At 43.0% G+C, this 126385-nt stretch overlaps 2 protein-coding genes across 3 annotated transcripts; both read left to right on the forward strand.

The window, feature by feature from the left end:
• The first annotated feature begins 6367 nt into the window (after positions 1-6367).
• Positions 6368-43608, forward strand: SUPV3L1 (Suv3 like RNA helicase). 2 transcript variants are annotated; one of them, XM_070752185.1, is made up of 15 exons: positions 6368-6729; positions 9789-9866; positions 11261-11368; positions 11937-12051; positions 16081-16249; positions 18815-18926; positions 20636-20713; positions 22783-22874; positions 28060-28240; positions 30425-30518; positions 34913-35132; positions 36370-36450; positions 37615-37791; positions 39768-39916; positions 43128-43608. In XM_070752185.1, exons 1-15 carry the CDS (start codon positions 6450-6452, stop codon positions 43549-43551), a joined length of 2358 nt encoding a protein of 785 aa, XP_070608286.1. In that variant the 5' UTR covers positions 6368-6449; the 3' UTR covers positions 43552-43608. The 2 variants fall into 2 exon arrangements, with proteins under 2 accessions (XP_070608286.1, XP_070608287.1); XM_070752186.1 differs by lacking the exon at positions 36370-36450 and having other exon boundaries at positions 6399-6729.
• Positions 43609-54608: 11000 nt separating this feature from the next.
• Positions 54609-120762, forward strand: LOC139167578 (hexokinase HKDC1-like). The gene is made up of 18 exons (XM_070752188.1): positions 54609-54764; positions 65656-65818; positions 68439-68587; positions 71946-72065; positions 76116-76211; positions 79137-79236; positions 80527-80710; positions 84935-85090; positions 86830-87063; positions 98597-98901; positions 103307-103455; positions 104070-104189; positions 105943-106038; positions 109238-109337; positions 111987-112170; positions 114099-114254; positions 115413-115646; positions 118147-120762. The coding sequence occupies exons 1-18, from the start codon at positions 54702-54704 to the stop codon at positions 118295-118297; spliced, it is 2760 nt and encodes a 919-aa protein (XP_070608289.1). The 5' UTR covers positions 54609-54701; the 3' UTR covers positions 118298-120762.
• The last annotated feature ends 5623 nt before the right edge of the window (positions 120763-126385 follow it).

The raw sequence follows: 126385 nt of genomic DNA on the forward strand, positions 1-126385 counted from the left end.
ATGGGCTTCCCTAAATATGCCCATGTTACACCAACACTCCGCAGTCTGCATTGGTTGCCGATCAGTTTCCGGTCACAATTCAAAGTGTTGGTTATGACCTATAAAGCCCTTCATGGCACCGGACCAGTTTATCTCAGGGACCGCCTTCTGCCGCACGAATCCCAGCGACCAGTTAGGTCCCACAGAGTGGGCCTTCTCCGGGTCCCGTCAACTAAACAATGTCGGTTGGCGGGGCCCAGGGGAAGAGCCTTCTCTGTGGCGGCCCCGACCCTCTGGAAGCAACTCCCCCCAGAGATTAGAATAGCCCCCACCCTCCTTGCCTTTCGGAAGCTCCTCGAAACCCACCTCTGCCGTCAGGCATGGGGGAATTAAGATATTCTTTCCCCCTAGGCTTCTACAATTTATGCATGGTATGTTTGTATGTATGATTGGTTTTATAACAAGGGTTTTTAACTGTTGTAGTATTGGATTTTTACATTCTGTTTTTTGTCACTGTTGTTAGCCGCCCCGAGTCTACGGAGAGGGGCGGCATACAAATCCAATAAAATGAAATGAAATGGAACAAATCTAAAGAAGCTATAAAGTTGTCAAGTAAAACAACTTCTCTCTTGGATTTCAAGATCTTCATTTCTACCTGAGCTTTCATCTTGGTTTTGACTTGAAGCATCTTTCCCTCTGCTTGGGCAAATCTGGGAATATTGTTCCTAGCTATTTTTGTGCTACTGGTTACCCTGTGCTTCCATGTCAAGTGAGTGCATGAATAAGATAAAGTTGAATGTGCTTCAGGCTTACTGTTCTGGAGGACTGCTACCCTGAGATCCTCCAGGGAAAGACGAAAGGCCTCCATACTGATACTTCCTTCCTTTGGCTGTGATGCTGGTGCCAGAACTGTTGAAGCATCTCTGGTCTCCGTTCCTTTCCTTTGAACTTTCCCTGTGGCACAGTGTGAAAGCTATTTGAGATACAATATGAATACAGTGTTCCCTCGATTTTCGGGGATTCAAACTTCGCGAAAAGTCTATACCAGGGTTTTTCCAAAATATTAATTAAAAAAATACTTCGCGGGTTTTCCCCCTATACAGTGTTCCCTCGATTTCCGCGGGGGATGCGTTCCGAGACTGCCCGCGAAAGTCGAATTTCCGCGAAGTAGAGATGCGGAAGTAAATACACTATTTTTGGCTATGAACAGTATCACAAGCCTTCCCTTAACACTTTAAACCCCTAAACTGCAATTTCTCATTCCCTTAGCAACCATTTAGATTATTACTCACCATGTTTATTTATTAAAGTTTATTAAAAAATATTTATTAAAGGTGGACGAAAGTTTGGCGATGCCGTATGACGTCATCGGGCGGGAAAAACCGTGACATAGGGGGAAAAACCAGCAAAGTATTTTTAATTAATATTTTTGAAAAACCGTGGTATAGCCGTTTCGTGAAGTTCGAACCCGCGAAAATCGAGGGTTTGAGTTTGAGTTTAATCAGATTTGTATGCCGCCCCTCTCCGCAGACTCGGGGCAGCTCACAGCAATAGCAATACAATGTAAGACAAATCCAATATTTAAATTAATTTAAAAACCAGGAGGGACCACTGTACCACGGTTTTTCCTACCCAATGACGTCATATGTCATCGGCAAACTTTCGTCTGCTTTTAATAAATATTTTTTTAAATAAACTTTAATAAAGAAACATGGTGAGTAATAATCTAAATGGTTGCTAAGGGAATGGAAATTGCAATTTAGGGGTTTAAAGTGTTAAGGGAAGGTTTGTGATACTGTTCATAGCCAAAAATAGTGTATTTACTTCCGCATCTCTACTTCGCGGAAATTTGACTCGGAACGCATCCCCCGCGAAAAGCGAGGGAACACTGTACTTTGGATGACTACATGAAATTATTCCCACTAGAAAATGGGCGTTTATTGTACCATGTTCACTTTAAACTGGTTCAAGAGACAAACTGAGCCAAGGTGGCGCAGTGGGTAGAGTGCGGTACTGCAGGCCACTAAAGCTGACTGCTAGATCTGCAGGTCAGCAGTTCAAATCTCATCACCGGCTCAAGGTTAACTCATCCTTCCGTCCTTCCGAGGTGGGTAAAATGAGGACCCGGATTGTGGTTGCAATATGCTGGCTGTGTTCAAAAGTGCTATTGCTAACATGTTGTAAGCCGCCCTGAATCTAAGGAGAAGGGCGGCATTAAAAAAATTGAATAAATAAAATGAATAAATAAATAAAATGGGAAACACATACATCTCTAAGACATTTGGCACGTGGCCTTTCTCATGGCCCCCCCCAGTGCCAGAGATTTTGAGATGCTGACTTACCATGTCGTCTGGGACTATCCAGTTCCTGTAGGGCCATAGCAGAAGTGGATGGCCTAGGGTCTTCCAAAGAGGTGGTTGGATGAGAAGGCACAGAATTAAGAAGAGGGGAACAACCTTCCCTCATTGTTGTAGCCCTGAATAGATACATAAATATCAGCAAGGACATGCATGTAACACTTGCCCACAAAGGTCACTGCTTCATTAAGTTTGTTTGTTTGTTTATTTGTTTATTTATTTGTTTATTAGATTTGTATGCTGCCCCTCTCTGCAGACTCGGGGCGGCTAACAACAGTAAAAAGACAACGTAAACAAATCTAATATTAAAAAATCTAAAAACCCATATATAAATTTTATAAGCCTAGGGGAAGGGAATATTTCAATTCCCCATGCCTGACGACAGAGGTGGGTTTTTAAGAGCTTACGAAATGCAAGGAGGGTGGGGGCAACTCTGATATCTGGGGGGAGTTGGTTCCATAGGGTCGGGGCCGCCACAGAGAAGGCTCTTCCCCTGGGTCCCGCCAAATGACATTGTTTAGTTGACGGGACCCGGAGAAGGCCAACTCTGTGGGACCTAACTGGTTGCTGGGATTCGTGCGGCAGAAGACGGTCCCGGAGATATTCTGGTCCGGTGCCATGAAGGGCTTTATAGGTCATAACCAACACTTTGAATTGTGACCGGAAACCAATTGGCAACCAATGCAGACTGCAGAATGTTGGAGTAACATGGGCATATTTAGAGAAGCCCATGATTGCTCTCGCAGCTGCATTCTGCACGATCTGAAGTTTCCGAACACTCTTCAAAGGTAGTCCCATGTAGAGAGCATTACAGTAGTCGAGCCTCGAGGTGATGAGGGCATGAGAGACCGTGAGCAGTGACTCCTGGTCTAAATAGGGCCACAACTGGTGCACCAGGCGAACCTGGGCGAACGTCCCCCTCGCCACAGCTGAAAGATGGTTCTCTAATGTGAGCTGTGGATCGAGGACGCCCAAGTTGCGGACCCTCTCTGAGGGGGTCAGTGACTCCCCCCCCAGGGTAATGGACGGACAGATGGAATTGTCCTTGGGAGGCAGAACCCACAGCCACTCTGTCTTATCAGGGTTGAGTTTGAGTCTGTTGGAAGCATAGTGCATGCAACACCTACTTCTAAATTGTGAGATACTTAGAAGTATTTTGCGGTAACAATGGCAGAATTAAAGAACACAACAGGAAGTCACAGCTTCACTTACAAGTAGGTTCTTCTTTCTCTGCTGGCCTTTGCTGGGATCTTTGTGGTTGCTTCAGGCGTGGACAATGACCACAAAAAGATCTTCACTGTCACCAGCTTCCTATCCTGACATTGACACCCTGTGAATTATCAACAGAGAGATATTGGACGCCATCTCAGTAATGAGCATGCTGCAAAAGAAAGTGGGAATGAATGCTGTCCTTTCCCAAGATGAAAATGCTGAGGTTTTTCGCAGCAGCGTGCTTTGCTTCAGCATGTCCTGCACCATGTGACTGGTGATCAGAGGAAGTGACAGTACAGTAGAAAGAAGTGTCAAAACAGCTTAATTGTCTGAAAATAATCCTTGGCTTCCTTTGTGGCCTTGGACGAGGTAACTGTGCCCATAGCAAAAAGGTGCATTAAGCAATTTGCCAGAAATAGTCTCCTTCAGGGGTCTCCAACCTTGAAAACTTTAAGACCTGTGGACTTCAACTCCCAGAATTCTGGGAATTGAAGTCCACAAAGTCTTAAAAGTTCCCAAAGTTGGAGACCTCTGTCATGCTTGGTAGGGGAGGGGGTCTTATTGGACTAGATGGCCTATAAGGTCTCTAACAAGTCTGTTAACCAAGCTTTACAGAGAATCATTAGAACTGCCCAGAATATCATTGGGCTCCAGCTACCAGCCCTGGACGATATCTTCACATCTCGCTGTTTTAGAAAGGTGCACAACCTTCTCAGAGACTCTTTTCATCCTGATTACAATCTTTTTGGACTGCTGCCTTCTGGCAGAAGATACAGAACAATTAAAACTCGAAAAACACATTTTCTGAACAGTTTTTATCCCAGAACTATAATTGCACTTAACAATGTACTAAGGCAGTGATGGTGAACCTTTTTTTCCCTTGGCTGCCGAACAAGCATGCGTGCACACTATCACGCATGCGTGAGTGCCCACACCCATAATTCAATGCCTGGGGAGGGTGAAAACAGCTTCCCCTGCCCTCCCAAGGGCCCTCTGGAGGCCGGAAATGGCCTGTTTCTCAACTTCTGGTGGGCCCAGTAGTTTAGTTTATTAGATTTGTATGCCTCCGCTCTCCAAAGACTCGGGGTGGCTCACAGCAAAATATTTATTTTGTCATTGTATGTATATACACAATATAGCCATGCAACGAAATTCCTATGACGCCAAAGACCAATCTCAACATACATAACAATCCAAAAGAACATGCTCAACCCGCATACAATGACAAAAAAATACAATATATTACAAATCTAATAATAATAAAAAATTAAATCTATTTAAAAGGCATTAATAACATAATAAAACCCTAACTATGCAGCCATACACATTCAACCTAATCATAATAAAAAAGGGGAAAGTTGGTAATTATCCCCATGCCTGGTGACAAAGGTGAGTCTTCAGCATTTTACGGAAGGCGAGGAGGGTGGGGGCTATTCGAATCTCTGGAGGGAGTTGATTCCAGAGGGCTGGGGCCGCCACAGAGAAGGCTCTTCCCCTGGGTCCCGCCAGCCGACATTGTTTGGTCGACGGGACCCGGAGAAGGCCAACTCTGTGGGACTTAATCGGCCGCTGGGATTCGTGCGGCAGGAGGAGGTCTCGGAGATACCGCGAAACACAAGTAGGCTTGTGTTTCACCCTCCCCAGGCTCCAAAGGCTTCCCTGGAGCTGGGGGAAGGTAAAAATGCCCTCCCTCATCCCCCTGGAGGTTCTCTGGAAGCCAAAAATGCCCTCCCAGAGCCTCTGTGCAAGTCAAAAATCAGCTGGCCAGCACACACATGCACATTGGAGCTGAGCTAGGGCAATGGCTCACATGTCAGCAGATATCGCTCTGTGTGCCACCTGTGCCATAGGTTCGCCATCATTGTACTAGGGGGTCACCACCAGTGAAATGCTGGACAATACTACTTGATCTGTTGTGTAGATGTTGGATGGTTCTGATGGAAAATTGTGGTGGGTTGAGCATGTTCTTTTGGATTGTTATGTATGTTGAGATGGGTCTTTGGCGTCATAGGAATTTCGTTGCATGGGTATATTGTGTATATACATACAATGACAAAATTAAGTATTTATTTATTTAATCTGTAAAATGCATCTCTGCCATACCAATCACTGATCTCTTACCACATATAAAATGCATAGGAAACGATGTCTCGCTAATGATTGGATGCTATCTGCCCCATCATCTTATCAAATTCTTGCAACAACAAAAAAAAGTCAACTCACAATTACAGTATCATTTCATTACAGTATTTCTTTTGCAATGGGCAAATAACTATCAAAGACAAAGAACACCGGAGTGGTCAAAAGGGATCCCGATCAGGAGAACACGATCCTCGGGCGAAGGACTTACCTTTTCCTGCGCCCCGCGGCTCCTAGAAATCCCATTCATCCGCGCCCCATCCAAAGGACTGCGAGTCTCTAGCTACAGCCAATAGGAGCCTCAACTGATGCTCGGACTACAACTCCCACCCTCTGCAACCCCTTATTTCCGGTGCGATCTAAAGCAGGGCTCTTCAACCTCGGCAACTTTAAGACCTGTGGACTTCAACGCCCAGAATTCCACGGGAGTTGAAGTCCACGGGTCTTAAAGTTGCCAAGGTTGGAGACCCCTGACCTAGAGGCCCTTGTTAGGTGTCTTCGGCACTGCCGGGGATGGGTGAGTTTTCTTTACCTTAAGACCGGCGATGTTCAGGAGTGTCGATCAGATAGAGGCGACGGGGCATACGCGGTTGATAGCACCAAAACCTCTTTCAAGTCAGCTTCGTCCTAGAAAACTTACGTTTCCTTCTCTCCCACTCAGGCGTTTCTGATAGACAGATCCGAGTCGTCGCGTCGCTTAAGCGATGACGCAAAAACCAGCGCGCGGCCTCGCATGCGGGCATCCGAAAAGGGCTCGCTTCCATGTCTGCGACCGGCTGCGCGCGGTTGCTTTCTCGGCTCCCCTCGGGCCGATTCCGCTGCGGATGCCCTTTGGCTCTCCGGAGCCGGAGCGGCGGTTTGAGCCGGGCGTCTTCTCTCCCTGCCACGGCGAGGATCGCCTTCTTCACTTCCTCCAATGGCGACGATGACTCGGGCGTCAAAAGCCCGGACACGTCCTTGTTCGTGCCACTGCAAGTCTCCCCGCACACCTTCGCCCCGGAGGTCGACGTGGGAGCCGAGCTGACCAGCCCGCTCAATAAGGGTAAGCAGCCGGAGGAGGAAGAGGCCCGGCCCGTTTTCCCGCGCTTTGCCTCTTGTCGGCGTCTCCCAAAGGGTGGCCGGGCGGGTCGTGACCTGCACAACCAGGAGGAGCCGCGCCATTCATGGGTGGCCGGTGCTTATTTGAGGGGTCGACCGTCCTTCAGTCCGTCTCGCTGCTTGGAGACGGACTTGGGAAAAGCTGGGCCAGGTGTAGGCAAAGTTGGCTCTTCTGTGACATGCGGACTTCAACTCCCAGAATTCCTGAGCTAGCATGACGGGCTCAGGAATTTTGGGAGTTGAAGTCCACAAGTCATAGAAGAGCCAACTTTTCCTACCCCTGGACTGAGCTATGGGATGGGCCGCTGGGGGTGGCTGGGGAAGACTTCAGAGCAGGGGTGAAATTCAAAAGGTGGGCGTGGCAGGGGAAGGATGCTGCAAAATGCCCATTCCCTTCCCACTCCACGCAAAGGATACTGCAAAATCCCCATTCCCTCCCCACTCCAAGGGAAGGATACTACAAAATCCCCATTCCCTCCCCACTCCAAGGGAAGGATACTACAAAATCCCCATTCCCTCCCCACTCCTGGAGAAGGATATTGCAAAATCTCCTTTCCTACTCCACTGTGGGACCAGCCAGAGGTTGTGTTTCCTGGTTCTCCAAACTATTCAAAATCCAGGGGAAGGATACTGCAATATCTCCATTCCCTTCCCACTCCAGGGGAAGGATACTGCAAAATTCCCATTCCCTCCCCACTCCAAGGGAAGGATACTGCAAAATCCCCATTCCCTTCCCACTCCAGGGGAAGGATACTGCAAAATTCCCATTCCTGGAGAAGGATATTGCAGAATCTCCTTTCCTACTCCACTGCGGGGCCAGCCAGAAGTTGTGTTTGCTGGTTCTCCAAACTATTCAAAGTTTCCGCTATCGGTTTTCCAGAACCTGCTGTATATACCCTGCTTCAGAGGCTCTTCTCTGAAAAAAATAACCCTGGAGCTCACCGGAGTGGTGTCGAACTAGACAGCAAAGTTATTAAGTGAGGACAACTTGACTATTAGGCTGATAATCGTTAAAGAAGGACATGTTTAGTGCTTTGGATCCAAAGGGTTTAAAAGATGTTTCAAAACAAATATGGGTCGCTCACTCATGTTGTGTGCCGGAGATGTCCCCTTTGCATCCTTTCCTGAGTTTGTGTTCTAATCGTGCAATCCTTAGGAAAAGAAGTGCTTGCAAGACAGAATGTGATAGACCGGGTTATACGGCATTTACTCAATTCAAACATTTATTTTCTTGGGGAAATGAAGCTATTGTGAGAGACCAGAAAGGCCAGATGCTGATGGGTTTGATGTACATGGCTTTGTCTTTCCCAAGCACCCTTTTCTGCTTTGGATTCAAAATGATGCATATCTACATTAAGTTTCAATAAAGATTCCTAACTCCAAATACGGATTTGTAATGAGAGAATTTGCACATTATAATGTTCTGTCGGGCTCTCTGGTAGAATCCTCCCAAAAATTCACAGGTACAAATTTCACACACACACACACACATTTGAAAATTCAAAACAATGTTCTTTTTAATGAAAATTCACTTAAACTAAGCCCTCGTCTCCAAACAAACTGGTAATTTGTACAAGTCCCTTATCAGTCCTGTGATACTTAGCTTGCAGCTGTGAGGCAATTCAAAGTCCTTCTTTCACAAAGTGAAACACACTTTGCTCTGGTTTAGTTTCAAAGCAGGGAAAACTCAGCACACAAAAGGTCAAACGCAGCAAAGCAGTCACGAAACACAACGATCAGATAATCCTCCACAATGGCCAAACCACAGGCTGCTATTTATAGCAGCCTCACTAATCACCACAGCAGCACCCAACCACAGGTGGCCTCATTTTCTTTGATAATAATCTCTCAGTTGTTGTTGCCTATGCATCGCTCTCCGCATGCGTGGCTGTATCATTAACTCTTGTTCTGAATCCAAGGAGGAGCTAGATAATTGATCTCCTTCTGAGCTGTCTGCCACACTCTCCTCCCTGTCACTCATGTCTTCTTGGTCAGAGGAGCCTTCATCATCAGATTCCACCGGGGGCAAAACAGGCCTGCAGCATGTGGATGTCTCCCCCACATCCACAGTCCTTGCGGCAGGAGCTGGGCCAGAGCTAACCACAACATTATAATTTAAATATGAAACAGACTCCTGTCATTTAAATCTGTTTTACTACTATGACACAATGTATATTTATTATAACATGAAATAAATATTTTGCTTTGTTCTGTTTGGTTTCTTTGTATTTTGTTTTAAATCACCACCCACCATCCTTGGTATCCAATAACAGAAACTTTCTTGCTAGATTCTTTCTAATTTTTTGTAAGAGGAGGCAGCAGAAATGATAAATTTCTTTCAGGGCTGAATTCACCTTTTGTGCAACAGCGCCTTTCTTCCAAACTTTTCTAGATAACATAGTTATAGTTTATTAGATTTGTATGCCACCCCTCTCTGAAGACTCGGGGCGGCTCACAACATAACAGTAATACATTACAATACATTACAAATCCAACAGTAGAAAAATTAAATCAATTTAAAAAACATTAATAACATAGTAAAATCCCTAACTATACAATCATACACGTTCAACCTAATCCATCATACAGTAAGGCCGAAAACATAATAAAAAAGGAGGGAGAAGGTGATAATTATCCCCACGCCTGGTGACAAAGGTGGGTCTTCAGCATTTTACTGAAGGCGAGGAGGGTGGGGGCTGTTCGAATCTCTGGAGGGAGTTGATTCCAAAGGGCCAGGGCCGCCACAAAGAAGGCTCTTCCCCTGGGTCCTGCCAGCCGACATTGTTTAGTCGACGGGACCCGGAGAAGGCCAACTCTGTGGGACCTAATCGGCCGCTGGGATTCGTGCGGCAGAAGGCGGTCTCGCAGATATCCTGGTCCGATGCCATGTAGGGCCTTATAGGTCATAACCAACACAACCGACATACTTAAGAATTATTGAGGAAAAGGCTTTCCATTATTGTTTGTTGATTCAGTAAACATGACATAATCTTTGACTTCTAGGTGAAGTATTGAAGACGTTAAATAAATTTTGCAAGGGGAGAGAAGTTCAGAAACTGGCAGCAGAAAGTGGCCTGGATGGTATGTAATTCTTGGGGGTGGATGAAAGTTACTGGATATTTCTTTCAGTTGTTAAAAAACCACATGTTTAGATTTGATCTGTTTTGGGGTATTAAATTCTAAACTGGGGCAAGCACTGTTTTCTTCAATGGCAGCCTACTCTTGCTGCCATTCCTTCCTTTTTGAGAACAAAGAGAGTCATCTGTGTCACTGAAACGGAACAGATGAAGTTTTGATCTGTGGTTTTCAGCTCTTATTTACAAATTGGTTTCATGGAAGCTATATTCTACCCTTTTTTTTAAGCCATGGTGGCACACTGGTTAAAGTGCAGTACTGCAGGCTACTTCTACTGACTGCTGCCTGCCTGCAATTTGGCAGTTCAGATCTCACCAGGCACAAGGTTGACTCAGCCTTCCATCCTTCCAAGATGGGTAAAATGAGGACCCAGATTGTTGGGGGCAATATACTGACTCTGTAAACTGCTTAGAGAGAGCTGTTAAGCACTGTAAAGTGATATATATGTGCTATTGCTGTTTCTTTTAAGCAGATCATTCTGTTAAAGCCGGTCTTTTTTGACCATCATCATCATCATCATCATTATTATTATTACTATTATTATTATTATTACTATTACTATTATTTATTAGATTTGTATGCCGCCCCTCTCCATAGACTTGGGGCGGCTCACAACAGTGATAAAAACAATACATGGTAACAAATCTAATAATTAAAATCTAAAATAACAGTTTTACATTAAAAAGTCTAAAAAGAAAAAAAAACCCCAATAGATAAAATACATACACACAGTCACATCATGCACAAAATTACATAGGCAAGGGGGGGATGTCTCAGTTCCCCCAAGCCTGATGACAGAGGTGGTTTTAAGGAGTTTACGAAAGGCAAGGAGGGTGGGGGCAGTCTTAATCTCTGGAGGGAGTAGATTCCAGAGGGTCGGAGCCGCCACAGAGAAGGCTCTTCCCCTGGGTCCTGCCAGACAACATTGTTTAGTCGACGGGACCTGGAGAAAACCAAATCTATGGGACCTAACTGGCTGCTGGGATTCGTGCAGCAGAAGGTGGTCTCGCAGATATCCTGGTCCGGTGCCATGAAGGGCTTTATAGGTCATAACCAACACTTTGAATTGTGACCGGAAACTGATCGGCAACCAGCATTACAATATATTTGAATATCACTTATAATACAAATGTATATTTAGGTTGTCAATATGATTTTGAAATGTCTTGAAGAGAATGTTAGTAACTAACTTAATTTGATTAGTCCTGATAAAACAATTACATAATTACCGGTAGGTTTCATTGACCCATGTGCTTTAAAATATTCTTGTTAAGATTTGATTCAGATTTTAGGAATTTTGAACGTTACAGTACTGAACTTAAGTTATTTTTTCTTTATAGCTCGTCTTTTTCATCAAGTATTTATAAGTTTTAGGAAGTACATCATAGAGTCTAGTTTTCTGAATCCTGATCTGCACATTACTCTCAATGATATATGCTGTGGTGCAGGTAAGTGGGTAATGGAACCTTCTGTAACCTTTTGCTCTTCAGATATATTTTATGGTCTCTGATCATTTCCCCTTTATTATGGCCAAATTTATCAGGTCACTTAGATGCCCCATGTTGGAGATGACTGATGTTGGGAGATCAAAACATTTCATAAGCATCTCTTTTTAAAAAAGTATTTTATTTATATAATTAAATAAATATTATTAGATACACAGCAGTTCATGAATGAATGAATCATACTTGTTATCATTGGTCAGTGATTAATACAATTTTATAGTAGAAATTTAGAGTTGGAAGAAAAACTAAAAGCCAGAGAAGACTGATTAAAATAACTTAACCCCTAATGTTTATCTTCTGTTGTTTGTTTGTTTGTTTTGTTATGTTTAATTTGGAGTAGTCCATATTTTCTGATAGACATGTGGAGATACTTTCCAGTTAGTTTTTATAGGTGTGAAAAATTGTATACAGATAGAAGTTGTGTAGCAAACTATGAATACCCTAAACATGTCATTTGAATGTGGCGTACTTGTGATTTTTTAAATGCATGTTTTTCCCTTTTATCCTTCAGGTCATGTTGATGATCTGTTTCCGTTTTTCTTGCAACACGCTAAACAGATCTTTCCTATGCTGGAGTGTATGGATGATCTACGTAAAATCAGTGATTTAAGATTGCCTCCAAACTGGTTAGATTTTTAAATCACTTATAGCTACTGTGTAATCATTATCATTTATATTTGTACTGAAACATATCAGATTTATAGGACTGTGTTAATATTACTGGAATTATAAGGTGTTTTTTTTACCTATTTGAAATGCTGGCTATTGGAATATGTAGCTTTATATCAAACATATATTTTGACATTTTAATAATATGACTTCTCTGATGCTGGATACAGCTGACTTTGGAATAACCTCTGTTCAGTCCCGCTTTTTTTTCCCTTTAAGCCTTAAAGTTTTGGATTTTTTTGATTCCCCTCATCTCACCTTCTTCCTTCGACAGCAACTGTCTTCCTCTCCTTCCTCCTCCTCCTTCCACCCAAATTCCGAGCTTTTATTTCTTTCCTAATGGGTTGCACACATTATTTGCTTTTACATTGATTCCTATGGGAAAAATTGCTTCTACTTATAAACTTTTCTACTTAAGAACCTGGTCCTGCAACGAATTAAGTTCTTAAGTAAAGGCACCACTGTATATGTTTGGCTATCTTAGCTTTAATTAAAGTTTAGAGACTTGGAAATTTAGACAAGTAAAACTGATTACTGGACAGGTTTTTTTTTACTGTAGTACTTTGGCTTAGTTTTGGTGCAGAAATGCCTTGTTAAAACAGAAATACTCATAAATAAAGGTAAAGGTCCCCTCTGCACATACGTGCTAGTCGTTTCCGGATCTAGTGGGAGGTGCTCATCTCCGTTTCCAAGCAGAGCATCTACTTAAGAAAGAGCCAGCCCTGTGCAAAGACGTCTCTGTGGTCATGTGACCGGCATGACTCAATACCGAACGCACAAGGAGCACTGTTCCCATCAAAATGGTCCCTATTTTTCTACTTGCATTTTAACATGCGTGGAACTGCTAGGTTGGCAGAAGCCGCGACAAGTAACGGGAACTCTGTTACGTGGCGCTAGAGATTTGAACTGCTGACCTGATCGACAAGCTCAGCATCTTAACCACTTGAGCCACCACTTCCCTTATAATTTAGTAGATAAAGAGAACTCATAAATAAGAGTACGTAATTTGTTTACCACTTCTGCACTCAGTTTATTTGGTCAATTTTGATGGAAGATATTTTCCACTTAAAATATTTCCAATAGATCAGACAACAGAGAAACATACTAGCAATCAGTGGCAAATAATGAAATTTAATCAAGTTCAGATTCTAAATAGTGATGGCTTACAATCACAAGTGATTTCCCCCCCTAAAATGTACTGAAAATAAAGCACTTAGGCAACAGGCTATACTTGACTTACGGGCACAATTGAGCCTAACATTTCTTTGCTAAGCAAGACAATTGATCAATGATAAATTTGCCCCCTTTAATGTCCTTTCTTGCTGGAACTGTTAAGTGAATCATAGCAGTTGTTAAATTAGTAACATGGTAGTTGTTCTGCCTTGCCCCACCCAGAAACTAGGTAATTAATCAAACACACACAGGCTTGTAATAATAAAGCAATGGTTGTTCTTTATATTCAGAAGGCTGCAAGCCACGGAGTTTCAGAGCAATGTTAGTTTAGATTAGATTAGATTAGATTTATTGGATTTATATGCCGCCCCTGTCCGAAAACTCGGGGCGGCTCACAGTTTAAGAGTTCAATAGGTCAGAGTTAATTACTCCAGTCAGTACGGAAGCCTTTAAGTTTACGTCAGCCAGAAATAACTCACAGCTTAAATGTCAGAATATCCAAAAATCCACAGCAAACACAAAACCACAATTCATCAAACTTTCTCCAAAACTGAACGATAGACTCCCACACAAACCTCTCCAACCCTCCCCTTTTTCAAGGTTGCAGCAGTGTCATTAATTCTTATCACCTATGACCTCTAATCTGTTTCTGTGCTTGAGGAGCTGCTCTTGTCTTCTCAGCATTCTCCTTACCCGAACATTTAGAATAGGATTATTCATTAAATCCTCCCCTTCTGATTCAGATGAAACTCTGGCTGGAGATCTGACTGACTCCATTCCCCTCTCTGCCTCTCCAGTCCCTTCCTGCTCCATTTTTCTCTCTCTGCCTCTCCTGTCTGAGTCCTCCTCCAGCCAGATGGGTCTTCTGTGAGCAGATGGCTCCCACTCCCCGGAGTCAAAATCAGCAGCCATAGGGGCTGGCCTGAAGCCAACCACAACAGTAGTTTAGTGCATCTGGGTTCCCCACTGATTTGCTTGTCAGGTTCAAAAAGGTGATCACATGACCCTGAGACACTGCAACTGTAATAAATATATGAATTTTGATCACACGGCTGGGAGGGACGCTGCAGTGGTCATAAGTGTGGAATATTTGTTTGTTTGTTTATTTATTTATTTATTTATTTATTGGATTTGTATGCCGCTGCTCTCCGTAGACTCGGGGCTGCTAACAACAATGATAAAAAACAGCATGTAACAATCCAATTAATAAAACAACTAAAAACCCTTATTATAAAACCAGACATACACACAAACATACCATGCATAACTTGTAATGGCCTAGGGGGAAGGAATGCTGTTAAAAATGGTCATATGTTCCTCTTTCAGTGCCATTACAACATCGAACAGTCCCTAAAATGAATGACAGTGAGCATTACCTGCCATCAAAGATGTCTCCATTAAAAAAATATAAATAGCATTTGAGAAATCATGCGTAACTTACAGTAGAATAAAATTCTCATTTTTGGAGGGCAAAGCATCTACTTAGGAAAGAAATTCAAAAGACTTTTAATTTTAATTTAATTCTGTGCCGCCCAACTCCCAAAGGACTCTGGGCGGCTGGACATGATAGTTGGGTTGGGACATCGCCACAAAAGAGATATTTGAGATGGAATTTTAACCTTCAGTTTCAAAGCAGAAACATAATTTTATGAAATCTTACAAAATCTTAAATGTTTTATAGTGTAAACAGGCTGAAAAACTGCCTTGTCAAATGATACCACTTTGGTGTTGCATCTTGGATCTCAATCTGTACTCCAGGGCAGCCGAAAAGGATCTGGGGAGAGCTGTGTGTTGTCCATCCCAGATGAAAGAAAAGACACAAAAGTGGGATTGAGGAAGAGAACAGCCTTGTTTCTTTCTCTTACTCCATTTCCTCCACCTAGGGGTGGACTAATCTGTCCGTCCATAACCCTGGGGGGGGGGGATTATTGACCCCCTCAGAGAGGGTCTGCAACTTGGGCGTCCTCCTCGATCCACAGCTCACATTAGAGAATCATCTTTCAGCTGTGGCGAGGGGGGCGTTTGCCCAGATTCGCCTGGTGCACCAGTTGCGGCCCTATTTGGACCGGGACTCACTGCTCACAGTCACTCATGCCCTCATCACCTCGAGGCTCGACTACTGTAACGCTCTCTACATGGGGCTACCTTTGAAAAGTGTTCGGAAACTTCAGAGCGTGCAGAATGCAGCTGCGAGAGCAATCATGGGCTTCCCAAGGCATGCCCATGTTACTCCAACACTCCGCAGTCTGCATTGGTTGCCGATCAATTTCCGGTCACAATTCAAAGTGTTGGTTATGACCTATAAGTCCCTTCATGGCATCGGACCAGAATATCTCCGGGACCGCCTTCTGCTGCACGAATCCCAGCGACCGGTTAGGTCCCACAGAGTGGGCCTTCTCCAGGTCCCGTCGACTAAACAATGTCGTTTGGTGGGACCCAGGAGAAGAGCCTTCTCTGTGGCGGCCCCGACCCTCTGGAACCAGCTGCCCCCAGATATCAGAGTTACCCCCACCCTCCTTGCCTTTCTCAAGCTCCTTAAAACCCACCTCTGCCGTCAGATTGGTTTTTAAATTGGGGCTTTTAAGATTATTTTTAATATTAGATTTGTCTACATTGTCTTTTTTATTGTTGTTAGCTGCCCCAAGTCTTCGGAGAGGGGCGGCACACAAATCTAATAAATAAATAAAATAAAATAATCCAACTTGCTGTTAAAAATCACCCTCCAAGTGTTTACATAGCTACACCTTTAAAGGTGACGAAGTACAAATTCATATTACTTGATTTATTTTTACCTTTCTACTTATGTGTTCTAGGTATCCGGAAGCCAGGGCCGTTGAAAGGAAGATTGTGTTTCATGCTGGCCCTACAAATAGTGGGAAAACCTATCATGCCATCCAGAGATTCTTAAAAGCAGAATCCGGAGTATATTGCGGTCCTCTCAAGCTCTTGGCTCACGAAATCTTCCAAAAGAGTAATGATGCTGTCAGTATGTCATTGAATTTCTGTCTGATATTGCCTCTGTTGCAGTCATGCCGTTAACATGGAACATTGTTGGTGGTTAAAAAATGGGTGTTGTCAGTGTCTGTCTGGAATCCCAAAACAGCTTATAAGGTGGAGTGAAAAAAACATAGAATTTTTAGGGACAGTGGGTGGGTTTTAGAGTTGCAGTATTTTTCAAGGCTGTTCCTAATTTGGAGTCTGGGGATGGAGGAGTGGATTTCAACTACCGGATTTTTTGGAGTTTAAGATGTACCTTATTTTATTTTATTTATTCATTTGTCCAATACACAATACATATGGAAGAGAATAGACATGAAGTAATATATATAAAGATGATATGTAAAAATAGAGGAGAAGATATAGGAAAGGAAGAAAATATATATGAGATATGAGATAAAGGAAAGACAATTGGACAGGGGACGAAAGGCACACTAGTGCACTTATGTAAACCCCTTACTGACCTCTTAGGAACCTGGAGAGGTCAATCGTGGAGAGTCTAATGGAGAAATGTTGGGGGTTAGGGGTTGACACTATTGAGTCCGGTAATGAGTTCCACGCTTCAACAACTCGATTGTTAAAGTCATATTTTTTACAGTCAAGTTTGGAGCGGTTAATATTAAGTTTGAATCTGTTGCGTGCTCTTGTGTTGTTGTGGTTGAAGCTGAAGTAGTCATTGACCGGTAGGACGCTGCAGCATATGATCTTGTGTGCAACACTTAAATCGTGTTTTAGGCGCCGTAGTTCTAAGCTTTCTAGACCCAGGATTGTTAGTCTATTTTCGTAGGGTATTCTGTTTCGAGTAGAGGGGGGGAAATGTCAGTGCGAAAAATGGACCTTTTTTTTTTTTTTTTTTTTGCAAAAGTGGGGTGCACAGAGGGTTTGGGAGTCCTGCAGAGTGCTCCTGGGGGCTAGGAGAAGGCACAAACATCCAATTTTTGTGGAAAAATTGACATTTCTTTTTTTCAAAAATGGAGGTGTTTTTGCATTTCCCCAACCACCAGGAGCACTCTGCAAGCTTTCCAAATCATCTGTGTGCCCAATTTTTTGCAAAAACAGGTGAAAAACCAGTCTTTTTTGCAAAAAAACAAAACAAACAACAGTCTGCAGAGAGGGGCGGCATACAAATTTAATAAATAAATAAATAATTAAAATAATAAAATATAAAATAAATAAAATAAAATTAATAAAATAAAATTAATAAAATTAATAAAATTAATAAAATTAATAAAATATAAAATAAATAAAATATAAAATAAATAAAATATAATAAAATAAATAAAATAAATAAAATAAATAAAATAAATAAAATAAATAAAATAAATAAAATAAATAAAATAAATAAAATAAATAAAATAAATAAAATAAATAAAATAAATAAAATAAATAAAATAAATAAAATAAATAAAATAAAATAAAATAAAATAAAATAAAATAAAATAAAATAAAATAAAATGGAGTGTGCAGAGGATTTGGGAGGCCTGCAGAGTGCTCCTGCAGGCCGGGGAGGTCAAAACCTTTTTTCCCTTCCTTACCGCTTTGAAATCTTGATGCGTCTTATACAGCGGTGCATCTTATAGTCTGAAAATACTGTGATTCCATTGCCCATTAGAAAGTTTCACCACTGGAATGGTGAAAGAATCACTAGAATCACTCTTTTCTATAATTTACTAATCCTCCCAGAAGTTTGCTCTGGAAGAATCCAAATTTTTCTGGACCATATTTTCAGAGAAAAAGAGATTTCTTCCACTGCTTTCTAATAGTAGACATCTTCCTCTGCAGGTTACATGAATCCCTTATGTCACAAGACCACAGGGAGACCTCAGTTAACAACCAATCTTTCAGCAACCATTCACAGTTACAATGAATGTACTTATGACTGGATCTCAAAATCACAGCCATCACAGCACCCATACAATCACATGGAGCCAATCACATGGGTTGGGTTGGCAACTGGTTCGCACTTAGAAAGTTTCTACATCCTGAGGTCATTTGATTGGATTGGATTAGATTTGTATGCCGCCCCTCTCCGTAGACTAAGGGCGGCTAACAACATTAGTAAACAGCATATGACAATCCAATATAAACAGTTAAAAACCCCTATTGTAAAAGAAAACATACATACAGACATACCATGCATAAAATTGTAAAGGCCTAGGGGGAAAGAGTATCTCAATTCCCCCATGCCTGACGGCAGAGGTGGGTTTTAAGAAGGTTACGAAAGGCATGGAGGGTGGGAGCAATTCTAATCTCTGGGGGGAGTTGGTTCCAGAGGGTCGGGGCCGCCACAGAGAAGGCTCTTCCTCATGGTCCCGCCAAGCGACATTGTTTGGTCGACGGGACCCAGAGAAGGCCAACTCTGTGGGACCTTATCGGCCGCTGGGATTCGTGCGGTAGAAGGCGTTTCCGGATGTATTCTGGCCAAATGCCATGTAGGGCTTTAAAAATCATTACCTTTTCAAGTGCTTTGTTGGACTGCATTGTTTATGTCTTCAGTGTTATATCCTTGAGGGAAATGTTTATTTCGTTTTGTTTTTTTAATGTTAACAGAATGTACCATGTGACCTGGTTACGGGAGAAGAACGAGTGTGTATTGATCCTGAGGGGAAAGCGGCTACCCATGTGGCTTGCACTATTGAGATGTGCAGTGTTAATACACCTTGTATGTATACTTTTTTAAAGAAACATGTTTACTTTTAAAGTGCTTGTAATGTTTGTACACAAAACCAGCCAGGAAAGAAAAAAAGAAAATCATTTTAAAAATACTTTATTATGGAAATGTCTCTTACCTCTATAGTGAGAGAGAATAGAATAGAATAGACTAGAATTCTTTATTGGCCAATTGTGATTGGACACACAAGGAATTTATCTTTGGTGCATGTTCTGTCGGGCTCTCTGGTAGACTCCTCCCAAAAATTCACAGGTACAAATTTCAGACACACACACGTTTGAAAATTCAAAACAATGTTCTTTATAATGAAAATTCACTTAAATGAAGCCCTCTTTTGGTATAGCAAAGAGCACTCGTCTCCAAACAAACTGGTAATTTGTACAAGTCCCTTATCAGTTCTATGATACTTAGCTTGCAGCTGTGAGGCAATTCACAGTCCTTCTTCTTTCACAAAGTGAAACACACTTTGCTCTGGTTTAGTTTCAAAGCAGGGAAAAATCAGCACACAAAAAGTCAAAGTCAGTAACGCAGTCATGAAACACAACGATCAGATAATCCTCCACAATGGCCAAACCCACAGGCTGCTCTTTATAGCAGCCTCACTAATTACCACAGCCCCACCCAACCACAGGTGGCCTCATTTTCTTTGATGATAATCTCTCAGTTGTTGTTGCCTATGCATCGCTCTCCGCATGCATGGTTTATCATTAACTCTTGTTCCGAATCCAAGGAGGAGCTAGATAATTGATCTCCTTCTGAGCTGTCTGCCCCACTCTCCTCCTTCCTGTCACTCATGTCTTCTTGGTCAGAGGAGCCTTCATCATCAGATTCCACGGGGGGCGGGGGGGGGGCGCAAAACAGGCCTGCAGCATGTGGATGTCTCCCCCACATCCACAGTCCTTGGGGCAGGAGCTGGGCCAGAGCTAACCACAACAGGTGCATATGCACTCAGTGTACATAAAAGAAAAGATACATTCATTAAGAATCATAAGGTACAACACTTAATGATAGTCTGGATACAAATAATCAAATCATATTAGGAATCAGTCCATATAAATCATAAGGATACAGGCCGCAAAGTTACAGTCATATAATCATTAGTGGGAGGAGATGGGTGATGGGAACAACGAGTAGATTATTAGTAGTGCAGACTTAGTGAATAGTTTGTTAAGGGAATTATTTGTTTAGCAGAGTGATGGCGTTTGAGAAAAAACTGATCTTGTGTCTAGTTGTTCTGGTGTGTAGTGCTCTATAGCAGTGTTTCCCAACCTTGGCAACTTGAAGAGATCTGGACTTCAACTCCCAGAATTCCCCAGCCAGCAAATGCTGGCTGGGGAATTCTGGGAGTTGAAGTCCAGATCTCTTCAAGTTGCCAAGGTTGGGAAACACTGCTCTATAGCATCATTTTGAGGGTAAGAGTTGAAGCAGTTTGTGTCCAGGATGGGAAGGGTCTGTAAATATTTTCACAGGCCTCTTCTTAACTTGTGCAGTATACAGGTCCTCAATGGAAGGCAGGTTGGAAGCAATTGTTTTTTTTCTGCAGTTTTGATTATCCTATGAACTCTGTGTCTGTCTTGCTGGGTTGCAGAACCAAACCTGACAGTTGTAGGGGTGCAGATAGGCTTAATAATGGAATGTTAGTAAACTTTTAAATTTGATAGATAAATAAATGACTCTTTTATTGCATGCTGTTCTTTAAGATGACGTGGCTGTGATTGATGAAATTCAGATGATTAGAGATCCTTCGAGAGGCTGGGCCTGGACACGAGCACTCCTAGGTATGTTTTTGGAGAGTTTATTGCTACCAAATGGTGTTATTTTAATCCTGATTGTATGTAATTTGCAGCGTTGAGTTTTAGAGCACTCTTCCCAAGTCTCAAGCTCTCCAGATTTGTTGAGAGTACAGTAGTCCCTCACCTATCGCTGGTGTTACGTTCCAGATCTGGCCGCGATAGGTGAAATCCGCAATGGGGAATTTATCGACTGATAGTAATAATTTAAGTATTTATATTGTAATTGTTTGGTAAGTTTTCATTGTTTTAAGTGTTTATAAACCCTTCCCACACAGTATTTAGTTTAGACACAGTATTTAAATACAGTATTTACAATTTGAGATTTTTTTTTTTTTTAAAAACCTGCCGATCGAGTTCGGCGGGCTGTTTAAATCTGCTGATCGACTTCCTCAGAAACCCGCGATGTAGTGAAGCTGCAGTAGGTGAAGCGCAGTATAGCGAGGGACTACTGTATATTGAGCCAGCACTTTCAGTCATGGAAAAATATTCTAAGAATTTGTCAGGTTCCAAAACTTAAGAAGAACACCTAGAGTTACTTCTGAGTATCTATAAAGAGCTTCAGTCTTTCAGATCATGGTTGTCCTAAAAGTGCTTTTTTTCCGGAGGCAATTGGACTTTCTGGTTTTTCTTTGGAAAGGTTTGATCCTGCTATACAGAGCGCTGGTGAGACCACATTTGGAATACTGTGTTCAGTTCTGGAGACCTCACCTACAAAAAGATATTGACAAAATTGAACGGGTCCAAAGACGGGCTACAGGAATGGTGGAAGGTCTTAAGCATAAAACGTATCAGGAAAGACTTAATGAATTCAATCTGTATAGTCTGGAGGACAGAAGGAAAAGGGGGGACATGATCGAAACATTTAAATATGTCAAAGGGTTAAATAAGGTTCAGGAAGGAAGTGTTTTTAATAGGAAAGTGAACACAAGGACAAGGGGACACAATCTGAAGTTACTTGGGGGAAAGATCAAAAGCAACGTAAGAAAATATTATTTCACTGAAAGAGTAGTAGATCCTTGGAACAAACTTCCAGCAGACGTGGTTGGTAAATCCACAGTAACTGATTTTAAACATGCCTGGGATAAACATAGATCCATCCTAATATAAAATGCAAAAAATAGTATAAGGGCAGAATAGATGGATCATGAGGTCTTTTTCTGCCGTCAGTCTTCTAAGTTTCTATGTTTCGCTCCTCATCCAAAATTCAATTCAATTCAATTTATTCGATTTGTATGCCGCCCCTCTCCGAAGACTCGGGGCGGCTCACAACAATAATAAAAACAATATTCCAGCGAAAACAAATCTAATATTAAAAAGCACATAAAACCCTATCATATTTAAAAAAGCAAACAACATATACATACCCAAACATAAATATAAAAAAGCCTGGGGGAAAGGTGTCTCAACCCCCCCATGTCTGGCGGTATAGATGGGTCTTGAGTGATTTATGAAAGACAAGGAGGGTGGGGGCAGTTCTAATCTCCGGGGGGGAGTTGATTCCAGAGGGCCGGGGCTGCCACAGAGAAGGCTCTTCCCCTGGGTCCCGCCAAATGACATTGTTTGGTCGACGGGACCCGGAGAAGGCCAACTCTATGGGACCTTATCGGTCGCTGGGATTCGTGCGGTAGCAGGCGGTTCCGGAGGTACTCTTCTTCAGCTCAAAAAATCCAGTTGCCTCTGGAAACAGCACCTTTGGGATTACTTCTTGATTGTTGTTTGCCTACAGAATTTTGCCAGGCTAAAGCAATTAATCTGCATAACTCTAGATATACCTAACAGACATTCCAAACTCTGCTGGCTTTTTGGCCCCTGGGGAAAATGAATGAATGAAAGTGAATGAATGAATGAATGAATGAATGAATGAATGAATGAATGAATGAATGAATGCATGCCCTTCCTCCTGGGACTGCATTCCACCATGGAATGGCTGGCTGGGAAATTTTGAGAGTTGGGAGTCCACACATGCCTTAAAATTTCTGCGGCTAAGAAACGCCACTATAGACAAAGCATTTTGTTACGTGAAGATAATTTTGTAATGTCATCATTTTGTTCAGGACTCTGTGCAAAAGAAATCCATGTTTGTGGTGAAGAGGCTGCTATTAACTTGGTGACAGAGCTCATGTACACCACAGGGGAAGAGGTTGAGGTAGGTGCTCTGCTTTGCTCTCTCTGTATGTCCCGGGGGACAAAGGAGGCCCAGTGGGTGGAGCTACAGGGAAATGGGGAAAGGGGTTATTCCTTTTCCTGGAGTTTGGGAGGACACCCTAACTGTTTTTCAGTGTTTCCCTTTTTTCTAAAATATATCTTCGACTGTAGGGCTTATACCAGGGGGCCTCAAACTTGGCAACTTTAAGACTTGTGAACTTCAACTCACAGCACAGCTGGCTGGAGAATTCTGGAAGTTGAAGCCCACAAGTCTTAAAGTTGCCAAATTTGAGAACCTCTGGCTTATACTATGGTTTTCATGTGTTTCCCACTCAAAGTAATGGTAATTATATTTCTGATTTTGAGTAATTATGGAAAAAATGGAGTCTTGGGATTGCAAAAAAGTTGCTCGGGATCTTCCAAAACCTTTGAAACCTCATATTGTCCAATTTAGTGTGCAGACTTCCAGTTGTTTTTCCTTAAGAGATAAAATAAAGTACAGTGTTCCCTCGATTTTCGCGGGTTCGAACTTCGCAAAAAGTCTATACCCCGGTTTTTCAAAAATATTAATTAAAAAATACTTCGCGGATTTTCCCCCTATACCACGTTTTTCCCCACCCGATGACGTCATATGTCATCGCCAAACTTTCGTCTGCTTTTAATAAATATTTTTTTAAATAAACTTTAATAAATAAACATGGTGAGTAATAATCTAAATGGTTGCTAAGGGAATGGAAAATTGCAATTTAGGGGTTTAAAGTGTTAAGGGAAGGCTTGAGATACTGTTCATAGCCAAAAATAGTGTATTTACTTCCGCATCTCTACTTCGCGGAAATTCGACTTTCGCGGGCAGTCTCGGAACGTATCCCCTGCGAAAAGCGAGGGAACACTGTATATTAAAAGTCATCCATTCCACCAACAGTTTGTATCCTTAAAGATAAATTGCTCAGTGATAGCCTTAGCTACTGAACCACTGCATCCGCCAGAGAGGACTGTAAAGCAGTATATAAATCTACGTCCTATTGCTATTGCTGTTTTAGACTCTTATTTTATTTTCTCTATATTGGTCACTATCTAGAAATGTAATTTAATTTATAGGAGTTTGAGGTTATCTTACTCCAAAAAATTTCTGAATTCTGAAACCTACAAAGGGAAATGTTGTTCTCAAAGTACGGTAGGAGGTTTTTATTAATGACTGAAGCAGAAAGTAATTTCCAATGAATATACAAGTTATTTTCCCCAATACATGCTGTCTCCTTCCCTATGTAACCACTAAGAAAATCCATTAACCAATTGTTCAATCCCTATAAATCTCCTGTATTTGTTCTCTTTGATGTCAACAGCTCCATTTGTTACAAAAGTGTTAGAAACATAGAAACATAGAAGTCTGACGGCAGAAAAAGACCTCATGGTCCATCTAGTCTGCCCTTATACGATTTTCTGTATTTTATCTTAGGATGGATATATGTTTATCCCAGGCATGTTTAAATTCAGTTACTGTGGATTTATCTACCACGTCTGCTGGAAGTTTGTTCCAAGGATCTACTACTCTTTCAGTAAAATAATATTTTCTCATGTTGCTTTTGGTCTTTCCCCCAACTAACTTCAGATTGTGTCCCCTTGTTCTTGTGTTCACTTTCCTATTAAAAACACTTCCCTCCTGGACCTTATTTAACCCTTTAATATATTTAAATGTTTCGATCATGTCCCCCCTTTTCCTTCTGTCCTCCAGACTATACAGATTGAGTTCATTAAGTCTTTCCTGATACGTTTTATGCTTAAGACCTTCCACCATTCTTGTAGCCCGTCTTTGGACCCGTTCAATTTTGTCAATATCTTTTTGTAGGTGAGGTCTCCAGAACTGAACACAGTATTCCAAATGTGGTCTCACCAGCATTCTATATAGTGGGATCATAATCTCCCTCTTCCTGCTTGTTATACCTCTAGCTATGCAGCCAAGCATCCTACTTGCTTTCCCTACCGCCTGACTGCACTGTTCACCCATTTTGAGACTGTCAGAAATCACTACCCCTAAATCCTTTTCTTTTGAAGTATTTGCCAACACAGAACTGCCAATACAATACTCAGATTGAGGATTCCTTTTCCCCAAGTGCATTATTTTACATTTGGAAACATTAAACTGCAGTTTCCATTGCTTAGACCATTTATCTAGTAAAGCTAAATCATTTACCATATTACAGACGCCTCCAGGAATATCAACCCTATTGCACACTTTAGAGTCATCGGCAAATAGGCAAACCATCCCTACCAAACCTTTCCCTATGTCACTCACAAATATATTAAAAAGAATAGGACCCAGAACAGACCCTTGTGGCACACCGCTTGTAACCTGACCCTGCTCAGAATACTCGCCATTAACAATAACTCTCTGATGTCTACGCTTCAGCCAGCTGCAAATCCATTGAACTATCCAGGGATTAAGTCCAATCTTCACTAATTTATCTATCAGCTCTTTATGTGGAACCGTATCAAAGGCTTTGCTGAAGTCCAGGTAGGCAATATCCACGGCACCACCTTCATCCAACACCTTTGTGACATAGTCAAAGAAATCAATGAGATTAGTCTGACATGATTTGCCTTCAGTAAAGCCATGCTGATTTGGGTCCAATAAGTTATTGTTTTTTAGGTGCTGATTTATCCTCTTTTTGAGTAGAGTCTCCATCATTTTAACTACAACTGATGTCAAGCTAACTGGCCTGTAGTTACCAGCTTCTTCTCTACTGCCCTTCTTGTGAATAGGCACAACACTGGCCATTCTCCAATCCTCAGGAACTTCTCCTGTTAACAACGATTGGTTAAAAAAATCAGTCAGGGGGGTAGTAATGACAGTTCTGAGTTCTTTAAGAACTCTGGGGTGGATGCCATCTGGACCCATTGCCTTATTTATCTTTAATCGTTCAAGTTCTTCTAAGACATCGGCTTCTAAGATCACTGGAGCTGAATCCGTACAGTTGGAAGCAATGCTATATCCCTCTATAGTATTATTTTGTAAGGTGTCTTTTGAGAAAACTGAACAGAAGTAGCTATTGAAATGGTCAGCGATCTCCTTATTCCCATTAATGCATGTATTATTCCCGGTACTAAGCTTCATGATGCCGCAGCTTTTCTTCTTCTTATCATTAATATATCTGAAGAAGGTTTTATCCCCCTTCTTTACAGATTTGGCAATTTCTTCCTCTTTTGAGGCTTTAGCATCATATATTATCTGTTTCGCCTCCTTCTGTCTCATTTTATACACCTCCCTATCAGCTATACTTCCAGACTCTTTATACCTCCTCTAGGCAGCCTTTTTTTCATTGACTATAGCCCTTACATCATTGCTAAACCATAGCGGTTTCTTCTTCCTTTTACCTTTAGTTATTTGTCTTACATACAGTCCAGTGGCTTTTAAGATGGCCTTTTTTAATACAGTCCACTGGATGCTCGCTCCTGCCATTTTATCCCTCCCCTTTAATTCATTATCTAAATATTCTCCCATTGCATTAAAATTTGTTTTTCTGAAATCCAATACTTTGGTTGCATTATAGGATTGCTCACAATGAGTTTTTACATCAAACCACAAACATAGATGGTCACTGCAACCTAAATTTTCTCCCACCTTGACATCTGAAACCCAATTCCCATTCGTAAAAACTAAATCTAGAATATTCTCCCCTCTAGTTGGTGTCTTAACCAGCTGTGCCAGAGCTGCTCCTGTAAAGGCCTCTACTATATTCTTACTTTTGCATGTAAGGGCACTGGGGATATTCCAGTCAACATCAGGCATGTTGAAATCACCCATAACCACAATATCTCCCTTTACTGCCATTTGGGTAATTTCATCCACCATCTTGTTGTCATATTCCTCGGATTGCCCTGGAGGCCTATAGATCACCCCAATTCTAATGACAGAACCTTCTTTATTTTGCATGCAAATCCAGAGAGTCTCTAGATCTTGACACGTATTTTGAATTAGTGTTGTTTTTAGACTTTCTTTAATATAAATGGCTACTCCACCTCCCCTTCTCTCTATTCTATCCTTCCTATACAGTGTATATCCTGGTATGGATATTTCCCATTCATTAGAATCATTAAACCATGTCTCAGTTATGGCAACCAGGTCCAAATTATCTCTAGATATTATGGCCATTAATTCACAGAGCTTGTTGCTCAAGCTTCGAGCATTTGTGCACATTACCCGAAGAACATTATTTTCGTTATTAGTTTGCCCCTTATCATCAACAACTACATCTATATTATTTGCAGCTCCCTTTTCATAAGCTTCCAAAAACCGCTTTATCCTCATTGGTCGGGGACAGAAATCACCCACATCAGTTACATCTCTGTCCCCTTTACCTAGTGTTGCTAGGATGGCCTGCTTAGGATGAGGAGCTAGTTACGAGTCTTTCACTTTTAATAATTGTTCTTACTGTCGTGATAGTGAAAAAGATTAAAGTCCATTTGAACCTTAAAATTACCGCGGAGGTGATGGATGGAAGCTGTTTAGTCATTTGTTCAAAACAAGATTTCTTTTATTATAAAAGTAGAAAATAAAATATGTCCCGGTGGGCAAAACAACAAATACGTCTTACATGATGGTGGATAGTAATAAGAAACGAGATTTTAGAATGAAGAAGAAGGAAGTGAAGCTAGATGTGGCAGGATATTACATCATAATAGGAGGAACTTAATAAAGCACACACAGTTAACTATTTAATTACTAAATGTCTCTGGGGCTGGCAATATTCAGCGTGACACTTACAGTTATCAAGTTCAAGCTAAGAGCCTTTTAGGGTTAGAGGTGGTCAGTAGCATTATATTCTAGTTATGGCTATAAATAATAAAAAGAGCCAGGGTGGCGCAGCAGGTAGAGTGCTGTACTGCAGGCCACTGAAGCTGACTGTAGATTTGAAGGTCAGCGGTTCAAATCTCATCACTGGCTCAAGGTTGACTCAGCCTTCCATCCTTCCGAGGTGGGTAAAATGAGGACCCGGATTGTGGGGGCAATAGGCTGGCTCTGTTAAAAAGTGCTATTGCTAACATGTTGTAAGCCGCCCTTAGTCTAAGGAGAAGGGCGGCATAAAAATCGAATGAATGAATGAATGAATGAATGAATGAATGAATGAATAAATAAATAAATAAATAAATAAATAAATAAATAAATAAATGATATTGTATGTTTATAGGTGAAAAGGTACAAGAGGCTTACTCCCATCAAGGTTCTGAATAAAGCTCTTGAATCGCTGGATAACCTTCACCCTGGAGACTGTATTGTTTGCTTCAATAAGAATGACATTTATTCAGTGAGTCGACAAATCGAATTCCGGGGCTTGGAATGTGCAGTCATATATGGAAGTCTTCCACCTGGTACGTATTCTAAATATTTTGGGCGAATTATATGTGGGAAATATTTCTCACTGTAATTATCGTGGAAAAGTTACATTAGCAGGGTTGACGTTTGATTACTAAATTGTTCAATTCTTTTACATCTGATAGTTTAGGTTAGGGGTCCCCAAACTTGGCAACTTTCAAAGTGTGGGTTATGACCTATAAAGCCCTTCATGGCACCGGACCAGGATATCTGCGAGACCGCCTTCTGCCGCACAAATCCCAGCGGCCGGTTAGGTCCCACAGCGTTGGTGTTCTATGGGTCCCATCGACTAAACAATGTCGTCTGGCGGGACCCAGGGGAAGAGCCTTCTCTGTGGCGGCTCCGACCCTCTGGAATCAACTCCCCCCAGAGATTAGGACTGCCCCCACCCTCCTTGCCTTTCGTAAACTCCTTAAAACCCACCTCTGTTGTCAGGCTTGGAGGAACTGAGACATTCCCCCTTGCCTATGTAGTTTTGTGCATGATATGACTGTGTGTATGTATTTTATCTATTGGGTTTTTTTTTCTTTTTAGACTTTTTAATGTAAAACTGTTATTTTAAATTTTAATTATTAGATTTGTTACCATGTTTTTATCACTGTTGTGAGCCGCCCCGAGTCTGCGGAGAGGGGCGGCATACAAATCTAATAAGTAATAATAATAATAATAATAACAACAACAACAACAACAACAACAACAACAACTTTAAGACTTGTGGACTTCAACTCTCAGACTTCTCCAGCCAGTATAGTTGGCTGGAGAATTCTGAGAGTTGAAGTCCACAAGTCTTAAAAGTTGCCAAGTTTAAAGACTTCTGGTTTAGGTGTATTCTTTTTTTTATTTATCTTTGGAATTTCGTAGTGTTTATATCACTTCATTTATTGATTCTTGAATTAACTTCCCCTTATTTAGACAGCAGAGATATTAGTAGTATGAACTGGAAGGTCTTTGTGGCTTGTTGTATAGTCATTATACACTGCTCAAAAAAATAAACGGAACACTTAAACAACACAATATAACTCCAAGTAAACCAAACTTCTGTGAAATCAAACTGTCCACTTAGGAAGCAACACTGGTTAACAATCAATTTCACATGGTGTTGTGCACATTCAACTTTGTACAGAACAAAGTATCCAATGAGAATATTTCATTCATTCAGAGCTAGGATGTGTTATTTGAGTGTTCTCTTTATTTTTTTTGAGCTGTATAAATTCAATAATTTGAGAACATTTAGTTATTAGAAACATGTAATGCATCTTATACTCCGAAAAATACAGCATGTATGATTGTATGGGGACGACCCCATTCCAGACAGATACTATCTCTCTGCCAATGCACATACTTTATAGTCATATACCATAGCTGGCCCTAATGCAGTTTTGGATCCTGCATTTTTTCCACTATCTAATTAAAATGTCAGCTTCAGAAGTGATTAAAAAAAAAAAAAAGTAAAGATAGTGATACCTTGTTTTACAAACGCCTCGTTATACAAACTTTTCGAGATACAAACCCGGGGTTTAAGATTTTTTTGTCTCTTCTTCCAAACTATTTTCACCTTACAAACCCAAGCCGCCGCCACTGGGATGCCCCGCCTCTGGACTTCTGTTGCCAGCGAAGCACCCGTTTTTGCACTTCTGGTATTCCCCTGAGGCTCCCCTCCATGGGAAACACCACCTCCGGACCTCCGTGTTTTTGCGATGCTGCAATTTCACTGAGGCTCCCCTCACTGGAAACCCCACCTCCGGACTTCCGTTGCCAGCCAAGCGGCCGTTTTTGCGCTGCTGGGATTCCTCTGCTGGGATTCCCTTGCAGCATCACAAAAACACAGAAGTCCAGAGGTGGGGTTTCCCATGTAGGGGAGCCTCAGGGGAATCCCAGCAGCATAAAAACGGGCGCTTCGGCTGGCAAAGGGGTGAGTTTTGGGCTTGCACGCATTAATCGCTTTTCCATTGATTCCTATGAGAAACATTGTTTCGTCTTACAAACTTTTCACCTTACAAACCTCGTCCCGGGAACCAATTAAGTTCGTAAGACGAGGTATCACTATATTATAAACCTAAGTAAAAGTAAGTACTCAGATCCTTTTTGTAATTCTCCGGAGAGGGGTGGCATACAAATCCAATAAATAAATAAATAAATAAATTCAGGACTTTATTTTTCTGTTTTTCTGATTGTTTCAGGAACAAAACTCACCCAGGCAAAGAAGTTCAATGATCCGGATGATCCGTGTAAAATCATGGTTGCTACAGATGCAATTGGGATGGGTCTCAATTTGTAAGTACACTAGATAAATTGAAAATGATCTCTTCTTTTTGTAATTTGTGTTTCCGTATTTAATAGGTGATAGATATGCCTCTAAAATACGCTTTTATCGTATCCCATATGTTATACGTAGATGTGTCTTTGCCTAGATTTTCTTTAAAGAAGTTTAATTCTTTTTTGAGTTTAACCAAATACTGTACTCCTTTTTTTGTAGCAAGTTCTGATTTAGTGTCCATCTATTCCTGCTCTGACATGATTTTTCCAAACTTAATAAAATCGAAGAGTGGTCTGAGCAATTATTATTTTGTATCTCCACTTTGGTTGTCTTTGAAAGCAGAGTTAGATTGGTCCACGCCATATCTATGCGGGGCCAGGATTTGTGAGGATGTGAGAAAAAAGTATACTGTTGGCTTTTGGGATTTAATTTTCTCCAAGTGTCATACAAATCAAATTCTTTGATCATGGCCGCAAATGAATTTGGAAGTTTTCGTTTAACGTGGTTTTTACTTTTCCCTTTATAGTCTAAGTTAAGATCAACTATGGCATTAAAATTGCCTAATATGCAAATGTTTTGCCAGCTAAATTATTTAATGTAATTTTGAATAAAAGTTTTTTGTTTCTGATTAGGTGCGTGAATTCCTACTAATAAAATTTTCCCTTTACCTGTACAAATTTCCACCATTAATACTCTTCCCTCGATATCCTTGTAAATTATGCTGGGATTTAAATACTGTATTCCTTAATATACATCGCAATACCTTTTTTCCGTACCTGGTCCGAAGCACAAAACATTTCCCCCAATTTTGAACATTTCAAAAAATTATTATATTTCTCTTTTATATGTGTTTCTTGCCTACAAATAATATCCAAATTTAGTTTACCCAATTCTAGAAAAACATATTTTCTCTTAATTAAAGAATTTAAGCCATTAACATTTACAGATAAAATTATTATTATTGTTGTTGTTATTGTTGTTATTATTATTAATTAGATTTGACTCAGGGCGGCTCACAGCAATAATAAAAACAATGTACAATAACAAATCTAATATTTAAAAATATCTAAAAAACCCTTATTTAAAAACAAGACATACACACAAACATACCATACATAAATTATATAGGCCTGGGGAAGATTTTTCAGTTCCCCCCATGCCTGACGGCAGAGGTGAGTTTTAAGGAGGCAAGGAGGGTGGGGGCAATCCTAATGTCCAGGGGGAGCTGGTTCCAGAGAGTTGGGGCCGCCACAGAGAAGGCTCTTCCCCTGGGCCCTGCCAGACGACATTGTTTAGTCGACGGGACCCGGAGAAGGCCAACTGTGGGATCTAACTGGTCGCTGGGATTAGTGCGGCAGAAGGTGCTCCTGGAGATATTCTGGTCCAATGCCATGAAGGGCTTTATAGGTCATAACCAACACTTTGAATTGTGATCGGAAACTGATCAGCAACCAATGCAGACTGTGGAGTGTTGGTGTAGCATACCTAGGGAAGCCCATGATTGCTCTCGCAGCTACATTCTGCACGATCTGAAGTTTCCGAACACTCTTCAAAGGTAGCTCCATGTAGAGAGCATTACAGTAGTCGAACCTCGAGGTGATGAGGGCATGGGTGACTGTGAGCAGTGACTCCCGGTCCAGGTAGGGCCACAACTGGTGCACCAAACGAACCTGAGCAAACGCCCCCGTCAGCACAGCCAAAAGATGGTTCTCTAATATAAGCTGTGGATCGAGGAGGACTCCCAAGATGCGGACCCTCTTTGAGGGGGTCAGTAATTTCCCTCCCAGGGTAATGGACGGACAGATGGAATTGTCCTTAGGAGGCAAAACCCACAGCCACTCCATCTTATCAGGGTAGAGTTTGAGTCTGTTGACACCCATCCAGACCCTAACAGCCACCAGGCACCGGCACATCACTTCCACTGCTTCGTTGACTGGACATGGGGTAGAGATGTACAACTGGGTATCATCAGCATACTGATGATACCTCACCTCATGCCCCTGGATGATCTCACCCAGCGGTTTCATGTAGATATTGAATAGCAGGGGGGAGAGAAATTTTTGTTTCGCAACCTGCAATCTGCCTATCGGTTATTTGATTTGCTGATGGCTCTAGACCTTGTTTCCACTGGGGTCCTAGTCCTGGCTCCTTCACTTCTTCAGGTTCCCTAACCTCCCCCTCCTCTGTTCTCAATCCTGTTACTACCTCTCCTAAGTTACGATTTCCAGTTTCTTCTCTATTGAAATCTTCCTTTTCCATCAATATCATCTTGTGGAGTTCTTGTGCCTTGTCTACAGAGTCTATCTTATATCTTTTCTCCTTCCAAGTAACAAACCTTCCCTCTGGGACCAACCATCTAAAAGGGATATTATTTCTGTTCAGTTGTGTTGACAAGAATTGGTACTTACGCCTCTCCTCTCTTACTCTGCGTGGAATTTGTTTCAGGATCAGAATTTCTTTTCCTTTATATCTCAGTGATTCCCCTCTGACAATGTTTAAAATTTCATTTCGTAGCTTTCTTTTCAAGAGTCTGACATGGATCTCTTTTAACCCTGTTGTTCTGTTCGAAAAAACTTCCTAATGTTATGTTCGGGTCACATACGACCCGGACCAAAAACTCTTCATTTGAAGTGCTTATGTTTGGTCAATTTGAAAACTTTTTTCACTTGGAAAGTAGTCTGAACATTTCTGCACACAATGATATGAAAATTGAAATGAAAAAAGTAAATCTTATTGGTTTATTTTGCGGATATATTGCATGCCCCCCCCGTTTTTGTGAATTTTTTCAATTTATGGATAGTTTTGCTTGCAAAATCCATTCTATTTTATTAAAGTTGGTGTGGGATTGGTAGCTTGAACATTTCTGAACATAATGATATGAAAATTGAACTGGAAAAATTGATGCATATTGGTTTATTTTGTTGATGAAATGCATGCCCCTCCGTTTTTTTGAAATAGTCTTCACTTTATGGATAGTTTTGCTAGCAAAATCCATTCTATTTTACTAAAGTTGGTGTGGGATTGGTAGCTTGAACATTTCTGAACATAATGATATGAAAATTGAACTGGAAAAATTGAAAAAATTGAACTGGAAAAATTGAAAAAAATTCACAAAAACGGGGGGGGGGGGGCATGCATTATATCCACGAAATAAACCAATAAGATTTACTTTTTTCATTTCAATTTTCATATCATTGTGTGCAGAAATGTTCAAACCTGTTTCCAGGTGAAAAAAGCTTTCAAAAAGACCAAATATAAGTACCTAAAATGATCAATTTGCAGTCCGGGTCAAATAGACCCGGGAACATAACATTAGGGAGGTTTTTTTTTTCAGCAAGAAAGAAACCCCCCACCCCCCCAAAAAAATTCTCATAGAGAGAACCCCTGAAATGATGAAAACTCATGGAATTTCAAGTTTCAGATATGCAGGGAAAATGTTTTACAGGGACTCAAACTTGGTTTCGGGTCACATACGACCCGAACAGAACAGCAGGGTTAAATGTTTGAACCTTCTCACGTAGCTAGTGAGATAGGTATTGTAATGTCCTTATGTGGGTGGGCTTTCTTTTATGTTGCAGCTGACCCTGCGGAGGCTTCAGTATTGGGCTGAGCTCTGTTACGCTCTCTACATGGGGCTACCTTTGAAAAGTGTTCGGAAACTTCAGATCGTGCAGAACGCAGCCGCGAGAGCCATCGTGGGGCTTCCAAGATTTGCCCATGTTTCTTCAACACTCCGTGGCTTGCATTGGCTGCCGATCAGTTTCTGGTCACAATTCAAAGTGTTGGTCATGACCTTTAAAGCCCTACATGGCATAGGACCAGATTACCTCCGGAACCACCTGCTACCGCACGAATCCCAGCGACCGATAAGGTCCCACAGAGTTGGCCTTCTCCGGGTCCCATCAACTAAACAATGTCGTTTGGCGGGGCCCAGGGGAAGAGCCTTCTCTGTGGCGGCCCTGGCCCTCTGGAACCAACTCCCCCCGGAGATTAGAATTGCCCCCACCCTTCCTGTCTTTCGTAAACTACTCAAGACTCATTTATACCGCCAGGCATGGGGGAGTTGAGATATAGATATTCCTTCCCCCTAGGCCATTACAAGTTATGCATGGTATGTTTGTGTGTATGTTTGGTTTTTATAAATAAGGGTTTTTAGTTGTTTTATTATTGGATTGTCACATGCTGTTTTTATCATTGTTGTTAGCCGCCCCGAGTCTACGGAGAGGGGCGGCATACAAATCCAATAAATTATTATTATTAATTATTAATTACCTCCCTCGTTGTCCTCTAGCAACTTTTCACTGTTTACATTTTTGGTTGGTAGTTATGTTAGCTGGACTAGGATCCTATTTGGAGAATCACGTCGTTATATTAATTTGTGTGACTTTGGTGTTCATTATCTTTATTCTAGGAGCATAAAGAGGATTATTTTCAACTCCCTAATAAAACCACAACTCAATGAAAAAGGAGAAAAGGAAATGAATAAAATTTCCACTTCTCAGGCACTACAAATTTCCGGCCGTGCTGGCCGATTTAGTTCCACATTTAAGGAAGGAGAAGTTACTACGATGTATGCTGATGACCTCGTTCTGCTAAAGAAGATTTTGAGTGAGCCCGTGGATCCTATAGAGGTATATTGATGAACAGTCTGAGCTTGTTAAATTCATTTTTACAGTTCTTGGATAATGAGATGGCAGCCACACTGATATCTGGTTTTATATGTGTGTTGCAGTTTGTTTGTTTATTAATTAATTAATTAATTAATTAATTAGATTTGTATGCCGCCCCTCTCCGAAGACTCGGGGCGGCTAACAACAATAAAAAAGACAATGTAAACAAATCTAATATTAAAAATAATCTAAAAACCCCAATTTAAAGAACTACTCATAAATACAAGCATACCATGTATACATTCTATAAGCCTAGGGGGAAGGGAAAATTTCAATTCCCCTATGCCTGACGACAGAGGTGGGTTTTAAGGAGCTTGCGAAAGGCACGGAGGGTGGGGCCAACTCTGATATCCAGGGGGAGCTGGTTCCAGAGGGTCGGGGCCGCCACAGAGAAGGCTCATCTCCTGGGTCCCACCAAACGACATTGTTTAGTCGACAGGACCCGGAGAAGGCTAACTCTGTGGGACCTAACCGGTCGCTGGGATTCGTGTGGCAGAAGGAGATATTCTGGTCTGATGCCATGAAGGGACTTATAGGTCATAACCAACACTTTGAATTGTGACCGGAAATTGATCGGCAACCAGTGCAGACTGCGGAGTGTTGGTGTAACATGGGCATACCTGGAGAAGCCCATGATTGCTCTCGCAGCTGCATTCTGCACGATCTGAAGTTTGCAAACACTTTTCAAAGGTAGCCCCATGTAGAGAGCGTTACAGTAGTCGAATCTCGAGGTGATGAGGGCATGAGTGACTGTGAGCAGTGACTCCCGGTCCAGATAGGGCCACAACTGGTGCACCAGACGAACCTGGGCAAACGCCCCCCTCGCCACAGCTGAAAGATGGTTTTCTAATGTGAGCTGTGGATCGAGGAGGATGCCCAAGTTGCGGACCCTCTCTGAGGGGGTCAATAATTCCCCCCCCCCAGGGTTATGGACGGACAGATGGAATTGTCCTTGGAAGGCAAGACCCACAGCCACTCCATCTTATCTGGGTTGAGTTTGAGTCTGTTGACACCCATCCAGACCCCAACAGCCTCTAGGCACCGGCACATCACTTCCGCTGCTTCGTTGACTGGACATGGGGTGGAGATGTATAACTGTGTAATCATCCGCATACTGATGATACCTCACCCCATGCTAGAAACATCATAAATTGTGGAAAAATGACACCCCCTTTCTTTCTTTTCTCCCCCACTCTAGGCTGCTGGCTTGCACCCCACGGCTGAGCAGATTGAGATGTTTGCATATCACCTTCCAGGAGCCACTCTGTCAAATCTCATTGTAAGAATAGGTTTATCTTTGCAGCAGACAGCTGTTTGAATGCTACTTTACATAACCTGGGACGGGCAAGGTCAGGGGTCACAACCCCCGGCACTGGAGCCACATGTGGCTCTTTCATCCCTCTGCTGTGGTTCCCTGTCGCTCCAAAATTATACCCATTCTGCAGATCTCACTTTTTCATCCACCATAAAATACACTTTGCTATGGGAAAAACTTGGGGAGGAAAGAAAACACTAAAAAGTGTACAGGAGGAGTGTCAAACTCAATTTCATTGAAGGCTGCATCAAGGTTGTTTTTAACCTCCCGGGGGGGGGGGGGAAGGGGGGGCATGGCCAGCTGGACATCTCTTATGTCAGGGGTGCTGTGGGGCCCGAGTGCTCCATCAATGAAAACAGGCTCCCAAACTCTTGTTTTCAGCTCCAATGGTACCTGCAACCCTCTGCCAGCATAAATAGAGCTGGAGAGGGCTTCCAGCAGCTCTCCTGAGCTCTGTTTTCACTGGCAGAGGCACCACAGGCCGGTCCTTTTCTGTTTCCAGGGTAGCCCTCGGGCCAGATCTGAGCACCCCGTGGGCCTTGAGTTTTGACACCCCTGCTGTACAGGAAGGGCCATATTTTTTATAAGCCCCTGAATAAGAGAACCAGGTTTCTAATAACTTTGCGAGTAGGTAGGAGTTGGAAAAGAGAGTTTCAAGTTTTTTATTCATTCATTCATTCATTCATTCATTCATTCATTCATTCATTCATTCATTTATTTATTTATTAGATTTGTATGCCGCCCCTCTCTGAAGACTCGGGGCGGCTAACAATAATATAAAAAGACAATGTAAACAAATCTAATATTAAAAACAATCTAAAAAAACCCAATTTAAAGAACCACTCATACATACAAGCATACCATGTATAAATTCTATAAGCCTAGGGGGAAGGGAAATTTCAATTCCCCCATGCCTGACGACAGGTGGGTTTTAAGGAGCTTGCGAAAGGCAAGGAGGATGGGGGCAACTCTGATATCTGGGGGGAGCTGGTTCCAGAGGGTCGGGGCCACCACTGAGAAGGCTCTTCTCCTATTTGGTGTGTGAATCTTGGTCTTATTGGTCTGTGAATCTTTGAAAGCTTTTTACAGAGCTGGGATGTTGTCTAATTCAATGTTGTTTTTTAATAGGATATTTTCGTGAGCCTCTCTCAAGTTGATGGACTCTACTTTGTCTGCAATATTGATAACTTCAAGTTTCTAGCCAAAATGATTCAACACATTCCACTCCATTTGAGAGCAAGATATGTGTTTTGCACAGCTCCCATTAATCAAAAGGAGCCTTTTGTGTGCACCTCACTCTTAAAGGTAACTTGCATCTATTTTGTAATGTTTTTCATTTTCTTTAGGTTATTTCCCTGGAGGAGGCTATCTAAGCTCCTAGTATGCCCAAACAGTAGATGTGTTTATGTTATATGTATGTGTGCATTTTGTTGTAGTGGCTCAAGCTATCCCTGCAACAACCTCTCGGGCATAACCGTTTGATAGAGCAAGGAGATTTCCTAGTCTTATTTGCCAGTTATTTAAGTCTTTCCAAAAAGTTATTTTTTTGCTTCAAGTAGCAACTGCAAGAAATTTTGCAGTTGCTACTTAAAGCAAAAAAAGAACTTTTTGGAAAGACTTAAATAAGTCTTAAATGCAGCCCAGCATAATGTGTTGATTCGCATATTTGCCCATGTGTGTGTATGAGATCAAATACTGGTTTTGCACTAATCGGGAAATATATTACTGGATGATCATATGAGGCAGCTTAGTTTCTCAGAAATTGAGTGTTGGTTAAGACAATTCCACTGCCTCAACTGAAAGACCACCTGTAACTGCTAGTAAATAGCAGATTAGATATCTGATTTGATCTCTCAACTGACATTTTGAGCAAAGCTTCTGTTTCGTGAAGCATAAGAAATTGTCAACAGCTTTCTAAGAAAGCAAGATGGGTAATTGCTTCCTATTTTAGAACCAGAGGTCGATTCCGCTAACCGTTGGTGATATCAGAGAGCCAGTTCTGTTGGTGGTGGTCCGTGGACGCTGCCATCTCTTTTTCGGGGAATATTTATTTATCTGTTTGTTTGTTTATTATTTTTGCTAGGCTGGGGGGTTTTTTGGGCTGAGTTTCCATCTCCTTCCTTCCTTCCTTCCTTCCTTCCTTCCTTCCTTCCTTCCTTCCTTCCTTCCTTCCTTCCTTCCTTCCTTCCTTCCTTCCTTCCTTGATTTGTTTATTGATTTGATTTGTTTTGATTTGATTTGATTTGAATGCCGTCCCTCTCCGTAGACTCGGGGCGGCTCACAACAGCAATAGAACAATTCATAACAAATCTAATAATTTAAAAACATTTTAAAAACCCCATTATTAATCAGACATATATACAAACATACCACACATAAATTGTATAGGCCCGGGGGGAGATATCTCAATTCCCCCATGCCTGGCGGCAAAGGTGGGTTTTAAGGAGTTTACGGAAGGCAAGGAGGCTGGGGGCAGTTCCAAAGAGTCGGGGCCGCCACAGAGAAGGCTCTTCCCCTGGGACCTGCCAAATGACATTCTTCTTCTTCCTCTCTTCCTCCTCCTCTTCTCCTTCTTCTTCTCCTTCCTCTGCTTCTCCTCCTCCTCCTCCTTAATTTTTTAATAAAACTTCTCAGCATTGTGCATGCAGGCATGCCCGCTAGAAGCGTGGTGTGGCCATGCAGTACACAATGCACATACCGCTACGTGGCCCAGCAGGAAGCAAACTGGCAACGGGGTAACTTAGAACCCCCCTCTGTTTAGAGAGAGCACTGTTTTCTTTTTCTTCCAATGTCTAAAGTACTAAGAGAAAGGAAGTGTTTTGCTGATACTTTGAAAAACTGTAAATTGTTTTGCCTGTTATTTGAACATAAATGCTAAACTTAGTAAAAAAAAAAATGTTATAAACTATAGGAATTGCTTTCCTCCTTGAGCTTAGTTTTTGCAGAGAGAGTTTGGTAATGTGAAGGCATTGCTGTTGCGGAAAAATTGTTTGCCTACTAAATCTGCACTTCTATTCTACTAGTTTTTCTCATCATTCCTATCACCCGTTTCCTCCCATGTTGACTGTATGACTGTAACTTGTTGCTTATATCCTAAGATTTTTATTAATATTGCTTCTTCATTGCTTATTTGACCACATGATTCTTGACAAATGTATCCTTTTCTTTTATGTACTCTGAGAGCATCTGCACCAAGACAAATTCCTTGTGTGTCCAATCACACTTGGCCAATAAAATTCTATTCTATTCTATTCTTCTAATCGTCTCTTTTTGTGTTCCAGTTTGCACGGCAGTTCAGTAGGAATGAACCAGTGATGTTTGACTGGCTCTGCCGACATATTAACTGGCCCCTGGTCCCAGCCAAGAACATCAAGGACCTTGTCCACCTTGAAGCCATTCATGACGTCCTTGATCTCTATCTCTGGCTGAGGTATTGGAACAGAAGAGTCATTCTCCCCTCCCACTCTTCTTAAGGGGCCGGGTTAAGAAATCATTGTCTGTTGGGAGAATCTGCCCCAATGATATATTGTTCCAGTGATAATATATAATTTTATCACCTCACGGTTAGATTATTGCAACACGCTCTACATGGGCTACCCTTGAAGAGTGTTCGGAGACTATAGATGGTCCAGAACGTAGCCACGCGAACTGTTGTGGGTGCATCTAAGTACATCCATATTACACCAACTCTCCGCAAGCTGCACTGGCTCCCAATTATTATTATTATTATTTATTAGATTTGTATGCCGCCCCTCTCCGAAGACTCGGGGTGGCTCACAACAATAATAGAAACAATATGACAGTGAGACAAATCTAATATTAAAATAAAACATATCTAAAACCCCCAACAATTTAAAACCATACAACACATACTGTACATACAAACATAAAATATAAAAGCTTGGGGGAGGATGTCTCAGTTCCCACATGCCTGGTGATAAAGGTGGGTCTTGAGTAATTTGCGAAAGACAAGGAGGGTGGGGGCCGTTCTAATCTCTGGGGGGAGTTGATTCCAGAGGGCCGGGGCCGCCACAGAGAAGGCTCTTCCCCTGGGGCCCACCAAACGACATTGTTTGGTCGACGGGACCTCGAGAAGGCCAACTCTGTGGGACCTTATCGGCCGCTGGGATTCGTGCGGTAGAAGGCGGTTCCGGATGTATTCTGGTCCAATGTCATGTAGGGCTTTAAAGGTCATTACTAACACTTTGAATTGTGACCGGAAACCAATCGGCGGCTAGTGTAGGCCACGGAGTGTTGCAGAAACACTCCCTGGCCTGCACTGAATCTTCGGACGCAATTCAAGGTGTTGGTTATTACCGTTAAAGCTCTACATGGCTTAGGGCCAGACTGCCTTCGGGACCACCTTCTACCACATAGCTCCCAGCGACCAATAAGGGCCCACAGGGTTGGTCTTCTCTGGGTCCCATCAGCTAAACAGTGTTGGCTGGTAGGGCTGCAGGGGAGAGCCTTCCCTGTGGCGGCTCCGGCTCTCTGGAACCAGCATTTCCTGAGATCTGCTCTACCCCCACCCTAATGGACTTCTGGAAGGCTGTAAAGACTTGGCTTTTCTGGCAGGCCTGGGGCCATGGATCAGATGGTATACTATCAGAGATGGTATCCATCATCAAGATTCGGCCATAAATGATACGTATGGTCTTATTGTGGTTTTTAAATTGTTTTTTAAATCATTTCTCTTTTTAGATGTTTTAATATTAATACCGTACGTCTTGTCTTTTTTGGTTGTGAGCTACCCAGAGGAAGTTGGATGGCATACAACTTGATCTAAATAAATAAATGAATTTACAGAGCTGTAGAGAACTGTTTGTGTGAACATCCATCTTTGACAAAATGTCTGTGACATGTCTCTCTCTTTCTCCAGGAATCAGCCCCCACCTGGACTCTTGGTTCTTGAAGGAAATAGGCTCTTTTGCTTAGATTTATTATTATTATTGTTATTGTTATTGTTGTTATTTATTTATTTATTATATTTGTATGCCGCCCCTCTCCGCAGACTCGGGGCAGCTCACAGCAACAATAAAACAATGTACAACAAATCTAATAATTTAAAAATACTAAAAAACCCATTATTAAAATCAAACATACACACAAACATACCATATATGAATTGTATAGGCCCGGGGGAGATGTCTCAATTCCCCCATGCCTGACAGCAGAGGTGGGTTTTAAGGAGTTTACGAAAGGCAAGGAGGGTGGGGGCAGTTCTAATCTCCGGGGGGAGCTGGTTCCAGAGGGTCGGGGCCGTCACAGAGAAGGCTCTTCCCCTGGGTCCCGCCAAACAACATTGTTTAGTCGACGGGACCCGGAGAAGGCCGACTCTGTGGGACCTAACCGGTCGCTGGGATTCGTGCAGCAGAAGGCGGTCCTGGAGATATTCTGGTCTGATGCCATGAAGGGCTTTTATGCTAATCTATACAGTTGTCCTCATTTAGCAACCACACTGGACCTGCCAACTTGGTCTTTAAGTAAAATAATCAATAAATGAAACTTTGACTAGTTGTATTCTTACTTCAGCTTTCTTTTGCATTACAGACTTGCGAATGTTGCAAATGCAAGGACTGGTCATAAAATTACTTTTTCTTCACTAGAAAGAAGAAAAAGTAATTTTATGACCAGTCCTTGCATTTGCAACCTTCGCAAGACTATAACACAAAAGAAAGCTGAAGTAAGACTACAACTAGTCACAGCTTCATTTATTGACTATATTGACTTTGTAATTGCAAACGGTCTCTGAATGAGTCAGTGGCTAAATGATGCCTGTACAATATTTAAATCTTGAAGCTTTAAAAAAAAATTAATTCTGAAACGAAACATTGCATGTCACATAGAAACATAGAAGTCTGACGGCAGAAAAAGACCCCATGGTCCATCTAGTCTGCCCTTATACTATTTTCTGTATTTTATCTTAGGATGGATATATGTTTATCCCAGGCATGTTTACATTCAGTCACAACCCTATTGTTGTAGACTTTTGAGAGGACAAATACAATTTTATTTCTACCGCACGAATCCCAGCGTCCGATAAGGTCCCACAGAGTTGGCCTTCTCCGGGTCCCGTCGACCAAACAATGTCGTTTGGCGGGCCCCAGGGGAAGAGCCTTCTCTGTGGCAGCCCCGGCCCTCTGGAATCAACTCCCCCCAGAGATTAGAACGGCCCCCACCCTCCTTGTCTTTCGCAAATTACTCAAGACCCACCTTTGTCGCCAGGCATGGGGGAGTTAGGATATTCCTTCCCCATGGCCATTACAAGTTATGTATGGTATGTTTGGGTGTATGTTTGGTTTTTATAATAAGGGTTTTTAGTTGTTTTATTAAATTGGATTGTTACATGTTGTTTTTTATCATTGTTGTTAGCCGCCCCAAGTCTGCGGAGAGGGACGGCCTACAAATCAAATAAATAAATAAATAAAATAAATAAATTTTGCTTGCATCAATGAGCTACAGATCCAGGATTTGCCACAAATGTTGGTAACCTTGGAATTGGGACAGTACTAAATTCCGTCAGGGGATGCCCCCAATAAAGGATTTGTAGTCACATAGAGAAGTGATTTGATTTTTCCAAGAATTCCTATTCTCAAGTTGACTGTACCTTTTTGTTTATGTTTTTTTTAAAAAAAACACAGTTACCGGTTTATGGACATGTTCCCAGATGCTGGTCATGTGAGGGCAATTCAAAAGCAGCTTGATGACATCATACAAATCGGAGTGATGAATATTACGAGATTGATCAAGGCGTCCCAAGTCACCCCGGAGGCAGTGGGGCTTCCCGCGGAGAGCGCCAGAACTGACGAGAGGCTCCCGCCTGCCGAAATGGCAGAGGTTTCCACCAGCAAAGTGGTGGCCCAGGCCCTCCGCAAAGGAAGAGGACCTAAAGCCAGGAACTTGCAGCTGGGCGCGTTGAAGGGTCCGCTGACCGAAAGACTAATACAACAGGGGCTCCTCAGCAAAGAGGTGCTGAAACAGTTGGAGAAGGAATGGCTGGCTCAACAGGATGGTCACCCTGTTAATGTTCACGCATCAAACAAACACAAAGAAAAAAAGAAATGAAGTGATGCCGCTGCTGAAATAATAATAATAATAAAAAAGTAGTTTCTTAAGTATTAATTTTTTTGATCATACGCAGATTTTTAAAATTCTCACTACGAACAAAGGGAAGTCGGTGAGTTTTGGGCCTCTCCATAAATGAAACTTTGTCACAAAAGCTAACAAAACTGTGAGGAATGTTCATCTTAAAAATTGAAACGAGAGATCAGAAGTTCAGAACATTCACTAAGCAAACTGTTGTAAGTAGAGGACTATCTGTAATAGCTGGAGCAACTGCATTTGAATTAATGTAGACCAGGGATCTCCAACTTTGGCAACTTTAAGACTTTGGATTTTGTTCTGTCGGGCTCTCTGGTAGACTCCTCCCAAAAATTCACAGGTACAAATTTCAGACACACACACGTTTGAAAATTCAAAACAATGTTCTTTATAATGAAAATTCACTTAACGTAAGCCCTCTTTTGGTATAGCAAAGAGCACTGGTAATTTGTACAAGTCCCTTATCAGTTCTGTGATACTTATCTTGCAGCTGTGAGGCAATTCACAGTCCTTCTTCTTTCACAAAGTGAAACACACTTTGCCCTGGTTTAGTTTCAAAGCGGGGAAAAATCAGCACACAAAAGGTCAAAGCCAGTAAAGCAGTCACGAAACACAACGATCAGATAATCCTCCACAATGGCCAAACCCACAGGCTGCTCTAATGACCACAGCCCCACCCAACCACAGGTGGCCTCATTTTCTTTGATAATAATCTCTCAGTTGTTGCCTATGCATCGCTCTCCGCATGCGTGGCTGTATCATTAACTCTTGTTTCGAATCCAAGGAGGAGCTAGATAATTGATCTCCTTCTGAGCTGTCTGCCACACTCTCCTCCCTGTCACTCATGTCTTCTTGGTCAGAGGAGCCTTCATCAGCAGATTCCACGGGGGGGGGGGGGGGAAACAGGCCTGCAGCATGTGGATGTCTCCCCCACATCTACAGTCCTTGGGGCAGGAGCTGGGCCAGAGCTAACCACAACAGATTTCAACTCTCGGAGTTTCTCATCCAGCTTGCTAAGTTGAAGTTCACAAGTCTTAAAAGTTGCCGAGGTTAGAGACCCCAATGTAGACCCCAGCTAGGTAAATTTGTCAAAAGAACCTAAATATCACTTAAATGTTAACTGGTTAGCAGTGAGTCATGCTCTTAGGCTTGTTCCATAGCTATAATAAGGAGAAAAGGAGAAGTTAAGTCACTGACGGATTGCAACGTGGGCATAATACAGTAGTCCTCAATGACCACAGTTGAGTCCAAAATTTATGTTGCTAAGTGGGAAATTTTGTTAAATTAGTTTTGTCCCCTTTTAAGGTTCTTGCTGCATTTGTTAAGTGGATCACTTCAATTGTTAAGATAAGTAATCAAGTTGTTAAGTCAGTTTGATTTCTCTGTTGACTTTGCTTATTAGAAGGTTGCAAAAGGTGATCATGGGACACTGCAGCCGTCATAAATGTGAGTCATTTGTGAAGCATTTGGAATACTGTGTTCAGTTCAAAAAGATATTGGTAAAGTTGAATGGGTCCAAAGACGGGCTACAAAAATGGTGGAAGGTCTTAATCAGTAAAACATATCAGGAAAGACTTCATGAACTCAATCTGTATAGTCTGGAGGACAGAAGGGATTGTTAAGATTTTGTGCAATTCAGAGAACTCCCAAATCGCATACCTAGTTTTTAGGAAAGTCTGTTTTTAGAAATGATGAAGAGATATTTTTGTTCCCCACTAACCAAAGAAAAAGATTACCACCTATGTATTACCACCTGCAAGCAGGAAGAGGGAGATTGTGATCCCGCTGTATAGAGTGCTGGTGAGACCACATTTGGAATACTGTGTTCAGTTTTGGAGACCTCACCTACAAAGAGATATTGACAAAATTGAACGGGTCCAAAGACGGGCTACAAAAATGGTGGAAGGTCTTAAGCATAAAACTTATCAGGAAAGACTTCATGAACTCAATCTGTATAATCTGGAGGACAGAAGGAAAAGGGGGGACATGATTGAAACATTTAAATATGTTAAAGGGTTAAATAAGGTCCAGGAAGGAAGTGTTTTTAATAGGAAAGTGAACACAAGAACAAGGGGGCACAATCTGAGTTTACTTGGGGGAAAGATCAGAAGCAACGTGAGAAAATATTATTTTACTGAAAGAGTAGTAGAAGCTTGGAACAAATTTCCAGCAGACGTGGTTGGTAAATCCACAGTAACAGAATTTAAACATGCCTGGGATAAAACATAGATCCATCCTAAGATGAAATTCAGGAAATAGTATAAGGGCAGACTAGATGGACCATGAGGTCTTTTTCTGCTGTCAATCTTCTATGTTTCTATGCCTCTGAATGTCAATCACATGGCCATGGGGATGCTGCAATTGTCAAGTCGTAATTCATCTTTTTTCGGGGGTTGTTGTAACTTTGAACATTCACTGAGCAAACTTGTAAGTAGAGGACTATCTGTAATAGCTGGAGCAACTGCATTTGAGTTAATGTAGACCAAGGATCTCCAACCTTGGCAACATTAAGACTTTGGATTTCAACTCTCAGAGTTTTTCAGCCAGCTTGCTGAGTTGAAGTCCACAAGTCTTAAAAGTTGCCGAGGTTAGCGACCCCAATGTAGACTCCAGCTAGGTAAATTTGTCAAAAGAACCTAAATATCACTTAAATGTTAACTGGTTAGCAGTGAGTCATGCTCTTGGGCTTGTTCCATAGCGATGGAGCTTAGCTCATCATTCCACTGCTTTCTCAGAGTACATAGTTCAGAAGATAAAAGCATTTTAAATGCTAATACAGTGATACCTCGTCTTACAAACGCCTCATCATACAAACTTTTTGAGATACAAACCCGGCGTTTAAGATTTTTTTGCCTCTTCTTACAAACTATTTTCACCTTACAAACACACCGCCGCCGCCGTAATGCCCCGCCTCCGGATTTCCGTTGCCAGCGAAGCACCCGTTTTTGTGCTGCTGTGATTTCCCTGAGGTCTGGAGGTGGGGTTTCGAGGACTTCGGTGTTTTTGTGATGCTGCGATTTCACTGGTGCTCCCCTCGCTTGGAAACCCCACCTCCGGACTTCTATTGCCAGCGAAGCGCTCGTTTTTGCGATGCTGGGATTCCCCTACTGGGATTCCCCTGCAGCATTGCAAAAACACAAGAGTCCGGAGGTGGGGTTTCCCATGGAGGGAAGCCTCAGGGGAATCCCATCAACGCAAAAACGGGTGCTTCGGCTGGCAAAAGGGGTGAATTTTGGGCTTGCACGCATTAATCGCTTTTCCATTGATTCCTATGGGAAACATTGTTTTGTCTTACAAACTTCTCACCTTAAGAACCTCGTCCTGGATCCAATTAAGTTTGTAAGACAAGGTATCACTGTATACAACTTGCCCAGAAATCAGATTAGTAAAACTGGCCACTTGTTTGATAGGCACTTTGGCAGATAAATCAGCATTTTTTCCACATCAGTATTGAGTTGCTAGCCGGGTACTTTTGAAGGGGAAAATCAATTTTAACAGCTCTCTACAAGCATAGTCTGAAATGTAGCTATGTCCTCTAGTATTAAGATAAAGCAGCTGAGTTAAATCCTGACTTAGTCATGTTTGGAGTAGATCTATTTAAATAATTGGCAAGAATTAGTGTGATTACATTTAATAAAACATTTCTCCAATTCTTGGCTATTTCTATGGGTCAGGCACACATGCACAGAAATACACAGCAAACAGTGTACAGTGTTCCCTCGATTTTCGCGGGTTCGAACTTTGCGAAAAGTCTATACCACGGTTTTTCAAAAATATTAATTAAAAAATACTTTCCCCCTCTACCACGGTTTTTTCCCGCCCGATGACGTCGTATGTCATAACCAAACTTTCGTCCGCCTTTAATAAATATTTTTTTAAATAAACTTTAATAAACATGGTGAGTAATAATCTAAATGGTTGCTAAGGGAATTGGAAATTGTAATTTAAGGGTTTAAACTGTTAAGGGAAGGCTTGTGATACTGTTCATAGCCAAAAATAGTGTATTTACTTCCGCATCTCTACTTCGCGGAAATTCGACTTTCGCGAAAGTCGAGGGAACACTGTATATCAACAGTGCTGTTTGCTGTTTGGAAAATTGCTGGGAGGCAGAGGCCTTTTTTCCTTGTTTTCTTCTCCAAAAAGGTGCGTCCAGTGATGGGCTCCTATGGGAACGGTCAGTTATGCAGTACCGGGGGGGGGGGATTTTGGTCAGGTACACAGAACCAATAGAAAAATTTTGAATGTTTTTTCTTTTTTTCCTTTCTGGACTCTGGGTATGTTTTTCCTATCGCAGTAAATGAGATTGAATGTATATAATTTTAGAAGAGCTGTGTGTTTGTGTATATATATATATATACACATACAGTTTATATAGTAGATAACATATATTTTTGTGTGCCTGTGTGTAATAGGTATGTACACATATGGCACATATACACAGAATTAAATAGTATACAGTAGTACCTCTAGATACGAGTTTAATTCGTTCCAGAACGGAGCTCGTATGTCGATCAACTCGTATCTGGAACAAATGGCTTTAGACTTTGTTTTTCCCCTCCGAGATAACCAGAAGCAAGGATTCTTGCACCACCTAGTGGACGCTCGGCTTGTATCCCGAATTTGAGCTTGGGTCTGGAATAGACATTTCTCTCCCCTCGTGGCTCGTAACTTGGAATACTTGCATGTGGAGCAGCTTGTATCTAGAGGTACTACTGTATTTTGGATGTTCAGTAATAGTGAATAGATAGGGAAATGGTATCTCTTTGAGGCGAGGAGAGGCCAGGCACCCTAACCCAAACCCTTGACGTGAGTGACATCAAGTTGGCCATCTTTAAGCCAGTCACATGACCTTTAAGCCACCTCCCCATCACGTGATAGTCAAGCCACTCCACCTGATCACATGGCCTGCAAGCCACACCCACAAAATAAGCCACGGCCACAGTGTGGTAGTAAAAAAATTGTAGCCCTTCACTGGGTGCATCTTATACTCAGAAAAATGTGTATATGGTATTCCTATATATATACAGTGATACCTCGTCTTACAAACGCCTCATCATACAAACTTTTCAAGATACAAACCTGGGGTTTAAGATTTTTTTGCCTCTTACAAACTATTTTCACCTTACAAACCCACCGCCACCGCTGGGATGCCCTGCCTCCGGACTTCCGTTGCCACCGAAGCACCTGTTTTTGTGCTGCTGGGATTCCCCCGAGGCTCCCCTCCATGGGAAACCCCACCTCCGGACTTCCGTGTTTTTGTGATGCTGCAGGGGAATCCAGCAGCGCAAAAATGGGCACTTCGCTGGCAACGGAAATCCGGAGGTGGGGTTTCCCAGCGTGGGGAGCCTCAGTGAAATCGCAGCATCGCAAAAACACAGAAGTCCGGAGGTGGGGTTTCCCATGGAGGGGAGCCTCAGGGAAATCCCAGCAGCGCAAAAACAGGCGCTTTGGCTGGCAAAAGGGGTGAATTTTGGGCTTGCACGCATTAATCACTTTTCCATTGATTCCTATGGGAAACATTGTTTCGTCTTACAAACTTTTCACCTTAAGAACCTCGTCCTGGAACCAATTAAGTTTGTAAGACGAGGTATCACTGTATATATGAACATCCATAAAATGAGGATGTGAAGGCAGCTCTACTCATTAATTAATTGAGAGAACTTCCACTTTCAGGAGCAATCTTAGAGTGGTGGTTTTGTGACATTAACATCTTTTAAAGATACCCGTCTGCTTTGGATTCCTGACGAGAAAGCATGTGGCTTGTGCAGTTGGGAAATATAAAATGAAAGCCTTGTATTCCAGTCCTTTTTAAGAACTAAAATGCTAACCCTCACATTTCTGAGATTAGCACTTCATTCCTGGAAGGGTTCCCACAGGGTCTCCCTGGTAACATCTATAAGCCCTTTGAAGTTTGTTCAGGTGATCTGAAATCTATGCGAAGGTCACCTCCTCTAATGAGGTGCACACAATTAGACTCAAGGAAGAGTGACCGTTTCATTGGACCATAAATGAATTCGGTGGACTACTGTGTTAATTCCCTTCTTGCTTTTTAAAAAACTGGAGTTACTTACTTTCTGTTTGTTAGGACTCAGTAGTATGAGGGATAATCACATCAGAGGCAGGTTTTGAATTTGTGTTTAGTGGAAGAGGGTGGAATGTAGCAAATTCAACTGGAACTTTTGTATAGCAAGCGAAGAGAAATGTTAATATTGGTCAGACCAACCGAAGAGTTTGATCTTTTTTGCTTGTTTGAAATTTATAGGATATACGGTGGTAGCTCTGCTTAAGAACTTAATTCGTTCCGTGACCAGGTTCTTAAGTAGAAACGTTCTTAAGTAGAAGCAATTTTCCCCATAGGAATCAATGTAAAAGCAAATAATACGTGCAAACTCATTAGGAAAGAAATAAAAGCTCAGAATTTGGGTGGGAGAAGGAGGAAGAAGAGGAGGAGGACAGTCACTGCCGAAGGAAGAAGGTGAGGGGAGGGGAATCAAAAAAATCCAAAACTTTAAGGCTTAAGAAAAAAAGAGGGACTTGGAGACGGTGAGGAGGAGCACGCACCACCAATACACCCAGGACGAGGCTTGCCTCCCATAGACTGGCTGCTGCTGCTGCTACCTGATGCCTCTTCCTTCCCATGTTGAAGGGTTCACCTCTCCTATTGCTTGCTCGCTTTGTAGCCGGCACTTCTCCTTCGCTGTGGTGACTCCTCGGCTGCCCAGAGCAAAGGGAGTGTTTCCTTTCTCTGGGCTCTGGCAGAGGTTTATTCCCTCTCCAAGCGCCCACAGAAAGGAAAATGCTTCGTTCGCTCTGGACTGCCAAAGCCTCTTTGAGCGCTTCCAAAAGGCTCCTCTGGCAGCCCAGAAAAGCCCGAGATGGCCGGGATTAAAGAAGGAATGGCAGGAAACTGGCTGGGCCTTCGGGCCACTCTCAAATTTCCTGGGACATTTTTCCGGGCTCGGGTTCTTAAATAGAACATGGTTCTTGAGAAGAGGCAAAAAAGTCTTGAACACCCGGTAGAGGCGTTCTTAGGTAGAGGCGTTCTTAGGTAGAGGTACCACTGTACAGTTATTCTAATCTCAGTTAGCAAAAGGGAAGACTACTACTAAAATTAACTCCCAGCTGAAAGAATCTGCTACAGTATTTATAATATTGGAAGCCGGGGCGGATTCCTATTACCGCTGCTATCGATGTGCTGCGTGCGCAGCTTCCGTTCTCGTGCGCGTCCCAGTGTATTCTGCTTTTGTGCATGCAGACAAAGTAAAAATATGCTGAGACGCATGTGCACGTATGCAAGGGAACGAAAGCAGTGTGCGCAGCACCTTAGTGCTACCGGGGCACTGTCCTCAACCGTACCGATAGCAACCCACTAATGATTGGGAGGCTTGAAAATAGCTGCTCTGTTTGGCAAACTTGATAATGACCTTTAAAGTCCTACATGGCATTGGGCCAGAATACATCCGGAACCGCCTTCTACCGCACGAATCCCAGCGGCCGATAAGGTCCCACAGAGTTGGCCTTCTCCGGGTCCCGTCGACCAAACAATGTCGTTTGGCGGGCCCCAGGGGAAGAGCCTTCTCTGTGGCGGCCCTGGCCCTCTGGAACCAACTCCCCCCAGAGATTAGAACGGCCCCCACCCTCCTTGTTTTTCGCAAATTACTTAAGACCCACCTTTGTCGCCAGGCATGGGGGAGTTAAGTTATCCTTTCCCCCTAGGCTACTACAAGTTACGCATGGTATGTTTGTGTGTATGTTTGGTTTTTTATAATAAGGGTTTTTTAGTTGTTTTTATTAATTGGATTGTTCATGTTGTTTTACCACTGTTGTTAGCCGCCCCAAATCTGCGGAGAGGGGCAGCATACAAATCCAATTAATAATAATAATAATAATAATAATAATAATAATAATAATAATAATAATAACAACAACAACAACAACAACAACAACTTGGAGAAACACTAGGGATTAATTTCTGCCATTCCAATAACAGTAGTATGTTTTTAGACAGTGTGTCTTGTATATCCAGTTGCGAGTCTTGACTCAGCTCACCCCACAAGGATGGCATAGTTTGGAACCTGGGCACCCAACTGCCTTCTTCCAGAGGCCATAAGAACAAAGAGAAGCATGTTTGATTGGCATGGTGGTGTACTACTGTTGCCCAGTGATGGGAATATGAGGTCGCTGGTGGACAATGAATCCCTTGTCTGCAGGCAGTGGTGGGGCAGGGGCCCTCACATGAAGAAAGAAAGCAGAGAACAAACTAAGATTATTTGTCGGCTGAGCCAAACGTCACTCTTGGGGGGAATGTTGAGATTATTTTGCACAACTTTTATACCTGGATTCGGCTATCAGGAGAAGTCTCGAGTCTCCTGGAGAAGGAATTCCTCTTAAGTCACTGGAATGCTTAATTGGGAAGCATTGTTTGTCTTGATGTGCTAATCTCTAGAACAGGGGTGTCAAATTCACATTGTCATGGCGATATCACATGAAATATGAGCGGTTAGGTCCCACAGAGTTGGCCTTCTCTGGGTCCCGTCGACTAAACAATGTCGTTTGGCGGGACCCAGAAGAAGAGCCTTCTCTGTGGCGGCCCCGACCCTCTGGAACTAGCTCCCCCCGGAGATCAGAACTGCCCCCACCCTCCTTGCCTTTCGTAAAGTTCTTAAGACCCATCTCTGCTGTCAGGCATGGGGGAACTGAGACATCTCCCCCGGGCCTATACAGTTTATACATGGTATGTTTGTGTGTATGCTTGCTTTTAATAATAATAACAATTATTATTATTTATTAGATTTGTATGCCGCCCCTCTCCGAAGACGATGGGGTTTTTAATGTTTTTTAAATTATTAGATTTGTTCTTACATTGTCTTTGTTATTGTTGTGAGCCGCCCCGAGTCTGTGGAGAGGGGCGGCATACAAATCTAATTAATAATAATAATAATAATAATAATAATAATAATAATAATAATGGGACTCCCCCCTGTTCAGTGCTGCTCAATTATTTTCTGTTACGCGCCCCCCCCTCCTAGGAAGAAGTAAACATTTTGCACCCTCTTCAACTCCCCAATCTGGGCCCCAATGGAATTTTAGTGTTAATAGTGGTTAGGGCCCTCTTTTGACATGGGCCAGGCCAGCTTAATCAAGCTGATGTTTCGGGGTCGCCAGCCTGACCCATAAAGGCCACCTCTGCCGGGCACTGACAGCGAATGGTGTGGAAGGAGGCTTTAGGGTGCCATTCAGAGCTTTCACCCAGCTGCACAGGAAGTTCCTCGTCCAGCAGCAGGTTCACCATGCCGTTCAGGGTTACCACAGCGCCCGCCAAGAACATCTGGCCTCTTCTGGGCTCAGAGCAGCGTGCAACTGAGAAAACACTCCCCATCTGGGGGAATCGATTGAGAGGGACCACACAAGTTCCCTCGGGTCACATATGCCCCCTGGCACCGCTCTTGACATCGGGGGCCCAGCATTACCCCAGGGGGGCACCGCCCTACTATTTGAAAAGCACTGCCCTAGCTAAACCAGGTGTGGGCGTGGCCAGTACATGACGCATCTGGCCCGCGGACCGGGAGTTTGACAGCCCTGGTCTAGATGTTTTTCAATCTTGGCAACTTTAAAATGTTTCGACTTCTCCATGTTGGCTGTGGAACTACGAATTAAAATCCACTCGTCTTAGATGTCAGTGTTGAAAAACTGTTCTAAAACAAGGAAAAGCAACATCTCGGTCCTTAATTGTCTTTTTTGTCTATCGAAAGGGATTGTTTTGAGGGGAAATAACGTGTGAATACATACAAATACAGTCATCTGAATAGTGGGGTTCAAGAAATCAAAATGGCAACCATGTTTGTTATGCAATCAAAGCAGAGGTCCCCAAACTTTGCAACTTTAAGACTTGTGGACTTCATCTCCCAGAATTCTGGGAGTTGAAGTCCACAAGTCTTCAAGTTGCCAAGTTTGCAGACCTCTGGATCAAAGCTTTGCCTCTTTAATACACATATTGTCCAGGGGCAGGTACAAAAATGAGATTATTATTATTATTATTTATTAGATTTGTATGCCGCCCCTCTCCGTAGACTCAGGGCGGCTCACAGCAGCAATAGAACAATTCATAACAAATCTAATAATTTAAAAAACATTTTAAAAACCCCATTATTAATCAATAATGGGCTTCAATTCTACAGTCACAGTTTCCACCTCGACTTTTTAAACCCTTTCTGCAAACAGACTGTCCGGAAAACCTCTTGATAAAGACACAATCACACTTTTAATCATTTCTCGCTTAGATGATTGGTTTTATATTTGTTTTGCAGCTAATCTCAAATTTAAAAACCTTCTGCTGGTTTGGGATGGGGGATATTGTGCAACATAATCAGTTTGAGGAAACCTGACCAGACAGACACCCTTAACAAGTTTCATGTCCCTTTACATTCAACAGGTCCCTCAAAGTCTGCATTCACATCACTTCTCAAACTTCCTGGGAAATGCATTTTCTCAGCGGAGATGGTAGCTAATGATTAAGAGCCAATAGAAGGGGGGAACCCCCCCCAACAAAACAATGCAAAGATGTGAGGGGACCTCGCCAATCTAGCCAATTTTACGGCGCTGGAGGGAAGGCAAAAGAAGAGAATTGAATATACCAAGGGTCCTACATTCTCAAGATCTCTCTCCTCCCTCCATGCTTCAGATTCAATAATGCCCATTGAGGTGGCTTGTTTTCATTGCAGTTGGATGAAAAACCCAACAGCTGGATGCGTGCCACCCTAAGGAAATTCATGCTGGTTTGGGTGAAGCGAGGGATATCTCATAGCAACTGGGATTGTTCTAAAGTAAACCATTGCCAAGTTGGACCAGTAACTCATCATTCTTTTTTCCCCCTCGCCTCTTGGCAGTTTGCCATCTGCTCAGCATTATACGGTACCCGGGGCGGGAGGGGAGGAGCGAAAGGCGCTGGGAGATTAATCATTGAACCATGCAGAAGGATTGGCTTCCCTTCAGCTCTTCTGCTCCAGAGACTCATCGGAGAAATGGCTGGGTGGTAGGATCCTGCTGACTTCTCAGCATATCGGTTCCAGCTTTGGTCTCAGGAACCTGCTGTCGACGCCGAACTACTAGCAAACATGCTTGCGGTGCATCTCGTGGCCTTTTATTTCACAAAGCTTAAAGAGGATCAGATCAAGAAGGTAAGGTCTGGTTGTGTTGACTCTTTGGGGCAAGAACGGCAATGCTGCGGTCAGAGTGAACCTCTTGCTAATCAATGCGAGTAGAAAGAGGGAGAGAGGGAGTCTTTTTTTTTTGAAAAAAAAGTGTGCAGCCCTGTATGTAATAACTCTCATTTATTAACTTTATAATCCACCCAGCCTCACTGTCACTGTGGCTGGCTGACAACTTGAATAAATAAACTAAACTAAGATTATTTCTTCTTCTTCTTCTTCTTCTTCTTCTTCTTCTTCTTCTTCTTCTTCTTCTTCTTCTTCTTCTTCTTCTTCTTCTCCTTCTTCTTCTTCTCCTCCTTCTTCTTCTTCTCCTCCTCCTCCTTTTTCTTCTTCCTTCTTCTTCTTCTTCTTCCTCCTCCTTCTTCTTCTTCCTTCTTCTTCCTCCTCCGCCTCCTTCTTCCTTCTTCTTCTTCTTCCTCCTCCTCCTCCTTCTTCCTTCTTCTTCTTCCTCCTCCTCCACCTCCTCCTCCTCCTCCTTCTTCTTCCTCCTCCTCCTCCTTCTTCTTCCTCCTCCTCCTCCTTCTTCTTCTTCCTCCTCCTCCTTCTTCTTCCTTCTTCTTCTTCTCCTCCTCCTCCTCCTCATTATTATTATTATTATTATTATTATTATTATTATTATTATTAATAGGCCACCCTCCTCCTTGTGGATTCGGGGCAGTTTACAAGAATAAAGACAAGAATTGCAAAACCCAACAAGTTGTGCATAAAATTCAGAAGTTATCAACTTAAAAAGATTCCCTGGTGTAGAAGATAATTTAGTAACCTGACAGGGCACATTGATATTAGCTTGCTTATTCTACTTATGAAACAAGGTGCACTTTAAGCTAAGCAGATCAAATTTAGTGTGCTGCTCATAAAGACGCATTAAAATACAGTGATACCTCCTCATACGAACTTAATTGGTTCCAGGAGGAGGTTCGTAAGGTGAAAAGTTCGTAAGATGAAACAATGTTTCCCCTAGGAATCAATGTAAAAGCAAATAATGCGTGCAAATCCTTCAGGAAAATCCCACACTTTAGAAGGGAGGCGAACAGAGGGCAGGGAGGAGCAGCTAAAGAAGAAGCAAGGCTAGGCTAAAGGGTGAGTGGGAAGGAAGGCAAGGGGGCGCCCCTCCCTTTTCTTTTTTCAAAAGACACCCTTTCAGTGCCTTTGCAAGCACGTTGTTCTCTGCAAAAGTTTTCCTCCCCCAAGCTGCCCCTCCCTCCTCCCTTTTCTTTCTTCAAAAGACACCCTTTCAGTGCCTTTGCAAGCACGTTGTTCTCTGCAAAATCTTTCCTTCTCCAAGCCGCCCCTCCCTTTTCTTTCTTCAAAAAAGGGGAAAAAAGGAAACCCCTTCATCCCAGCAGCAGCTGCTTGGGTTCGTAAGGTGAAGATAGTTCGGAAGAAGAGGCAAAAAAATCTTAAACACCGGGTTCGTATCTTGAAAACTTTGTTAGAAGAGGCATTCGTAAGATGAGGTACCACTGTATATGCTCTTACTCTCAACTGAAACTTATTTTATCTATTTTATCCAAAAGCAAAATGCAGCCAAACAGCAACAGCAGCTGTCATGAAGCTGTGATAAAACTGTCCTCAATGCAATAAATAACTTTTTTTACAAAAAATGTGGGACAGGAGAGTTCAGTTCCTATGGATTACGTCTGACATCTTCACCAATTGGTGTAATGTTTTCACTCTTATATTTAAATGAATTGTTACCTGACGTGAAAATAAATTAAGATTAGGACACACCAAGCAATCTCTTTCCATAGCTAAATGTTACAACAATAAAATTGGAGGCCCTTTTCATCAAATGCTGTATAATTTTATTCGATGGGGGGAAAGTTCTAAACTCCCTATTTAAGATCCTGTAATTCCTTAATTTAGGGGTAGACTTGGGGCAATTGGAGGGAGCTGAGGGTTATTCTAATCTCTGACTTCCTGGGTCTGTTCTTGCCCCTTATAGGGGCGCCTGCTTCTCTGCCTATCCTCCCCCCACCCTTTATCTTTTTAAAAAAATATATATTTTTATTGGTTTTGCACATAAAGTTACATAAAACAAACATAAAACGGTGCACAGTGCATGTGCCCATCACCCGACTGACAATCTCACCACCACCACCACCAATTGTGGGGGGTTCAAATATTTACTAGTTTATAGCTAAGGAAATTAAATATATATATACATATATATACATATATATATTTCGCCGAAACGTCGCATAGACATGCAAAACATTACACAGGGCAAAATCCGAACTCAGAACAATCTACATATATATATATATATATATATATATATATATATATATATATATATATATATATATATATATATATATATTTAATTTCCTTAGCTCTACTTTGCATTTGTTATTATTAAAAGAGTGATTGGAGTTTATTTTTTACATTTTCGTCACAGATTCTACTCAGCATATAACCTTTCACCTTATTCCATCGTGCCATCAGCTTCTCCAATTTATTTTCATCAAATTTGTTTAATCTTATTTCCATGATTTCAAAATGAATGTGATCCACCATGTACCAGTACCAGTTCTGTAATGTCCATTTTATAGACTCTTTCCAACCCAACCCCCACCCTTTATCTTGTAAATCTTTCTGCCATCATCTGGAAGGAATTCCCACAACCACAAGAGGTTTGTCATGCAGACTTACAACCTTCATAGAGGAAGCAGTGAAATGAAGAAATTCTACCGCCTAGAACAATGATGGCGAACCTATGGCACGGGTGCCACAGGTGGCACGCAGAGCCATATCTGCTGACACGCCAGCCATTGCTTAAACTCAGCTCTAACCAGTGATGGGCTACCAAAATTTTTACTACCATGCTGTGGGCGTGGCTTATGCATTTTGTTTCAACATCTTTCAATGCAAATTGGGTGCTCTGGGGTGGAGTTCCAAATTTTGCTACTGGAACTGCATTCTTGACCGTTCCTGTAGGCGCCCATCACTGGCTCCAACATGCATATGTGTGCCGGCCGGCTGATTTTTGGCTTGCCCAAAGGCTCTAGGAGGGCATTTTTGGTTTCCAGAGAGACTTGCGGGGTGGATGGAGGAGGGTATTTTTACCTTCCCCCAGCTCCAGGGAAGCCTTTGGAGCTTGGGAAGGGCGAAACATGAGCCTACTGGGCCCACCAGGAGTTGGGAAACAGGACGTTTCCAGCCTCCAGAGAGCCTCTGGGGGGTGGGGGAAGTTATTTCCGCCCTCCCCAGGCATTGAATTATGGGTGTGGGCACTTGGGCATGCACAATAGTGCATATGTACACTCTTTCGGCACCGGAGGGAAAAAAGGTTCACCATCCCTGGCCTAGAAAAATGAGTAAACCAATTAGTTGGGGATGAGGATGAGAAGAGCTCTTTAACGAAGGTTCCGCCCCATGCAGTTAGCTTTGCTAGTCAGTAGCTTTGATCACTTATGCACTTAATTTTTAATTAATCATGGTTTCTAGGTTTTTCTATTATACCACCCAGTAGGATTTGAACTGCTGAACTGCTGATCTTTCTGATCGACAAGTTCAGTTCCTTAGACACTGAGCCACCTAAGGGCTCAAGCCGGAGGTGGGTTCCTCCTGGTTCGGACCGGTTCTAAAGAACCAGTAGTAACTTGGCAGCCTGGGTCGCTAGAACCAGCAATGACTCAGGTCTGCCATGCCGCCAAGCTGATTCCCCTGGTGGCGAAAATATTTACTGACCCCTCGCATCCTGGACACAAACTGTTTCAACTCCTACCCTCAAAACGTCACTGCAGAGCACTGCACACCAAGACAACTAGACACAAGAACAGCTTTTTCCCGAACGCCATCACTCTACTAAACAAATAATTCCCTCAACACTGTCAGACTTTCTACTAAATCTGCACTTCTATTCTACTAGTTTTTCTCATCATTCCTATCACCCATTTCCTCCCATGTTGACTGTATGACTGTAACTTGTTGCTTGTATCCTAAGACTTTTATTAATATTGATTGTTTCTTCATTGCTTATTTGACCCCTATGACAATCATTAAGTGTTGTACCCCTGGAGCTGTCAGATGGCTCCTCCAATCAGGTTGGCTTATTTTCCCACCAACACTTGAGTCCAGCCTTTTCCATTCACCCTATCTAACAATTTAGAAAGGGCCTTCATTTTAGCATCTTTTCTTTTTAGCCTAAATACGTTGGTACTGTAGTTCAAACATCATCAGTCATACAGACGTTTATTTATTAATAACTTAGACGTGCAAATAAATTCTAGGAAAATTAAGATATTTCAATTCTTTCCTCCCCTGTGCAGAATTTGCTTTGTACCAAATATGGCTACTCACACTAAAATTGCACAAATGCCCTTTCCCAGTAGTATTAACCACTGGAGAACAAAGATGCTGCTGTAGAAGCATAACGAAGCTTGTCATTCATAACAATGAGCAACAAAGGGTCATTGTTGAGGCCAGTGTTTTCTATAATGAATAAGCCAGGTCATCTTCTTCTTTGACCCCAATAAAGTTTATGATGATGTCCGAGTTGATTCTCTTCCAAATTCTTTCCAGGATTTTTCAAAGTTTGATGGAACTACACATGATGCAATACATACATAAAATCCGAAGCCTACTCTTTATTTTGCAGAACAAACCATTTATATTATTTGGAAACCTACATATTTTGTACCAGTTCAGGAAATGTTTTTTGTCTGTACTTAGAAACATAGAAAATAATATTTTCTCATGTTGCTTTTGATCTTTCCCCCAACTAACTTCAGATTGTGCCCCCTTGTTCTTGTGTTCACTTTCCTATTAAAAACACTTCCCTCCTGGACCTTATTTAACCCTTTAACATATTTAAATGTTTCAATCATGTCCCCCCTTTTCCTTCTGTCCTCCAGACTATACAGATTGAGTTCATTAAGTCTTTCCTGATACGTTTTATGCTTAAGACCTTCCACCATTCTTGTAGCCCGTCTTTGGACTCGTTCAATTTTGTCAATATCTTTTTGTAGGTGAACTGAACACAGTATTCCAAATGTGGTCTCACCAGCACTCTATATAGCGGGATCATAATCTCCCTCTTCCTGCTTGTTATACCTTTAGCTATGCAGCCAAGCATCCTACTTGCTTTCCCTACCGCCTGACTGCACTGTTCACCCATTTTGAGACTGTCAGAAATCACTACCCCTAAATCCTTTTCTTCTGAAGTTTTTGCTAACACAGAACTGCCAATACAATACTCAGATTGAGGATTCCTTTTCCCCAAGTGCATTATTTTACATTTGGAAACATTAAACTGCAGTTTCCAATTTTAATCAGTGAAAGTGATATGTGGATAAAGAATTAGACCCTCCACTTTCAATTTCACCATGGCACTAACTGGAATCCTTTTAATTCTGAAAAACATAATTTGCTTTCTGGACGAAAAAAAAACATATGTGGATACACACGCCTAAATCTTGACTTATTTCCCAACAGGTTTTGCTTGTCTCCTTAGCTCAGTGCTATTAGTAGTCTTATTGTAATTTTTGTTACTTAGCCACATTCTTATACTCCAAGATAGCCAGCTCTATCTACTCCCCCTTCCAAATCCCTATTATAAAACTTTTCTCCATTATTTGCTCTTGGGATTAGATAAGATTTTCGAGTCGATTTGTCTCTGCTGCCATTTCAATTTTGTCTTTAAAAACCACTCCTTCACAAAACTTACTTCAGGAGGACCACAGGGATTAAGGATAAATCAAAAGATTGCAGTCTTAAGCTTTTGTTCTGGGGAAATCAACAGGCCAATTCACAAGTCTATGAGTAATGTATAAACTCTGCTATGTGTACAAAGTTTAAGCACATCCAACAAAAACTACAAGCCTGTAGGTAATGCTAAACTGCTACGTGTAGAAAGTTTAAGTATTGCATATTATGAGCATTGCTAACAAAAACTACAAGCTGCTGAAAAGAACTCACTATACATAGAAACATAGAAGATTGACAGCAGAAAAATATAGAAACATAGAAGATTGACGGCAGAAAAAGACCTCATGGTCCATCTAGTCTGCCCTTATACTATTTCCTGTATTTTATCTTACAATGGATATATGTTTATCCCAGACATGTTTAAATTCAGTTACTGTGGATTTACCAACCACGTCTGCTGGAAGTTTGTTCCAAGCATCTACTACTCTTTCAGTCAAATAATATTTTCACATGTTGCTCTTGATCTTTCCCCCAACTAACTTCAGATTGTGTCCCCTTGTTCTTGTGTTCATTTTCCTATTAAAAACACTTCCCTCCTGGATCTTATTTAACCCTTTAACATATTTAAATATTTCGATCATGTCCCCCCTTTTCCTTCTGTCCTCCAGACTATACAGATTGAGTTCATTAAGTCTTTCCTGATACGTTTTATGCTTAAGACCTTCCACCATTCTTGTAGCCTGTCTTTGGACCCGTTCAATTTTGTCAATATCTTTTTGTAGGTGAGGTCTCCAGAACTGAACACAGTACTCCAAATGTGGTCTCACCAGCACTCTATACAAGGGGATCACAATCGCCCTCTTCCTGCTTGTTATACCTCTAGCTATGCAGCCAAGCATCCTACTTGCTTTTCCTACTGCCCGACCACACTGCTCACCCATTTTGAGACTGTCAGAAATCACTACCCCTAAATCCTTCTCTTCTGAAGTTTTTGCTAACACAGAACTGCCAATGGGTGATCCATCATTGGATGCTTTTAAGAGGAGATTGGACAATTTGTCTGAAATGGTCTGAAATGGTATTGAGCCGTGATGGCGAACCTATGGCAGCGTGCCACATATTGGAGGGCACGTAAGACTTTGTCATGTGTCAGCTCCAGTGTGCATAGCCAGCTGATTTTCAACCTTGGGAAAGGCCGCTTTGCACTCCAGATGCTTCAGGGAAGCCCTGGAGCCAAAAAAAATTGCTCAATAGAGAAGTTGTCCTTTTGGAAAAACGTACTTCTGGTTTGCTATTGTGCTGTTTCTTGAACTTCGGAGGGTTCAGGGAAGCTTCCTGAAGTCCCAGAATGCAAAAAACAGCACAATGGGCAAATTGAAAATGCATTTATTTATTTATTTTATTTAGTTGTTAATCTAATCCTACGTAGCTTCTGCTCTGGAAATCTCACACTACTTACCAGAGCATACAAAACATTTGCCAGACCCATCCTAGAATGCAGCTCATCTGTTTGGAACCCATACCGCATCTCAGACATTAACACCCTCGAAAATGTCCAGAGATACTTCACCAGAAGAGCCCTGCATTCCTCCTCCCGTAACAGAATGCCCTACGAAACTAGACTTACAATCCTGGACCTGGAAAACTTAGAACTAAGATGTCTTAAACATGATCTAAGTATTGCCCACAAGATCATATGCTGCAATGTCCTGCCTGTCAACGACTACTTCAGCTTCAACCACAACAACACAAGAGCACATAACAGATTCAAGCTCAATATTAACCGCTCCAAACTTGACTGTAAAAAATACGACTTTAGTAATCGAGTTGTTGAAGCATGGAACTTATTACCGGACTCTGTAGTGTCATCCCCTAACCCCCAACATTTCACCCTTAGACTGTCCACGGTTGACCTCTCCAAATTCCTAAGAGGTCAGTAAGGGGCGTGCATAAGTGCACTAAAGTGCCTTCTGACCCCTGTCCTATTGTCTCTCCTATATCCCATATATCTTCTCTTCTATCCCTATATCTTTCTTCTATTCTCTCATTGATTATTTTATCCTATACTCTCTCTTCTATTCTTTCTCTAATTCTATTGCCTCAAAGGTGTTGTGGTTGGCTCTGCCCCAGTTCCTGCCCCAGGGAATGTGGAGGTGGAGGCAGGAGAAACTTCAACATGTCATAGGCCTGTTTTATTGCACAATGTGCGAGGGGCAATGCAGGCGGGGGTTATGCGTACGTGAGAGGGAGGAAAGGAGTGTGGCCATGTGCATGCATGTTAGCACACCTCGACACTCCCCTTTTGGCACATGACCACCATCAAATAAGCTTCAATTATAATAACTTTAATAATTTTGTTACAATTAAACAACCTTTAAAGATTTTATTATGCTTAAATAAGCATTTATGATTTTGTTATAATTAAATAAGCATTTAAATAATTTTGTTATGTTAAATAGCTGCATTTCATATTAATAAAATGGAAGCTGTCTGATCACTATTTTAGAAATGTATTTATCTTTTTAAAAAATATTAGTGGTCTGCGGGACTTAAAATTATGAATTTGGTGGTCCAGAGGATTTAAAAGTATGACCTTGGTGGTCCCTGGGGTCCAAAAGGTTGGGGGGCCCTGATCTAGAGTTACATATTCACTCCCTTAAACACACCAGTGGTGGGTTAGAAACATAGAAACATAGAGGTGTGACAGCAGAAAAAGACCTCATGGTCCATCTAGTCTTCCCTTATACCAGTGTTCCCTCTAATTTTTTTTGGGGGGTGGGCGGAAAAGTGTAGTGTCTGAGCGGCAGTCCCTTCGGGACTGGGCGGCACAGAAATAATAAACAAACAAACAAACAAACAAACAAATAAAAAACCCACCCTGTTTTGCCTCAGAGAATTTCAAAATAAAATACTGTACTGTGTGTCTATAACAGTGAGCTCATAATAGGGCAACTCTATCAATATCAAAATGCCACTTAAATAGTTGAGCTAGTTTCAAACTAGATTTTGATTTTCTTTCTCTCTTTCTTACTCCCATTCTTTTTCTTTCTCTTTTCCTTCCTCTCTTTTTTCTATCTGTTTCTCTCTCTTCCTCTCTCTCTCCTTCCCTCTCACTCTTTCCCTCTCGGCTTCTGGGCAGGTTTGGAAAACTCTGAGTTGATGATGATTTTTAAGTGAGCGATTGCTCACTGCTCAGCTTAGATGCAACTATGCCTTATACTATTTTCTGTATTTTATCTTAGGATGGATATATGTTTATCCCAGGCATGTTTAAATTCAGTTACTGTGGATTTATCTACCACGTCTACTGGAAGTTTGTTCCAAGGATCTACTACTCTTTCAGTAAAATAATATTTTCTCATGTTGTTTTTGATCTTTCTCCCAACTAACTTCAGATTGTATCCCCTTGTTCTTGTGTTCACTTTCCTATTAAAAACACTTCCCTCCTGGACCTTATTTAACCCTTTAATATATTTAAATGTTTCGATCATGTTCCCCCTTTTCTTTCTGTCCTCCAGACTATACAGATTGAGTTCATTAAGTTGCTGCCAGTTTGGACCAGTTCTTTAGAAACGGTAGCGCTGACTCCAAGCTAAGAGGGAACCGGTTCTCTGTATCCACGAAAGTGGGCCCACCTGCTCCTGGGTTATACTGACCTGTATCTTTGCTTCCAAAGCCCAGCTGATCACGGGCTGCAGGTTGAATTGCTGCTCTACAGCTGTTTTCTTTTTTTTTTAATTTTAAAAAGGTTTTATTTACAAATATGCATTAAATACATTGGTTACAATTAACAACATAGACATGTCAAATTATTGAAAGTGCGAATAATGGGTAATTACAGATTAAAGCAATAATCCTGTCGAATTATAATTTAAATGGTGTGCATATGACAATGAACAGAGACAAATAAACAAAGAACGTCGACAGACACAGACATACAGAAAAAAGAAAAGAAAGAAGAAGAAGAGAGAAAATAGAAGGAAGGAAAGGGTGGGCGGATGTACGGTAGATCTGTGTTGCAATTGTGAACTAGATATATTTTCAGTAGCTCATTTCCTTATGTCTAATATTTAAAATTTTAGATAAATAAGAGAAAGTGTTGAATAGATCAAATTAATGAGGTTTTAAAAAGGCCAGTCTAATTTTAGTATATATATCGATGTCTCATACATCTGTTGAAAAAGAGAGAAAAGATTGGATACCAGATTTGTATCTGTTTGAATATATACAGTTCTGTTCTGTCTGGGTCACTCCGGAAGCTAGGACCAACCCAAAAAGTGAAGCCAGACACACCGGTTGAATCCAAACACAGTTTTATAATGGTAAAGAGAAAAGAAGCCAACAGAAAATGCCCTTACAGATCAGGAAAACACTGGAACTCCAAATAGATACACGAAGGCAATTGTTCATACAGAAACACAGGATCCTTAATGCAGACGAGGCTACAGTATTGAGCTAACACACACACACACCTCCCACCAGTCTTCAAGGCTGCTGGGCCACGAGCCAGGAACAAAAACGCTGAGAGAAAATGCAGATAACACCAACTCCCCTTTGATAACACTCCACACTGCCGGAATGGTTCTCATGCCTTATAAACCCTTCCCTGCTAATGAGGACCACACCCAACCCCCCTGGTGTTCCTCATTCAATGCTGATAATATCTACGCAGTTGAGATCTCCTTTGAGCTATGCATCTCTGCTGCATACTAATGGTAGCTTGTTCGCCATCATTCAGGGACTCCAATGAATCACAGCTACTTGCTTGAGATAGCCCTTCCCCAGGGCTCCCAGGCCTTGCATCACCTTCACTTTCGTGACTGCTGTCTGCACTGTCTGACTGCAAAGAACTCTCCTCTCTGCTCTCAGCCTCCCCCGGGCATGGAGCCAGCAGACACGCAGCTGGTCTTTGATCTGGCTCAGGCTGAACCACAACAAGTTCTTAATATTTATTAAGCAAAAAAAAAAAAAGTACAGCTGTTTTCCATGTTCCTAACCTAGTTTGCAATGCAGATGTTTTATTCCCTCTGAACTACCCACAGTGAAGTGCGCACTCAGCCAATTGGCAACGACAGAAAGCGGAACCCACCCCGACACACACATGGATGTGTTTCCTACAAAAGTTAGAGAGAGGGAGGGAAGGAGAGAGAGAAGCAGAGAGAGTGTGTGAAAACACTAATGTGTAGCTGGTATATTTTGTTCCAAGGTCGATCGGTACCTGTACAAGATGCGCCTTTCTGATGATACGTTACATGATGTGATGACCCGCTTCCAAGCAGAGATGGTGAAAGGTCTAGGGAGATATACCAATCCAACAGCTGCAGTAAAAATGCTGCCAACTTTTGTGAGGTCACTTCCCGATGGCTCAGGTAAGTGTTAGTACAAGGTACATGTGTGTTAGGGTTTGCCATTGTAAACTGCATATTATAAACTGTACCAAACTTGTACTGTCACTTTAAATGTTACAGTTGCTACTGTAAAACTGTACTGTCACTCAAGGGGTTAACTTGTACTTGAAGAGTTAATATCTTCAAGGCTGTTTCGTCACTTCCTCATTGAAGCTATAAAAGCTCGTATTTTGCTTGGTCATTTGCTTGTTACTTTATATTTGCCTGAGACGGGGGAGTTGTTTTTCTAAGCTCTGTGCTTGTATTAGCTTTGTGCTTTTATCTATCTTATTGTATTTTAGCTTCATGCTTTATCTATTATATTTTAGCTTTGTGCTTGTTATCTATATTCTGCATTGTTCTGTATTTGCTAAGTGCATATTTTGGATTGTTTATATTTTGTTTATATGTAAATAATACTTATTTAACTAAGTCTGTGTCTTGGCTTTATCACACATCCACGCTCTATTAAAATTCTCTGCTTGGTATTGTCGAAGGTTTGATAGCTTATCTAACTGAGACAAGCCAACGGTAAGGCCTTTCTTTTTAACCAAATGGTACTCTCCAACATACAATCATTCAATTAGCGACCATTCAAAGTTACAGCGGCAGTTACAAGTTATGGTTGGTCCTTGCACTTATGACTGTTATAGCATCCCCAGTCATGTGATCAAAATTTGGGGGCTTGGCAACTGGCATGTATGGTCACAATATCCCAGGGGTCCCAATAGGCAAGAGTCTTTAAGTTGCAGGGAGCTCCAACTTCATTTTTATTGTTCTTAGAGCCTTTCCAGATTACACTGGCAAAATCTGGCAGCACATTTTTGGTAGTACAGTGGTACCTCTACCTAAGAATGCCTCTACTTATGAACTTTTCTAGATAAGAACCGGGCGTTCAAGATTTTTTTGCCTCTTCTCAAGAACCATTTTCCACTTACAAACCCGAGCCTTCGAAAGTGTAATCGGAAAAGGCAGGGAGAAGCCTCCGTGGGGCCTCTCTAGGAATCTCCTGGGAGGAAACAGGGCCGGAAAAGGCAGGGAGAAGCCTCCACGGGGCCTCTCTAGGAATCTCTTGGGAGGAAACAGGGCCGGAAAAGGTGGGGAGAAGCCTCCATGGGGCCTCTCTAGGAACCTCCTGGGAGGAAACAGGGCCTCCACCCTCCTTGCACACATTATTTGCTTTTACATTGATTCCTATGGGAAAAATTGCTTCTTCTTACAAACGTTTCTACTTAAAAACCTGGTCACGGAATGAATTATGTTCATAAGTAGAGATACCACTATACGCAATTATTTTTTGCTGTCTTAGAAAAAACAAGCTCTAAAACAAACTCTAAAATTCTGATATACTTAACACACTTACTTTGGAATAATCAAGCTCAACCCCAAACATTCAGGCCCAACCCTGCTCTATTGATATAACTGCATCACATCTACACTGTATATGTCATTATTGCATCTCACCTGTGCAAGTTTCATGAGCTGACATCAGCACCATGGGAGATGGGGGTGGGGTAGGGGATGGAAAAATTGGAATGTAAGGAAGAAGCGGGGGTGGGTGGGGAAGACATGAAGGCCTATCTGAGCCTTGTGGACATTTTGAGTAGTTCGGAGAACCGGCAAATACCACCTCTGGCTGGCCCCAGAGTGGGGTGGGAATGGAGGTTTTGCAATATTCTTCCCGCAGGAGTGGGAGGGAATTGGGATTTTGCAGTCTCCTTCCCCTGCCATGCCTACCAAGCCACACCACGCCCACCAAGCCATGCCTTCAGAATGGGTAGTAAAAAAAATTGGATTTCACCACTGAGCCCTATCCAATCTCTATATTTTTTTAAAAAAAACTCTTGAGGCTCATGAATAGTGTTAGGTGAACCCAACGATGTTCGGGTTCGGGTTCGGCACCCGAACCTGAACCCGAACTTTTGCCTAACTTTCGAGTTCGGCGCTCGGGAAAGTGCCAGGACGCGCCGCCGCCCAGCTGTCACCTTTCGGAACAGTCGGGGTGCTTCCCAGTGCTCTCCCGAACCTGAACCCGAACTTTTGCCGAACTTCAAGGTTCGGCGTTCAGGAGATTGCCGAGAAGCGCCCCAGTTGTTTCTGAAGGTGACAGCTGGGCGGCGGTGCTTCCCAGAACAGTCGGGGAGCTGTCGGCCAGTCGGGAGGCGAAAAAGGAGGTGGGGAATCCCACGAGGGGATTCCAGGGGCGGAGCTTTGACGTCACTGAGACGGCCTTCCTGGAGTCCCCATTTCAGCCGGCCAGGAAGGACGTCTCAGTGACATAAAAGTTCCGCCCCTGGAATCTCCTCGTGGGATTCCCCACCTTCTTTTTCGCCTCCTGACTGGCCGACAGCTTCCCCGGCTGTTCTGGGAAACGCCACCACCCAGCTGTCACCTTCAGAAACAGCCGGGGCACTTCTTGGCGGTCTCCCGAACGCCGAACCCGGAAGTTTGGCAAAAGTTCAGGTTCGGTATACCGAACGGCGCAAAGTTCGGTAGAGCCCGAACTTTACAGGTTTGGTTCGTCCAACACTACTCATGAAGCATCATTTGGCAAGGATTTTATAGAAGAATTAATCATTACTCGCTATCATTTCCATTATAGAAAAAGGAGAATTCCTTGCTTTGGACCTGGGTGGTTCTAAATTTAAAGTCCTACACGTTAAAGTAGCTGAAGAAGGAAAACAACCTGTACAAATGGAGAGTCAGTTCTACCCAACTCCTAAAGAAATCATACAGGGAAGTGGAACAGATGTAAGTACCTTTGAGATTTGTATCCTTTTGGGATCTGCTCTGATGGATGTTTGAGGCAAGGCATAAAAATGAACACTGCATCTTGTAACACTTCCTGTTTACTCACTGCAAATTCTGCTATTTTCAAGAAGAGTTGCATGCATTCAACTCAGTGGATGATAGCTATCTGCAAATTGATTTCCTAAATCTGTGAATTCTAGGTGGAATAATATTCTTGAGAGCAGGAATCCCACCTTCAGTTACATTCCTGCGGTTTTACAGATTAATTTTATCAAATCCTCCCCAGATAGTAGAGTCATGAAACCTCTAGCACAAGGCTGTCAAACTTCTGGCCCACGGGTAGGATGCGTCATGTGATGGACATGCCCATGCCCAGTTTAGCGAAAGGAGGGGAAGTCCCGATATGTCATGTGACAATGCTGTGATGATGTGAGTTTGACATCCCTGCTTTATGATAGGGTTTCTCACTCTCAGCACCTTTATGATGTATTTATTTATTTATTTTTATTTATTTATTAGATTTATATGCCGCCCCTCTCCGAAGACTCGGGGCGGCTCACAACAGCAATTAAAAACAATATAACAGTGGAACAAATCTAATATTAAAAACATATAAAACCCTATCATTATTTAAAAAAACCAAACAGCAACATTCATATCAAACATAAAACAAAGTATAAAGAAGCCTGGAAGACAAGTGTCTCAACTCCCCCATGCCTGGGAGTATAAGTGAGTCTTAAGTAGTTTACGAAAGACAGGAAGGGTGGGGGCAATTCTAATCTCCAGGGGGAGTTGGTTCCAGAGGGCTGGGGCCGCCACAGAGAAGGCTCTTCCCCTGGGGCCCGCCAAACGACATTGTTTAGTCGACGGGACCTGGAGAAGGCCAACTCTGTGGGACCTTATCGGTCGCTGGGATTCGTGCGGTAGCAGGCAGTTCCGGAGGTACTCTGGTCCAATGCCATGTATGGACTTCAGCTCCCAGAATTTCCAACATCTTAAAGGGGCGGAGATTGAAAAACATTGCTTGTGGGAGGAGGGTCTGACGTCAATTAACAGCTCTTTCTCTCTGGTTGGGGAGCTTATACAAGGAAGATACATACTAAGCCAGTAGAGGGTTGGTACTGCTATGGAAAAGGATGCCGCACCGGTAGCAAAAATTGAGCTGTGTGCTCCACTTCACGTCTCCAGCGTGTGTGATATTTTGTATCCTATTTCGGCAATTTTTTTGCTTCTCAACATACGTAGAAGCAAAAAAATCATGCATGTGTGCCTCCCCTTGTGAGAATTTCCTTCCTGCACATGCACATAAGCAAAATCTCACTAATACGCATGTGTGTGCATGCTAGAAACGCAAAACTGCACATGCAGCATACTGGGAGCAGCAGAGATGGCAACCCCCACCTGGACCAAACATAGTGTCAGTTCTGCTATCTTCTGCTTGGTGTCTTGTCATCAATAGCTAAGAGGGAGGAAACAAGGGGGACACATAAATCTTATCTATCTATCTATCTATCTATCTATCTATCTATCTATCTATCTATCTATCTATCTATCTATCTATCTATCTATCTATCTATTTTGTCCAATACACAATAATACACAATGAAGGTAATAGAGGACACCTTTGAGGAAATAGAATTAGAGAAAGAATAGAAGAGAGAGTATAGGACAAAATAATCAATGAGAGAATAGAAGAAAGATATAGGGATAGAAGGGAAGATATATGGGATATAGGAGAGACAATAGGACAGGGGTCTGAAGGTACTCTATTGCACTTATGCACGCCCCTTACTGACCTCTTAGGAATCTGGACAGGTCAACCGTGGACAGTCTAAGGGTAAAATGTTGGGGTTAGGGGATGATACTACGGAGTCCGGTAATGAGTTCCATACTTCAACAACTCTATTATTGTATTTTTTACAGTCAAGTTTGAAGCGTTTATTTTATTGAGCTTGAATCTGTTATGTGCTCTTATGTTGTTGTGGTTGAAGCTGAAGTAGTCGTTGACAGGCAGGACATTGCAGCATATAATCTTGTGGGCAATACTTAGATCATGTTTAAGGCGTCTTAGTTCTAAGTTTTCCAGGCCCAGGATTGTAAGTCTAGTTTCGTAGGGTATTCTATTACGGGAGGAGGAATGCAGGGTTCTTCTGGAGAAGTATCACTGGACATTTTCAAGGGTGTTAATGTCTGAGATGCGATATGGGTTCCAAACAGATGAGCTGTATTCTAGGATGGGTCTGGCAAAAGTTTTGTATGCTCTGGTAAGTAGTGTGAGATTTCGAGAACAGAAGCTACGTGGGATTAGATTAACAACTAAATAAAATAAATAAATAAAAACATATGAGGATATGATGGGAAATAGTTTGTTTCAGTATTCAGGCCACACACCTTGAGAATGGAATGTGGATTGCTCCCAAAACATATCGGTGATTCTCAAAGCACCTATGATTGGTCGCAGGGGAGAGCTGGAACGAGGGGAACAATTTGTAACCTTTTGCGCTGGAATCTTAGTCCTAGCCTAACTTTACTGCAACCAGCAACCTTTAGTAAAAGAAGCTAGCTGCACCTAAATGGAGCCGAGGGTCTTTCTTTCCTAAGGGATCTGATCAGGGCAGATCTGATACATAGATTTCACACCCATTGCAGTTCGCAGAATTCCTGATGGCTACAAATGCTGAAAGATTACAGCCCCAAATATCTGGAGGTTGATTTAGAGAATAAATATTATTTTTATTGAAATGGTAACCAATCAGATACACTGGTGTAAGAAATAGTGATGGGCGAACCCAACGGTGTTCGGGTTCGGCAAATTCGGACAAACTTTACGCAAAATTTGGCCGAACCCGAATCAAACCCGAACCCGAATGGGGAATCCCTCCCACGAAGAGATTCCGGGGGCAGATTTTTGACGTCACCGGCAGGTTGCTAAGGACACCAATGTGATCACTTCCTGGATTCCATGGAATCCAGGAAGTGATCACCTTGGCGTCCTTAGCAACCTGCCGGTGATGTCAAAGCTCTGAATGCCGAACACGACCCCGAACTTTGCCCGAAGTTTGAAAAAGTTTTGGGTTTGTGTTCGGCATACCGAACACTGCAAAATTCGATATGGACCTGAATTGTGTGGGTTCAGTTCGCCCTTCACTAGTAAGAAGATATATTGTAGCTGGATGCAAGGGTTTCAGCTTAATTAACTACGGAATATAGAAAATCGACAATATTGTTTTTGGCTCTTCTTCAGTGTGAGCTGACTAGAATCTTTTATGTGGAAGGAAATGCAAAAACCATTTTGTATCAATCACCATGTAGAATTATTGGCCCATTAAAATAATACCTAGTTTTTGTTCCCTTCCAGCTGTTTCAATATGTGGCTGACTGCCTTGCAGACTTTATGGACACAAAGGACATAAAATATAAGAAATTACCTCTTGGCTTTACTTTTTCTTTTCCCTGTAAGCAGAAAAAATTGGAGGAGGTAAGTGCAACCCTGTGTGTTGCACATTAAGCAGAGTAAAATTATTAACTAGGATGGCTGGTAAATTATATATATATATACTAGGATGGCTGGTAAATAATTTACATATTGTCCCCAAATAATTTTAAGCAGTGTTTCTCAACTCTGATAACTTGACGATGTGTGGACTTCAACTCTCAGAATTTTGCTAATGTAACAGTACGATATACAGTGGTACCTCGACATACAAGTTTAATTCATTCCAGACCCGAGCTCGTAAGTAGATCAACTCGTATCTCGAACGAATTTTCCCCATATGAATTAATGTAAATAATTCTAATTGGTTCCAGCCCTCGAAAAAGTCCCAAAGTTAGCCTAAATTATGAAAAAAGACATGTTTTTAATTAATAAATGTACATGCAACACATATAAATAAACAATAAAGTAAATAATGAAAAGAGAAATGTACAAAATACAATAAGAAAATGTATAAAACACAGTACAGTAACCTTACCTTGGCGAAAGACAAGTAAGGCTGTGTACTGTAGGCTACGTAAACAACACTTTCTTAAACTATCATAAACGTAGATGAGACTTTGTTTTGCGCACTAACACGTGCAAATGGCCAAGATAACCGGAAGCAAGGGGATTCTGGGTCAGAGAGGCGATACACCAACTAGCGGAAGCTCGGCTCGTATCCCGAATTTGAGCTCGGGTGTTGAACAGAAATTTGCTCGCGTTGCGGCTCGTAACTTGGAATACTCACATGTGGAGCAGCTCGTATCTAGAGGTACCACTGTATTGATTAGTTTCTCAGTCTAATGTAGTCTGGTACCTTACTTTTAAACAACTTGAAAATTGTTGGATATCTATGTTATTTATGTTTTTCAAGTGATGTTCTTCACTTCATACAGCAGTCTCTTTATAGCAGAACCGTGCTACAATGTATATTTGAGTACACAATACAATGACTCTAATATAAAACTTATGCTTTTATTTCTTCTTTTCTCATTGAACTTGTTTCATATTTACACAAATAAACAACTTGGCAGTATAACTATATTCCTCTCTACATCTGCTCTCTATGATGCAGATTCACCAACAGTCAGCATACGAATCCCCAAGAATTCTATCTTCCAACTGCCAAAAACTGATTTACATACCAATATGCAAATTAGCTCTCTCTTAACATTCCATTCCCTTTTTCCATGCTATATGCTGTTCTGCTGGCGTGTCTCAACCACCCGTAATTACAGGATAATTGGTCCAGGAAGACACACACCACATGATAAAAGGAAAACCCAAAAGATTTTATAAACAGAAAAACAGAAACAGCTCCCTTTTTAAATGTCAAAGGGATTTTCTGGTACACACAAGGCACAGGTTAAATGCAGTCCAATTGCTCCCCCAATAACTGGGAAATTGAGCCAATTCTAAAGTCCAGAGAGTCCACACACACAATCCCGAACAGCAAAAACCACGATCTTGACGAAACAATGAATCAGATAAACTGCCATGAGGCTAAAACACCAGGCTGCACTTTTATCTATAGCACTAATTACAGCAGCCCCACCCAACCACAGGTGGCCTCATTTTCTCTTGTAATAATCCTTCAGTTGTTGTCTCCTATGCATCACTCTACGCATGCGTGGATGTGTCATTAATTCTTGTTCAGAATCCAGGGATGATACAGATGACTGATCTCCTCCTGGGCTGTCTGCCAAACTCCCCTCTTCCTGTCACTCATGCTTCCTTGGTCAGAGGAGACTTTGTTGGCAGATTCTACTGGGAGCAAAATAGGCCTGAGGCATGTGGATGTCTCCCCCACATCCACCTCCACATTCCTTGGGGCAGGAGCTGGGCCAGAGCTAACCACAACACATGCTAATACTCTTGTCTGAAAATAATTAAATGGTGCTTGAGGTAAAGCCCTTTGGTGGCTGTCCAGTCTCTTCTTAAAAACCTCCAGTGATGAAGCACCAGTGGTGAGTTGTTACCAGCTTGGACCAGTTTGCATGAGCCGGTGGTAAAAATTTGGCCCTGTTTGCCAAACCGGTAGTAATGGGTGGCTTGCCACACCCCCAAAATGGTTCCCTGGTAGCCATGGCTGGCAACGAACCCTCTGAACATGTACAACAGCTTCTACGCATATACAGAGGGTCAGTATCAGTCACGGGTTCCTACAGGAATGGTCAGGAATGCAGTTCCGGTAGCAAAATTTGGAGCTCCATCCCAGAACACCCAATTTGCACTGAAAGATGTTGAAACAAAATGCATAAGCCACGCCCACAGTGTGGTAGTAAAAAATTTGGTAGCCCATCACTGGTCAGTACCCAGATCAGTGAAGGGCTAGCAAAATTTTTACTACCACACAGAGTTAGAAGACATTCTCTAAGATATAGATGGTTATTGAAACAGATGTCCAAGTGCTGCCTCTATGTTGGTTGAGGCAGGCAGGATTCCCTTGAGTACCACTTGTTGGGAGTCAAGGGAAAGGGAGGGTCTTGCCTTCTCTTTCTTCTCAAGATCCCCATGGACAATTGGTGGGCCACTGTGTGACACAGAATGCTGGACTCGATGGGCTTTGGCCTGATTCAGCATGGCTCTTCTTATGTTCTTATGGTAAGATCTAAAACCAAAATGTGGAATATGAATCTTATTATGGCTGGATATCATGTGGATAAAGCAATGCTCCCAACCTATTGCTTTCCAGGTGTGCAGCTAAAACCTCCGAGGAAGTACGGGCCGTTGCTGGTCAATCTGAGCTCTTTCCATAGCCCATCTAAGATTTTATCCTGTCCCAAAATACCATCAGTGTACCATCAGTGAAGGGCTACCAAAATGTTTACTACCACACTGTGGGCATGGCTTATGCAGGACGCCCTGCATTTTCTTTCAACATCTTTCAGTGCAAATTGGGTGCTCTGGGGTCTGTTCTGTCGAGCTCTCTGGTAGAATCCTCCCAAAAATGCACAGATACAATTTTAGACACACACGTTTGAAAATTCAAAACAATGTTCTTTATACCGAAAATGCAAATAAACAGAGCACTCTTTTTGTATAGCAAAGAGCACTTGTCTCCAAACAAATTGGTAATTTGTACAAGTCCCTTATCAGTTCTGTGATACTTAGCTTGCAGCTGTGAGGCAATTCACAGTCCTTCTTCTTTCACAAAGTGAAACACACTTTGCTCTGGGTTAGTTTCAAAGCGGGAAAAAATCAGCACACAAAAGGTCAAAGGCAGCAAAGCAGTCATGAAACACAACGATCAGATAATCCTCCACAATGGCCAAACCCACACACTGCTATTTATAGCAGCCTCACTAATTACCACAGCCCCAACCAACCACAGGTGGCCTCATTTTCTTTGATAATAATCTCTCAGTTGTTGCTGCCTATGCATCGCTCTCCACATGCCTGGCTGTATCATTAACTCTTGTTCCGAATCCAAGGAGGAGCTAGATAATTGATCTCCTTCTGAGCTGTCTGCCACACTCTCCTCCTCCCTGTCACTCATGTCTTCTTGGTCAGAAGAGCCTTCATCAGCAGATTCCACCGGGGGCAAAACAGGCCTGCAGCATGTGGATGTCTCCCCCACATACACAGTCCTTGGGGCAGGAGCTGGGCCAGAGCTAACCACAACAGGGTGGAGCTCCATTTTTGCTACCCCACTGCGTTCCCCCCCGTCCGGGCAGTAGCTCACCCCTGACCCAGGTGTAACACGCGCGTGCACTTCCAAACCAGTAGACAAGGGTAAGAACAGCCACAACTTCTAAAGGAAAGCTGTTTCACTGGTTAATTGTCTTCACTATTAGGAAGTTTCTCTTAATTCCAGGTTGCTTCTCTCCTTCGTTAGCTTCCATCCATTTTTTCTTGTCTTGCCTCCTGGTGCTTTGTGGCAGCCCCTCAAATACTGGAATATTGCTGTTATGTCATCCAAAGTCCTTCTTTTATCGAGTGATAAAAATAATGATTTTATCCAGTCACTTTTGCTGAGTCACCAGTCACAAACATTAATGGATTTAACATCTACGCACTTTATTAAGTCATTAATCATTGCTCTTTTGGTAGGGAGTCCTTCTTTCATGGACAAAACATTTTAAAGTCCGAGGGGTACAACAGACGGATGTGGTGAACAATCTCTGCAAAGCCCTCCGAAAACACAAGGCAAGTTAAACCAGATAAGTTTTCTGAATAACTTGAGTTTCAACTGCAGTGTTTATATTGTTTGTTGATACGTCTGCTGAGTAGGAGGAGAGCTTTGTTGGTCTACAGTGGCAAAACAACCAGGATTCTGGTAACACCAGTTCTGAATTTTATTAACAAACATAAGCTAATGCTTTTTAATAAAATAGGTATGTTGGAAAAGATATTACCAGACTTCTGTGGATGTGCATACTGAATCTGACACACACAAAAATTGTCCTGTTCATTATTTTAAAATTAGACAATCCATGACCTATTGTGTCAGATATATTTCCTTACCAAATTCCTCAATCCATTCACACAAACAGAGCTTCTGATATACTTAATGTTCTTAAAAATTCAAGAAGGTATTCAAAATATATATCTGCCTTGGAATGAGCCCATATTGAACTGTATAGCACAACCAAACACCTGGAGTTAACCGTTCCTCGACCAATTGGTGCCCACACACCTCGATGACATCACTGCGGCCCCCGTCAATGATGCGGGGCCACAGGCTCCGCCCCCAAAATGGCGGCCTCTTTCCCCGCCCACGCTGCAAACACCGCCGGCCCGGTAAGAGGCCGACGGTCCTTATGACATTTTGTATTATATCATAAAATATATTTATGATAATTTTTATGTCATAAAATGGTTTATAATATTTGCCAAATTTCAATTCCATGGATGTTGTGAATCCCAGATTTCAAATACATTTCTGTAAGCCAGCCCATTTATATACTTTGATTCAAAAATTATTGTTCAATGATGATCTACTTCACCTAAAGCAGTGTTTCCCAACCTTTTTTGAGCCGCGGCACATTATTCATATTTTCAAAATCCTGGGGAACACTGAACGGGGGGGTGGGGGGGTGGCTAAAGAAAAGTTTTGACAAAAAAAAATCTTCCTCCATTTCGCTCTATTTCTCCCTCACTCTTTCTCTCTCTTCCTTCCCTTCTTTCTCTCTCTCCATCCCTCTTTCTTTCTTCCTCTCTTTTTTGCTCTCTTTCTCTCTCCCTCCTTCCCTCCCTATATGTCTTTCTCTCTCCCTTGCTCTCTCTGCCTCTCTTGCTATCTCTCTTTCATTCTCTCTCTTTCTTTCTTTCTCTCTTTCTCTCTCTCTCTGTCTCTCTTTCTCTGTCTCTCTTTCTCTCTCTCTTGCTAGCTCTCTTTCTCTCTCTTTCTCTGTCTCTCTCTCTGCCTCTCTTGCTATGTCTCTCTTGCTCTCTCTCTCTGCCTCTCTTGCTATGTCTCTCTTGCTCTGTCTCTCTTTCTCTCTCTTCCTTTCTTCTCTGCGGAGGCCGGCAAAGGTTTTTCTTATTTTAAATGTTCCGGGTGGCAGGGGGATGCGGAGCCCGCACGCACACACCCCTGACATTCCAAATTCTGCCTCAGCTGTGAGAAGAACGCCTGCCCCGCCTGTCCTGCAGCCCTTTCGCTGACAGCCTGGGACAAAAGCGCTCCGTGAAGGGACTGCAAGAGGGGCCGGGGGGGCATTAGCAGCTGGATGAGGAGGACGAGAAGCCGCTGCAGCCACCCCCAATCCCCCCCCCTTCCCTGGGTGCCTTCCAAAGGCCCCTGGAAAAAGGCAGGAGGTAGCAACAAGGCGCGAGGACAAGCAGGCAGCTTGGTGGAGGGGAAGCGCTGAGGGGCTCTCCTCCTTCCCCACCCCCGCGCTTCTCTCCCGCCCTGGCTTTTGCTTTGTCCACAGATTTCCCCGCAGTTCAAAAGGAGGCAAGAGGTGGCCTGGATGAAATTGCGGGGAAATCATGGGGCGAAGCGAAAGCCAGGGCGGGAGAGAAGCGCGGGGGTGGGGAAGGAGGAGAGCCCCTCAGCGCTTCCCCTCCGCCAAGCTGCCTGCTTGTCCTCGCGCCTCGTTGCTACCTCATGCTGCTCCCACCATGGCTGCGCGCGGTTCCGGTGCCCCTGGTTGAAGGTCGTCCTGTGGCTGGTCTTGGGCTTTACGGTGGCTTCCTGGTTCCCTCTCCTCCCTCCGCCTGTGTCTACCGCCAGCGCCTCATTCTTCGGAGCTGCCGCTTCCTTCCAGGCAGCCCAGCCACGCTGCCGTAGAAAGTGCAGAGGTTATTGCCGCCGCCTCTGCCTCCACTCAGGGAGCCACCGTGGTTGAGCTGAGGGAGAGGAAAAGGCGCGTTGACCACCGTGGCTCCCTGAGTGGAGGCAGAAGCGGTGGCAATAACCTCTGTGCTTTCTACGGCAGCGTGGCTGAGCTGGACGGAGGGAAGCGGCAGCTCCCACTCGAGGAACCCACGGCAACGGGCGACGGCTTGGTGGGAGGCGACGGCGGGAGACACAGGCGGTGGGAGGAGAGGGAACCAGGAAGCGACTGTGAAGCCCAAGACCACCCACAGGACGACACTCAGGCAGGGGCGCCGGCAGCGCCCCGCCCAGCTTGAGCTTCTCGCAGCACACCTGGCCATGTCTCGCGGCACACTACTGTGCCACGGCACACCGGTTGGGAAACGCTGATCTAAAGGATACAGACATGAGAGTTTTAATGGTAATTAGATGGTTTCTCCTATACTTTGATTTATTTTTTGATAGTAATTTATTTGTAATATAAGTCTGATAATTTGATTTTTTTTGCCATTGTTGAAATTCCTGACCTATGGTTTCCTGGAGTTACCAGTGACCAATGTTCTGGGAATACCAATGACTCTGCAGATTCAATAATACAACAATATGACCAGGGGTGGGTTCTAACTTACCTCGCTGGTGGTTTGCTTCTTCCCGCTACTGGTTCGGGAAAACCAGTCCAAACCAGGAGGGACCCACCTCCAACATTGATTGTATAAAGCAACTTGTGTGATAACATGAATAGATCGTAGTTACTTGAAAAAAAAAGTTGTTGAAAACCACTAGAGGCTCTGTTGTATTTGTGCCATTAGGACATTGATATAGAAGTTTTGGCACTGGTTAATGACACAGTGGGAACAATGATGACTTGTGGATATGATGACCAGCGATGTGAAGTTGGTGTCATTATTGGTAAGTTTATATTCTTTTAGTTAGAAGACAGGGTCAAACTAGCTAATGTTAAGACTTACTTTCAGAACTTTAAGTTTAATTTGAATAAATTATAGATATCTTTTTAAAAAATCTTTTAATAATTTAATCTCTGCATTTTGCTCTAGGCCAGGGGTAGGCAAAATTGGCTCTTCTATTACATGTGGACTTCACCTTCCAGAATTCCTGAGCCAATCATGCTAGCTCAGGAATTCTGGGAGTTGAAGTCCAGATGTCATAGAAAAGCGTCTAGGCTAATACATTTATTTTATCATTGTTTTGGCCTTCTTTTTGGCCAATTTTTGCTCTCCCCAGGCTTCAGGAAAGCCTCTTGAGGCCTGGGGATGGCAAAAAACAACCCAACCAGAAGTTCATTTGTATGTTCAGCCACAGGCTCTTTTTCGTTGTCAGAGATCTTCAGGAACTTCTTCGGCTTTGGACAGTTGCAGTCTCTCACATCTCAACCCATTTCTTCTGCAGCCGGCAAGGCTTTTTTGAAGGTCTTTGCAGCTGATAACAGAGCTATAGATTGATCCAGGACTCTGCTATTGGCTACAGAGATCTTCAGGAAAGCCTTGCAGGCTGCAGAAGAAATGAACCGAGTTGTGGGAGGTCTGGTTGCAACTACAGTCATACCTCGTCTTACGAACCTAATTGGTTCCAGGGGGAGGTTCGTAAGACGAAAGGTTCGTAAGATGAAACATTGTTTCTCATAGGAAACAATGTAAAGTCAATTAATCCGTGCAACAAAAAAAAAACCCCGCAAAAAAAACCGCTGCCGCGCGGCTGTGACCTTTTAAAACAGCTGTGCGGCTTCCCAGCCGTCTCCCGAAGCCGAACGCCAAACCCGAACTTCCGCGTTCGGCGTTTGGCGGCTGCTGGGAAGCCCCCCAGCCCGGCTGTCACCTTTTAAAACAGCCGCGCGGCTTCCCAGCAGCCTCCGAACGCCAAACCCGGAAGTTCGGGTTTGGCGTTCGTAAGACGAAAAAAGTTCGTAAGAAGAGGCAATTTTTTTCTGAACCCCGGGTTCGTATCTTGAGTTGTTCGTAAGACGAGGGGTTCGTATCTTGAGGTACCACTGTATCTGAAGGTAAATAGTAGGGCAGCTCCACAGCTTCAGTGAGGCCTAGGCTAAAGTGACCAGATTTCTACACTGGTAAAGAGGGACACCATTGTAGTTTTGAAAAGCATTTTAGATTGAACTGTGGGAGCGTTTATTCATCTCTCTGTTTTGTTTTGTTTTTCACCTTTCCAAATGTGATGGCTGAACAGGAACAGGCACCAACGCTTGCTACATGGAAGAGATGAGCAATATTGATCTAGTAGAAGGGGATGAAGGCCGGATGTGCATTAACACTGAATGGGGAGCTTTTGGAGATGATGCATCTCTGGAAGACATCAGGACAGAGTTTGACAAGGAGATTGACTCAGGGTCTATAAATCCTGGAAAACAATTGTAAGTGGATTTGTCAGGCTGTTGTAAGGTTTCCTTCTACAGTGGTACCTCTACTTACAAACTTAATGCGTTCTGTGACCAGGTTCTTAAGTGGAAAAGTTTGTAAGAAGAAGCAAATTTTCCCATAGGAATCAATGTAAAAGCAAATAGGGTAGAGGCACTGTTTTCTCCCAGAATATTCCTAGAGAGACCCCACGGAGGCTTCTCCCCACCTTTTCCAGCCCTGTTTCCTCCCAGGAGATTCCTAGAGAGGCCACACGGAGGCTTCTCCCCACCTTTTCTGGTTACAGTTTCGGAGGTTTGGGTTTTTAAGTGGAAAATGGTTCTTGAGAAGAGGCAAAAAAATCTTGAACACCCGGTTGTGGATGCTGTCAAAGTCCCTAGTGAGGGCTATGTCCTCAAAAGGGGCTAAGTGCAACCCAGCCGTGTGGGGTCACCCACGAACACGAATCCTAGAAAGAAAAACCTGGACACATTCTCTCTCTGGGTGAAGTGACATGGTGTAGAGCCATGTACCCCTTTTTATTTAGGAACATAAGGAAATGGGGTATAATTACATATACATGTCAAATGATACATCCAACAACACAACTTCAAACGTATCTTTTGAGTTCTTCCTTTTCCCACAGATATCAAGAAATGATTTCCTTGAAAACTCTTTCCAAGAGCAGATGTTCCTCACACCTAATTTCTCTGAAGTCTTCTGTCTTATCTTGCTAATCTTCCTTAATCACCCTGTCATGCTGTTGTATGCTTCAGGCAATGTAAATTCCCCCCTTTGATCCTATAATGTCCTGTCTGGAGTGGTGAAAACTTTGTTTATTGTGAGATGTTTATTTGAGCCCTTTTGTTTCCCTGTTGTAATTGCCAGGAATGCAGATTAGGCGAGTTTAGTGCCTTTCCTGTCCTGGGTTATAGAATCAGGGTAAGAGTATTTTTTATGCTAGAGGTCCAGATTAATAAATCCTATTCTAACAGCTATACTGCAACACCCGATTCTTATCTAGAAAGGTTTGTAAGTAGAGGCGTTCGTAGGTAGAGGTACCACTGTATTAAGGTAGCAAATGATGCTAGTGCTTCTCAACCTTGACAGCTTTAATATGTGTGGACTTCAGCTTCCAGAACCCTTCAGCTAGCATGTTGACTGAGGAAATTCTGGGAGTTGAAGCCCATACATCATAAAGTTGCTACAGGGGAGAAACACTGAATTAAGGCATACATTGGAACAGAAATTACACTGAATAAGTGTTTGTTTATAAAAATTTGTTAGCGCCCATCTCACCACACGGAACTCTGAGTTTAGCTCTAAGAATTGATGTGATTAGCTGATGTGCTATATAAGGGGATTGGAAAGAGTTGCAGTCCAAATACCTAGGGGTGAAATCCAGCAGGTTCTGGAGAACCAGTAGTGGAAAATTGGGAAGTTCAGAGAACCGACAAAAGCCACCTCTGGTTGCTCCCAGAATGTGTTGGAAATGGAGATTTTGCAATATTCTTTCCCAAGGAATAGGGAGGGAATGGAGATTTTGCAGCATTTTCCCCCTGCCATTTATTTTATTTATTTATTTATTTATTTATTTGCCATTCAAATATAGTATTGTTTGTTTGTTTTGTCCAATACACAATGAAGGTTATAGAGGATATACTCATAGTAAAATATATCAGAGGAAGAATAGAAGAGAAGATATAGTGTTGTGGTTAGCTCCGGCCCAGCTCCTGCCCCAAGCAATGTGGAGGTGGATGTGGGGGAAACATCCACATGCTCCAGGCCTGTTTTTCTTCCAGTAGAGTATGTCTCCTCTGACCAGGGAAGCGTGAGTGACAGGGAAGAGGGGAGTTTGGCAGACAGCCCAGAAGGAGATCAGTAATCTGTATCATCCCTGGATTCTTAACAAGAATTAATGACACATCCACGCATGCGTAGAGTGATGCATAGGAGACAACAACTGAAGGATTATTACAAGAGAAAATGAGGCCACCTGTGGTTGGGTGGGGCTGTTGTAATTAGTGCTACAGATAAAAGTGCAGCCTGGTGTTTTAGCCTCATGGCAGTTTATCTGATTCATTGTTTCGTCAAGATCGTGGTTTTTGCTCTTCAGGATTGTGTGTGTGGACTCTCTGGACTTTAGAATTGGACTCACTTTCCCAGTTATTGGATGAGCAATTGGGCTGCAGTTAACCTGTGCCTTGTGTGTACCAGGAAATCCCTTTGACATTTAAAAAGGGAGCTGTTTCTATTTTTCTGTTTATAAAAACGTTTGGGTTTTCCTTTCATCGTGTGGTGTGTGTCTTCCTGGACTAATTACCCTGTAATTACGGGTGGTTGAGACACGCCGGCAGAACACTCATAGTAAACTATATCAGATGAAGAATAGAAGAGAAGATATAGGAATAAAATATATCAATGAAAGAATAGAAGAAAAGATATAGGAATAGAAGAAAAGATATAGGAGATATAGGAGAGACAATAAGACAGAGGACAGAAGGCACACTAGTGCACTTATGCACGCCCCTTACTGACCTCTTAGTATTGTAGTATGTTTAACATAATATAAGTATAAAGTAGAGATAGAAAAGACAAAAAGACATTAGGACAGGGATGGTAGGCACGAAGGTGCACTTCTGCACGCCAAGTCACATCCACAGAACTGGTAGGTTAAAAAAAATATATCAGATTTTACTACTGGTAAATCCTCTATTCCAAAGGTGTTTTAAAGACATCTCTACTAGCTTTTGGTTCAGATAATTTACAAATGGATGGCTTAAAAAACCGCCAGACAAACGTGAATAGTGATGTACCCTAAACTAGTTTTTTTCTCAGCCGTGGCAACCTTAAGGGCTCCACAAATTTCCTGGCAGTCAGCCATTCTGGGAGTTGAAGTCCACAAGTTGTGAAGGTTGAGAAACATTGAGGTATACTGACCATGAACTGACACATTTTAGACACTTGGCAGATTATTTATCCAGAGTGCAAAAATACCATCCTGAAATAATTCCAAAACATCAGATGGACGTATTTTAAAACATATGATTTCAGCAACCGAGTTGTCGAAGCATGGAACTCATTACCTGACTCAGTAGTGTCAACCCCTAACCCCCAACATTTTTCCCTTAGACTATCCACGATTGACCTCTCCCGGTTCCTTAGAGGTCAGTAAGGGGCGTGCATAAGTGCACCAGTTTGCCTTCCGTCCCCTGTCCAATTGTCTCTCCATATCTCATTTATCTTGCAGCACCAAACCAGACAGTTATAGAGGTGCAGATGACAGACTCAATGATTTCTGTAGAGGAATCATTGAGTCTGTCATCTGCACCTCTATAACTGTCTGGTTTGGTGCTGCAACCCAACAGGACCGACACAGACTTCAGAGGATAATCAGAACTGCAGAAAAAACAATTGCTGCCAACCTGCCTTCCATTGAGGACCTGTATACTGCACGAGTCAAAAAGAGGGTGGGGAAAATATTTACTGACCCCTCACATCCTGGACACAAATTGTTTCAACTGCTACCCTCAAAACGTCGCTACAGAGCACTGCACACCAAGACAACTAGACACAAGAACAGTTTTTTCCCAAACCCCATCACTCTACTAAACAAATAATTCCCTCAACACTGTCAGACTTTCTACTAAATCTGCACTTCTATTCTACTAGTTTTTCTCATCATTCCTTTCACCCATTTCCTCCCATGTTGACTGTATGACTGTAACTTGTTGCTTATATCCTAAGATTTTCATTAATATTGCTTCTTCATTGCTTATTTGACCCCTATGACAATCATTAAGTGTCATACCACATGATTTTTGACAAATGTATATTTTATTTTATGTACGCTGAGAGCATATGCACCAAGACAAATTCCTTGTGTGTCCAATCACACTTGGCCAATAAAATTCTATTCTATTCTATTCTATCTTTTCTTCCTTTCAAATTTGTTCACCTATACTTTTATATCTTTTCTTCTATTCGTTTCTTTAGTTATATTACTACATATCTATCCTCTTCAATGTGTATTATGTATTGGACTAAATAAATAAAAAAAAATATGTTTTTGAAAAGAAAATTTTCATTGGGTGAAATAAAATTCGTCATCTGTTGTGATGGGAGATTTTCACAGAAAGTCACATGAACATGAAATGGAGTTTGGAGCACCACCATTTAAACTTTTTCGACACCACTCTACAGAGATATCTAACATTTGACTGTTCTCTCTTTGAATATAGGTTTGAGAAGATGATTAGTGGATTATACCTGGGAGAACTGGTCAGGCTTATCCTTTTAAAAATGGCAAGAAAAGGCTTGCTTTTCAATGGGAAGTTATCCACAGCGCTCTGTACTAAGGGCAAGATTGAGACAAGATATGTGGCCGCTATGGAAAAGTAAGAGGTTTGAGTCTACAATATCTTTTTTAGTCTTCGTTCCCTTAAAAGCTGAAAGGGTAAGCATGTACAATTATATTTGTTCTTAAAAACACAGCAAATTGTGCTCTCGTGGATTAACCCAGTTATTTTCCTGGAAATATTTCCATCTCTTGAAAGTTAACTAAATACATGGTCCAAAGTGAGTTGGCTGCTTTAAGCAGCAGACTCAGGCTTCAATATTATCATTAGAACCACAGGGAAGATATCTTTATGCAAGAATAGCAGCTAAGAGTTTTTAAAGAAAACAATAATTAATTAATTGACTTAATATTCAGATTTTTCCTGGCAGAAAATAAGGGAGGCATTTGTGAGATTTTTGGGGCGGAGGGGGAAACGTAACTTGGAGATTCATGCAAAATAGAAGAAATAATATAGGTACTTCTCAACTTATGACAATTCATTTAGTGGCCGTTTGAAGTTACAATGGCACTGAAAAAAAGTGACTTACGACTGTTTTTCAAACTTATGAATATCCCCATAGTCACGTCTTCAACATTCAGATGCTTGGCAACTGACCCATATTTATGAAGGTTGCAGAGTCCTGGAGTCACGTTTGTGACCATCTAATAAGCAAAGTGAATGGGGAATCACTTAAGAACTGGATTCACTTACGAACTGTGTTGATAACTTAACAACTACAGTGATTCACTTAACAATTATAGGGCAAATTCATGCAGTAACAGTCTCTCTTAGGAACTGTTAAATCACTGCACCGGAGACTTCTGTTCGTTCAACACATTGTTTATTAACAGAGTTGTTATTTCTTTAAATGAACACAACAGGAACATAAATTTGGGGCTCAGTTGTGATTGTAAAAGGCTACCTATAAAACATTGTTTACTCTTCTATAATGTGGCAAATAGACCTGGTAGACACTGATTTGAGAATAGCATAATTGCTGCTTCAACTTTAGCTGCTGCTAAAGCAGCCCCACAGTAGTCTTCATTTTGATTCTCCAGGTCATCTCTGTGACTCTCTAGAAAGATCCTTCCTTCCTTCCTTCCTTCCTTCCTTCCTTCCTTCCTTCCTTCCTTCCTTCCTTCCTTCCTTCCTTCCTGCCTGCCTGCCTTCCTTCCTTCCTTCCTTCCTGCCTTCCTGCCTGCCTGCCTGCCTTCCTTCCTTCCTTCCTTCCTTCCTTCCTTCCTTCCTTCCTTCCTTCCTTCCTTCTTCCCTCCCTCTAAAATAATCAAGGCAGCTATGAATATATGATGAAACAGCGTTCTGAAAGGTCCCTCTTGCAGCCAGCGGTGGGTTCCTCCTGGTTTGGACTAGATTGGCTGAACCATTAGTGACCTGCTGATGATGTCATGGTTGGTGCCGATCCATGTGCACCGCCATCTTTTTTTGAATTTTTAAGAGATTTTTTTACCCCTTTTTTGATGGCTTCTCCTCTTCCGCTGCTTGAAAAAGGGCCCTCCCTCCTTGGTTAATAGTGACCTTTATTTCTTCACCCAAAGCACAGCTGATCAGCTCCTCAGCTGTGTTTCGGGCTGAATCCTGCTACTGAGCACGCGCGGAAGTAAAATTGCATGAGGGGATGCACATACGTGAAATGTCGCAATGCGAGCCGATGATAAAGGTAAATGGAACCCACCCCTGCCTGCAGCATAATTTGTAATTCGCATCCTCAACTTTTAAGAAGTCACTTTATCCTGTAACTGAAATGCCATTTTCCTAATTTTTTGGCTGGGCACCAGGAATAAAGAAGGCCTGAGAAACACAAAAGACATCCTGAGGGAACTAGGCCTGGATCCCTCCGAAGAGGACTGCATTGCTGTCCAGCACGTTTGCACAATCGTTTCATTTCGTTCGGCCAACCTCTGTGCCACGGCCCTGGCGGCAATACTGACGCGGCTTCGTGAAAATAAAAAACTGGCGAGGCTCCGAACCACAGTTGGAATCGATGGGACTCTGTACAAGACCCATCCACAGTAAGTCGAATGTTAAGAGTGTGGAGCAGAAGAGGTGTGGACAACGCTTCCTTCTTCCAGTGAGTCACAGGATCAATTAGATGTCTGAACTGCATGCTGCGCTTCAGTCTAATGCAGGGATAGACAAAGTTGGCTCTTCTATGACATGTGGACTTCAACTCCCAGAATTAATAATTATTATTATTAATAATAATAATAATAATAATAACAACAACAATAATAATTTATTAGATTTGCATGCCGCCCTTCTCCGCAGACTCGGGGTGGCTCACAACAATAATTATTTATTTATTTATTTATTTATTTATTTATTTATTTATTATTTGTTTGTTTGTTTGTTTGTTTGTTTGATTTGATTTGTATGCTGCCCCTCTCTGAAGACTCGGGGCGGCTCACAACAGCAATAAAAACAATATAACAGTGGAACAAATCTAATATTAAAAATATATAAAACATAAAATATCAAAAACATATAACAATATACAATGTAACAAATCTAATATTAAAATAAAGTATTTAAAAAAACCGTCATTTAAAAAAACAACAACACAAGCATACCATACATAAAGTCTATAAGCCTGGGAGAGATGTCTCAATTCCCCCATGCCTGGTGATATAGGTGGGTCTTAAGAAATTTACAAAGGGCAAGGAAGGTGGGGGCAGTTCTGATCTCTGGGGGGAGTTGATTCCAGAGGGCCGGGGCTGCCACAGAGAAGGCTCTTCCCCTGGGGCCCACCAGACGACATTGTTTAGTCGACGGGACCTGGAGAAGACCAACTCTGTGGGACCTTATCGGCCACTGGGATTCGTGCGCCGCCGGCAGAAGACGGTCCTGGAGATATTCTGGTCCGATGTCATGTAGGGCTTTATAGGTCATTATCAACACTTTGAATTGTGACCGGAAACTGATCGGCAGCCAATGCAAGCCACAGAGTGTTGGAGAGACGTGGGCAAATCTAGGTAACCCCACAATGGCTCTCGTGGCCACATTCTGCACGATCTGAAGTTTCCGAATACTTTTCAAAGGTAGCCCCATGTAGAGAGCATTGCAGAGGTCGAACCTCGAGGTGATGAGGGCATGAGCGACTGTGAGCAATGACTCCCTGTCCAGATAGGGCCGCAACTGGTGCACCAGGCGAACCTGTGCAAACGTCCTCCTCGCCACAGCCAAAAGACGATGTTCCAATGTCAGCTGTGGATCGAGAATTCCTTAGCTAGCATGATTGGCTCAGGATTTCTGGGAGATAAAGTCCATATGTGGTAGAAGAGCCAACTTTGCCCCTGGTCTAATGATATGCACATGTATTTAAAGATAGGCAGATGTAGTGGTACCAACCAAGGTCTCCTTCAGAATGGAGATGGCAGTAAAATAGTATGTAGGTCTGATGGAGGTAAAGATGGCTTGCAAGAATGAGAAGCCAAGGAGAGACATGGTAAACGGTATTGGAACATTTAGATTGATCTTTTTCAAATTTGGCAATTTTAAGATGGGTGGATATCAACTCCCAGAGTGCTAGCTGGGGAATTCTGAGAGCTGAAGTCCGTCCAAGTTTTATTTTATTTTTATTTATTTTATTTAAGATAACAAGTATAAACATGAACACAGGAAATGAGTACAAATAAATGGGGACAGTAGGCATGCTGGTACACTTATGCTTATGCACGCTATACAGACCTCTTAGGAATGGGGTGAGGTCCATGGTAGACAGTTTAAGATTGAAGTTGATTATTTGAACTGATTAATTCTTCTTTTTTTAAAAGTCTATTTATTAATTTTCAAAAAAACAAAAGCATTAAAAAGAAACATGTACATTGCTACAAACACCTGTATCCAATATCTTTTGTAATTATTTTATTTATTTATTTTGTCCAATACACAATAATATACAATGAAGGTTATAGAGGATATAGTAGAGAAGAAATACGAGATATAGGAGGGACTATAGGACAGGGGACGGAAGGCACTCTAGTGCACTTATGTACACCCCTTACTGACCTCTTGGGAATCTGGAGAGGTCAACCGTGGATAGTCTAAGGGTAAAATGTTGGGGGTTAGGGGATGATACTACGGAGTCCGGTAATGAGTTCCACGCTTCAACAACCCGATTACTAAAGTCATATTTTTTACAGTCAAGTTTGGAGCGGTTAATGTTAAGCTTGAATCTGTTGTGTGCTCTTGTGTTGTTGTGGTTGAAGCTGAAGTAGTCTTTGACAGGCAGGAGATTTCAATCAACATATGATCTTGTGGGCAATATTTAGATCATGTTTAAGGCGTCGTAGTTCTAAGCTTTCAAGACCCAGGATTGTAAGTCTAGTTTCGTAGGGTATTCTGTTTCAAGTGGAGGAATGAAGGGCTCTTCTTATGAAGTATCTTTGAACATTTTCAAGGGTGTTAATGTCTGAGATGCGATATGGGTTCCAAACAGATGAGCTGTATTCGAGGATGGGTCTGGCGAAACTTTTGTAAGCTCTGGTAAGTAGTGTGAGATTTCCAGAGCAGAAGCTACGTAGGATTAGATTAACAACTCTTGAGGCCTTCTTAGCGATGCTGTTGCACTGGGCTTTGGCACTTAGATCTTTAGTTATTAGTATCCCAAGGTCCTTGACCGAGTGGGGATTATCTGTGATAATTCGTTTATTAAGTTTGTATTTGAAGTTCTGATTCTTTTTGCCGATGTGTAGGACAGAGCATTTGCTGGTTGAGATTTGGAGTTGCCATGTGTTGGACCAATCAGAAACTGAGTCTAGGTCTTTTTGTAGGGTAGTTGTGTTATCAGTGGTGTTGAAGAGTTTTACATCATCTGCAAAAAGAACACAAGTTGCTTGTGATGAGGTCGCAAAGATCGTTGATGTAGAGAATGAAGAGTGTAGGTCCCACTACATTTTACAATATTTTCAGTGTAATATATCATATCACTAATATATGTTTATTTATTTATTATATATCCGAAGGATAGAGAAGAGAAAAAGAATTTAATTATCAAATTACTATATATTCGTTGTTTTTGTATACATTTACACTTTATACTTTATCTATTCTGTTTGTTTTTAATCCATTCATACCATCTATTCCATACTTTTTCCATTTCTTCATTTTTAATTCCCTTAATTTCCCTTGTCATCTCATCCATTTCTACATATCTATAATTTTTTTCAATGACATTACTCTCTATTGGAATTGTTTCTTTCTTCCACATTTGGGCTATTGGTATTCTGACTTCTATTGTAATGTGTGTCACTAGATGAAGTGTCTGTTTACTATATTTCTTTTTCCAATTTCCTACTAGCATTCCTTCTGGAGTGAAATCGATATCTTCTTTTGTAATTTTGAACTGATTAATTGTTCTAATGGTCAGGGAAATTCTCCTCTAAGTTGCTTCTCTCCTTGATTAGTTGCCACCCATTGCTTTTTGTCCTACCCTCGGGTACTTTGGAGAATAGCTTGACTCCCTTGTGGCAGCCCTTGAGATATTGGAATACTGCCACCATGTCTCCCCTAGTCCTTCTTTTCATTGAACTAGTCATACCCAGTTCCTGTAATCGTTCTTCATATGGTTTAACCTCCAGTCTCCTAATCATCTTTGTTGCACTCTTTGTAGAGTCTCAACATACTTTTTGCATCCGTGGCGACTAGTGATGGGTGAACCCAACGGTGTTCAGGTTCGGTAAGTTCGGATGAACTTTACGCAAAATTCGGCCGAACCCGAACCGAACCTGAACCCAAACAGGGAATCCCACCAAGAGATTCCGGGGAGTGGAGCTTTGACATCATATATACCGGCAGGTTGCTAAGGACGCCAAGGTGATCACTTCCTGGATTCCATGGAATCCAGGAAGTGATCACCTTGCCGTCCTTAGCAACCTGCCGGTGACGTCAAAGCTCCGAATGCCGAACGTGACCCCGAACTTTGCCCAAAGTTTCAAAAAATTTCGTGCTCGTATTCGACATACCGAACACCACAAAATTCGGTACGGACCCGAATTGTGCGGGTTCGGTTCGCCCATCACTAGTGGCGACCAAAACTGAATGCAGTATTCCAAGTGTGGCCTTACCAAGGCATTATAAAATGGTATTAACACTTCATGTGATCTTGCATTGAGGACCCAGATTGTTGGGGGCAATATGCTAATTCTGTAAACCACTTAGAGAGGACTGTATAATTCAATTCAATTCAATTTATTAGATTTGTATGCCGCCCCTCTCCGAAGCATCATGAAGTGGTATACAGTGATCCCTCGGTTAGCGCGGGGGTTACGTTCCAAGACCTCCCGCGCTAACCGATTTCCGCGTTATACTGGATGCGGAAGTAAAAAACCTTCTGCGCATGCGCGCCCTGGCCGCACATGCGCAGAAGGTGGAGCGACGCAAATTCGGAGGCTGGCAATGCAATGGTGATTTTTCCGGGCTCCTTGCCGCTACCCCCCGCCCGATTCGCCCCGCTCACCGTCATTCTTAAAAGCTCTGAAGGATGAAAGGAATGGAGAATTGCCAGAGCACCATGAGAACAACAAACTGGAGGATGTGGATGGTGAACCGCGGGCCGCCTCGCCTACGCTCTCCGGACTGGCGGCGGCTGAAAGAGAGTCCAACCCGAGGGGCGCCGGGCCGAGAAGCGGCGACGCGGGCTGGCCGGCCCGAGGCGCCTCGACCCCGCGTCCTCCCCTCTGCTTTCCGCGGCGTTTGGTCTCGCCCGCGCCTCCGCTCCCTGCCATGTTGGATTGCACGGCCGGCGCCGGGGAGAAGTTGCAAGTTTAGTGCCTGTCGGGAGAGCGGGCGGAAGGCGCGAGGATTTCCCGGCTGGCTCGCGCGGGAGCCCCCTTCAGGAGTTGCTGCCGCCGCTCCGCAACCCGCTCGCGGCGCCCCCTCAGGTCGCCGCCCCGATGCGGCCGCAGTAAAGCGCGGGGGAGGCAGGCTGCTGCGCCGCCACCCTCCAGGAGACGCGGGGCCCGACCCCCCCAACCGCCCCCAGGCGAGCTTAAGAGAGGCAGCGGCGGAAACAACAGCCAGCAGCAACAGCAGCAGCCCCCGCCGCCGCGGAGGGTCTCCAACGTGGGCTCCCTGCTGCTCCCCCCTCGGCTCCCCCCCTTACCAGCCCCGCCGCGGAAGGCTCCATTCTGTTCCCTGCCGGCCCGATTGAGCGGCCGGCGGTCTCCATTCAGGGAACAGAATTAAAAAAAAATTTTTTTTAAAAAAATTTTTAAAAAAAAAAATTTTTTTTTAAAATAATATTTTAATATTTTATTTTTTAAATAATATTTTTTGAAAAACCGCGTTGCAGCGTTTCGCGCTAATCGAGAACGCGCAAGTCGAGGGACCACTGTACAGTCTAAATGCTATTACTGTTGCATTAAAATATACTGCTCAAAAAAATAAAGGGAACACTTAAATAACAGAATATAACTCCAAGTAAATCAAACTTCTGTGAAATCAAACTGTCCACTTAGGAAGCAACACTGATTGACAATCAATTTCATTTTGTTGTCAGTGCATTCAACTTTGTACAGAACAAAGTATTCAATGAGAATATTTCATTCATTCAGATCTAGGATGTGTTATTTGAGTGCTCCCTTTATTTTTTTTTTAGCAGTGTATATTGGCTAGACTGGAGACATCAAGAGAGAGGCTTGAATGTTGATGCCTACACTCTCTGTCTAGAAAAATATTGGACAGACTTGCCTATGACTATAGTTTTTTGCTATCAGTTTTGGTCTAAAAAAAGTGATGATACTCAACCCAATTGTAATTTAAGATGCATTGTGAAGACTTTGGAATCAAATAGCCTAGTGGTCTGGAAATGTTCTTTGTCTTTGGTTACCAAGTAATAGACCAAAACAAGAGCAAATTGTGTATCATTTGCTCAGCTGATTAATATTTGTCTACTGAGGCAGAAAGTGGGGTTAAATGAAGCATAATTCTGACACAGCAAAAGCACTTATTTCCAGCCAAGTCCAGATTTAAATTTCTGAAGGCAGAAGCTCTTCTTCATATGGGGATCGATTCCACAGTTTTTGAAAAAAAAATTATTATTATTATTATTATTATTATTATTATTATTATTATTATTAATTAGATTTGTATACCGCCCCTCTCCACAGACTCGGGGCGGCTCACAGCAATGATAAAACAATATACAGTAACAAATCTAATACAGTAATACCTCATGATACGAACTTAATTGGTGCAAGGAGGAGGTTCGTAAGACGAAAGGTTCGTAAGACGAAACATTGTTTCCCATAGGAAACAATGTAAAGTCAATTAATCCGTGCAACAACAAAAAAAAAACCCCGCAAAAAAACGCTGCCGCCCGGCTGTGACCTTTTAAAACAGCCTGGGGGCTTCGGCATTGGGAGGCTGCTGAGAAGCCCCCCGGCTGTTTTAAAAGGTCACAGCCGGGCAGCGGGGCTTCTCAGAGAAAGTTCGGGTTTGGGAGGCTGCTTTGAGGAGGCGGGGAAGCCTCTTGCAGCAGCTGCCACAGCCGCCGGCTTCCCCGCCGCTCGCCCGCCGAGGATGCTGACCTGCTGCCTCGCGGGGAAGCTGGGCAAGAGCGATCTTCTGCCGGCCATGGGCGAGCGGCGGGGAGTCGCCCATGGCCGGCAGAAGATCGCTCTTGCCCGGCTTCCCTGCGAGGCTTCCCCCATCCTCGCCCGCCGCCCGCCCGTCCAGAATGCTGACCTGATGCCTCGCGGGGAAGCCGGGCAAGAGCGATCTTCTGCCGGCCATGGGCGAGCGGCGGGGAGTCGCCCATGGCCGGCAGAAGATCGCTCTTGCCCGGCTTCACCGTGAGGCATCAGGTCAGCAAGAGCGATCTTCTGCCGGCCATGGGTGATTCCCCGCCACTCGCATTGAGGTGGGGGGGCTGTCAGGACACCCCCCCACCCCAGCACTTTGCATCCCGCCGGCTAAGAGCAATCGGGCAGCAGCTTCTGCCGGACACGGGTAATGAGCGGGACAGAGAAGCGGGGAGAATCAGGAGGCTCCTTTGGCGGCTGGAGGCTGCCTGGCTTTGTGGTTTTGGCTGGGGGAGGAAGCAGTAGGACCTTCCTAACTCCCTCCCCCCCAGCCAAAACCCCAAAGCCTGTTTGCTGCCACACGATTTAGCCAGGACAGGAGCGAAGTGACGTGGAGGAATGGGGAGCTGAAACCAGGCGGTTTCAGCTTTCCATCCATCCACGTCACTTCGCCGCTAAATCGTGTGGCAGCAAACATGCTTTGGGGGTTTGGCTGGGGGGGAGGGAGTTAGGAAGGTCCTACTTCTTCTCCCCCCCAGCCAAATCCCCAAAGCATGTTTGCTGCCACACGATTTAGCGGCGAAGGGACGTGAAGGGATGGAAAGCTGAAACAGCCCGGTTTCAGCTTTCCATCCATCCACGTCACTTCGCCGCTAAATCGTGTGGCAGCAAACATGCTTTGGGGATTTGGCTGGGGGGGAGGGAGTTAGGAAGGTCCTACTTCTTCTCCCCCCCAGCCAAATCCCCAAAGCATGTTTGCTGCCACACGATTTAGCGGCGAAGGGACGTGAAGGGATGGAAAGCTGAAACAGCCCGGTTTCAGCTTTCCATCCATCCACTTCGCCGCTAAATCGTGTGGCAGCAAACATGCTTTGGGGGTTTGGCTGGGGGGGAGGGAGTTAGGAAGGTCCTACTTCTTCTCCCCCCCAGCCAAATCTCCAAAGCATGTTTGCTGCCACACGATTTAGCGGAGAAGGGACGTGAAGGGATGGAAAGCTGAAACAGCCTGGTTTCAGCTTTCCATCCATCCACGTCACTTCGCCGCTACATCGTGTGGCAGCAAACATGCTTTGGGGGTTTGGCTGGGGGGGAAGGAGTTAGGAAGGTCCTACTTCTCCCCCCCAGCCAAAACCCCAAAGCATGTTTGCTGCCACACGATTTAGCGGCGAAGGGACGTGAAGGGATGGAAAGCTGAAACCGCCCGGTTTCAGCTCCCCAATCCTCCACGTCACTTCGCTCCTGTCCTGGCTAAATCGTGTGGCAGCAAACAGGCTTTGGGGTTTTGGCTGCGGGGGAGGGAGTTAGGAAGGTCCTACTTCTCCCCCCCCAGCCAAAACCCCAAAGCATGTTTGCTGCCACACGATTTAGCGGCGAAGGGACGTGAAGGGATGGAAAGCTGAAACCGCCCGGTTTCAACTCCCCATTCCTCCACGTCACTTCGCTCCTGTCCTGGCTAAATCGTGTGGCAGCAAACAGGCTTTGGGGTTTTGGCTGGGGGGGAGAAGTAGGACTTTCCAGCAGCCTCCGAACGCCGAACGCGGAAGTTCAGGTTTGTTCGGCTTCGGGAGGCTGCTGGAAAGCCGCCTGGCTGTTTTAAAAGGTGACCGCTGGGCTGGGGGGCTTCCCAGCAACCTCCCGAACCCCGAATTTGCCGAACTTCCGGGTTGGGGTTCGGGGGGGGGTGCTGGGAAGCCCCCCAGGCCGGCTGCGACCTTTTAAAAGAGCCGCGCCGCTTCCCATCTGTCTCCTGAAGCCGAACGCGGAAGTTCGGCTTTGCCGTTCGGCTTCAGGAGACAGATGGGAAGCGGCGCGGCTGTTTTAAAAGGTCGCAGCCAGCCTAGGGGGCTTCCCAGCACCCCCCGAACCCCCAACTTGTGCCGAACTTCCGGGTTCGGGGTTTGGGGGGGTGCTGGGAAGCCCCGCCGCCTGGCTGTCACCTTTTAAAACAGCCGCGCGGCTTCCCAGCAGTCTCCAAACACCGGTTCGTAACTCGAAAAAAGTTTGTAAGAAGAGGCAAAAATTTTGTGAACCCCGGGTTCGTATCACAAGTTGTTCGTAAGACGAGGGGTTCGTATCTTGAGGTATCACTGTATTAAAGTTTAAAATAACAATTTTACATTAAAAAGCCTAAAAAACCCCAATATATAAAAGAAACATACACGCAAACATATCATACATACAGCTACATAGGCAAGGGGGGGGGAAGTCTCAGTTCCCCCATGCCTGACGACAGAGGTGGGTTTTAAGAAGTTTATGAAAGGCAAGGAGGGTGGGGGCAACTCTGATCCCTGGCGGGAGCTGGTTCCAGAGGGTCGGGGCCGCCACAGAGAAGGCTCTTTCCCTGGCTCCCACCAAACGACATTGTTTAGTCGACGGGGCCCAGAGAAGACCAACTCTGTGGGACCTAACCGGCCGCTGGGATTCGTGCAGCAGAAGGCGGTCTTGCAGATATCCTGGTCCAGTGCCATGAAGGGCTTTATAGGTCATAACCAACACTTTGAATTGTGACCGGAAACTGATCGGCAACCAATGCAGACTGCGGAGTGTTGGTGTAACATGGGCATATTTGGGGAAGCCCATAATTGCTCTCGCAGCTGCATTCTGCACGATCTGAAGTTTCCGAACACTTTTCAAAGGTAGCCCCATGTAGAGAGCATTACAGTAGTCGAGCTTCGAGGTGATGAGGGCATGAGTGACTGTGAACAGTGACTCCCAGTCCAAATAGAGCCGCAACTGGTGCACCAGGCGAACATGTACAGGTGTGGGTTCCAGATTGCTTTACTAGTGGTTCGTTCAGGGATGCGCTGCCTGGGCATGTGCATATTGTGTGCCATGCGGGCACTTCATGCGGGCATGCAGTACAAAAAACCCCCTCTGTACATATGCAGAAACAAAAAACAAGATGGTGCTGCCTATGGCAATGCTGAGAGAACCATCTCGGGGGTGTGGCAGGCTTGAGCCGCTGGTGGTTCCAGTAACCTAGGCCACTAAGTTACTACCGGTTCTATGGAACCAGAGGTGGGTTCCTCCCAGTTCGGACCAGTTCATCCGTACTGGTAGCAATCTGCTAGTGATGTCACAATGACATCACGGAATCGGTTTGGTCATTGCCAGTCCATGGGTGCTGCCATCTTTCCCCCACCCCACTGGTGCATCGGTTGAAGCTTGGAGAATCCCCAAATTGTGGATTTGCTGCTTCAATGGTAGAACTGCTGCAGAACAATGTAGGGAGGGCAGGCCCTTCTGTCCCAACCAACCAGAAGGAACAGTGTTATTAAGACTGTCCTGTTAATATAAATATAATTTATATTATATTTTATTTATCCTGGCGGGACCCAGGAGAAGAGCCTTCTCTGTGGTGGCCCCGACCCTCTGGAACCAGCTCCCCCCGGAGATTAGAACTGCCCCCACCCTCCTTGCATTTCGTAAAGTTCTTAAGACCCATCTCTGCCGTCAGGCATGGGGGAACTGACACATCTCCCCCGGGCCTATACAGTTTATACATGGAATGTTTATGTGTGTGTTTGCTTTTAATAATGGGGTTTTTAGTGTTTTTTAAATTATTAGATTTGTCCTTACATTGTTCTTGTTATTGTTGTGAGCTGCCCCGAGTCTATGAAGAGGGGCGGCATACAAATCTAATAAATAAATAAAATAAATAAATAAATAAATAATAATAATTTATTAGATTTGTATGCCGCCCCTTTGCGAAGACTAGGGGCGGCTCACAGCAATAATAAAAACAATGTTATAGCGAAACAAATCTAATATTAAAAAAGAAAGCATATAAAACGCTATCATATTTAAAAAACCAAACAACACATACATACCAAACATAAAATATAAAAGCCTGGGGGAAGGTGTCTCAACTCCCCCATGCCTGGCGATACTTGAGTAGTTTGCGAAAGACAAGGAGGGTGGGGGCAGTTCTAATCTCCAGGGGGAGTTGATTCCAGAGGACCGGGGCTGCTACAGAGAAGGCTCTTCCCCTGGGGCCCGCCAAGCGACATTGTTTAGTCGACGGGACCCGGAGAAGGCCAACTCTGTGGGACCTTATCGGTCGCTGGGATTCGTACGGTAGCAGGCAGTTCCGGAGGTACTCTGGTCCAATGCCATGTAGGGCTTTAAAGGTCATAACCAACACTTTGAATTGTGACCAGAAACTGATCTGACATCCAGGGGTGGGCAGCAGGCAGGACGGGGTGGAACCCAGTTCCACGGGCAGAAATGAAGATGCGTGCACAGCTCCAGCTGATTGGTGGCTGTCACTTCCTGGATTACTGATCTCGGCTCGGCTCTCCTTTTTCCCCCTGCTGCTGCTGCTGCGTCTGCGCTCCTTGCTTTTTTCCTCTTTCCTCCTTCCTGGCCTCGGACGAGCTTCCCTCTCTCTTGCCCAGCTCCCCTCCAGCTTCCCGCGGCCACCTCCCGCCTGAGGTGCAAGCAAAAGGCGTGGGTGGAAGCGGCGCTGGCAGCACTTATACTTCTGGCAGCACCCGTTCGCCTAGCTACCCAGCCTGAGGCCTGAGGCTGGGGGGGGGGGACCCAGGAAGGGGAGCGCGGGAAACACGAAGCAAATTGTCAACCCAGCGAGCGATACTGGTAAGGTTGTAAATCAAGGTCTTAACAGTTCGTTCAAGTCACTCCCACCAGATCACATGGCCGGCAATCACTCCTACCCAGTCACATGACAATTAAGCCATACCCACAAAATAAGCCACACGTAAGCTGCTGGTGTTGTGCAATGGGTGCATCGCATGGTGTAAGTTTGGTTCAATTGTTGTCATCTCCTCGCTCTTCCTTGTAGGTACGCCAAGCGTCTTCATAAGGTCGTCCGGCGGCTGGTGCCCAATTGTGATGTCCGATTTCTGCTTTCGGAGAGCGGAAGTGGGAAGGGGGCGGCCATGGTCACTGCCGTGGCATACAGGCTGCTGTCTCAGCGGAAGCAGATTGATGAGGTCTTGGCCCTTTTCAAATTAACCCAAGAGAATCTCATTGAGATAAGAAACAAAATGAGGACAGAACTGGAGTACGGCCTGAAGAAAGAAACCCACCCGGCAGCCACTGTGAAAATGCTGCCAACGTTTGTTTGCAGCACTCCGGATGGCACAGGTACTTCCTCATTTCTTTCACAGTTGTGTAGGCTGCCTGCTTTGGGGAGCTCAGTGGGGTTTACAAAAATCTGAAAGGAAAAACCCTAAAACCAGTCAACGAAGCAGTGGAAGTGATGTGCCGGTGCCTGGAGGCTGTTGGGGCCTGGATGTGTGTCAGCAAACTCAAACTCAACCCAGACAAGACGGAGTGGCTGTGGGTCTTACCTCCCAAGGACAATTCCATCTGTCCTTCCATTACCCTGGGGGGAGAATCATTGACCACCTCAGAGAGGGTGCACAACTTGGGCGTCCTCCTTGATCCACAGCTCACATTAGAGAAACACCTTTCAGCTGGGGCGAGGGGGGCGTTCACCCAGGTTCGCCTGGTGCACCAGTTGCGACCCTATTTGAACTGGGAGTCACTGCTCACAGTCACTCATGCCCTCATCACCTCGAGGCTCGACTACTGTAACGCTCTCTACATGGGGCTACCTTTGAAAGGTATGCCTATGTTACACCAACACTCCACAGTCTGCATTGTTGCCGATCAATTTCCAGTCACAATTCAAAGTGTTGGTTATGACCTATAAAGCCCTTCATGGCACCGGACCAGATTATCTCAGGGACTGCCTTCTGCTGCACGAATCTCAGCGACCAGTCAGGTCCCACAGAGTGGGTCTTCTCCGGGTCCCGTCAACCAAACAATGTCATTTGGCGGGACCCAGAGGAAGAGCCTTCTCTGTGGCAGCCCCGGCCCTCTGGAACCAACTCCCCCCAGAGATTAGAATTGCCCCCACCCTCCTTGCTTTTCGAAACCCACCTCTGCCCCCAGGCATGGGGGAACTGAGATATTCTCCCCCCCTAGGCCTTTACAATTTTATGCATGGTATGTCTGTATGCATGATTGGTTTTTATATAATGGGCTTTTAACTGTTTTTAGTATTGGATTTTGTTATATACTGTTTTATTGCTGTTGTTAGCCGCCCCGAGTCTGCGGAGAGGGGCGGCATACAAATCCAATAAACAAACAAACAAACAAACAAACAAACAAATAAATAAATAAATAAATAAATAAATAAATTAGTAACTGATTAACTACCTTCTAGGCCAGTGATGGCGAACCTATGGCATGGATGTCAGAGGTGGCACATGGAGCCATATCCACTGGCACGTGAGCTGTTGCCCTAGCTCAGCTCCAACGTACATGTGTGTGCCTGGGCAGCTGATTTTTGGCTCACACAGAGGCTCTGGGTGGGTGTTTTTGGCTTCCAGAGAGCCTGGTGGCAGAGATGGGTTTTAAGAAGCTTACAAAAGGCAAGGAGGGTGGGGGCTGTTGACTCTCCATCTGAGGGCTGATGGATGGCACAGGCTCTGCCTCTGTCTTAGGCCACAACAGACAGTTTTAGGGAAGGTGGATTGTACATATATAGCATTCTCAAAATGCCGTGAATCTAAATTTCTACTGATCTTTCTTGTGGATACTAAAAATATATAAGTGATAAATGGAATTTGACCCAGCATTTTGCATTTTAAAAATGAAGTGTCTTTGGTCTAGATGTGCTAAAACACTATTTAACATGCATAAAAAGTTTAGGTGATTCTGATATACTCTAAACTAGTAGTTCTCAACCTTTCTAGTGGCACGATCCCTTAATACAGTTCCTCGTGTTGTGGTGGATCCCCAAACATAAGTCTAGCGCCAATTCTCCCAACAGAGCTTTAAGCTAATTGGCAGGAAGGTCAGAGGGACACCCCCACTGTAAACACCTGATTGTTTGGATTGTAAAAATATGTTTCAAGGTGCCAGAGTAGAAGCTTTAGATCCTAACACCAAGGGAAATTTCTCTTTTCTCATGGTCTTAGGCGATCCCTGTGAAACAGCTGTTCGACCCCCAAAGGGGTCCCGACCCCCAGGCTGAGAAACACTGGAAAAAGCTGGAGAACGGTCAAGGATAGGTCGGAACTACAGGGAGTCCTTGACTTATAACCATTCATTTAGTGACTGTTCCAAGGTAGAACGGCACAGAAAAAAGTGACGACCATTTACACACTTACAATCATTGCAGCATCGCCATGATCACATGATCAAAATTTGAATGCTTGGGAACTGGCATGTACTTGTTCTGTCTGGGTTCCCCCAGACCTCAACACCAACTGGAAAAAACAGCCAGACACTCTGGTAAAAGCAAAAGTACTTTATAGCTGGAAAAAATAAACACAGAGGAAAACCTGTTCTTCCCAACAGACAGGCTATAATACTTTACAGCAGAGTCCTGATGTCCAGACAATACAGCAAGCTTCTTGCTGGCACACCCACCCCAAGGTTTCAATAGTCAAAGGCACAAACCAGGATTCCAAGACGCCAAAGTTCACAGCTAGGTCCCAAGACTCTCAAAGATAAAACTCCACAAGCCAGGAAGGGTGGGTCTGCCTTTTAGCCTTTCCAAAGAGCACCACACCCAAACCCAGCTGTTGCCTCTTTAATGCTGAAAGTACCTAGCCAATTGGTCCATTCGCTGTGTAGCTCTTCTCTGTCTCAGATCAATTATGGCTTGTGCATTTTCCTCTAAGGAATCCAGGCTGCTTGCTGGGGAGAGCTCCCTCTGGGGGGACTCTGGCTGTCCTCCCTCTTCTTCAGCCTGGGATTCCTCCTCCTCGTCTGCCTGCACCTCCTGTTCCTCATCCTCTCCCTCTGAGCTGGAAACCGACAGAAGATCAGCCGTTCCCTGAGGGGCCTCAGACGGAACCACAACAGTACTTAGCACAGTTTCAGTATTCCAGGGTCATGTGATCCCCTTTTGAAACTTTCTGACCAGGAACGTCAATGGGGAAACTGGATTCACTTAACATCTCTTATCCTAATTTAGCAGCTCTCTTAGTAACTGAGGCAAGAAAATTTGCAGAATGGGGCAAAGTTTACTTGACAAGTGTGTTGCTTGGCAATGAAAATGTTGGGCTCAATTGTTGTCCTAAGGTGAGGATTACCTGTACGTCTAAATATGAATTACCTACATCTGAGAGCAAATTTGCCTAGAATTCAGTACATCTTAGACGGGCAATAGCTGGACAAGGAACTGCTGTGACTTAGGCTTCACCAAATCACAAAACAGATTCCTTGTCCTGAAAAACCCCTTTTTATTCGGCTAATGTGAATTCCTAGCGTTCACATCCAGCAAATTTCTGCCAGACAATCTTTCAAGGGTGAATTACAAACACAGACCTTATCAATCCTTGGATAGTGTTCTGCTGGGCTCTATGGTATGAGTCTCCCGAAAATTCAAGGGTACAAATTTCAGACACACACACACACACTTGAAAGTTCAAAAACAATGTTCTTTATCACAAAAATTCAAAAGAAACAAAGCACCCGTCCCAAAACAACCTGGTAGTCTGTACAATCCCCTTAATCAGTCCTCAAGTACTTAGCTAGCAGCTGTGAAGAAACATCACAGCCCTCCTTCTTCCACGAAGTGAAACACACACACTTTGCTCTGCTTTGGTTTCAAAGTTGTGAAAAATCAACAAACAGCAAGGCACAGTCCTGAAGAACAACGATCAGATAATCTTCCACAACGGCCCAAGCCAGCACACTGCTATTTATATCAGCAGCTCTAATTGCTGGAGCCCCACCCAAACACAGGTGGCCTCTCTTATCGCCTGTAATATTTCCTCAATTGGTCTCTTCTATGCATAAGTCTGCGCCTGTGTGGGTTTAACACTTCCTCATCCGAATCAACCGAAGATCATGGAGATTGGCTTCCTGGGTTGTGTGCCAAGTCCCCCTCTTCCAAGTCACCCCCACCTTCTTCTTCGTCCGAGGAAACTGCACTACCTGACTCTGTCGGCAATAAAACAGGCCTATGATATGTTGATGTTTCCCCTGCATCCACCTCCACATTCCTTGGGGCAGGAGCTGGGCCAGAGCCGATAGCTTCTTGATGCAACACTGTAGAAGGAAATACTTGGCAAGAAGTCTCTCAATTAAGCAAATCTTCATACAAATGAACTAATTGTCTCCTTTAAACACTACTCCCCTTTCACTCCTATTTGTTTCCTATGGGAAGGGCCATTCAGCATCCCCTTGTGCTTTTACTCCCAAGTCAACTTCTGTACCTTATTTGTTCTCTTCTCCTGACAGCTCTGTGCATGTGCACATTGGGAGCAGGCTCCAGTTGTTCTTCAGCCCCGCTTATCTCCGACTCTGAAGGTAGCTGATAACTGTCGGACGTCCCTGGCCCCGTCTCTGCCTCTGATGCAGAGCACTCATCAGAGCCTTCCCTAGACTCCAGGACTGGCCCACGTTTCTCCCCAACCTCCTCACTGTCTGAGTCTCTCTCCAGATCCGCTAGCCACTGGCGAGCCGCAACAGGAACTTTCTAAGCAATTGAGAAGGATTTTAGTAAATATTGATTTTTCTTTTGCAGAAAAGGGAAAATACTTGGCTCTTGATCTCGGAGGAACAAATTTCAGAGTTTTGCTTGTCAAAATCAGAAGTGGAAGAAACAAATCGGTTCGGATATACAATAAAATATTTGCAATTCCTCTGGAAATTATGCAAGGAACCGGAGAGGAGGTAAATGTTAATTCTTAACTACTGTATTTTTCGGAGTATAAGACGCACTGGAGTATAAGACGCACCTTAGTTTTTGGGGAGGAAAATAGGGAAAAGAATTTGCTTACCAGGTATTCATCTGGCTAGCATCCTTAGCTAGCACATTATTTTATACCCCAGTTAGGGCTTTAAAAAAACTTTATTTGGAGAGCATAACAATGAAAGAGCTTGCAAGCCGGTAAGAACTGGGAACATCATCAGCACCTGGTTAGGGCTGGAATGAAACTTATTTGGAGAAAGTTAGGGCAACGAAAACCCCCCTGCAAAGACTGAGAGCTTGGGAAACATTCTTTGCAGAGAGAAACAATGAAAGAGCCTGCAAGGTAAAAGCTGGGAAGATCATTAGCACCTGGTTAGGGCTGAAAAAAAAGGCTACATTCAGCGTATAAGATGCATCCACTTTTAGGGAGGAAAATGGTGCGTCTTATACACTGAAAATATGGTATTTATTCCTGGGATTTATATTCGATCCCAGTCTAACAGGACTGTGAACAATTTCGCTTGCTGATCCACATGTATTTAAAACACTGGTATTAAGTGCTGACTCTTATTACTATTGTTTTTTCCCCTTACAGTTATTTGATCACATTGTCCAATGCATTGCAGACTTTTTGGAATACATGGGACTAAAAGGTGCCCGGCTGCCCCTTGGTTTTACTTTTTCTTTCCCCTGCAGGCAAACAAGTATTGATAAGGTGAGAAGGCAGGGATTTTTCCACCTTGATTGGCTTCTACTCTTAATGTGGTTTTAATTGGCGCTCAATTTTGCATGCTTTTTAATAGATTTTGTGCTTCCATTCCTGTTCAGTTATCTCTAGCAGAGTCTTTAATATCTACACACCCCTCACATCCTGGACATAAATTGTTTTAACTTCTACCCTCAAAATTCAATTCAATTTCAATTCAATTTATTAGATTTGTATGCCAACCCTCTCCGAAGACTTTATAAATGACATTAGAGCAGTGATGGTGAGCCTTTTTTTTTGCTCGAGTGCTAAAAAGGTGCACACACCATCCACAGACTCCAGAGGATTTCCTAAAGCCTGGGGAGGGTGAAAAACAATCCAATGGCCCAACTGGGAAAACAATCCAATGGACCTTACTGATGGGACCGCCTTCTGCCGCGTAAATCACAGTGGCCTGTTAGGTCCCACAGAGTCGGCCTTCTCCAGGTCCTGTCAACTAGACAATGTCGTTTGGCTGAGCCGAGGGGAAGAGCCTTTGCTGTGGGGGGCACAACCCTCTAGAATCAGCTCCCCCCAGGGATTTGTACTGCCCCCACCCTCCTCGCCTTCCGAAAGAGTCTTAAGACTCACCTATGTCACCAGGCCTGCTGCAATTAGACCTTGTCCCCCTGACCAATAAATGTGATGTGTGGTGTGATTGGATTGTTTGACTGAGTAAATACATAGGGTTTTTAGTTGTACTTTTTTAATGTATTAGATTTGTCCTGTACACTTTATTTTTATATTTATTCTGTGAGCCACCCCACATTTTCGAAGAAGGGTGTCATACAAATTTAATAAACAAACAAACAAACAAACAAACAAACAAACAAACAAACAAACAAACAAACAAACAAACAAACAAACAAACAAACTGGGGCATGGTAAAGAGTTAACATATTTCATACCACCCATTATAACAACAGTGAGAATGGTATATGCCCAACAATGGAAAAGCGAAAATATACCTTTAGAAACAGAGATAATAAAGAAAATGTTGGTTAGCGCAGAAATGGATAGGCTGATGTTAGAACTAAAAAATAAAGGAGAGACAGAATATCATTAGACATGTATATGGAATAGATTTTAACAATGATTGGAACTGAGAGGTGGCAGTCGGAACAGGAAACAATTAGGATTTGTAAATCCAAAATGTGATGTGATATATGTAAATATAAATGAGTATATTCGGCAGAATAATTATATATAATTAGTAATGTATTTAACATTTGTTTCATATTTTAGTGTATACAGTAGAAATAACATCAGGAGGGTCGCACTGTGTCCAATATTTTAATATAAAATGAATTTTTTTAAAAATTAAAAAGAAAAAAAAAGTAATTTGCATCAAGTCTTTCCTAAGAATATAAAGCCAGTTTTCCGGTCTTTAAAATTTATTTATTTATTTATTTATTTATTTATTTATTTATTTATTTATTCATTCATTCATTCATTCATTCATTCATTCATTCATTCATTCATTCATTCATTTAGTACGTATTGGTAATATACAGAAATATAACATTGTTGTAATGGATGCTGATAAGAGGGAACATTAGGACAGGGACGGTAGACATGCTGGTGCACTTATGCACGCCCCTTACTGACCTCTTAGGAATCGGGTGAGGTCAACAGTGGACAGTGTTTGGGTGATCTAACTCTTCTCTCTCTTCAGTAAACACTTTTTAATTGTCCTTTTTCTTTCACTACTTTCCCTTTCCAGGGAGCTCTTGTTGGATGGACAAAAGGTTTCAAGGCAACCAATTGCGAAGGGGAGGATGTTGTTGACTTGCTAAGGGAAGCGATAAAACGGAGAAATGTAAGTATCCAGCAACTTTTGAGCTAAATCCCTACCACCAGGGTTGAGCAGAAGTCTGTGTTTATGGCAATTTTCCTACTGATTTGATTTCATTTGGAATTATTAAGATCAATGTAGAAGTCATGAGGTCTTTTGCACTTTGAAAATGATTCAGGAGAATTTGCAGGGAGCCAGAATTTCACTCCAGTTCATTCATTAAAACAGCCCTCCTTTGATCATGAGAGGCAGGCAGGCAGACCAGAAATGGGTTTCTTCCGGTTCGGACTGGTTTGCCCGAACTGGTAGCAAACTGCTGGTGATGTAATGATGATGTCACAGAACTGGTTTGGTCGGTGCCGGTCTGTGAGTGCTGTCATCTTTTGGGGGGAATTTGTTTTTATTTTATTTTTTGGGGGGGGGATTTCCCCCCATTTTTTTTCTTCTGCGTATGCGTCGCCATCTTGTTTTTGACTTTTTTATTTTTTATTTTTTATTTTTTTTTGGCACTGCATGGCACAGCCATTTGGGGCAGGAGGAAGTGAACCAGCAGCAAGGTAAATTAGAACCCGCCCTGAGACACACAGAATTTGCAGGGCAAATACAATCAAGTTTTACTCCTTTTGAATGTGTGCTGTGATACATACCAAAAAGGAATGGGGCTGCTGAAATAGTCGGAGGCAAGTATCGGTAATCACAGACTTTATTCAGTATGTCGGAAAGACGTACGGAGATGAAGAACAGAGGCCATAACAGATGACAGGGTTTATATACTCTCGCTGGCTGAGGTAACAACCAATCGGGTGACAGAGCATTTGCCGCCCTTGCTCCAACGAATAACTAACCAATCACAATAACCGGGGTTCACCCAATAACAACTAGTCTCCGAGCATACTTCCATTAATCTCTGGGCAGGACATAACAGCTGCCATCTTGACTACTTTGATATTGTCCCTGTGAATTATCCTGAACAGGTGCTTCACTGGTATAAGTACTGGTGTGTGCGCACTAACCACACATTATATTATATTTATCTTATATTATTCCCTCATTTTTTTCTTTTAAAAAATAACTTCCTTAATCTGATTGTAGTACATTGTTCTGAAAAAAAAAGTAGTTATGGTTCTAGCCAGATTGAACCAGTATAATTTTAAATGAATAAATAGCTAAGCTTAGGGTGCTGCTGCCACCTGCTGGACATCTGTATATTAAACTCACTTATCAGCTGTTTTGCTTAGCACAGAAATTTTGGGTTCAGTTGTAGTCGTAATTTTGACTACCTGTAGGGTAAAACCATGATTTGAATCGGTTTCTTATCTTCTAGCAACACATAGGTGTAAGAGCAAATTTGACAATAAATTGAATGAAAGATTCACTGCCAATGACTGCTGGGCATTTAAACAAAAATTCTTCCAAACTTTCACCAAACGGGTAATTGAGAATTGGCAATAAAGATACTAAAATATAACAGGTTGCTGAGAACACAGCCAACATAATCAAAAAATATAGATTTCTCCAGATTCTTTCCTTTTATTTCTTTATTTTAATTTTACATTTCTCCAAGTTTACCTGTAAAAATAATAATCTTCTTGGGATTTGGTGTTTCTGTCTTTGTTTTGTTCTTCATAGACTTTCCCGATTACCAATTAGCCACTAATTTAAGCTCCGGAAGACCTTTTAATACCCAAATTCAAAATTTTCTTTCATCTGTCAGTTGGCCAATCACTTACCCAGATCCAACATTCTGCTCAGACACCACTGCTGCACAAAAACTTAGTCCAGTTGTCCCATCTTCTTAGCGGTCATTTTGAAATGGCTGCCCCCCCCTCGCTGTTTGAAGATCTGTTTCTGACCTGTGGAGGAACGTGCTTGTTCTTCTTGGTTGCCCAAGATGCCTCTCCTTCTTCACCATCCCTTCAAGATGGTTCCGATCTAAAGATCACCACCCCAACAGCGGTTCAATGGTCTGGATTTTCACAGAGCTCAACGGAGCCCAGTATTTTTCAGCCAGTCTTGCCATGATGCTTCTGGTTTCTCTATGAAGTTTTTCAAGGGCTGTTTCAGTGTTGTGCACACTTTTGTTTACCAGCTGATAAAGTGAAATAAAATAAAGCAGAAGAATGCAAGGCTGTTGGGGTCTGGATGGGTGTCAACAGACTCAAACTCAACCCTGATAAGACGGAGTGGCTGTGGGTTTTGCCTTCCAAGGACAATTCCATCTGTCCATTCATTACCCTGGGGGGGGAGTTACTGATCCCCTCAGAGAGGGTCCGCAACTTGGGCGTCCTCCTCGATCCATAGCTCACATTAGAGAAACATCTTTCAGCTGTGGCGAGGGGGGCGTTTGCCCAGGTTCGCCTGGTGCACCAGTTGCGGCCCTATCTGGACCGGGAGTCACTGCTCACAGTCACTCATGCCCTCATCACCTCGAGGCTCGACTACTGTAACGCTCTCTACATGGGGCTACCTTTGAAAAGTGTTCAGAAACTTCAGATCGTGCAGAATGCAGCTGCGAGAGCAATCATGGGCTTCCCTAAATATGCCCATGTCACACCAACACTCCGCAGTCTGCATTGGTTGCCGATCAGTTTCCGGTCACAATTCAAAGTGTTGGTTATGACCTATAAAACCCTTCATGGCACCGGGCCAGATTATCTCAGGGACCGCCTTCTGCCGCATGAATCCCAGTGACCAGTTAGGTCCCACAGAGTGGGCCTTCTCCGGGTCCCGTCAACTAAACAATGTCGGTTGGTGGGGCCCAGGGGAAGAGCCTTCTCTGTGGGGGGCCCGGCCCTCTGGAACCAACTCCCCCCAGAGATTAGAATAGCCCCCACCCTCCTTGCCTTTCATAAGCTCCTCAAAACCCACCTCTGCCGTCAGGCATGGGGGAACTAATATAATTCCCCCCCCTAGGCTTCTACAATTTATGCATGGTATGTTTGTATGTATGGTTGGTTTTATAACAAGGGTTTTTAGCTGTTTTTAGTATTGGATTTTTACATTCTGTTTTTGTCAGTGTTGTTAGCTGGCCCGAGTCCACGGAGAGGGGTGGCATACAAATCCAATAAATAAGTAAATAAAATAAATAAAGTATGCAACCAGTGATTTAAATTATTATTCAAATCCGATTATTCTTGGGTGAAACTTTTTTTTTAAAGTACACATAACCCTAATGCATGCTGCACTACAACTCTGGCTGCCCCTCACTCAATTTCTGTTGCAGGAATTTGATTTGGATATTGTAGCGGTGGTAAATGACACGGTTGGGACAATGATGACGTGTGGCTATGAAGATCCATACTGTGAGATTGGACTCATTGCAGGTAAAATGAGAGAAATATACAGCAGGCGATAACCCAGTCTTTTGTATTGTGTTTTAATATTCCTGAGCAGCAGGAAGATATACAGTAGATAATTGAGATAATGCTATTGATAGCCTGCAAATTTCATTGATAGCCTGCAAATAAAAAATGGTACCCAGATGTTGATTTGGCTTGGTGAGGATTGCACTTTTCTTTTTTCTTTCACATATGTAAATTTTAAAATTGATTTAAGTGCTAGGGAATTCTGGGGGCTGAAGTCCCTACATCTTAAAGTAAACAATGTTGAGAAAGACTGTATTAGAGTTTTCTGATCTTGTTGCTGCTATTTTGAGATTGCCTGGATTTTTTCAGCCCATTATGTAGCCTGGCTCTTTCTTTTTACTTCTTTTTCTCCCCAATAAGTTTTATTTATTTTTTGGTTTTTCAACATCTCATGTCATGAGCATTTGCTTTCCGAGTTTCATATATCCATACAATAGTCTTAACTATACAGTATATGAATATTACAATTCATTATCATTTCATTTTTATATATTTCTCATATTTCTTTTTATCTTAGTATCTACCTTTTAGTCTCTCCCCCACCTCTTATTTTATTTCTATTTTAATCCTCTTTTCTTTCTCCTTTTTCCTACTTTTCTCCTTCCTTTCCAACAAAGATGTGGTCTTTCCCAACTTTATAAATTTCTAATATGCATACAAACATTTCTAACTTTAAAATAGTTTACTTCACTTTACTTTTTTCCATTTTCTCTGTTGTTTTCACTCTTCCAGTGTCCTCAATAGTTTCCTCATTTATCTGTTCTGCACTTATTATTCTTTGTATTATATTCTCCAGTTTTATTTCAATGCAGGGTATATCTTCAAGTATTTCTTTCATTCCCATACGCTGTTCATTCATAATGCCTTAAATATCCTGATGTATCCATTCTCTCTCTTTCCACTTGTTATCATTTTTGCCATCCCATCAAAATTCAAAGGAAAAACCCATATGTATGTATTTGTGTGTTAACCACCTCTCTTTCTTTTTTTTAAACAAATAAGATCAAAAGTTCCAAGTGCTGAGCCTTTCTTTCTTTCTTTCTTTCTTTCTTTCTTTCTTTCTTTCTTCCTTCCTTCCTTCCTTCCTTCCTTTCTTTCTTCCTTCCTTTCTTCCTTTCTTCCTTCCTTCTTTCTTTCTTTGTTTCATTCTTTCTTTCTGATTGTGCTTTACATCAGTGTTATTACTTTTTGTTGTTCTGCACTTTCAATTTCATTGTCCAATATGTAGATGAGTATTTAATAATCAATTTAATTTCAATAAGGTAAAGGCAACTTCAGTTCAAATGTCAATATTTTTTCTTTAAAACAAAGTATCTTTCCAAAACTACATCTTCTCTTAAAACTACCTACAAAACTTTTTTCCCCTTAGTTCCCAAATGTTTTCTTCAAGTTTTTAATATGCTTCTCTCGCTGCTAACATTTAGCTTCCAGATTTTTTCGCCCCTGTATTTTTTGGTGGTCACTTTTTTCTTTTAAAAGGCAACAATCCCAGATTGCAAACCACTCACTTTCCCCTCCTGCTCAGTCTTGCTGTTTCTGGTCTTCCTTCGTCTTTGTGGCAGCCATGTTTACTGCCTCTGCATCATGTTGTCGGCTAGGGGCTTTCCAGTTCAGGAGGGGAGATGCAGCTTCCTTCTTCCTTCCTGGTATCCCCCTTTGCTTTGCCCCCTCTCTGGGGGGGTGGCAGCTTAGGTCCTGTTGTGATTCAGCCTGAGGCTGCTCAGGGACCAGCTGTGTCTCTGCTGGCTCCATGCCCGGAGGAGGATGACAGCGCAGAGGAGGGGGCTGAACAGTCGGACGGGGGAGAGGAGAGTCAGGAATGGGATGAAGGAGAACAGCATGAGAGCCCCGGGGGGGGGGGGCTCTCCCCAGCCAGTAGCTTGGAGTCATTAGGTGATGACACACAAGCTGTCATTGACATGAGACAGAGACGTTCAGAGCAACGAAAGGAGCAGTTAAAGAAATATTATCACCATTGAATTAGAAACAGCTGGGTTTGGGTGTGGTCCTCATCAGCAGGGTTTAAAAGGCAGGCAAGGCCTTGAAGCCATGTGGAGTGTTATCAATTGGAGTTGCGGTGACCTGTTTTGATTCTCAGCGTCTCTGATCTTGGCTTGTGGCCTAGCAGTCTGGAAGACTCGTGGGAGGTGTCTGTTTGCTATCTACAGCTTCGTCTTGGTAGCAAGAATCTGGTATTGCTGCATGGACTTTTGCCTTCGTGGATATCTCTGAAGATACAGCATTTTCCTGTTTGTAAGGACATTTTCTGTTACCTGTGTTTTTCTTGAATTTTATAAAACTGCCTTTGCCTTTTACCAGTGTGTCTGGCTTCGCTTTTTGGCTTGGTATTGGCTTCTGGAGTGACCCAGACAGAACAGGTCCAGGGACCTATGGGAGTATTCGGAGCTGGCCACTGAGCTCATGGTCCAGCTTCCGATGCCACCAAAGGAGAAACCAGAAATCTAGCCTGGCTCTTCCTATAGTAACCATTAGAACTGCTACTATTTTGTGTTCTGCAGCTATTGTTTTACCATCTCCTACATTTGAACTTCACTTGGAGAAAAACGTTTTGCCGTTTTAAAGTCTCGCTTTCTTTCTGTCTTTCAGGGACAGGCAGTAACGTGTGCTATATGGAAGAAATGAAACATATAGAAATAATAGAAGGAGATGAAGGCAAAATGTGCATCAACACAGAATGGGGAGGATTTGGTGACAATGGCTGCATTGATAATTTCAGGACGAGATACGATCAAGAGGTGGACTTGGGTTCTCTGAATCCTGGGAAGCAAAAGTAAGGGTACATGTTGTGGGGCTACTCCAAAAATTTCAGCCAAGATGATGGGTTTCCTCTGGAATTCTGTAGCTTCTGCTGTAGAACACACAATGCAAAATATTTGAAATAATCTGTCCTCTCCACCTGAAAGTCTGGAGTTAGGACAGCAATGAGTTTCAAGGTATTGGAAAGGAAGAAGAAAACAGTTTTGTTTTTATTCAAAAACATACTAAAGAAAAAACCCAGGAAGACTAAAAAGGATGTTGTGAGTGTTGGGTAGTTTGGTTACTCTTACTATTATTAGTGTTCTGTCAAGCTCTCTGGTAGAATCCTCCCAAAAATGCACAGATACAATTTCAGACACACACACGTTTGAAAATTCAAAACAATGTTCTCTATACAGAAAATGCAATTAAACAGAGCACTCTTTTGGTATAGCAAAGAGCACTTGTCTCCAAACAAATTGGTAATTTGTACAAGTCCCTTATCAGTTCTGTGATACTTAGCTTGCAGCTGTGAGGCAATTCACAGTCCTTCTTCTTTCACAAAGTGAAACACACTTTGCTCTGGGTTAGTTTCAAAGCGGGGGGAAATCAGCACACAAAGATCAAAGTCAGCAAAGCAGTCATGAAACACAATGATCAGATAATCCTCCACAATGGCCAAAACCACAGGCTGCTATTTATAGCAGCCTCACTAATTACCACAGCCCCACCCAACCACAGGTGGCCTCATTTTCTTTGATGATAATCTCTCAGTTGTTGTTGCCTATGCATCGCGGAGTTCGCGGAGAGGGGCGGCATACAAATCTAAATAATAAATAAATAAATAAATAAATAAATAAAATGCTCTCTGCATGCGTGGCTGTATCATTAACTCTTGTTCTGAATCCAAGGAGGAGCTAGATAATTGATCTCCTTCTGAGCTGTCTGCCACACTCTCCTCCTCCCTGTCACTCATGTCTTCTTGGTCAGAGGAGCCTTCATTAGCAGATTCCACGGGGGGCAAAACAGGCCTGCAGCATGTGGATGTCTCCCCCACATCCACAGTCCTTGGGGCAGGAGCTGGGCCAGAGCTAACCACAACATATTAGTATTAGCAGAGTTCAGCTGGATTAATTTGCAGCGGATTCAGCATGGCAAGAAATCAACCTGTGGCTCAGAATCCCGTTTATTAGCAATGAAGAATCACTCCTTCATAAAGATGAAAAGTACAATCTTTACTTACAATTCTGTTGATTCGTGCATTTACAAATTGCAGGCAGAAAAGCTTATATTCCAGTCCATATTAATAACTTCTGGATGCTTTCATGTATGAGGATGGCTTTGGATTTCATCTCACACATGTGTCCTCAGCCGAGAACAATGGAGCACAGGGAAAGTAGAAAGAGGTGGAAAGAAGGGTCAGCAGGGCCAAAAAGGAGGGGTCATCTACTCTGCAGTCATTTATATAGCCTGCAGAGTACCTGCCCCTTTTGGTCATCAAAAGGTGACACATTGGTCAGTTAATTGCGACCTGACCATAGAAATGTATTTATAAGACAGTGCAAGCATGTGGTAGAGTGGTGAAACCCAACAGTGAGTTAGTATCATGGTGGGATTCAGCCGGTTCACATTGGTTCGGGTGAAACGGTTCTTAAATTACCCAACCCACCTCCTACTATCAAAGTGGATCCTGGGTGCTGTGCTGCAAGAGAAGAAACTGAGAAAAGGGCAACTGAGTGGCTGGCGTAAGGGAAACGTAGCAATAGGTAAGATTATATCGCCTTGACCAATTATTTGTTTGGGAAGAGTCCTTTGTTGTTCTGAAATGTTATCAATTCTGGAGAAAACAAGATTATGGAAACTTATTATGCCTGCCCATTTATGCATAGCAACAACGAATAACGAACAACTTGCTTGTTGTTCAAATCCAAATGGTTTTTTTTTCTCTTTGGTGTTTAATAGATATGAGAAAATGACCAGTGGGATGTATTTGGGTGAAATAGTGAGACAGATCTTGATAGACCTGACCAAGAGAGGACTTTTGTTCAGAGGCCAAATTTCAGAATCACTGAGAAGAAGAGGAATATTTGAAACAAAATACTTGTCTCAGATTGAAAGGTATGATTTGCGTTGTGCAAACAACATTTTATCTCCTATCTTCTAGTTCTCAACCTCATTTGAGAGAAGAAATAGTTGAATGGGATTAGTGATTTTTAAATGTTTTTCTTATATAAGAGGCAAAAGATTCAGTTTTGAGAGCCAATTTGGTCTCCTCAGGCACGAAGAATCAAGATCACATGTTAAGCTCCAGTTAAACTGAATTCTTGTTCATATCTATATACAAGAATCTAAACTCACTGTCAGCACTAAATTGGCAGTAGATAAGTGTTAATGGAATTCAGGAGTGGTTGTACTTGGACCTCATGTGGGAATGTAACAACTCCAGGCTGATACCTGTCTTGATTCCACCGCAGGCTTTGCTTGTCCTTTTCCTATAGGTCTATTGGTTTCCTACAGGTCTACTGTTTGAGTTGGAACAGGAAAATATGAGTTCTAGTCTTAGCTGTAGGAAGAATACAAAGCTAACTCTTTCCACCGATATTCCCTTCAAAATTGCATTGACTGTCCAGGTTTCTGAGGAATACATGAGCATTTCCATGAAGCTTTCTTTGATCTCTCTCTATCTCTCCTTCTCTCTAATCCATCTACCATCTAACATCTATCACCTATTAGCTCTCTCTCTCTCTCTCTCTCTCTCTCTCTCTGTGTCTCTCTCTCCTACAAAGGAATTTAAATCTGTAGCCCTTCAGATTTTGCTAATTTCCAGTTCCTGGTCATCTTCATCATCAGCCATATGTTCTATGATTCTTGGGAGCCCAGTTCAGAATTATCTGGAAAAGGAGATGTTTTCTTCTGCTGGTGATGGGAATGTCATCACCAATAAAATGTCTTAACAGTTCAAAGATTATTTTGGGGTGTATTTCAAGGTGTTGTGACATTAAGAGTAGCATGTAGTATTCAGACAAAGTTCATTATTAAGTCATGGAGAACATCTCTCTATGCGATTGCTGGGTGTCAAAAATTATGGTGGCACATGATTAAAATTCTAAATCCTGTTTAAAAAGGAATCATAGTCATAGGTGGGAAGAATATAGTGCCAAGGAACCAACCTATCAATGAAATACTTCTTTAAAAAACAGGAATGCAGCTTTCCAGTACTTTCTAAGAAGTACTATTCAGTAATCAAAAGTGTCTGTTCCATTTTGGCTGAGACAGCGATCGCCTCGCCCTGCTTCAAGTGAGAAAAATCTTGCAACAACTCGGGCTGGATGGGACTTGTGATGACAGCATCATTGTAAAAGAAGTGTGTGGCTGCATTTCCAAAAGAGCTGCCCAGCTCTGCGGAGCTGGATTGGCTGCTGTTGTTGAGAAGATACGTGACAACAGGGAACTTGAGCACCTCAAAACTACCATTGGAGTGGACGGTACCTTGTACAAGTTACACCCACAGTGAGTATTTAAGCTTCTCTGATGAATGGATTTTTTTTTTGAGGGTAGCAAAGGATAGCGCAAGGATTTAAAACATCAAACTGTTACGCTTAATATTTCCTTAGCAGTTTAGGAAATCAGAAATAAATTTGCCTGTGAGCCACTGCTCATTATAGTCTTAACAATTGGGCAGCACAAACCAAAACAAACAGATCATTACTTTAATCAAAGCAATCTCTTTCTCTGAAATTTACTATAGCTTGGCAGGCAGCCTGGATGTCATTAGCCAACATTGCCAGTTTGTAATTCATAATCTAAACAAGAATTTCAGAGAGAGAGAGAGAGAGAGTGGAACAAAATGAAGTTTTCTTCCACACTGAAGCATCATGTGCCTTAGCTTTAAATAGTCTAAGGGCACGGCAATTTGTTTTATAAATCTATTCATGAGGAGACCTCCTCTTGCTTAGCCACTCCTGCCTTCTAGCAACCCTGCATACCCTAGCATCAAGAAGAGGCTCCACCTCTTCTTCTGAGTCACACATTTGTACCTCAAGAAGTGCAGAATGCCCTGGTTGGCTTTCAGTCTCTGTCACTAAATCCTCTCTGACCTCCTCACTATTGGACTTGGGTGCCAAGTGCACGGGCCTATGGTACTGCGCCACAACTGTCTCTCAATCCTCGGATACCATGACCAGCTGCACAGGACATGGATGGGCCACCACACAGTCATCCACTTTCCAAATTGTTTTCCCCCTTCCAGTTCAGATTATTGCGCAGTTTCAATACATAAATCAATCTTTCTCTTAAAGAGAATTTCCAAATCACTTGTGATGTACTTTTTTATGAATGGAAAATTTCATAAATGTGTCCTCCATCAGAACCATAAAATGAAAGCCTTCTGTTAGGCCAAAGGTAGTGTAAGAATTCTTCTACGTTAAAGAAATGCAATATCACTTCCATTGTTAGAAGACTAACATGAATATTTTATAAGTGTTCTGCTTCACTAATGCACCTGAAAATAGTCTTAAGAAATTTTCTAGCACCACTTAATCAGCTGAATCATTTATTTATCAAGCTTACTATTTTTTTGAAGTTTTCAATATCCATTGTGTAAGCTATTATATAGTATTATGTGAATTATATTCCAATAATCTGCTTAAAGTTTACAAATGCAAAGATAGAAAAACTAATAGAAATTAAATAAAATATAAAAATTAAGGAAAAAGAAAAGGGAAAAGAAATAAAAAAAATGGAAGAGAAAAATAAGAAATGCTCCAGACAAGTACAGTGGTACCTCATGATATGAACCCCTCGTCTTACGAACAACCCGAGTTACGAACCCGGGGTTCAGAAATTTTTTGCCTCTTTTTACGGACCTTTTTCTTCTTACGAACCCGCCGCCGCCACCACCGAGAAGCCCCACCGCCCGGCTGTCGCTTTTTGAAATAGCCGGGGGCCTTCTCAGCGTCCTCCTGAATCCGAACGCCAAACCCGAACTTCCGGGTTCGGTGTTCGGGAGGCCAACGAGAAGCCCCCCGGCTGTTTTAAAAGGTGACAGCCGGGCGGCGGGGCTTCTCGGCGGACTCCCGAATCCCGAACCCGGAGGTTCGGCAAAGGTTCAGGTTCGGGAGGCCATTGAAAAGCACCGCCACCTGGCTGTCGTCTTTTAAAACAGCCGGGGGCCTTCTCAGCGTCCTCCTGAACCCGAACGCCAAACCTGAACTTCCGGGTTCGGTGTTCGGGAGGCCTCCGAGAAGCCCCCCGGCTGTTTTAAAAGGTGACAGCCGGGCGGTGGGGCTTCTCAGCGGCCTCCTGAACCCAAACTTTTGCCGAACTTCTGGGTTCGGGGTTCGGGAGGCCACCGAGAAGCCCCGCCGCCTGGCTGTCACCTTTTGAAACAGCCAGGGGGCTTCTCGGGGGCCTCCTGAATGCCGAACCCGGAAGTTCAGGTTTGGCGTTTGGCGTTCGGGAGGCCGCCGAGAAGCCCCCCAGTTGTTTCAAAACGTGACAGCCGGGCGGCGGCGGTTTTTTGCATTTTTTTTCTCCGTTGCACAGATTAATTGATTTTACATTGTTTCCTATGGGAAACAATGTTTTGTCTTACGAACTTTTCGTCTTACGAACCTCCCTCGGGAACCAATTAAGTTCGTAAGACGAGGTATTACTGTATTTCAGTTAAGAAATTAGGCAAAGGAATGTTTCCTGTTCCCTGATAAAATGGAAATGCAGAAGAAAGCCCTTACTTTGTGCTACTCACCATACATACCCAAACTTAATACAATTACAAACTACACACCACTCTTGCTTCTGCTTTGGAAAATCATAAGACTATAGAAAAGAATATAAAGGCCCTTTAAATATGTATTATTTGCTTCCATATTCGGTTATTCAAATTCTGTACACTTTGCGTTCCCCTCTCTCCAGTCTTTGCAATGTAAATCATTTCTCAGGTTTTGCAGTTTGGTTATGCAAGGCATCATATACGTCAAAATTTGTTTGTGCTTCTTCTTTTTCTATTTAGCTTTTCTAGGATTTTGCAAGGAACAGTGAAGGAGCTGGCACCACAGTGTGATGTAACGTTTATACTGTCCGAAGACGGAAGTGGGAAAGGAGCAGCCTTAATTACAGCCGTGGCTAAACGGATGCACCAAGTTGCTGAAAAATTAAATTGATCTCCCAGACCTGCATGGGCAAGAAAGATCAACTGTCAAAATTCCTACAAACACAGTTGTGGCACCGATCAAGCCGAAAGGGTCTATTTTTGCAGCTGATGGTCAGAAAGAAAACAGGATACAGGCCGCCGTGTCAAAACTGAAGGAGATTTTGCCTTATCTTGGTCCTAGGTTGCCTGGTATACAGCACTGTACTTCATATTTCTTCCTTGTGCCGAACACAATTCAAAATACAGTGATACCTTGTCTTACAAACTTAATTAGTTCCGGGACGAGGTTCTTAAGGTGAAAAGTTTGTAAGACGAAACAATGTTTCCCATAGGAATCAATGGAAAAGCGATTAATGCGTGCAAGCCCAAAATTCACCCCTTTTGCCAGCCAAAGTGCCTGTTTTTGCAATGCTGGGATTCCCCTGAAATTGCAGCATCGCAAACACAACAAAGTCCTCGAAACCCCACCTACGGACCTCTGTGTTTTTGCAATGCTGCGATTTCACTAAAGCTCCCCTCGCTGGGAAACCCCACCTCCGGACTTCTGTTGCTAGCGAAGCGCCTGTTTTTCCGCTGCTGGATTTTCCGCTGCAGCATCGCAAAAACACGGAAGTCCAGAGGTGGGGTTTCCCATGGAGGGGAGCTTCAGGGGAATCCCAGCAGCGCAAAAATGGGCACTTCACTGGCAATGGAAGTCCGGAGGCGGGGGCATCCCAGCAGCGGTGGTGGGTTTGTAAGGTGAAAATAATTTGTAAGAAGAGGCAAAAAAATCATAAACCCTGAGTTTGTATCTTGAAAAGTTTGTATGATGAGGCGTTTGTAAGACGAGGTATCACTGTATTAAATGGCCCAGTTCTATAGGTTTGTTTTAAAGAAATCAGTCTCTTTTGAGTGTATGTATACAATCCCTACTCTAATTTAGTAATTATCTGTTAATGTTAAAATATCCTTTGTATTGCATAAATATTTATTGGAGAGGAGGTATAATATACCATAGCTATACTGTATATACCCTCCATACTAACCTACCCAGGCTTCATGCTATGGGGAATCCAGAGCATGATACCATGGTCTTTCGAGACAGAAGGATGCCAATGTATACTGTATATTAGGAGCTGGTGCTGTTTATCTGCTGCAGTATTTCTTTCCCACAGAATATGAAGGTTGGAATGTACCTCAGAGATCACCTAATCCAGTGATGGTGAACCTATGGCACGGTGCCACAGGTGGCACGCGGAGCCATATCTGCTGGCACACGAGCCGTTGCTCTAGCTCAGCTCCAACATGTATGTGTGTGCCGGCCAACTGATTTTTGGCTCACACAGAGGCTCTGGGAGGGCGTTTTTGGCTTCCGGAGAGTCTCTGGGGAGAATGGGTGTTCTGCCAGCGTATGCCAACCACCCGTAATTACAGGGTAATTAGTCCAAGCAGACACACACACATGATTGAATGCAAAAAAATGTTCTTTATCAACAGAAGAGAAGAAAAAACTCCCTTTTAAACTTCAAAGGGATTTCTTGTACAAATAATGCACAGTTTAAATGCAAACCAGTTTCTAACCCAGTAACTGGGAAATTGAGTCCACTAATGTTCTCCAAACAGTGGTAAACACTCACAATGAAGTATAATCCAGAGTCCAGGAATTCCACACGCAGTCTTGAATACAAACAGGAAACAACAATCCACGGTCTTGACGAAACTACGATCAGATGATCCTCACAACGGCCAAACCAGCACGCTGCTATTTTTATCAGCAGCTCTAATTACTGGAGCCCCACCCAAACACAGGTGGCCTCTCTTATCTCCTGTAATATTTCTTAAGTTGTTCTCTCCTATGCATAACTCTACGCATGGGTGGGTCAGTCATACATTCCTCCTCTGAATCCAAAGAAGATAAGGAAGATAAGGAAGATTGATCTCCTCCTGGGCTGTCAGCCAAACCCCACTCTTCCATCACACCCACACTTCCTTGGTCAGAGGATACTTTGCTGGCAGACTCTATCGGGAGCAAAACAGGCCTGTGGCATGTGGATGTTTCCCCCATCTCCACCTCCACATTCCTTGGGGCAGGAGCTGGGCCAGAACTAACCACAACTATGGGGGAGAGCGTTTTTACCCTCCCTGGCTCCAGGGAAGCCTTTAGAGCCTGGGAGGGGGCAAAACATGAGTCTACTGGGCCCACCAGGTTGAGAAACAGGCCGTTTCTGGCCTCCAGAGGGCCTCCTGGGAGGCAGGTGAAGTTGTTTTCGCCCTCCCCAGGCATTGAATTATGAACGTGGGCACTCGAACATGCGCGAAAGTGCACACTCACACTCTTTTGGCACCCGAGGGAAAAAACGTTCACCATCACTGACCTGGTCAATCTCACTACCCAGTGGAGGAAGCCACCATTACAGCATATCCAACCGATACCCACCCAAGCAAGCGAAAAGGTTAATGTATAAAATGTAATAAATTAACACTTTCCCCCATAAAGGTTGTCTTTTGGGTAACTTTTAAAGTTTTCTTGCATTTTATTTGATGCTCCTTTGCAAAAAACGAAGCCCATTCGATTTCAATGCAGGTTTGATAAGGCTGAGAGAGCAGAAAAAGAAATTCCTGGTGCATTTTCTCGAAAAAGCAATGCCCGCTGGGGACAACATTTGTGGATGCATGCTATCAAGTTTGAACAGCTATATTTCTATGGACATTCAAGTATCTTAAATTTTGGTTTTCGTGACATGTACTTACTTAATAACAGTAGCAACTCACAAAAATTAGAATGCTACAGCACCTGGAGGCATAGTTCCCTCTAAGCTGAGCAGTGAGCAATTGCTCACTTAAAAATCATCATCAACTCAGAGTTTTCCAAACCTGCCCAGAAGCTGAGAGGGAAAGAGTGAGAGGGAAGGAGAGAGAGAGGAAGAGAGGAAGAGAGAGAAACAGAAAAAAGAGAGGAAGGAAAAGAAAAAGAAAAAGAATGGGAGTAAGGAAGAGAGTAAGGAAGAGAGAAAGAAAATCAAAATCTAGTTTGAAACTAGCTCAACTATTTAAGTGGCATTTTGATATTGAGAGAGTTGCCCTATTATGAGCTCACTGTTATAGACACACAGTACAGTATTTTATTTTGAAATTCTCTGAGGCAAAACAGGGTGGGTTTTTTATTTGTTTGTTTGTTTGTTTATTTATTTATTTATTCATTTACTCATGTACTCATTCATTCATTCATTCATTCATTCATTCATTCATTTATTTATGTGCCGCCCAGTCCCAAAGGGATTGCCCCTTAGACACTATACTTTCCCGCCCACCCCCCCCCAAAAAAAAAATTAGAGGGAACACTGCCTGGAGGTTGTTTTTTTCCCAAGGGTTCATTTTAATGCTTCAATTCCATATCCAGCTTCTTAATCTGTCCTTCCCTAAACTCAAAATTGGTTGATACTGCACTCAGAAAAATTATAATGTGTTCTGTCGGGTTCTCTGGTAGAATCCTCCCAAAACTTCACAGGTACAAATTTCACACACACACACGTTTGAAAATTCAAAACAATCTTCTTTATAATGAAAATTCACTTAAACCAAGCCCTCTTTTGGTATAGCAAAGAGCACTCGTCTCCAAACAAACTGGTAATTTGTCCCTTATCAGTTCTGTGATACTTATCTTGCAGCTGTGAGGCAATTCTCAGTCCTTCTTCTTTCACAAAGTGAAACACACTTTGCCCTGGTTTAGTTTCAAAGCGGGGGGAAATCAGCACACAAAAGGTCAAAGTCAGTAAAGCAGTCACGAAACACAACGATCAGATAATCCTCCACAATGGCCAAACCCACAGGCTGCTATTCATAGCAGCCTCACTAATTACCACAGCCCCACCCAACCACAGGTGGCCTCATTTTCTTTGATAATAATCTCTCAGTTGTTGTTGCCTATGCATCGCTCTCCGCATGCGTGGCTGTATCATTAACTCTTGTTCTGAATCCAAGGAGGAGCAAGATAATTGATCTCCTTCTGAGCTGTCTGCCACACTCTCCTCCTCCCTGTCAGTCATGTCTTCTTGGTCAGAGGAGCCTTCATCAGCAGATTCCACCGAGGGGGGGGGGCAAAACAGGCCTGCAGCATGTGGATGTCTCCCCCACATCCACAGTCCTTGGGGCAGGAGCTGGGCCAGAGCTAACCACAACAATAATGATTCCATATGTGAAAATGATGGAAATCACCTTAGTCCAATCTTCCCATTTTTCAGCCATCAGGTAATACATTACTAATTAGGGTTGTCTTTAAAAAAAATGCTTTTATTGATTTTTATAATATAAAACACACACACATCATATAACATATAACATGTGCTCAGTGATTGTGCCCATCACCAGACAATCAATCATACCCCACCACCAATTGAGGGTATTTCTTGTATAAATCATTTAAACCCAATAGTGAAATATTTTTTTACATATTATAGAGTGATTCCAACTTGTTTCTTATAGCTTGGTCTTGGATCCTAATCACCATATATCGTCTTACCTTGTCCCATCGCCCCATCAGCTGTTGGAAATCAGTTTCATTAATCGAATTCATCCTTTTATCCATAATGTCGAATTGAATGTGGTCCACCATGTACCTATACCAATTTTGTATTGTCCATTTTGTCACCTCTTTCCACCCCAAGATTATTACCGCCTGAGCGCTTTCTATCGGTGCTTGTTTTATTTCTCTGTATTCTCCCATCTCATTACTTTTTACTATTACTGCCATTTCCTTAGTAATCATCCATCTTATATTTAATATCCTATGAATATCCTCTTGCACTTTTTGCCAAAAGTTCTGCACCACTGGGCATTCCCAGAGCATATGCATAAACAAAGTGTGTAATATTAGGGTTGTCAAGCTTGGGGACCCCTAGTTTAGACCATACAGTTTTGTCCATATTTTTCAAAATATAGATAGTGGCCCTTTAACTGCCTCTCCTACTATAGCTTTCAGCACAGTAGTGTAAAAAGTATAAAAAAAGTTTTGCACTTGGTGCTTCCCAGTTCCTTGTCTGCCATCTCATTTTTCCAAGGAGCTACTTCTCTGACAATATTCTCTCCTTACTTTAAAAAAAAAAAAGATTTCTATAATCTATTTTGCACGGGATTTCATTATCACTTTTTCACCAACCAAACCTAGGTGTCTTTTTAAAGACGTTCTCCAATATACGTATTTTATCCTAATGAAAACATTACTTTTTAATGCCTAGACCTCTAGAGGGCGCTAGAGAATAGGTATAGCTGCTGAATTCTTCTTCATGAATGGAAAACAGTTTACACATGGAAAGATGTTTTTCTGTGGACCACATAGGGTGGGATTTTTCATGCTGCCTGTGTCTTATGGATGGGATTTCGTTTGTTTGAGCGGCTGGTTTCTGGCATGCTGTGTACCGATGCTGGTCCATGGACTGGAATTGGGGATCCTCTGGTTTCGGATACTTTTGCAAGTTATCAATTAATGCCATTTCAAAGGTTCGTTGAATTTACTTTATCGGGAAGAGCCAGAATATTTATTATCATCTGCTCTCTTCATTATACTAAAGCATTTCCAAAATTATTTCCATATAAGGCAGCGAAGAGATCTGGAGCAGGCTTCCTGCTGTGTAATTTCCCTGTGACATTGATAAATTTGGCAGCAACATACTGACCTTTTAATGTGGTACATTTTAATTTTTTGCAAAGGAAAAAGATGCAAATGAGAAGCACTGTGCTTCAGTAGGCTTTAAACCTATTTTTCTTAATCACCAGTCAATCATGCTAGAAATAAAATTGTACTGTGTTCTGTTGTTCCTGTGATTTCATTGATAAACTTCCCTTGTAAACTGGGGGTAGGAGAGAGAGAGAGAAAGAGAGAGAGAGAGAGAGAGAGAGTAAGAGAGAAAGAAAGAGAGAGAGAAAGAGAAACACAGATAGAAAAGAGAAAACAGAGAGAGAAAGAGAAACAGAGAGAGAAGAGAAACAGAGAGAGAAAGAGAGAGAGAGAAAGAGAGAGAAAAAGAGAGAGAGAGAGAGAAAGAGAGAGAAAAAGAGAGAGAGAGAGAAAGAGAGAGAGAGAAAGAGAGAGAAAAAGAGAGAGAGAGAGAGAAAGAGAGAGAGAGAGAGAGAAAGAGAGAGAGAGAGAAAGAAAGAGAGAGAGAGAAAGAGAGAGAGAGAAAGAGAGAGAAAAAAGAGAGAGAGAAAGAGAGAGAAAAAGAGAGAGGGAAAGAGAGAGAGAAAGAGAGAGAGAGAGAGATTTTACCCAGACATGTCTTGCTGTCTTATCTTTTTCCTATCTGGAAATGATAAAACAATAAAAATGGAATGGGACTAAGGGAATTACAGAATTTGAGGCATATCTCGTCTGGACAGCAAAAGTTGAATACAGCAGAGGTCCCCAACCGCTGGTCCGCGGACCGGCACCGGGCTGTTGGGGGGTTTTCAGCCGGTCCGCGGCGCCAGGGCCCCTTCGGCCTTTCCGCACCACCAGCGGCGCTCCCCCCGCCAGCCAGCCAAGCCCCGCGCCCGCCGGAACCGGCTCCTCACTCTCCCCCCGCCGCCCGCCGCGTTTGCAGGAGGTGGGGAGGGTCGGGCGGCCCGCCAAGGCCAGGAGGGACGCCGCTGCCCCCCCGTCCCTCTCTCCGCCCCGCCGCTGCGCCTCCTTGACGCCGAGAGGAAATGCCCGGCAAAGGCTTTTCTCAGCGGAGGTCTTCAATGTCGGGGGCGCACGGGGCGGTTGCACGCGCTCCCTATCTCCCTGCTAGCCCACTCGGAGTATTCAAAATAAGAAAAAACCTTTGCCGGCGAAGGCTTTTCTTATTTTGAATATTCCGAGTGGGCTAGCAGGGAGATAGGGAGCGCGTGCAACCGCCTGTGCGCCCCCGACATTGAATATTCACCTTCGCCGGCCCCACCTCTCCTGCAAACCCCCTTGCTGAGAGCCCGGGGCGAAGTGCTCTCGCAAAGGTGAGGCGGGCAGGGCTGTGCGCGCGTCACCGCTGAGAAGAACGGAGAACGAGAGTGAGTGAGAGCAACAGACAGCAAGATAGAGAGAAAGAGAGAAAGAGAGAGTGAGAGAAAGGGGGGGGGAGAAAGAGATAGCAAGAGGAGAGAACAAGAGAGAGAAAGAGCGTGAGAAAGAAAACAAGAAAGAGTGAGAGAGAGAGAAAGCAAAAGAGACAGAAAGAAAACAAGAGAGAGAAAGTGAGAAGAAGAGAAAGAAAGAGGGGAGAGAGAGAGAAATAGAGGGAGAGGGAGAAAGAGAGAGGGAGAGGGGGGGGGAGAGATAGCAAGAGAGGGAGAGAGAGAAAGAGAGAGGGAAAGGGGAGAGAGGGGGGAGAGAAAGAGGAGAGGGAGAGAGAGAGGAGATAAAGGAAGAGGAGAGAGAGAAAGGAAGAGAAAGAAAGAAAGAGGGATAGAAGAGAGAGAGAGTGAGAGATGCTCAGTGAGCCTTTCTTTGAAGTTGCCTTTCTTTCTTTCTTTCTTTCTTTCTTTCTTTCTCTTTCTTGCTTTCTTTCTTGCTCTTTTTATTTCTCTCTTTTACCTTCCCTTCCTCTATTTCTTCTTTTCTTTCTCCTTCCTACCTTCTTCCCTTACTCTCCCCTTTCATAAGTTTCCTTGCTTCCTTCCTCTGTTCCTGTCCCTTCCCCCTTCTTTCTTTCTTTCCTTCCTTCCTTTCCTCCCTCCATTTCTTGCTTTCCTTTTCCTTCCTCCCTTCTTTCCTCCCTCATTCCTTCTTTCACTCCTTCCTCTCTTACTCTCCCCTTTCACACCTTTCCTTGCTTCCTTTGCACCCTTCTTCTGTTCCTGTCCCTTCCCTCTTTCCTTCCTTCCTTCCCACCCTCCGTCCATTCATTCACCCATTCCTCTCTTGATCGCCCCTTTTACGGCGCCGCTGACAGCTAGCTCCCCCCCCCCCCCACCGGGCCATGGAAAACTGGTCTAGCTTAAAGCCGGTCCCTGGTGCAAAAAAGGTTGGGGACCTCTGGAATACAGTGTCTGTCTTACTCTGGGAGTTTTGCAAGGATGTTACATCAACAAGATGTTGATGTAGATACTTTTTAAATATTAGATTTGTTTATTGCATACTGTTTTATTATTGTTGTGAGCTGCCCCAAGT

The sequence above is a fragment of the Erythrolamprus reginae genome, chromosome 5, assembly GCF_031021105.1.
Source record: "Erythrolamprus reginae isolate rEryReg1 chromosome 5, rEryReg1.hap1, whole genome shotgun sequence".
Lineage (NCBI taxonomy): Eukaryota > Metazoa > Chordata > Lepidosauria > Squamata > Dipsadidae > Erythrolamprus > Erythrolamprus reginae.

Excerpts from the sequence above, each read along its gene's own strand:
- SUPV3L1 (XM_070752185.1), top strand. The coding sequence starts at position 6,450 with ATGTCTGCGACCGGCTGCGCGCGGTTGCTTTCTCGGCTCCCCTCGGGC. Across the intron at positions 6,730-9,788 it reads GACCAGCCCGCTCAATAAGG|GTGAAGTATTGAAGACGTTA; the intron begins GTAAGCAGCCGG and ends TTTGACTTCTAG. Across the intron at positions 28,241-30,424 it reads ATATGGAAGTCTTCCACCTG|GAACAAAACTCACCCAGGCA; the intron begins GTACGTATTCTA and ends TGATTGTTTCAG.
- LOC139167578 (XM_070752188.1), top strand. The coding sequence starts at position 54,702 with ATGCTTGCGGTGCATCTCGTGGCCTTTTATTTCACAAAGCTTAAAGAG. Across the intron at positions 76,212-79,136 it reads AAGCCCTCCGAAAACACAAG|GACATTGATATAGAAGTTTT; the intron begins GCAAGTTAAACC and ends TTGTGCCATTAG. Across the intron at positions 98,902-103,306 it reads CAGCACTCCGGATGGCACAG|AAAAGGGAAAATACTTGGCT; the intron begins GTACTTCCTCAT and ends TTTCTTTTGCAG.